The sequence below is a fragment of the Salminus brasiliensis genome, chromosome 16, assembly GCF_030463535.1.
Source record: "Salminus brasiliensis chromosome 16, fSalBra1.hap2, whole genome shotgun sequence".
Classification (NCBI taxonomy): Eukaryota; Metazoa; Chordata; class Actinopteri; order Characiformes; family Bryconidae; genus Salminus; species Salminus brasiliensis.
Window position 1 is genome coordinate 6162539 of NC_132893.1, and position 144179 is coordinate 6306717.

At 41.0% G+C, this 144179-nt stretch overlaps 5 protein-coding genes across 10 annotated transcripts; 2 read left to right on the forward strand and 3 right to left on the reverse strand.

Annotated features, from left to right (window-relative positions):
* The first annotated feature begins 2478 nt into the window (after positions 1-2478).
* Positions 2479-40786, forward strand: glis3 (GLIS family zinc finger 3). Of its 5 annotated transcripts, none has more exons than XM_072659388.1 (11): positions 2479-2615; positions 6123-6513; positions 12389-12557; positions 13457-14624; positions 24640-24801; positions 26626-26736; positions 29741-29879; positions 30573-30729; positions 34601-34761; positions 37057-37236; positions 39291-40786. In XM_072659388.1, the coding sequence occupies exons 2-11, from the start codon at positions 6174-6176 to the stop codon at positions 39422-39424; spliced, it is 2721 nt and encodes a 906-aa protein (XP_072515489.1). In that variant the 5' UTR covers positions 2479-2615; positions 6123-6173; the 3' UTR covers positions 39425-40786. The 5 variants fall into 5 exon arrangements, with proteins under 5 accessions (XP_072515489.1, XP_072515491.1, XP_072515492.1 ...); XM_072659390.1 differs by having other exon boundaries at positions 29741-29878; positions 30593-30729; XM_072659389.1 differs by lacking the exon at positions 2479-2615 and adding an exon at positions 3406-3456.
* A 5426-nt stretch (positions 40787-46212) lies between these two features.
* Positions 46213-74568, forward strand: rfx3 (regulatory factor X, 3 (influences HLA class II expression)). The gene is made up of 17 exons (XM_072658592.1): positions 46213-46337; positions 56122-56246; positions 57288-57376; positions 62269-62527; positions 63672-63746; positions 64091-64272; positions 64387-64506; positions 64959-65083; positions 65168-65283; positions 65383-65498; positions 65591-65745; positions 65916-66013; positions 66400-66549; positions 66879-67087; positions 67433-67586; positions 68115-68157; positions 68918-74568. The coding sequence occupies exons 2-17, from the start codon at positions 56127-56129 to the stop codon at positions 69187-69189; spliced, it is 2283 nt and encodes a 760-aa protein (XP_072514693.1). The 5' UTR covers positions 46213-46337; positions 56122-56126; the 3' UTR covers positions 69190-74568.
* Positions 74569-75141: 573 nt separating this feature from the next.
* smad4a (SMAD family member 4a) lies at positions 75142-86469 on the reverse strand. Of its 2 annotated transcripts, XM_072658273.1 has the most exons (12): positions 86146-86469; positions 84153-84484; positions 83001-83175; positions 82888-82917; positions 82364-82573; positions 82007-82132; positions 81697-81804; positions 81552-81602; positions 80911-81094; positions 80648-80816; positions 80338-80476; positions 75142-78057 (listed from the first exon to the last, which is right to left on the reverse strand). In XM_072658273.1, the coding sequence occupies exons 2-12, from the start codon at positions 84390-84392 to the stop codon at positions 77846-77848; spliced, it is 1644 nt and encodes a 547-aa protein (XP_072514374.1). In that variant the 5' UTR covers positions 84393-84484; positions 86146-86469; the 3' UTR covers positions 75142-77845. The 2 variants fall into 2 exon arrangements, with proteins under 2 accessions (XP_072514374.1, XP_072514375.1); XM_072658274.1 differs by lacking the exon at positions 82007-82132.
* Positions 86470-92480: 6011 nt separating this feature from the next.
* Positions 92481-94440, reverse strand: LOC140536966 (bone morphogenetic protein 10-like). Its single transcript, XM_072659091.1, has 2 exons — positions 94104-94440; positions 92481-93511 (listed from the first exon to the last, which is right to left on the reverse strand). The coding sequence occupies exons 1-2, from the start codon at positions 94438-94440 to the stop codon at positions 92481-92483; spliced, it is 1368 nt and encodes a 455-aa protein (XP_072515192.1).
* A 14969-nt stretch (positions 94441-109409) lies between these two features.
* Positions 109410-116695, reverse strand: npffr1l3 (neuropeptide FF receptor 1 like 3). The gene is made up of 3 exons (XM_072658689.1): positions 116345-116695; positions 115597-115696; positions 109410-110380 (listed from the first exon to the last, which is right to left on the reverse strand). The coding sequence occupies exons 1-3, from the start codon at positions 116637-116639 to the stop codon at positions 109429-109431; spliced, it is 1347 nt and encodes a 448-aa protein (XP_072514790.1). The 5' UTR covers positions 116640-116695; the 3' UTR covers positions 109410-109428.
* Positions 116696-144179: the final 27484 nt, after the last annotated feature.

Here is a 144179-nt window from a genome sequence, read left to right on the forward strand (position 1 = left end):
TGGACGTGTAAGATGGGGTCACTATCTAAACGTCTGATTAGGACCTCAGCTGGACTTCTGTGGACGTGCAGGATTGGGTCACTATCTAAACGTCTGACTAGGACTTCAACTAGGCATCTGTGGATGTGCAAGATTGGGTCACTATCTAAACGTCTGACTAGGACCTCAACTGGACATCTGTGGGCGTGCAAGATGGGGTCACTATCTAAATGTCTGATTAGGACCTTAACTAGACATCTGTGGATGTGCAAGATGGGGTCACTATCTAAACATCTGACTAGGACCTCAACTGGACATCTGTGGACGTGCAAGATGGGGTCACTATCTAAACATCAAACTAGGACTTCAACTGGACGTCTGTGGATGTGCAAGATGGGGTCACTATCTAAATGTCTGATTAGGACCTCAACTGGAGGCCTGTGGTCTTGAAAAATGGGGTCACAATCTAAACGTCTGATTAAGACCTCAACAGGACATCTGTGGACGTGCAAGATGGGGTCTCTATCTAAACGTCTGATTAGGACCACAACTGTTGGACGTCTGTGGATGTGCAACATAGGTTCACTAGCTGAAACCACTGCACCATCCATCATTCCAGAGAGCACAGTTCACTGCTCCACAGCTCAATGCTCCTGAAGCCCACGCCTGCCATTAGGCATAGTGCCAATAGGTTCATGGTTATCTGCTCCAGAGAGTCCAGGAGTCAGGGACAAGACCCCTTCATTAGAGGGGGTGTCCACAAACATTTGGACATATAGTTTTGCTTTGCTATTGCTTGGTACTGGATCGAAGAGAAGCAACGGTGGTATCGCCGACCTCCACCGAGCGGATGCTTCTGTAGGATTTTTCTTCCACAGTCCTCCAGAGTCGCCCTAGAATCAACAATGGCATTGCCATGGCAACAAGGAGCAGAGCTCGCTGTGCAAACACTCGAAGTGCGCGCAGACAGGCAGGCAGTTCACAATGCAGCTCGTGCACTGCTCATGGGTGGGCCAAGGCAAAGTGCCACTAAAGCAGGTATCAGTTATATTAGGCACATCGCTTCTGCTCAGGCCTAGCAGACACCACACACACACACACACACACAAGACAACCTGCGAAACACTATGACACATACACTTGACTGTCCTGTTTACACTGCCTCAAATCACTTTGAATAACTTTAAGATAATTTTTTTTAACAAAAGGGAATAAAATAGGACAACTGATCAGGCTTCCAACACAACATCAAGAGCTGACTTTTCATTCGCTGCCTAATATGTAGATCCCACCCCTCGACAGGTATCACTGTAACCAGATAATCAACGCTTATTCACTTCATCTGCTACTTCACCTGGTTTTAATGCTATGGCTGATCGGTGTACATGGTGCATACGGGCATGTACAGCGTTCAGACGTCTTTTACACTATATGGACAAAAGTATTGGGACGCCTGCTCATCCAATTAAGGGTATTAATAAGGCATATATCCTTTTTTTTTGGAGTAACTGTCTCAGGGTACTGCCCAGGGAAGAAGACTTTCTACTAGACTAGACTAGGTGTGAGGATTTGATGGAATGTAGTGGCTAGAGCACTAGTGGGGTCAGGATGTTGGATGAACTCCACCCTACCTCATCCCCAACTCACCCCAAAAGTATTGGGTGGAGCGCCATCCAACCATTCCAGAGACTATTCATTAGAATTACTCATTATAATTAGCATTCATGTCCACAATATTTGAACATGTAGTGTTTATTTGTAAATGTACTGCTTTTTAATTATTTTTAATAATATATATATATATATATATATATATATATATATATATATATATATTATTTGCAATAACCTGTAAATAATATTGTTATAGCTTTTTTAATTCTTATTTATATTGTGTATATAGTGTAAATTATTTATCTACATTTTGTCTTGCTATCCCTTTCTGATGTGACACTGAGAATTTCACCACTGTGGGACTAATAAAGGATTATCATATCTTATCTTATCTTATCTTATCATATCTTATACATATTTAAATTTTATTTATTTAATAAATAATATAATATAACCATTTTAACATACATATATTTTTTATCATTAATAAAGTCCCATACACTCAAGACTAGCGTTGTGCGTAAAGACGACATTATTACATAGTAAATAAATAAGTAAATAAATAAATAAATAAATAAATAAATAAATAAATACATGAATATTAACTGTCATAAATGCCTCTAAAAAAGAAGAAAAAACTCGTGAGTGGTAAAGTAAAAAAAAAAAAAGAGAGAGAAGGGTAAAAGGGTAGAAAGGCTGGCCAAAATGCCCCCCTGCCCCCGCCCCCCACCCCCCCTGACAACACCGCGCTCCCGTAGTGACGCAAAGGTACAGAGCTCGAGCTCCAAACTCCAGCTTCAGCGCGGATGACGGAACAACTTTTTCTCTACTTTTCTTTTCTTTTCTTTTCTTTTCTTTTCTAACACTCCAACACTGCTTTATCCGTGTCATGTAGCTCGACATGTCGTCTAGTTTGCTGCCCATGCCCTCACTCTCACTTTCATCTTCCTCAAGGTGCTCTCCTTCACTCCTCACCTCAGCCCAGCCCAGCTAGCTACCTGACCCTGAAGACCTCTTCTCAGGTGAGCAGATCCAACTTTTCGCCTCATAGCCCACATTTAATTCCTCAGCGGAAACCTCGCCGAGAACTGCCTCGTTTCTGAGGACAGACGACCCTTAAGCTTCCTCCTTGCCTCGAGTTTGTCCTGTTTGTGTTTGTGTCTCTGAGACTAGACCAGGCTGCACTAAGCTCCCCACACGCTGCCCCACACGCTGCCCTACACGCTGCCCCACACGCTGCCCTACACGCTGCTAATATCATGGAGCTTCTTCTAGAAACTTCTCATAGTGTTTACAGTAAAAAGAGAAGACTGTTGAGTTTCAGTGGAAGTGGAAACCCCCTGGAGATCATCTACAGGTGCTCAAATGATTAACGAGTTAGAGAGTTGATTCTCAGGAGCTTCACAGTTCAGGTAAACGCCTGGTTTGGGTGTTCAGGTTGGGAGTGAGGGTTAAAGGGGGATTCCAGTTATCCATCAAAAGTCCTGTCTAATTCAGTCAGTGTCCTGCGAACAGTTATGGAGAGTGGTTTGGTGTGAAATGGTGTATAGCTGTGAAACTGGTCGACTTAAATTCCTTTACAGTGGCGGTCGTAGGAACCGAAATGACCAGGGAACCAGGAAGCATTGTTTGTGTATGTAATATGAATTAGTTATTAAATAGTGGCAACTTTGATCAACTGTGTGTGAACCCTATAAATAAAGTGGTTTGTCCGTTCAGGTTTTTTTTTTTATCGTTATTATTAATATTCAAATAATGGTGAAGGAATATTTTCTTGTAGGGCGAATGGATGAAGCACGTTTCGCATAGGTCACAAGCCAAAATCGTCAGGAAACTATTGTAAAGCAGCGTCTCAAGCATCAGGTACTGTATTCATAACCAGACAATAATGTCTCTGTAGTCAGTTTCTGTGATATGTAGTTATGTAGTATTATATAGTTATATAGTTCAGTATTCATAGCTGCATTGTATCGATATTGACATGAATGCTGAACTGCACAGGGACGATATCTTCCAGCAATTAAAAAAATTCAGAATACTACATAACGAAAAATATTAGACATCACAATTGAATTGATCAGCTTGTAATGCTGATATTAGGCAGGAAAGCTGTGGATATCATCACCATTAAACCCCATAACATCATAATGTAATGATCATGGTATTACAGTTGTAAATGTGACTCTTCGGGGACTATCTCTCTAACATGAATAGATCAAAATGTCAAAAATGTTTCAGGACAAGGAAGCTGTGTTTGTAATTATTTGGTAGAGTCATTTTTCTCTGATGTAGCTTTAAAAGGCCTTCAACTCTGAATAAAACATTTGGTTCTATTCACCAACACTGTAAACAGTACCAGCTTGCTTAGATTCTCTAGAATTTAATGAGTTTTCAAGGGGATAGTTAGTTTCAAGGTTAGTACATATGTAGGGAGTTCTGCAAAAGTTGGACATACTGTAAAGCTGAGTTCTTTATTGCTCTTCGAGAGTCAAGGGCCAGTCGAAACTATCATAAATAATTAAGGGTGTCTGTCAGTCCGATTTTTTTTTTTCTTTGGCCTGGTGTCATTGTTTTGGGCATGCCCATAGTTTGAACACCTGCCTCCACCAAAAATTTGTCCCACTGTGGTTTAGTTCACCATGCCTGAACGTTACAGACAAGGCGAGTGTTTACAGGGCCATCCACACATAAATCCAGGAGTCTGGGAATCAAATTCATGGAAGAGCTGGCATATTCAGAGAAGTGCAGCATGTGAGATCCTTTACCCACTGCTATTAGACTCGGTAATGACTCACCTCAAGGCCGGGGTAGCGCAGACCACCTGCTGCTGGACAGATGATTATTAGGGGAAGGGTACTAATGTACAGTACTTCTGATTCCATGTAATTAAGCTAGCCATAGTTAACAGTCAGGAAATCTGCAGCCAATGTCGTTTTTCACAAATCATGTAGGACCACTGTTGCTGCTCTACACTGGCTACTACCTCGTGTCACTTTCACATATCTTTGCACTCCATAATTCTAATGTCTTTTTTATTTGTGTTTATGCAAATTTGGATGTAGCTGAGTTTTTTTTTATCATCTATCTATCCACACATCCATCTATCTATCCACCCACTCACCCATCTGCCCACCCATTTATTCACTCATCTATCTACCCATCTATCCATTCTGTCTATTCATTCATTAATCGAACCACCAATCCATCCATGCACCCCTTCAACCGTCTGTTTGTCTATTCATCCATTCATCCATCCACCCAATTGGGTATCCAATCCATATATTTTTCCATCCAGTTAATTTATCAAGTTAATTCATCCATCCAATTCAGCCATTTATCAACCCACTCATCCATCCACCAACTCACCTACCCAACCATTTAGTCATCTATCTATTCACCCACCCATTCATCAACCCACTCATCCATCCACCAACTCACCTACCCAACCATTCAGTCATCCATCCATCCATCCACCCACCCATTCATCAACCCACTCATCCATCCACCAACTCACCTACCCAACCATTCAGTCATCCATCCATCCATCCGCCCATCTATTCACCAACCCACTCATTCATCCACCAACTCACCTACCCAACCATTCAGTCATCCATCCATCCATCCGCCCATCTATTCACCAACCCACTCATTCATCCACCAACTCACCTACCCACCCAATCATACATCCATCCATTCATCTATCCATCCATCCATCCATCCAATCTTTCAGTTCGTACATTTACCCATCCAATCCAGATATTTATCCATTCAGGCCATTCATCCATCCAGTTCATCCATCCATCCATCCATCCATCCATCCAATCTTTCAGTTCATCCATTTACCCATCCAATCCATATATTTATCAATTCAGGTCATTCATCCATCCAATTCATCCATCCATCCAATTCATCCATCCATCCATCTATCTGTTCAATTCATAAATCCATCCACCAACCCACTCATCCATCCACCCACCCATCAATCTATCCACCTATTCACCCACCCAACCACCCCATCCAATCCATATATCTATCCATCTGTAAATAGATAAGCATCTAATTCTCAGGCGTTACCTTCTGTGACGCAGACCTGAGCTTATTAAATAGTCTGCATGTTGACAGTGAAGTACTTAAAAAAATATCATGGATATTTGCAGAAAGCTAAGTATATCTTTCATTTTCATTTCAAGGCTTATTGCTGTTCCCATATCCTGAGCACTAGATAATATCAGCATATTAGCTTTACCACTGATCTCAATAAGGTCCCCATCTTTGAGAGTTCAGCAGCAAAGTGAAGGTCTGGCTAAATTTCACTTGTCTCCATTATCACCAGTAGACCCGTGCCACTGCATTAATGGAAATGGGCAATAAATGGATGCGAAGAGCAAAACACTAATTTACTAATTTACACATTTCAAAGCATTTGTATTGTTATGCAGTACTAATTCACTGCACTAGTCCTACTCATAATTTGTGGAAACCCACCATTCTGTATGCATTATCCTGGCTATGTTACCTTACCCTCACAGGACGATGCCTCGGGCCCATTGCTATCTCAGCCTGAAGCAACACTGAGGGAAATGAATGGGAAAGCCTGCAACCTCCTGGTTTCTCCCTCCAGCATGCCTCAGTCTCTGGGGGCCATTACTGGGCAGCAAGTGCCTCACATTCGAGTGCATGCCGATAGCTCACGGGTTCCCTCGCACCATGGCTCCCTGGGATATGGCACCGGAGTTCCAGCTCCTGTGAATACAGTTCTTCTGCCTGCCCTGAGTCTGCGCAAGCAGGTACTGGCCAATGGGAAGCACCACGGCACCCTCAGCATTCCGCAGTCGTCATGGCAACAAGTGTCATCTCCTCCTGTGCCGTTCTGCAACCTCAGTACGATGGGATCCAGTGGCTCACAGAGTGGTCTCAAAGGTAATAAACACATTAACAAACATTTACTAAATGTAAAGTTGTGACTACAAGGCTTCAGTGATTGTATCAAAAAGCTTGTAACGTACATTTTTCTGGGTTTTTAGATCATATACCAATATCAGCTTGAGGGATCCATGTGGTCTAATGCGCTAAAACTATGGCCCGGGGGTCACTTCCCAAGCCATGCCGCTTGCCATCAGCGTCCAGAGTCCGAGAGTGAACAATTGACTGTGCTCTCTTTGAATGGGTAGATGAGGTCGTAGATGAGCAATGCAGGTTGGCACAGGCATCGGTTAGCTGATGCAACAAAGCTGGGAAACGGCCACTTTCCTCTGAATGCAGCAGCTGAAAAGAATTTTAAAAAGAGGTGGTGGCTGACATATGTTAAGTCCTTAGCCTCCTACTGTTGGGAGCATTGCTTGTGCTAGGGGGAGCTATGAATGTGGGTTAATTGGCAGTACCAAATTGGGAGGGAACAATTAGACAACAAATGAATTTTAAAAATGCCAGCTGCTCTTTCCTGATGACCTGCAGTGCATGCAAGTTTGGGCACCCCTGATCGAAATTACCTTTAGTGCAAATAGTTAAGTTAGTAGACAATGATCTGATTTCCACAAGCATAATGATTAAATATTCTTTTCAACATTTTAAGCATAGTTTTTTGAGTGTAAAAAGGAAAGGAGCACCATGCAAAAGATTTTCAAGTTTTAAAGCTTTATAAATACTCTGTCTCCTCAAACCTGGGCCATGGGCTCCTCTTAGCAGCTGTGGAGCACTCCGAACATTACAATAACTGATTGCCACAAAGAAGGAGAGGGCTAAAGGAGGATAGCAAAGCATTTTCAGGTATCCATTTAGCAGTCTCTTGAGTGATGTGCACTTTTTACTGTGCAGTGAGACGTGCACTAATAGGACCTTCATGGAAGAGTCAGCACAGAAAGAACCCTTTCCTGTGTCTTCACCACAGAAATCAGAGGTGTTTTTTACAGAAACATCTAAACAGTGGTGGTATAAGTTGTTTTTACTATGCGCTGAGACATTGGTGGCATTGGAGTATATCCTATATAGTCATATATACTGTATATTGGTAGTCATTGAGTAAATTAAAGAAAAAAAAATCTAATAAAGTAAATAACACTTTGCATGGTTGCATAATTCTAGCTTGCAGTAACTGCAACAGGCCAGCAACCCATTGTACAGATGTTTAGATTTGGGCAATATTTCAAACAAAGCTTTGACAAAACAATTAGAAGGATAGAATTATATAATTAAGTGCACATGTACTTGTAGAAAAATGAAGTGTGCCATTCTGATAAAATATCAGCATATTTGTGCTCCACTATGGAGATGTGGGCTTGTTTTTCATCGGCTTGGGATGATAAGTGTATCAGGTGTGGAGATGAAAAATGTCATTTCTGTATTATAAACCGATTACGACGGCTTGGTTTACATGAAAGAGGGCAAGTTCTTTCCCCCCCTGTTCATTTTGACATCCATGATAAAATATATAACCATGTAGGGTCGCCTGCAAGTGTAGGCGATGTTCATAATTCATAAAAAAGGAATACATCAACAGTGTCTAGTTTCAAAGAAAATAGGCAATCTCTATGCCTCTGCCCGCACTCCACTCTCTCCATATTTCTCAGCCCAGTGAGCCGGAACATGAGACATGATGGTCCTCGAAAGATACGGGACAGCCCGACATCCCGCCCTCTTTAAACAACGCAACCTCACCTCTCAATATGTCACATAAAACAGTGTAAAGATATACGCCCTGACCACCAGCGGGTCCTGGCCGAAATAGTAGCCGTTTGCAATAAAAACGTTATCAATGGGAGGGCTCTATGAAAAGTGAACGTTTGACTAGAGTTGGGCAATATTTACACTTGGTCACTTCATGCATCTTGAGTATCAGGATTATGTGGGCAGTGGTGGCTCAGCGGTTAGTGCGCCAGGCTATTGATAATTGATTGGTTGTGGGTTCGATTCCCGGGCTCAGCAAGCTGCCACTGTTGGACCCTTGAGCAAGGCCCTTTACCCTCTCTGCTCCCCCGGGCGCAGGAGTTGGCTGCCCACCGCTCTGGGTGTGTGTGTACTCACTGCCCCTAGTTCGCTACCACAGATGGTTTAAATGTGGAGGACACATTTTGCTGTACATAGTACAGTGACAAATACGTGCACCTTTGTAAAGTGTAAACACATGTGGCTAAAGTCTCATCAGAAGACAGTCCAGATACTAGTCACATGAACTGACCAGGTTTAAACAGAGTCATTGTTGATATATTCAGAGTTTAAAGAAGTCTGCATGTTTCTTTACAAAGAGAGCATATTTCGCCCTGGTTAATTGGATTTCATGGCCAAAAATGATTTGTGTTCATGGTGTTTGAATGTCATTTTTAAATTTGCCTCCAGTGGTTCTTTTTTGTCCATTGATGTCTTAAAAAGTAGGTATTATGACACATCATGTACAGTGAAAATGTCCTATAGTAATATATTTACAAGACCTATGTCCCTTGCTCAGAGGCCCAACAGAGGCAGCTTGCCGAGCCCGAATATGGAACTCACAACCCTGTCCTCTATAGCCCAGTGCTCTAACCGCTGAGCCACCACTGCCCAAACATTTTTACCATAATATCCTTGTCCTTCATATGAGCTTTCAAGGGGAATTCGCCCCCATTTAATACAATTGTAAAAGTAATGTGTTTTCTGTAATCGGATTCTGTCAGACAAGCGGAAATTCGTCTGTCCGAAATAACATTCATAAGAGTAATAATTACTGTGGATCTCGGCTTCTCACTCGTCCTTACGCTCATCTTCGCTCTCTCTTGTTGTATAAGTAGATAAAAGCAGCATTACGAAGTTTGTTCCCTCACGGTTTAAGTAGTCCGTCACATTTTATGAGCCGTTACAAGAACGCTAGAACCATCTATATGTTCCACGCTGTTGTAGAACCCCCACCGTTCCTCTAAACTGGTTCCTGCCAACTGAATTTACATTTATTTATCTATGTTTTCAACAATGACTTTTTAAAGTCTGAGTTTTGCCTCTTATTTAAAGAAATTCACCACTAAACTGAGAGGATCCAACTTTGCAGCAGAACCAATCAAAACTTCTGTTTTGGCAAATCCATAATTAAAAAAAAAAGATCAGCAACATCATCCAAACTACACAAACAACACTGCTTAGAACACAGATCATTTGCATCCATATACCAAGCAGAGTCTCCCCAGAGGAGACGACTCCACACAGAAGAAGCGCCTGGAGGGTGGAGAGGCGCAGTTGGAGCAAAGTGCTGTCCGTGGGTTGCCCTGTGAACAGAGACTGAGTCTTGGTCAGGGCGAGGGCCAGTATCCGGACCCAAGTTGTGAAGTAGCAGATTCTGGAACAGCTCTGAAAATAAGAACAGGAGCTTTCCAGAGTGTGGAAACTGGACTGGCCTGGGGAGCAGGAGCAGAAGCAGGAGTCTCCTGGAAGGCAGGAGCCTTCCAGGTCTACCCAACTGGCCAGTTTGCGGACACAGAATATGGAACCTGTAATGCATGGCACCCCCATAAAAAGCTCTTAAGGGTGTTCACCTTTTTCCCAAAACAGGGGGTCAAATGTCAGTCAGAACAGACCACAGACCCTTCTTAGCAAGGGAGTAGCCTTGCCATTACCAATCCACACAGAAGTCGACTCCTTCCAAGGCAGACCTGGTAGGGAGGGAAGTGATAGAAGCTGCTTGGGAATTCAAACAAGAGCACGGAGCATTCGATCATGGCTCAGATCTCCCAACACAGACACTATGCACCCACATTCTAAAATACCTTATCCGTAAGAAGCGTCTTAATGAGAGGCTGCGGGTGTGCATGGTTAGTGCGGCCACCCTAATGGGAGACTCTAAGCAGAGTCTTCCCACAGGAAGAGACATTAAGTTTGTCTAAAAAAGTGCATTTTAAATTTAAACCCCTCTGAATGATGTTGTTTACATCATTACCACTTAATCATGCAGAAATTCCGGAAAATCGATGGAGTTTCCCTTCAATCTTGTGATGGTAAAACTTCTCTTTTATCCCATTGAGAGATTAGAGACACTTATAAAGACCTCTCCCCAAACATCTTCCTGCCTTGTCTTCTCAGAACGAACACACTGTTAATTTACATACCCGAGTTCATACTTCACTTCACTTCAATATTGTCCGGCAGCCTCTACTGTTTCTTCTCCCCGAAACCCTTTCTTTCATATTTTTTGATAATTAACCAAGCAGAAAGCTCGCGCCTAAACGAGCCGTGGCCCCGGCGAAAGAAAGAAAGAGAACTCATTAGTAATTAACAGAGCAGAAAGTGTTTCCAAGCTCCACAGGTTTGGGAATTTCATGAGTATTCATGTTTCTTTTTAAGGAACACAAAAGACGTTGTGTTTCTATATGGAGGACACAGTTTTAGAACTCCACCAGCGACAGTTACTTAAGGATGAAACAGAGGAAATAATGTCATTTTTTTTACATTTAAACCACAGTCCTTCCACAGCAGCCTGTTTTACGTTTCTGTGTATGTAATGTACCACACCGCGGAGCAGAGCAGTTGTTCTGGGCTGAATGGCGTCTAGTACAACAATCATAAGAGATATTTGCATGTTTTACTAAAGAAAAAATACGGCAGTAATTTCTTTCAGTCTACCGAAGTATAATCCCTCCTTATTTTCTCTGAGCACGTTCTTGGAGTTTATGTTAATTCACTTAATTGTTATTATTCATATAAAGTACAAAAGAAAATATCTCTGCATATCCCAGCTTACAAGCTTCAGGTTCAGAGCACAGGTTCAGCCATGCTGTGACACTCCTGGAGCAGAGAGGGCTAAGGGCCTTGCTCAAAAAACCAACAGTGGGTATTGAACCCACAACCCTGTGATCAATAAGCCAGTACTCTAACACTGAGCCAACACTGCCCATACAAACAGGAACTGTACACAAAATAAGAAAGTAAGGAATAGCTTTAGTAATGCAGGGATTGCAGGGATGAAGGAGTACCTTGTACTGATAGCGCTGGAAGACCTGGTTTATAGATCTTAAAATAAATAAAATTGGAAACTCCTAGAAATGCAGATTCGGTGAGGCACAATGAAGCACAAAACAGCAACGACTGACCCCTTGATCTTATTATGGACGTTAAAAAGACATTACGCTTATTTAGTAAATCACAACAGTCATAATAATGTCATAATAGGTTTTGCGAAGGCAAAAATGTTGGTAGATCTTCCTCTAGGTCTAAACATGTACAGTATGTCTTGTACCAGACCTTAACTAATGATAATAAGAAGCAAGGGCCAATGTAGTCGAGACTACAACGAGACTACTAAAGAATTACTAAGCTGGCAGTATGACACCATCTGCTCTGTGATATGCAAAAAGCATTAGCGATCACATGGTTGACATTATTTGAGCTTGTAGTTCACTGACTTGACCAAGACTTTTGGAAGAATACTGCTTGTTAAATCTTAATGTTTTGTCACTTTATTCAAACAGTGTTTAATATTAAGTGTAATATTAACTTGCACGAAGTTGCTCTCTCATAGTCAGCGTTCTTAATCATTAATTTCCGGATGCAGACAGATCCTCAAACGCCCGCTGTATGAAGTATAAATAAAAAGAAAGCATAGAACTTGATAGAAATTAGGATCTGTCCGTATCAAATGAAACAAATCACTTGACTACAGAAGGTCCCGTTCCTCTGTTGCAGAATAGTTAGTCCCAGTCTTGCACGATTTGTTGATTTCCTTACTCAATCACATTTACGTAACCTGGGAATTAACGGATTGTGTTGGAGTAGAGAGCACATGGCTGCAGCCTTCCAGGACTGTTACCTGATGACCCCTCCTTCTTCTATTGCCTCACAGGTTCTCATAGAAAACTGCTGGGACAGTGTGGCAGGTCAAACCTCCAGGTGACGAGCGGTGCTATGGTGGTCCAGAGTCTGAGCCAAGCTTCCCCAGCGACTGTCCAATCCTCTGCCGCTAACTGCCCTCCCCATTCTCTGGGCCTTTTTGTACCCTTCCCAGATGCCAGGTAAATAAGTCCAAAGCCTTGAGGATACAAGTTGTCAGTAACTAGCAAGAAATTATAGTCACAAGCTTTTTGTAATCTATACGTAGTGTTTGGGTCGACCCTAAATATTTTAGGAACGGTTGTCAAGTTGTTGAGACTTAAATGTGAGGTTTATAGATTTTGCTCCCTTTCAGTTTGACCCATGTTTATTGAGTGAATTACATACAATTAATGGGTTGTATCACTAGATTATTTTTAGAGGTCATAACTGACCACAAGAAACACTCAATGACCTTGTTTACACCTGGTCACTTCATGTCTGTAGTATCTGAACTGTATCCTGATAAGCTTTAATATGCAAATTTGCTCATGGCACAGCAGTTATTACTGGTGTTTTGGTTGCACTGGGAGGGGTTTTGATTGTGGACTGCGTCTTGGAGAGATTGATCTGTTTACACTGCAATAACATGAGGCTCAAATGCGTCTCAGATCACATCCTGTAGAGGTTTGAGAGATCTGATTTTTTATCTGGTTTAAATGAGTCTTGAGTGCGTTTACACTAGGGGTTTTATGTGGTTTGGCCTTGTCCAGAAATAATTCTGATACTCAAGTTGCATGAAGGCACCAGGTGTATCAGAGGTCTGAATTATACCTTAGATTTGCACTTTGCAGGCTTACAGTGTTGCTGCACGGTTTATCAATCCCTTTCTACCTCAATCTCTGACCAGATCTTATTTGGGTAATGATTTTTTAAACAAACCCATTTATAGTGCAATATAGTTTTAAACATATTTCTGAAAATTAAAAGATTTGAAGCCTCTATGAACAATATGTAAGACTTTAAACCATGTGTGAATGACATTGTTGGAATTGGCCATCTGGGGAACTAAGCTGACACTTGTGGACTTGTGCTGGTACAGGTCCGTGCTGTCCAGAGAATCCCTGGCCTCCACCACCCTCAGCCTTGCAGAGAGCCAGTCGATACGCAGCAGCAAGCTGGACTGGCCTTATGGCTACCGTGTTCTGCCACCGCTGGGGCAGCAGAACAGCTTCAATCACGCAACGGAAGGGACTGAGCTTCTGAACCTTCCTCCGGGCACGGCCATGTCTGGGGCCACCAGTACCTCCAACCCAAATTCTCTCCCCGCTTACCTGTTTAGGGAAGACGGCAACAGCCCCCGCCATTCAGGTCGCTGCAAGAAAAGAGCCCTTTCCGTTTCGCCTCTATCTGATGGTATTGGTATTGACTTGAACTCAGTTATACGAACCTCTCCCACCTCATTGGTGGCCTACATCATTGGTTCCCAAAGTTCTCCGGCCTCCCACCCTACCCCTTCACCCCTACAGTCTGACGTATGCGGGCATCTTCTTGGAATCAGGGGGAGCTGTATCCCCAACGCTATGTTTCCTAACTCCAGTCCAAAAGTCAGTTCCACAGTAGCCCAGGGCTTCACCAGTAACCATTACCCTGAAAGAGTGAGTGCCTGCATGCAAAGACTGGAAGAAGGGGGTGCACATAATGGCCAAAGAACAGGGACTAATCTGGTTGTGGAACATCAGCTTCTACCTGGACAAGAGATTAGCATAATTGCAACAGCAGAAAATGTTCCTCATAGCTACCTTCCAAACTCTGCACAGGCTCAGTTAGAAATGTCAGCCATTATTAAGGCTCCTAACCCTCCCAGGGGTCCTCCACCACCCTATCACGCCCACCATATACACCGACCGCCTGGGGATCACCTGGGACATGGTCAGAACCTTGCAGATTCACACACCCTGCCTTGTATGGACAATCACAGTGTTCTGGGACAGTCCCTTGCTCTGTGCCCCATGCTGGAGGAGGAAGAGGGGGAGCTCGACGATTTCAACGAGGGACACTGCTGCCGTTGGATGGACTGTAACGCTACCTACAGCCACAAAGAGGAGCTGGTCAAGCACATTGAGAAGCTGCACATGGACCAGCGCAAAGGAGAGGACTTCACCTGCTTCTGGGCAGGATGTCCCAGGAGGCACAAGCCTTTCAACGCACGTTATAAACTCTTGATCCACATGAGGGTACACTCTGGAGAGAAGCCCAACAAATGCACGGTATGAGTTCTACCTACTCTTAGAACAGAACACCAAGACTACAAGTGAACTCACTGGCTAGATTGCTTAACTCATTTCTAGACATTTAGAGACATATCGTGTTTGCCCAAATCTAGAGCCAAAAGATGTCAAACTCAGAAACCAGCCTAACTACCTAGGAGCTCAGCTTAAGTGCCATTTTTACAAGGCTGCCAAGTTTTCTATGAGGCAGTTTCTAGCTCAGAGCCTGGAGATCCATTGGGTACTTTGATATGTTTTCATGCAGAGGTTAGTTTCAACTATGCTTCAGCTGCAGAGGTATTTTCCTCATGTAGCGCTTGGCCATCAGCTAATTAGTAAAAGTCTCCAATGACTGACAAGGGAGTTTACACAATTATGCCGTTATTAAAGTTGCACAAAGGGCCTACACTTCAGCGCTGGCAGAGAAGCGGCCCACTTCCTGCCGCTGACTTCTCCCAGCTGGACGAGCTGTCAGCAGTCAAGAGCCTGCCAGCGGGTGTGGCACAGCCTGAGAAGGACTGCTAGGTTCGGTCAGTGCAGCCAGCTTAGCCATAAAGGCGTTTATTTAACACCAGACTGAGTTATTTCTGTGGACGGAGTGTACCTTTCCCAAGACACAGTGGCCAATACAGGTCTAGGCGCTGAATGGAGGAGGGTGACCTTTTGGCTCAGTCCCTGCTGAGACAGTGCCCAGGTTAAGGTTAGCAAAAGGCCGTTCTATGGCCATTCCTTGTCTCATCTGATCTTGGCAATCATTAATGGTGCACATACCTGTGGTCGACCTTTCACTCCAAACACTTACTCATTACTTAAAACCATCCCTGTTGCCATGGAGCCTGGAACAGTTGGATGGTTTTGTTAGAGCACGTAATCATAGACCGAAGAGGAAAGGAAAATGGTCACAGGCACCAACCAAGCTGAAAAAATCTCTGCTTTCTACCCACCAGCGTGGTGTTCTGTCATGTATGGATGTTTTCCTTCACTGTAGAAATGGCACCAACACTTGCCACAGCAGTAGTAAGACCACTGCTCCTTCGAGGAGTGACAGACAAGCCATACCGGAATAGCCAAACAGACATGCAAGCTTTGAGATCATAATTAAGTAGATCATGTTACGCTTCACAATTGCAGGAAGTTAGAAAAGCATGTCTGAACTTGGTCTCAGGTGAGGGGTTAGCTGTTTACTTACTTACTGTTTACTGGACACATATTAAGCATTTGCTGATATGAAAATGTAAAGATTAAATAACCTATTCAGAAAAACACCCCAAGTAAAAGATGATGCAATAATACATTATTGGAGACGATAATCCAATAATACGAATATATTGTACAGACTGGAGTAAATGAATTTGCTGAAGTTAACTTGATGTTAGCATCTTAGTATTAGGTTAGTGCTTTAGCCCATGGTTGGTGGATTAGCTAATGCATAAACAGTGGTAGCTTGTGGTTTCCAACCAAAGCTCCACCCACAAGCTACCACTGTAAATCCTTAGCGTTGTAGATCAGTGATGCTTTGTTGGGTCCCTCAGGTCTGGACCTCCAGACATTCTATATTTGCTCCAACACATAGTTATAGAGCAAATAATGTGATCCATCTGGGTCTTAAGAAGTCTAGAACAGTATTCTAGATTCTAGCAAACATCGAATAAAGCAAGGATTCACTGTGGCAGTATAGTCCAGACCATCTAATCTAAAATCTAGAACTAAAACCATCTCTGGTGAAAGTGTGACTTAAATGCAGTCAGTCACAGGGTTTATTATAGCCATACAGTTTGTATATAATGCTGTATTCCATATTATTGAATATCGGCATGTGTGTAGGCTTGTTATAATAATCATGTAAATGAGCCAATATGTCAGTATGTTGACTTTATTTAAGAGTGGGGTTTGTGTATTTGTTTTTTTATGTATATATAAATTATATATATATATATATATAGGAAGTGACTAGCTCTTTAAAAGGGTATCATTGCATTATTATGCTATTATATTAGAATTATATCAGAGGCCTAAAATGTAAATCAAAATGACAATAATATTATCATCACAATTTCTGTAACAATACATCATCCAGAAAAATAGCTATCATGGTAGGCTTAGATGTGAAGGGCACACGTTCTGGTTATTTTCCTCAATAGATGGACTTAGAACTGCTGTGCACTTTTTTAAAGTTAGTATATTAGTAATATATGAGTGATCTTTACAGCAGAAATATAATATAATATAATATATTTGATTTGTCCTTTGTGGTGCTTATTAAGTTTTACTGCATAAGACAACAGGCTTCAGTGAAGGAATGAGAACTCCTTTTTTGTTCATCTTCTTTTTTTAATCAGAAGGGCAGGTGTTCATGCTGAGGGTTACCATGGAAGCCAGGGGAAACTTTGGGCTTGCCACCAGAAATAGCAGCCACAAAATCATATCAGGAGGTTTGGCAAGAAGCTTTTAGAGGGTCGTTTTAAGGTTGTTTGTGTAATCCAGCAGCTATTACTGACTTCATCATGGTCTTAAAAGTCTTTACTTTACTCTAGTAAACTGTACCTGTACACTGTGCACAATCATTAAAATTAAGGTACAAAAAGGGTTATTTGAAGCGATACTATAGAAGGACCAAATTTGGTTTATTCACAAACCTATTCATTCTTTTTTGTAAATAAGAGTCCCTTTTAACGTTTAAAGCAGCACTGATTTTTAAGACTAGTATGCCTTCATTTGGCATAAATGTCCAGTACTGTTAAAATATGATGGGGCAAAATTTCATTGTTGCACTGAGATGATGTCATATGTTCATACCTTTTAAGCTGCTGCTAACGACAACTCAGTGCTCTTGGACATTTTACAAACTTATTTTAGCCTTACAATGAAACAAGCTGTTTTCCCTTTTATGGTAAACTCCTGAATAATTTGATAGGTGCTTATCTGATTGGCTGGTTTATGGCACCGCAACGGCTTACAGGAGCCATACAGCACTGCATAACAAACATAGCTTTGTTTTCTAGCACTGCATCGAGAACAATATTTTTTGTGTATAATTATTCCTGAGTCTTACTGGATAATGTTGCTGTCCTCTCTGTGTCCGTTTGGTGTGCGTCCTCTCAGTGTCCCTCCGCCTTAGCTAGTTGAAGAAATTGTAGCTGGAAGGCTAGGGTTAGCTTTTAGCCAATCGCCTTCATGGCAGGTGCATTTTACTGTGTTGCAGCTTTGATTACATCTCAGTGGTACGCAGATGTCACTGTTTTTTTTATTCATTAAAATGATTTTATTTAGAGACATGTCTCAATCATGAACTACAAAAGGCATAACTCATCCTTGTCTCCTTTCCCTCTGATTCAAAATCTTTGAATTGACTCTTGATTCTTTTGATGCCTTTTGATATATCAACAAAATTAGACCGGGCCTCTCTCAATCTGCTGCTAAACCACTTACTCATGCTTTCAGCTTTAGCCACTTAGACAACTGCAATTCCCCTCTTTCCAGCATTAGTCCTTCATTCCTTCCCTTCGGATGGTCCAGAACTCTGCTCAGAGCTGCTTGTCTTACATCATCACTGGCCTCCTGTAAAGTCCTGCCTGCAATTAAAAATTCTTCCCCCTCAACAACCTCACTACTTCTACTACTTCTACTCAAAATTTATAGATTTGCTCCTCGTCTCTGAATCTCTCTCCCCGCCAAAGCTTAACAGTCTAGTTCTCTCTGCATATCCCAATCTAATCTAAAAACCCGACTATATGTAACTATAAGTCTGAGGAGACCGACTCTGGAGGAGCAGAACATAATCCTAAGGTCGCCATACCCAACAAGGTATTTTCTAGCCTATGGGGGGCATAAAGCCCTCCACGATTGGTCTGTGGAGCAGTGGAACTAGGTTCTCTGGACTACTAGACATCCTTCACCTTTGCCATCCCAAAATATCAGCTGGAGTGATTTTTGTAATCCACAATGAACACAGGCTGTAGAGTCTCCATAGAAAAGCATTGCCAATGGAAAGGGACACTCTGAGCGCTAACATATGTCACCTAGAGTAAATTCTGGAGAGGTATACTCCAGCATTTGAGGTGTATAAAGCCCCCCCACCCCAGGATGGTCTGGGTAGCAGTGGAACTATGTTCTCTGGAGTGTGGAAGCTTCATCCTTCATTTCTGGCATTCCAAAATATAATCTAGAGTGGTGTTTGTGATCCAGAACTAATCATTCCACATCAGGACCTGACCACACTATTGCTCTTTTGAGTAAATGCAGTCAGATCCTCACAGCAATGTTCCACAGTTTGGTGAAATGCCAAAGCAAAGGCTGTTATCTGCAGCAGAGCAGGAAGGCAAACTCTATCTAAGGCTTTTAAGTTTTAAGACTTTGCAAGGGACATTGGACGAGCTGGTGTCCACAAATCTTTGGTCATGTAGTGTATCTACCTTGTCTGGACCACAACCGCCCTCCATGTGATCTTTAGTGCTGTCTATTTCTTTGCTGCTGTGTTTGCTTGTTGCTTTCCTGATGGTCTGTGTACTATCACAACTGTGAAACTTGAAGTTCTGGCTCATTCTATGGCATTGAATACAATGCTGATCACATGGACATCACCAGGACTTTTTGGCGGGTTTTGGACAACCGTAAGGAGGGAAAGCGTGCTGGCATGTAGAAGAGGGCTCTTTTTTAAAGCACAAGACCCTTTTTGTCTGTGTAGAGACGTTCCTTTGTTCTCACAAAAGTGGGTGTAGATCTTCTGCTGTACTGAACAAACCTTACCTTGAGTGTCTCTCGTATGACGGTTGTAATTACACTCTAATTAACTTCTCCTGGTCACCGGTGGATGATTGATCTTGAAGTTCTCGTCAGTTCCACTCCACTATTTTACATTCCACAAGGGAGCATTAACCCCCTCTGCATTGGATGGTACTTGAAAGTGTCCAAGTGAAGAAAACAGTGTCATGGCAATGAAGAGTAATGTTACAAAAAAGAGAAAGAGAGAGGGAGAGAGAGAGAGAAGCTGCTGTTGTTGTTTTTGTTGATGATGATGCGGTGGAGATGCCAGGGCTTTGCGTAAGAAAGGTCGAAACAAAAGGGGGAGGAGAGGGAGAGATGTTCGCAGCCTGACTGCTGGCATGGGACGGAGCTGCCATTATGTGGCGGGGCATGGCGGCTTGCCACGGCCGTCATGGGACTGGCTGCGGCTTTGTGGCGCGCACAGGAGCCGCGTCACTGTCTTTTCAGCTCCTTCGGCCTCTCCGCAGAGCCAGCGGGGTCCAGCGCTTTATTAAATAAATCTGAAAGACTGCTCAGAGTGCGCCGAGGCACTCCTCCCCCCCCCGTCTGATGTTGCGTCTGTTGTTTTCCTCCGCAGCCCTGAGCTGAATGCTTATTGATTTGGCTCCTTTTCTCCAGATTGTGCTGCTCTTATTCTTGCTGGGCAGTCGCAGCCGTGCGGGGCTAGTTTAGCACCCTAATGAGTAAACTGTGATTAAAGAAGACAGCGCTTATAATTTCTGGCTGTAATGGCTTTGGTCTTACACTTAAAGAGACCATTGCGACAAACAACGCAAAGCTCAGCAGAGGAGGCCCTGTTTATATTTGCACTCTTTTTGACGTATTTCACTGACTTCAGTGCCGGGAAACATCCAGCGCAATCAATAGCTTGTAATTGTCATTAACAAGCAGTTGCAGGGTTCTTTAATTTGTTTTTTTGGATGGTAATATTCTGGCCATGTGAGACGACTGTGAAACAGCATCGCCTTCCTCCGACTCCTTTGATAAGCAAGCGTTTAATCCCGGGCCCAGACACTCAGCTCCTCAAACAAACCCCATGTAATTAGAGGCTGATCTAAGGGAAGCCACAGCGGACGGCGTAGGAATCGAGTGCCGGCCGTTGGCCAGGGAACGAAATGGCAGGCTGCAATAGTAGTGGCTAATTCTGTCCTTATAAGCACGAAGAAAACAAACTCGAGAGCCGCTCAGAAAAACAGAAGGTTTGATGGCATTTCATAGCTGTGAGAAAACAGCGATACAGAACGACAGTGTGAACACGTTGTGCTACCGAGTTTGAGTAGACAGTTTAACAGAATTGCCAGTCAAACCCCCTCAGTCGAGTGCAGGGAAGACGATTATGCACAGCTGGGAGCTATGGTTTCTTCACTTTCAGGGTTAGCTTAGCAATAAAAAATCTGCAATCACAGCCAATCATACGGAAGCGTACTCCCACAGTCTGAAGCACTTACTTACCCTTAACCAGCTGAGTGCTAAGCAGCACTGTGACGGCATTTGAACGGAGAAAGGGAATCGGGAATATTTAACAAGGGATCACAACGCAAAGAGCGAAGTACTTTAAGGATCAGTTTCCTCTGTCTGTGACAAGCAGAAATGGGAAGGTTGCTTGAATTTACATTACATTTTACAGATACAGATTAATGATTACCTGGTAATAATGTTATCTGTCACATAGTACAAGGATTTCTATGTAAAAGTAAAGTAATCTGATTCATTTCCGATACCATTCTGTCTTTTTTTTAAAGTAATTAGATTAAATAAAGACAAGAGAAAAACATTTAAAAAACGTCCCATTCAGGTCCATAACTACCACGTTTTGGGCAGGGACACCATATGGGGTGGGAGGTTAGGACGATTCCAAATGCCTGTGACTGACAGGGGGCCTAAAGAAAAGTATGAATTGAGTATTTTGGCAGAATTGTAAGAGTTGAGGGGCCCAGTGTAATATCTTTTCATGAGACCCAAAATCCCTGGCAGCACTTTTGGTTTTGGGGCATACTCCTCCAGGATGAATAAAAAAGGCCCCACATGTCTGTTTGACGTGAATCTTCTGAGGGGCAATGGGTATAAAATCACACAGTGGCCCCCAGTAGATCTGTCTCCTCATGGTCTCCTCAGACATCTACCAAAGGTACTGAGGTCAGGCAGCGCTGAAGGTTATTCCGACAAAGTAATTCAAATACACAGACTAAGGACTGGTGCCTAATCAGACCTCCTTCTTCTGCCCTGTCAGTCTCCTTCAGCTTTCTACTCCCCATTTCCTTGCCTGTGTTTACTCTGTTTTTATTAAACTCGGATTTATAAAAACTTAATTAACCTAAAATGTTTAAACTGCAAAAAGCTTCTCATCCGACTGACCTTCTGAGCTGCCATATCCATCGACAGGTTGATGAACGGAACTTTTTTCACCGTCATTAGCTTCCTATACAACAATCTATGACTCCTACTGATGTGATTGGTTGGAATCTGAAGAGAGATACAGTATTGAACAATATTGGGGAGATGGAGGTAGTATAACTAAACCAGTACAACTGGTGCAGTTACATTAAAACTGTAAAACTGTCTTTAAAAATCATTTGTAAAATATTATTAATAGAAATATTATTTTCCGATGAGAAAAAAGTAAGGATACCCCCACATTTATTGCTATTTCTAGTGCCTACAACTAGAATCAGGTGCAGCACATCAGATGCAGATGTTTAGAACATCATTAGAGAGCATTCTGGAGGAATCTGTCTTATTTGAACCTCAGACATTTAGTTTTGTTCGCTCTTGATTGGTGAAGTAAGTGGTATTAACATGGTGAGATCCAAAGAACTTTGAGGTCTTCAGAAAGAAGGTTGTAGATGATGCAGATGTTTTTGGGAGGAGGTTTAAAAAGATCTCACAACACTTAAAAATTCTGCCATTCCACTGTCTGCTTAATCATTTACAAGTGCAACAACGGCCAACATGGCCAGGTCAGGCTGTCCTAGCACGTCTAACAGCAGACCACAAAATGCATAAAGAAGTCTCCAGCAATCCTAAATTGATGTTGAGAAAAAACACCTAGACCGAGACCAGGACATGTGAACCAATGTGCTTTAGACAAATGAATCCAAAGTTGAATTATTAGGACACTGTAACAGAGGACACAGCATTTGAGCATAAGAACCCATATAAACTGGAAAGCTTGGAGGTGTAAATGTCATTGTTTGACGCTTGTGGAAAATGTGAGAGACTATCTGTCTAAAAACTATAGCTGAAAGAGTTCTGCATTGAGGAGTGGGGAAAATCTTCTCCCAGTTGATTTCAGAGACTGGTAGATCATTATAGAAAACGTCTAGCTGAAGTTATTTAAGCCAAGGGGGGAAATGCCAGCTATAAGGGCATAGGGTGATGATTTTTAAAGACTTTCACTGGTTTAGTTATTTTTCCTCCATCTTTTATTGTTGTTTAAATGAAGATCAAATGTCCACCTGTTTAAAAATATTTTAAAAGACAAACGTTTTCATGGACTGTCCTAACTTTTTCATACGAATGAGCTGTCAGTAGTGCTATTTTATCTCCTTGGGTAGATTCCACTAAATTAATTGCCTCATTACACGAATGTAAGCATTAGCTAGCAAACAAACAGAAAAGAATGAAGTAAAGATAATTGGCCAATTGCTAATCTTCAGTCTGTAACTGCTAATTGTTTCATGTTGCATGCAGTGTATTTTGAAGGGAGGCTTGTGTGAAGATCTCAATAAGCTTTTAGCCTACATCCTGTCACAGCTTCAGCAGTCGTCTCTCCAGTCTCTTGGCAGTCAAAGGAATGTTAGCGCCCTGGTCCTGGCACCCTGCTCTCTCTGTATGCAGTATTTTGAATTTGCAGACATAATGGTACTTATGAATTATGAAGAATTATGAAATAACTAAAGTTTGGGAGAAGGGCCATGCCCAAACTTCCCCCCTCCATTGTTACTCACCCTATTAAATGCTCCTCTTTCCTCACCCTCTCGTGACAAAAATTTACACCTCACCACCACCCCGGCTTGTCCTTCTGTTCTAACTCATGCTTGACCTTTTCTCAGGGGGGTCCAGCTTCAAGTTTCATCAGCCACCCAGAGCTTTCTCAGGCTCCCCTCCCTTGCCTCATCTTCCAGTGAGAGTGGTCCAAACTTCACAAAAAAAAAAACTTTATTTAGAAGGTCTAAAGAATGTTTAGGAAGCTAAAGGCTCTCTACAACGGGCCTAGCGATGTGGGAATGCTCATAAAATGACTTGGATGTCCAAGCTCAGCCAATTCAGACCACATTGGAAATGAGCTTAACCTGTATCTATTAGTTAATATCATGATCATAGTAAATATGTTCTTTGTTAAAGGCCAGCACTTGCCAGCACTAGCTTTTAGAGGCATGAAAAGCTCCATGATTGCAGTTTCTTTTAGTAATTACCTTATTTTAATAACTGCCTTCTTCTGCAACTCTAACCGAAAACAGTTAGCATTACTCTTATTGTGTAACACCTTACATGTATTGCATTACCCCCCAACCCTGGTAATAAGAGCAGTAGTGTGTGAGAAAGAATCTTAGCTATTCTTGTGCCCTCACACATAATTAGACATTGGATGATTATTGCTTGTTGTGTTTCCTCCCTAAAATAAGGTCAGCGGTCCCGTTCACGATTCAGTGGCTTACACGTCCTTTCAGCTTTCAAGTTCAGGCCTACACATTCCAGACGTGGTCATAGAGGGGACAAAGAGCATGGGATGTACGTGCCTCCTGAGTGAGCTCATTGCAAAATACTGCTGATACTGTTATTTTTTTTTTTTTTTTTGGATGAGGAAATGGCAGAAGCAAAAACTTGAACGCTCCAGTAATGAGCCGCAACGAGACCTTCTGCCTGGCACCGTTGCTGGAGGACGTTTCTATGCATTAGCAGCAGCACAGGAACAGAAAGGGACTTTTTATACCATGCTATGTCAATCACAGTGGTATATATATATATTCAGAGCCTTTTAGATCCGCAGGGAGCAGGTAATGGGCTAGGGGAGGGTGTAAAACCTGAGGAGTCGTGGAGAGATGGTTGATTGACTTCAACAGTAAAACACTGACCCCTCCTGGTTGAAGCATGTGGAGACGCCGCTCGGCCCTTGGGTCCAGCCTGAGCACCCTCTCTGATTTCTAAACGATGTGCATTTTTGATGTGCAGAAATAATGATATATCTCTCTTTCTCTCTCTCTCTATCTCCCTCCTTCTCGTCATCTCTTTTTTTCCCTGTTCTGGACAGTTTGAGGGCTGTCAAAAAGCGTTCTCCCGCCTGGAGAACCTGAAAATCCACCTGCGGAGCCACACAGGAGAGAAGCCTTACACGTGTCAGCACCCAGGCTGTCAGAAAGCCTTCAGCAACTCCAGCGACAGGGCCAAGCACCAGCGCACACACATCGACACAGTGAGTCTACACTAGGGCTCCATCGTTAATCATCTGAACTGTGGTGATGCCGCTGCAGTTTCTATTGCAGGGGTTCCCAACCTTTTTCCCCTCATAACCCAGCCTACACATCTAATCACAAAAGCTGCCTCAGCCTACATGAAGATTTAACTGACCCGGGCTCAGTGTCTCGAATGCTTATCAGGATCATCTTAATTGATGGAGAGAGTGGTTAATGTGATACTCGCTCTACCATTGAAGAGTCATCTTTGTGCCAAGAGGCTTTTAGGAAGCTCAGCCCAGATCATTTTAAAAGAACGCAAATCGCAAATCGTGACTGTCAGACAAAAACCTTGTATCTTCAAAATGGCATAGGGGAGGAAAAACCCTTATTAACTTATTAATGGAAGATTTTATTCCAAGGCATTTTGGAGCATTTCTATTGGTCCATTCAGCATGAAATTCGAAAACATCACATTTAGTGAAAATGTAAAGATAATTAGTGAGCTGTATTCATTTTGCCAGACCAGTCAACAATCTTAACCTAAATATGATTATTACAATAATAATATTTTACATAGCCTACATCCTGTCACAGCTTCAGCAGTCGTCTCTTTAGTCTCTTGGCAGTCAAAGGAATCAGTGCTGGATCAAAGTAGCAGCATCAGTGAGTTAACGCCCTGGTCCTAGCGCCCTGCTGTCTTTGTATACAGCACTTTAAATTTGCAGACATAATGGTACTTATGAATAATGAAGAATTATGAAAGTTTGGAAGAAGGGCCATGCCCAAACTCCCCCTCTCCATTATTACTCAACCCATTAAATGCTCCTATATCTCTTCCTATATAACACCACATAACACTAGGTGAAGTAAAAATCATTGATTATCTTGATTTGCTCAGCAAGTAAACAGTCAGTTCTTGAAGGTGATGTGTTCTCTAAATTCCTGCAGAAATATAGAAAACTCTACTGGGTTCGCAAACTTTCAAGCACCAGCGTTACTCTCGTTGAATAAAAAAAAGGATCAGCATTTTGTAAAAAAATGAACCCTTCGCCAAGTGTTAAGCATGGGGGTGGATCTGTGGTGCTTTGGGGTCGGGTGGCAGCCAGTGACACAGGAAATACTGCACTGGTGGATGGAAGAGTGGATTCCACAAAATATCAGCGAATTCTGGAAGGAAAGTGACACAGTTAGCTCAGAAACAGACAAGAGCTGACAGAGGCTTACTTATACAACACAACAGTGATCCAAAACATCCCTCAAAATCCTCCATGAACTACTTTAAGAAACTCCAGCTGAAGTTTTGGGCTGACCCACACAGTCCTCTTGACTTGAGCAGCATTGAAAATCTGTGGGTAGATCAGAACATGCTGTGCAGCAACTCTGCCGGCGTGTACTGCAGAACTAGGGGTGTTTTATAATGGTTGGTTTGTAATTCTTTGAAAAAGAATAGGAGAACTCTTAGCTGGATAGGAGGCTGTAATGTTTACAAGCTGTGATATCTGCCAAAGAGGGTGTTACTAAGAACTCAAGACTAAGACTTAATACGGTGGCCAAACCTTCCAAGTACCACTGACCTTTTCTGTTAATTAAGACTGAAGTACCATCAAACTTAAACTATGTTGCTACTGAATAATTGTGGTAATATATCCACAACTTCAAGCATAATAATTGCTCAGCCCTTGTGTACAGCTGAAAATAAGGACCCAGAGTGTTCAGTGAGCCTGTCATTTCTACTAATGTCTTCATTCCAGCCCACCCACACAAGATGCTACAAAGAAGACGGTGCAGGTGCACTACTGAAAATGCCGCGCCGCTACCTCTGTGTGTTTCTCTCTGTGCAGAAACCGTACGCGTGTCAGATTCAAGGGTGTCTGAAACGCTACACGGATCCCAGCTCTTTGCGTAAGCATGTCAAATCACACTCCACCAAGGAGCAGCAGGCCAGGAAGAAGGTGAGAGTCACACAAGCATTGCTTTTGTGTCACCTTAGCACTGCATATGATCACATTAGAATTGAACTGAAATTTGATTTAGAAGATATCCAGTCTTTTATACAGTCATTTAAAATTAGGACACCCCATTAAACATTTGTCTGTTAGATAATATGTAGACATATGGAAATTTGATCATCATTTGAGCAATACTGGGAGATGGGGATAATAAAACTAAACATATTTGACTGAAGAAATCTCATTTAAAAAATGTGTAAAATGTAATTAGGAAGTTAGGACTGGACCTTGAAGCGATGATAGATGATTGCAAGGTTTAATAGATCTTGTTTTCAGGACCTCTTTGTACCTTAAAATAGCAGCTTCAAAATCATGGTGATGCTCCACTGACCTGTAATAAAGAGATTAGTGGCTCTGTCGTTGCTACCCCGGGCTCCACACACTGCCAACTGTACTATGTAACTCTGGAGAAACAGGCAAGAAAGTGGCTCATCCGACAGGCTTCTTTCTCTTCCAATGATGTCTCTGTACTTCTTGAGGAGTGGCTCAATGCATGAATCCCACTTCCTGACTGTAGGGAGAGCCCAGGAGCAAGAAATACCAATTCTCACTTAATGCTGCTTTAAAGGATCTACTGTAACATCTTGGTGGCACCACGTTCCACGTCCTGGAACCTAGAGTGAGCTGTTTTAGCAGCACAGGATGCACCAAAAGCACAAATATGCAAAGGCAATGGTCAAAAGCCGATGCGCACCAAAAGCCCTTTAAGCTTCAAGTACGGCTCAGCTTGACCCACCATCCCTTAAAATCCATAGAAGACAAGCGTCCAGGCTTTTTTCCTGTCCTGGCACCAAAGTGGTGAAACGAACTTCCCCTGGGTTTCCGAACGGCAGAGTCGCTCGCTGTCTTCAAACTTAGACTGAAGACCCACCACTTCCGAGAATACTTGGGCAAACAGTAGAGTACTATGTTCTCCATATTGACTTATCGTGTTTCGTAGTGTCTTAACTTGCAGGTATCTTTGAATTTTCAGCCTATTTAAACTAGCTAAGGCTATTCTTGAGTAAACAGCAAAGCACTTTTGTTAGTCGCTCTGGATAAGAGCCAGCTAAATGCCGTAAATGTAAGTAATAGGCAGGTGGTCATAATATTTTGACTCTGGTCATACCTGTCATTTACGAAATCATTTGCCATACAACATACATCATCATCTTTGAAGCTCTCCAGTCATACCAAGCTGATGCCAGTGTCATTTGTTTTTTACATGCAAATACATTTTAGGATTTTAGCCTCGTTCACTTACAAGACATAACACACACCAGTTTCCAAGGGGTTGTTGATCAAACTAGTAACTTGAGTAGGAGCTGTTCTCATTATCACCGAGAGAAAACAAATCACATCACCATAGATACAGATACTTACGGTGTGCTGCTTCTTAACTGGGAGAGAGTAAAAATAGACAGCAAAAATGTGAAGCATATGTTTTCTGCATTTAATGTCACTGATGCGCTTAAAATAGGCAGCATACATTCTAACACAACTCTACACCATTTATGCATGTCTATACAGATTAACCATAACATTTAAACCACTGACATGAAGTGAAGTGAGGAACATTGATTATGTGGGTACAATCGCGCCTGTCGAAGGTCCAATGGTGACAGGGTCATGAGTGCCCAAGGTTCATTGATATGCATGGGGAGCAAAGGGTAGCCCTTGTGGTCAGATCCCACAGAAGAGCTACAGTACTGAAGTACAGATTATGTCTTGTGGGTGGTTCCCTGAAAACCACAGAGGGTCAGAATTATACATACAGGGTCGAAAATATCCATACACCCACTTAGAGTATTAATTCAGCGGTGCTGAAAGTTCCAACAGGTCTGTTAACTTGCAAACGTCCTGTTAGTGATCATGATTGACTACGGCTGATGGCTTCTCTGTGCCCACATAAAAAGGGTTTGCCTGACAGCACTCATTGGATTGACCAACTCTCCAAGGATAGTCCAAGGAGCTCAGTGCAGATCTCAGAAGGATGGTGACCGGTCAGAGGTGTCTCTGAAACAACGCAGATTCCAAGATCATCAATTCAAACAAAGTCTGGGAGAAGACCCAGTCGTCACTCTTAGCTGAGAGGAGAACAACCCAAGAACCACCTATGCACATATGTCTGCCATGAATTGGAAGCAGCTGGAACATCAGTGTCAAGTAAGGTTTACCATGGTTACAATGGACTGAGAGGCTGCTGAAGCTGATGTTTGCAACTGTGCCACATGAACAAAAAGAAAGCCTTGCTTGACAGCACTCATTGGCTTGACCAACACTCAATGGGACAGTCCAAGAATCTCAAACACAAGTTGCAAATCATCTGTGAATCTGTGACATTTGTTTAAAACCTCAGGTCAGTGCCAAGAGACCAACTAATTTAATTGAACTTTACCAATTCTGCCAAGAAAAGAGGTCCAATATTCAACCAGCCAGAAGTTTGTTGATGGATACCAAAAGCATCTGTGAAGGTGCAACTAGCTAGGTGACATTTAACCCAATATTAGATGCTCTGTATGTGTGCATTTGACCCTGTGTCGATTTTAGGAAACCCCAAAATCCCCAGAATGAAAACTATCTATTGTTATATCCTACTCCAGAACAAGACCGGTTCAGAGAAATCACTGAAAGCCCAAACTTCCAATCCTTGCCATTAACATTCATGTCTATGTTGAGTGTATGTAAACTTCTGGCCACTACTGTAACAGCATTTTAGTCAATCTTGCTATGTACTTCAGTCTAATGAACACACTTCTTGCTAAGAGCCAGTTCATTTCCACTAGAGAGAACAGTCAGGATAAATGCTGTTTTGTCCACCAAAAAAAGAAATGTACGGTTCAACCAGCTGAAGTCATTAAAATTCATTAGGCCAAATTCATTAAGGAAAGCTGCTGACACAATGAAGGACCTTTGTTTGAACCAAAATGATTACAGTTCATTTGACTCTTTTTTTTCTCTTAAACAGTTGAGACCCAGCGCAGAGCACTACCAAGACGGGCTTTCAGAGTGCTTAACTATACAGCCTCTGCAGCACAGCCTGTCGCCTTTGGAGACAGTTGACATCAAGTCCTGCCAGTCCCCTCTAGCCACTGACTTGTATACAGGTACACTGCTTCTACTTGCATGTAAATGACATCTTTCAAACACACACACACACATATATGTATTTGTATGTGGTCAACATCTACAGCACCCTTGCATATTAGGACTAGGGATACACCAATACCACTGTCTTTTCCAATACGATAGCAGATTTTCAAGTATCTGCCGATACAGAGTGCAGATAGCGATACCAATTCTGTCTTAAATACTTGATAGATGGCTATAAGTGCTGTGAAATTCACGTTTCAGAGCAGTGAAAAAAGCGCCAAGTTTAGAAATTAAAAGTGCAGAAATGTAGGCAGCATTTCAGCTACACGTCTCTATGTAATAAGGTACTAAACTAAAGAGTGTGTGGCCTTTAAACAAGGTGCTGAAACTCAACTTTTAGGCCCATATATATATACAGTGACTTTTTGGTCAGTGTTTCTGGAATGCTCTTAACAGTTTTGTGAGCTGCATGGTCAATGACCATACACACTTTTCAGTTGTTTATCTATTGCAGTTTGATCCTGTGATGCTCTAAAAGTAACAAATGAGTGAACACAGACCAAAGCAGTTCACTGGCCACTTTTTTTCAAAAGATTTTCTATATTGTGTGCTAAAAAGCAATGGTGTCAGTAATGTTGACTAGAACCCATAATACATATTTATAGCAACAGGACTCGAAAATGTTTCGTTCTCTTATGCGCTTTCAGTCTGTGATGTCTCTATGGCTGGTGTGTTCTCCCACGACCTGTCCAGTCAAGTGACTTCTCTACACAGCTCCATGCAGCTTCCAGCTGCGGGACAGGTTCATCCTTCCCCCAGCAGTTCCCATGTCCCACTGTCTCATCTACCTCCAGCTAACAGCAGGTACCACCGTCTAAAACCTATTTTCATTGGAAATGTGGTTCTTAACGGGACGGCTCAATCCAGCTCAAATAAAAGACTTTAATGTTAGCCAATAATATGATTAAATTGTTGAACTGATCAGATTTACAAAATAGGCCAAATGTAATTTATTTGGTTTGACATATGTATGACTGTTTTAGGGGGTTCACAGTTTGTAAAGTAATTTAAATGGCGTGTTCCCCTCGCTCTGGTTGACGCAAACAGTTTGAGCAGCAGCAAATAAACAGTTAAAAAGAATAAAAACAATGTTTAATGATTTCTATGTAGACATTGCTACATATTTTAGAGATTTTAGGTGTTTTTTGTGCGACAGTGGCGATTATATAACATATGATCTAATATTTAACATATAATTTAACTACATACATAAAACATCCATGTTACATTTTGCCCCATGTGAAGTTGTGCCCTGCTCTTGCCCATTCAGAATGAAAACACCTAGTCTTACCACCCACCAAATATGCCTCAAATACTTCAATACCTCAAAATAGAAACTTTTTAAAGAAATGCCTTATGATACAAAGCATGGGACACGGGTGAACAAAGAAGGCTGAACTCCAGCCAGTTCCATGTATAAAAGCTGAACGTCTAGTAAAAGGTTGTTTAAACTTAATATTCCAATCATACCACAGACTAATTGTCAACGTCAAGCTAAACAAAGGTGTAATGTCTTGAGTTGTGAAGAATTCGCTCATTTATTCACTTACTTTCCTCTAACAAGGGAAGGGGAACACTTTATTTCACGGTCACCATTAAAGTCAATGATAATGAAGCTTTTTAATCGAGTACCCTGAGAACCAACGGTAGTCCTATTCCTCCCAAAGGCTCCTGCTGGGCCTAAAATTGGTCTCTACTTCACAGGAAGCCTGAAAGAAAGTGAAAGAAAAAAAGTGAGAGAAAAGAAAGACGGCTCATGCTAACTCTCATGTATAAGTAGGGGAAATGAAGGTGCATTTTGTGCTCCTCTGAGCCAGAGGTTGGAGCAGGCGGAGAAACACTAGGTGCCACGATAAGTTGGCATTACTTCTATACGCTTGTGTCTGTGTCTCTTTGCAAGGGTGATGAATTGGTTCGCATAATCTTGCATTCTCATCACTGCGGTATGTTTCTCCACCCTCCCCTCTGCCCTCCCCCTCAATACTATGTTTTGGTGCGCTCTCAATGAAGCAACCTGCCGTGGACTGAATCGCCGTTTCGTTAGCATTCATTTCGAGTTCACCTTGGCAGAGCAGGTTGCTATGACGGATTTAAATGCTCCAGCACTCTTTTTCTGTCTCTCTGATCTGCAACAAATAAGTCCTTGGACATTGGTTGTCATGGCTTTATGGCTGTTAGCTCATAGTTGAAATAATCTGATTTAAAATAAAGCGCCATTTTCCCTCCCCGTGAAAGGCTACCAATGGGCCTTTGTGAGCCTTACACGTCTGCTGTGGCACAGCGTTTGGGAAGAGGTTTACAGTTTTGGATTGCCAACGACACTGTTGCACGGTCGGCCCATAGAAACCCGTCTCTTCGGTGCTGCACTTCAAAGGACGAAGGGAACGGCCCCTGCCTTGCCAGAGCCAGATGCTCATGGCTATGCGCTGCCCGCAATTGTTCCAGTAGCAGCAGTAGGCGCGCAGCGCACCGCAGGACTCCTCAAAGACAATTGGCTAGTAAGAGCAAGTTCTGCTCTGCCTCATTGGTCTTAAGAGTCTGCATTAATTGACGCTATAGCCGCCGATCAGAGGGGAAGCTGAAAAGTGCTTCAAAGAATCTGAAAAAATACCATGAAAGTCCGAGGCGAGTGGCCTGCTGTAATTACCTCTCTATGTGTTAAATCAGTTGTAAAAAACCTTGTAGCCTCTTTTCTTTCTCAGTGGTTTTCTATATAGTGTATAAACGTCTATAAAGTCTTTATGATCCACAGCTCCACAGTTTTCAAGCAGTTTTTGCATCCATGAAATCCTTGCTCCTAAAAGCATGCACAGTATGGCTAAAGGTATGAGGAAACCTGAACGTTACACCTATAAAAGCTCGTTGGACATCCCATTCCCAATCCATGGGCCTTTGAGGCTACGGCATTCTCCACGCTTCTGGGAAGGCATACATCCACTCTTCTGGGAAGGCTTTCCACAAGATTTTGGAGTGTCTCTGTGAGGATTTGTGCCCATTCAGTCAAAAGAGCATTTGGCACTGATGTTGGACGAGAAGGCCTGGCTCTGAAGCGACGTTCCAAAACATCCCATAGATGGATATTATTATTAGATTTAAGTGGCAGTCTCAACAGTATTCACACATAACAGACTGTAGTTGACATAAAAACGAATAAACTAAGCTAAGAGTGCAAAAATATGTTCGGATATTAAATATAGAAAATTTTTGGCAGCCGAGTATGAATCTAAATAAAAAGTGCAAATCTGCACATATCAGGTAATTTTGCCCCCTGATGCTATCAGAGTCTCTTAATGCTGAGCATTAGCCGATACCGATCTGATTTTTCTGTGTGCGTAAATATTACAGCCCCACAGTTTAGAGAAGATGAGCTGCTGATTAATCCATTGATAAGTCCATTTATTTTAAGGATCAGTTTCTATAATGAGACTGATTTCTGGACTGCCAATTACCCAACCCATATGTAATCTCTCTGAATGTGCTCCTCAGTGCTGGTTTAAAAACAGAGAAAGGCAAGCGGTTCTTCCGCTGGTAAAACAGAGCAGTTCTCTAGGTTCAGATATTATGGTCTGTTTTCAGGTTCCACTGTAAAATAGCTCCACACTGCAGACTTCTTTATTTATCTTCTGAGAATGTCCGCACTGCTGCTGTCTGGGTAGTAATGTCCATTAATAGCGCCTTGAGGACACCAGATGGCGCTCTGAACACCGTAATAAAACAAAGACTTGGAACTGGATTAGGATTAAAATAAACAATTTGCTATTAATTCAAAATGCCTGGATCGGCCCGATCCCAATCCACTGGATTGAATAGGGACATCCCTAGTTTTAGAAGTCGTACTGGAGTGGCGGGCTTTCCCAGCCAGGGGAATCAAACTCCAGACTGGGCAAAACATTGTTGCTACCCACTACACTACACCAAACCTTTCAAACCTTGTCTTTGTGAATCTTGCTTTGTGAAAAAGGGCTGTATGAGCTTGTTGGGCATCCAATACCAAATCCATGGGCTTTTGTGGCTGTAACATTCTTCACTCTCCCTTGGAAGGCTTTCCACAAGATTTTGGAGTGTGTCTTTGGGAATTTGTGCCCATTCAGTCAAAAGAGCATTTGCAGGGTCAGGCGCTGATGTTGGACGAGAATGCCCTGGCTTTCAATCGATGTTCCAAATTCATGCCAAAGGTGTTCTGTTGGGTGGAGGGTTCAGGACTCATATAACTGGAATGTTGGAAGTGTATGATCTATTCATTTTTTTTTACTTGAATTTTTAACATTACCCTTCACTGAAACTAATTGCATCAATACCTAAAAAAACAGCCATTATTTCTCTTCCACTAAACTTTACCTATTGCACACTGTCCAGTAAGCAGCGTTCTATTGGCATCTACCACCCAATAAGGAGATCACGTCTAAGGAGATCACGTGTGTTTGATTGATACATCTGTTATCAATGGTTGTGGCTCAAACATCTGAACTCAATCATCAGTAGGGATGTCCACATACTTTTGGCCACATAGGCCAGGCTTCTAAGACCCAGACTAAAAAGAAATTCCAATGGTGACGATTAGGCTTAAATCAATATTAGGCAACCAGCCCACAATGTATACAATCAAACTTACGAATATCGTGCGTCAAGCATCGTTGGCTCTGTTAATTATTTGTGACTTTCTTCAAAATTTCAGATTTGACACTCCTGTAGCCCAGCAGCCGAGCTCCGGCCCACCCCACCAGCCTCCTCCCTCAGTTCCTCATTCGCACCACCGCATGGTGGCAGCCCAGAAGACCAGCCTACTGCCCAGAGACCCTGACCACTCCACATCATCCCTTCCTCCTCACCAGGATGGTATGTTCCAATAGTTAGTTACTGCTATAATAAACATGGACACACTATTTTTAGTCATATTTTTAGTTATAGCCTTCAGTTAACACACATTAGGTATATATTCTGCTATATATGCCACCATTCAAAAGTTTGGAAACATTTCTCAATAAATGAAAACCAATTTGGTTTTATATAAGTGCGTACAAGCATTCTGCTATACTCGGCCTGTGCAAGTTCACATCGGTCACAACATTAAATTGTAATATGATAATAAATAATAAAATGTTGGGGAAGTTTAATACCCCTCTAGCAGACACTTGGTGTTGGGCATGGTGACCTTAGACTCACATGCAGCTGCTCCATTCTATTAGCAGTGCTTTTCTACGGAGTTTATACAAGCTGTGTGTCATGAATAGATGTACATTAAAGTAGCTGAATTTACATATTAGTAGGGGTATCTTTTAAAAAAATGCCTTTTATAAATACAGAGAGGCAAAGCCTTTACTTATTTCCAACTTCCATTAAAATGAATCTAAACGCTGCTCCTGCAGTGCCTCACAAATAAGCACCAACCACAATGTGGAATTTGATCCAATATTCCCTTAGAGCACGACAGTGAGCCTGGAAAACATGGGGAGCAACCCTACACAATGCAAGATAAGGTCTGCATTAGACAGATCTATTTTTGACTTTGCCTAACAGACAGCCATCTGTTGCTCCTGAAATGGAAGTAGAGATTCATGAATCATTCAGCTGGACTTTTTCCCCAGCAGTATAGTCAATATGTATCAGGAGCGCCCGCTTACATATGCATCGGGTTTTACCTCACAGCAAACACCACTCGCTTGGTGAGATATTCTAAGCGTAATGTGGATCAGAGAAAGAAAGTGCAGTAGAAGAAATGAACCCCTCAAACCTGGGTCTGTACACTATGTAGGCCCACTTTTCACTCCCCCATTTTCAGAACTGTTTACTAGTAACTAGTAAGAGTCATTTCTAGTAGTTTTTACAAGATACTGCAGAATAAGTCTGCAGTTAAAGAGAGTTAAGTGGTCCGGGTTGGTCCAGACTTCCATTCCTGTAAAAAAGGGGTTCCTTGAGCGATGCCAGATACATGTGTGAGTGTGAGGAATCTTAACAGTAGGTTCTGTACCAATGTAAAGATTCTTCCAAAAGTGGTTCCCTCAAGTGTCCCCATCTACTAAGGAACACTTTTTTTAGGGAACCAAGCTTGGGTAAAGACGGAGGTCACCCAAAATCACATCTGGTGCCGCGCTAATTGATGTCTCAACATCAATTTCCTCTTGATGGAAATTGAAACACAAGACAAGTGAAAAAGTCTTGCTTTTCTTGCTTTTCTTCACAAAGGTCAACATATTCCCACAGTGATTCGGTTCATTCGCGTCTTTGTTGTTTGTAGTTTTTGTGCTCCAGTTTTTTTTATTATTTTCAGACCTGAACACGCTCGCTGATTAGCTTTGTTTCAGTTACAGTAGCTGGTTAACAATGTGAGACGCATTGTTATGGGCTGTGGATACGGTCCATCGAGAGCGCAAGTCAGTCAGTGTTCATTTGCACTCATTTCTAATGAAGGACAGCTTTTGATGTTGTAAGGAAAAATGCTGAAGGTTCAGCAGTGAACAGGCTGAACCCCACATGGCTCCCTATAACCTACATAGCGCACTACGTAATCTTTAAGGCTATGTCATGCAGAAGTTTTACTTAAGAATAACAGCTTTCAAATCATTATGATGCTTCACTTGACCTGTAAAAGGGAATATAGCATCTCTATCGTTGCTAATCCAGGCTCAGCACACTGCTGCTGCACTGCGTAATTTTGGAGAATCGGACAAGGAAACGCTTACAAGAACTTTGTAACGCTGCTGAAAAGTCATATTTGTGTAAAATCCTGTAATACTACTCTACCGCCTCAGTCCACATGCTTCTTTTACATTCAGTGGTGATCTCTTAGCTTGTCCAGAAATGCATGTGTAAAGCATGTCCTTTTTAGTGGTGGCTAAAAGTGGGAAATCCACTTCCTGACTACACTGTTAAAAGTATCCTTGAGGAACTTTTGAAGGTTCTTTAGTTTGAAATGGTAAAGGAACCTCTTAAAGTGCTCTTAGGAACCTTCAAGGAACCTTTTTCTTCTAAAAACCTTTAATTGAAGGTTCTTCTATAGTTTCAAATTGAAGAACCTCCAAAGGTATTATCAGTTTACAGCACTAGTAATATGCTTGATAATGTAAGGGGGGTCATATCCAAACCAAATTAAATGTGTTTGTATGTGTGTTTTTTTTTTTGTGTCGGACTCAGGTTTCTCTAGCCATAGCCAAACGGTGTGCTCCCCTTCGTATAGTGAGTCAGCGCAGACTGCGAAGCATGTGTCCTCCTGTTCCATGATGCAGATAGCTGAATTTGAGGACAGTCTGGGTCCCTCAGTCACGAGTCAGCAGGAAATGGACCTCATCCACAGAGCTCTGTCCAGCATCACAGGTGCAGAATACTAGACTCTTAAAAATAAAGGTTCCTGAATGCTTTAACTGGTATAGAAGTTTTCATTGTAAGCTATATATTCATGCCAGTACAGTATTACTAACATAATTAATAGGGGCCTGTTTTGGCAAGAATCTGGCAATACAATATGTATATGTCAATATGCATTCATCATTTATGGGGGACCTGTATTAGACTAGATTCTCTATCCCAGCCAGATGTGGCCGAATATCTCAAAAACCCTAATTTCAATGGGTAAGTTATTGGACACCTATGCCAGGTTCACACTACACGTCTTTCAGAGTTGTCGGGTCGTTGTTCTCTTCATGATACACAACTTGTTGTCTTCTAATCGGGAATCTAGTGGCTGTGGTTTGCACACTGTGTACACAATCAGTGACACAGGGTCGAGAATTACAGTCTTTCACCAGGAGGAACCCACAGCGAGTCTTTTCAGTGGCATGCAAACATTTGAACATCCCTGGTCAAAATTTATGTTACTGTGAATAGCTACGCTAGTAATAGATGTCCAGGCATTCATCAAGAAGTTAAAGATGACAAATTAAAATACATATTTCAAGCAAGATTACGTTTTTATTTATGTTTATTCCATTTTCTTAATAATAAAAAGGAAACAAGCCGCCTAAAAACAAAGGTTTGAGAACCTGTATTGTCAGCATTTAGTAATCACACCCTTTTCACAGCAAGTATTCACACTGAGTATCACAGCAAGGTTTTCCAGTGGTACACCGCTGTTAGGTGGACCATTATATGAAAATTGATGGTTATCATACCATGTACATTTGCTTAATACTGGTATTGGGGGTGGGCGGGCAACCAAACAAAGAAACCATCCAGTTTCTTACTATTTTTAGAGTTTAAAGCAAAACAATCAGTTGATTAATGAAGAAAATAATTACCAGATTAATCCATGATGAAAATAATAATTTGCTGAGCTCCCCTCATGAGCAGCTTTCTTATTTATTCATTATCAAAAGGGAGATATTTTACCTCTATATCGATTAATAAATCATCTCAAGCTTTTGATCAGCCAAAAAATACCCAGTTCTCATTCCTTTAAGTGTGAGTGTATAATAATAATAATAATAATAATAATAATATGAATAATATGAATAATAAGAACAACGACAACAAGAAAAAGAATTGTAAAATACTGTGTACTGTGGTATTTTCTGATATGGTTATTGTGCCATATACTGTTGCAACCCTAACCTTGATTACAGCTCGTAAACACTTTTCATAGCAGCTAGGGTTAACCCTAACCCTAACCCTAAAGTCTTTAAGTTCTTGGTTATTAGAATTTTCAGCCATTCTTCCTCACAAAAGGCTTCTAGTTCCCTCAGTCTTTAGGGAATGTGAAAACCATCCTCTTGCACCTCTTGAGGTAGTTCGTTGTGGATTGTGAGGTGTGTTTAGGTCCATAATCTTGCTGTAGAATTTATTCTCTTTTCACCTTCAGATTTTTAACAGACAGCGTAGTGCTTGTTTCTTAAATTTGCGGGAATTTAACTGCGTGAAGTGTTTCCCTGCCACTGGTTGCAACAGAAGCCCAAAGCATGATCGGTCCTGCCTCAAATCATGCCATCTCGTACTCAAGTATTCACCAGTATTGACCAGTGCTGCTAATACCTTTGCATTCCACTGTATACTTTTGCATTAAAGCATTAAAGATATGGAGATAAAATAATGTTGATGAAGTAACAACTCCCAACCTCACCAACAAAAAGAAAGTGTACTGGATACAGTTTGTTGGTTTGATGCAAAACAGCAGTGATTAATTTGTTTATTTTAGCTCAAGCTGTCTCTGACACCATTTAGAAGCTATTAAGCATTGGCAGCTAGAAAGCAAAACTGACTGTATGGCCGTCTTAGACTTGTATTTAATACTATCATACGATAAACAATGAAGACAATTAAAATTGTAAATCACAGTAATTTATATGGCGATTAATTGTCAGCTGAAATGGGAAATCAGCATAAGTGGGACATGCCTCTCAGACTAATCTAAGCAAACTGTATATCTGTGACTGCAGTGATGGATCAGCACTGCGTATCGAAGGATGCCTTGGAGAATCCAGACCAGTCGGTGTCAGACGACAACTACCTTCAAATACGTGCTGTGGATCAATGCCCAAGCCAGCTCTCCTGTGTCTACAGGGAGGGATAAAGGCCAGCTAGGAGTAATCTTCTGTCCACTTGATCATGTGTCTATACTGATGATTTATTGCTGACTTGCTTGTTGTATTTTAATCAGAGTCAGATATGTAAAAGAATGTTGCTCTGGAAATCTAAAGTCCAAGAGAAGCAACAGAAGTGTGGATTCCAGTTCAGTCTTGACAGCGTGATTTTTATATTTTATTTTATATTTTGTGAGTTTCATTTATTAATTATTTTTTCTATGGTCTGAAATTCGGTTTTGTAACATAACCTGATCCAAACATGTGGAAAAGCAGAGTACTTTTGGTTGTATGTTTTACTGGTGCACAAAATTGCAGTGGAAGCCCATTCCCTCCTGAAAGAAGAACAAAAATCCAGCAGACTGTTGATTCTGGATGTCAAAATAGTGAACTATCGTCTCAAATTGTTGACCTCCTATCTCAGACGAATGACTTATTTTCTTCAACTTCGTCCCCCTTAAATTGTTGACTTATTGTCTCAAAATAGTGCCTTCTCGAACTGGTGAACATCTTAAAATTGTGATTTCTTCGGCAATTTGTTGCCCATCTTAATTTATTTGTTCACATTTATTTCAGCAAATTGACTTATTGTCTCAAAGTTGTGACATTTGTTTTACTTATTGTTGACTATCTCAAAAGTCACTACTTCTGAAATTGTTGACTATTTCAAAATAATGACTTTTTTTTGCAAGTTGTTTTTTAACGTGCCCGGCCACATCCACACATTCTGGACTTTGGTCATGTAATGTTGGATCTCCTCTGGATTATCTCTGACCTGCTTCACAAACAGTGTATCTACCTATTAGATGTGAACAGGATGTGGAGGTTTTAAAATATAAAAATACACATTCTCACATTTTTTCGCAAATTGTTGACTTATTGTCTCAAAATCATTTGTTTTACTTATTGTTGATCTCAAAAGTCACTACTTCTGAAATTGTTGTCTATTTCAAAATAATGCCTTTTTCACAAATTGTTGACTCTAATTAAACCTGAATGTAATCCGAATTAAATCTGAAATGTTGAATTGTTAATAAGAAAATGCAATATCTAGTAGGGCTGGGTATGGTATGGTATGTTTTTTTTCATACACAAAACATTTTTTCTGCTGCACTAATTAATCTAATTAAATTAAAAGAAATTAAATTAAAGTAATTAATTAAACAGCACTAATTACACTCTGTAATGAAATGTGCAGCTGGCCAGTGTTCTTAAAGCACTGACTACACTATGATACACTTGCTTGTATCCCATTAACAGAATTTATCAAGATTTTGATAAATTATCATCATATTGCACCCTATCCTATTTTATTTTTCTACTTACGATTACATGACTGGACTGGACATGGGGCAGTGGTGGCTCAGCGGTTAGAGCGCCGGGATATCGATAACAGGGTTGTGGGTTCGATTCCCGGGCTCGGCAAGCTGCCACTGTTGGGCCCTTGAGCAAGGCCCTTTACCCTCTCTGCTCCCCGGGCGCTGGAGTTGGCTGCCCACCGCTCTGGGTGTGTGTGTGTACTCACTGCCCCTAACACGTGTGTGTGTGTGAGTGTGTATTCACTACCAGATGGGTTAAATGCGGAGGACACATTTCGCTGTACAGTCCACACTGTACAGTGACGAATACGTGCACCTTTATCCTTTATCCTTTAAAATCTTGAGACAATAAGTCAATATTTTGAGACACTATGACAAAGTCATACAGTACAAACAGAGGCAGAGTAAAAAAATGGAAACCCTACTACCCTACTTTCCATTCTTTCTAGATGAGAATAAAAATATCAATCAAAAAAGCCCTGAAAAGCACTAAACCAGTTCATAGTTCACAGATATTAAATCATATGTTTATTCTGGTTGTTCAAACCCACAATCAGCAGTTTCAGAACAGTAACTCTGCATCACTGTATCCTTTAAAACACTCTGAGGAAGAGCTCTAAATGCAAAGGTCAGTCGTCAGGAACTGAAAAGGCCAAGAGAAAGAGCTGCACTGAAAAGCTATAATTACTATCTTTAGCATCACTGGCAGCCATGGAGTCCATTTTTTTTTACTTCGTATCCCAGTAGGGTTTACCAGTTTAATTTAGGAAAGGAGGCACTATAATCATCAAGAATAAGTGGGAATGTGTCATGGGGGTTCGGCTTCCGTCTTCTGACCGAAAGAAACCCACTGTCCTCATTTAACGTGCCCGGCCATATCCACTCATTCTGGACGTTTATGCTTCTGAAGGTCATGTAATGTTGGATCTCCTCTGGATTATCTCTGACCTGCTTCACAAACAGTGTATCTACCTATTAGATGTGAACAGGATGTCGAGGTTTCAACATATAAAAATACATTTTTATTAGGAGCCCATTTGCAACACAGTCATTCAACAGCTGTCAAGTTGTGAATGAGGCATGCCTAGAAAGGGGTAAGGAGGGCGTTACAGGTATTATGTCTAACAAGATCAGAAGCATTTTTACAACTATGTCTACACTAATCTTCTCAGTTTGTGCCATCACTTCTTTTATACATCATGTTGGGTGTGTTATGCATTTGCTGTACTTTCCTTAACAACAATAAAGGTCACAACAAGCTTGTTGAGTCGTTCAGGAATCAATTGGACAGGGTTCACAAAGAACCGAACCAAACGTCGCTTTCAAAAGCCCTGCTGGTGGCTTTAACACCATATAGGTCTCATTTCTGTCTAACATTTTTAACTCAGCTCTAAAGTCTTTGTAATTCCAACTGCCTGTAGCCTTAGCATGAAACTACACTTCTGCTTTGTCAGTGTAGGTAATCATGTGCCACTATGTGAACACAATAAACACTACAAACCATTGGTGTGCAAATAATCTCTCTGTGTGTGTGTATGTGTGTGTGTGGTATTTTCATTTTTTTACGCATCTTTATTAGACACTATGGAGTCGAACGGCTAGTTTACTACAATTACAACCACCACCACAAGGATGGATCATGTTCCCAACAAGTGTGGCGTACACCAAGAGAACAGTACATACCTGTGTGCTTGACCATGATGCAGCATATTGTATTGTTTGAGTTTCAGTAACCACTGGGCATTGAACAATGCATTCTACTGATAGGAGCAGATGAAGCTGTGTTAGCTCAGGGCTAGGGCCTTAGCTTGTGAATAATGCTTTAGCTCAGTTTAGCATGTTACTTGATGCGGACAGCATTCCCTTACAAAAACCTCAGGACTCCTGCTGCAAACGGGAAGGTAATTCCTGCAGGAACACTGGGGGGGATATTTCTGTAGGAATACAGATTTACAGGATTACAGGATTTTAGTGATCATTTTACTGTGGTAATTCTGAAGGAATTCTGTTGCACATTAGCTTTATATACTTTGGGATTCCTAAAGACATCCTGTTGGACATTACCCTAATAGTTATTCCCACAGGACTCCTGAAGAAATCCTGCTGGACATTAGCTTTATACCACCAGTTGTTCCTTTGGGACTCCTGAGGGGATCCTGCTGGACATTAGCTTTACACCACCAGTTGTTACTTGGGGACTCCTGAAGGGATCCTGCTGGACATTAGCTTTATACCACCAGTTGTTCCTCTGGGACGTCTGAGGGGATCCTGCTGGACATTAGCTTTATACCACCAGTTGTTCCTTTGGGACTCCTGAAGGGATCCTGCTGGACATTAGCTTTATACCACCAGTTGTTCCTTTGGGACTCCTGAAGGGATCCTGCTGGACATTAGCTTTATACCACCAGTTGTTACTTTAGGACTCCTGAAGGGATCCTGCTGGACATTAGCTTTATACCACCAGTTGTTACTTTGGGACATCTGAAGAGATCCTGCTGGACATTAGCTTTATACCACCAGTTGTTCCTTTGGGACTCCTGAAGGGATCCTGCTGGACATTAGCTTTATACCACCAGTTGTTACTTTAGGACTCCTGAAGGGATCCTGCTGGACATTAGCTTTATACCACCAGTTGTTCCTCTGGGACTTCTGAGGGGATCCTGCTGGACATTAGCTTTATACCACCAGTTGTTCCTTTGGGACTCCTGAAGGGATCCTGCTGGACATTAGCTTTATACCACCAGTTGTTCCTTTGGGACTCCTGAGGGGATCCTGCTGGACATTAGCTTTATACCACCAGTTGTTACTTTGGGACTCCTGAAGGGATCCTGCTGGACATTAGCTTTATACCACCAGTTGTTCCTTTGGGACATCTGAAGAGATCCTGCTGGACATTAGCTTTATACCACCAGTTGTTCCTTTGGGACTCCTGAAGAAATCCTGCTGGACATTAGCTTTATACCACCAGTTGTTACTTTGGGACTCCTGGAGGGATCCTGCTGGACATTAGCTTTATACCACCAGTTGTTCCTTTGGGACTCCTGAAGAAATCCTGCTGGACATTAGCTTTATACCACCAGTTGTTCCTTTGGGACTCCTGAAGAAATCCTGCTGGACATTAGCTTTATACCACCAGTTGTTCCTTTGGGACTCCTGAAGGGATCCTGCTGGACATTAGCTTTATACCACCAGTTGGCCCCTCTTAGCATCAGTTATTCCAGCAGATTCCTGATGATAGATAGATTTGCAGCATTAGTTGATCATGTGGACATTGGTTTTATACCACCATTTGTTCCTTGAATTTCTGTGAAATCATGAATGATTCTTGTTTGCTATTTGTTAAAGAAATGATTGCATCTTCCTTCACAATTCACTGATAATCTCACAGGACACATGGTAGTTCATGGTAGATCAGCATGTTACCTTGCAGTTCTTATTTCTGTCAGTTTGTAGAACTAACAGCCAGGTGGATAAACTAAACTTTGTTTCTCACGTCACACCAAATTGAAAATTGATTCTATTTTATACCATTTATTTTATTTGATAAAGTTTTTATTTAGTGGTTCTGGGCTGCAAAATAACGGACGGATTTGATCGGGCTAAACTCCACTGTTCTAAAGTCTCTAATATGGAACCTTTTATAATGTTGAATGGAGTGATAAATCTAAATATCTACATATAGTTTTAATAGTGGGAATATTATCTGATAAGGTGATTTAGGCTATCTAGATATCTACATATAGTTTTAATAATGGGAATATTGTCTGATGAGGTGATTTAGGCTATCTAGAGATCTACATATAGTTTTAATGAAGGGAATATTGTCTGATGAGATGATTTAGGCTATCTAGAGATCTACATATAGTTTTAATAATGGGAATATTGTCTGATGAGGTGATTTAGGCTATCTAGAGATCTACATATAGTTTTAATGAAGGGAATATTGTCTGATGAGATGATTTAGGCTGTCTAGATATCTACATATAGTTTTAATGAAGGGAATATTGTCTGATGAGATGATTTAGGCTATCTAGATATCTACATATAGTTTTAATGAAGGGAATATTGTCTGATAAGGTGATTTAGGCTCAAACCCGCTTCTTTCTCTGTTCACTCCACCACACTTGATTTTATAGGCGATGTGGAAAGGGGAAGTCCCGCCCTGACATCGATTGTATGAGGAGCTGATGAAGTATTCGACCACATGGACCAAATCAGATGTGTGCGGTGAGCTCCAGCTGTGGGTCAGTTCAGTCTAGCCTAGCTCCCCTCAGAGCACACGGGACTAAAGACTGCATATTAGTTGTGTATCTTTTTATTTTGGTTTCCTTTAAAGCCCTGTTTATTTATTTATTTATTTATTTATTAATTTTATTTAATTCAGTGCTAAGCCCGACTCCACTCTCATTATTGTCCTGGCCTTATTTTGGCTTCCCCTTAAATCCTGCAGCTGGTACGTACAGCTGTTGCTCGATTTAAGGTGGACGGGAAAACACTAGCTAGCTAATAAGAGGACAACTTCAGCCTCATCACTTTAAGGCTGAACGACGACGTTCAGTGTTGTTTAGCAAATCTATAATAATGATCAAATACATGGAATATATCATTTTACAATGCGTGTAACAAATAAATAATACAATTTAGCCCAATTTAAATGATCAAAGAATATATATATATATATATATATATATATATATATATATATATATATATATATACAATTTAATAAAAGGTTCCTTCCTTGAGGGAATTATTTATTATATTAAGGGAACAGATTTGCATTGAGTGAACGATTTATTAAATCAAGCAAACAATTTATTAAATCGAGGGAACGTTTTTTTTTTACACTGAAGTAACAATTTATTAAATTGATCAAACAATTTATTCAATCGAGAGAACGTTTTAAGTCTATAAATATATTTTATTATCTGCCGTGATACTGTACAACGGGCTCTGTACAACGTTTAGCTAATAAAATGAGTGCACTAAATATTTATTATTATTATTTTACGTTCAATCTGTTCTGTAAAGCCGCCTGATTTCTCACAAATGCGTTAACAGCGTATTTCCACCAACGTAAACTAAAACGCACATGTTGCGTAAAACCGGCTCCGTGTTCGCTTATTTCAATTCCACCTTAAATGGCAGCGGCTCCGCACTGTAACCGCTGCACTGTTTAAGGTGGAACGGAGAACTGCGGATAAGACGCTTGCGATTAAGAAGGCTCGTCTTTGATAGCTCAGGAAAAAAATACTGAAAAGGTCTGAGTTTCAACCTCTAAAATCTAAAAGAGAATTAATAAAAGAGGATTTTATTAATTTAATGAATTAAGAGCGAAATCGCCGAACTTTTATTCAGTACGCGTCGATCACCCCGCCCCCATCCCTCGCTCTTCCGCCCGGTCCCTCGGTTTTGGGGTTTGGTTGAGGCGGCGCTTTATAGCAACCGTTGCCCCGTGATTCAGCGCCATAGTCACCGTAGTCCTGGCGACTGTAACCCACCAACAACAACAACAACCTCGCGCTCCATCCTCACCGCCTCTGCCATCCTCATCCTCATCAACACATAATCCCACACACTCCAGGTGAATATTACAGCTGCTTGCTGCTTTTCCATTCTTTATTAAACCCTAAATTAGCGCTGCCTGCCGGGTTGTTGTTCTGTCGCTGCGGCTGCTTAGCACTTTTCCCCCGCTGAACGTTTTTCTGCTTTATTGTGAACTGTGTGTCCATTGTGAAGCTAACCCAGTTAGCCTGCTAGCCAGTGTAGAACCCCGTTCTCCGTCCACTCACTACAGCAGCCCAGCTGCCTCTCTCCCCTTTCACGGGTCGTGTTCGGACACTCTCCTCCCCCGGTGCTGGCTTCGGTTAACGGCTGTTCTTTTTTCTTCCCGAATTGCCATTTAAACGAAGCAGAAATGTTCTAGATAATTATCTAGATGATCTAGCTAATATAATATTATCGCGTCTAAATATTATTCACCATGGCAGTTCACGCGGATATACGCGTTAGCTCTTCTCCAGCATCCTTTCCCTCACGACCCGCGAAGCAGGTGTTTCCTCCGGCTAGCCGACAGAGGTGGCCGGCTCGAAGGCAAGCTAGCTAACCGCTACCCAAGCCGCCTCAGCTCCGGTCCTACCTCGCTAAACTTGTCCGTCGGTGGTTGTTGTTCATTGCAGGGAAGCAAAATGGCTCGTAATTTTAAACCGGGTCTGACTTTCCCCCCTTTTTGCTGACAGGAATGTGCATCTGGCTAACCTGACTGAATGAGCTATATGGCTACGTTAGTCTGAACGTCGGTAGCGCTGCTAATATCAGCAGAATTGTCGTAGTCCCGCTCGTTCGTAAGCTCGTTAATTGAATTTCTGCCCATTTAAAGCCTTAAACAGTTCAGCTCATGCTGAATGTGCTGTGTTTTAGTGACTGGAGGTATACCATGCTAACCAGCTATAGCTACCGAAACCCGCAGCCTATCCATTGTTACCAGCTAGCCACGGGCAAGCGCTGCTAACGTTAGATAGATAGCCGGCTAGCTAGCCACCTTAGCCAGGCGAGAGTTGAACGCTACACCTTCTTTGTTGTCGTATTGAATGTTGAGGGTCGTAGGGGGGCACAGCAGCACTTCACTTACAGAACCCTTTCTGACAAACTTGCACTTAAACTAGACTGCTGGTCCACATGTGTGGCTCGGTCCGAGGATCAGCCAGCTGAAGCCAGCTGACCCATCATCTAAGATTGGTGTGATTGGCTATTAAACAAGTTGTTGACATTTTTTTTTTTTGGACGATTGTGGCTTGTGTAAATTTCTTTACACTGTGCATCCATTATTTATGTGTTACTTATTGAAAATGTATTTATGCAATTATTATTTATTGTAGCCACACAGTGTAGGATGAATGTGTACTGCTATTGTCATTAGGCTTCTGGTGAAATTCAGTCATCATTAAGGAAGTGATGGCTGGCAGACTTGTATAGGATGGCTTTCTGCTTCTCCATGTTATCAGAGTGTCCGCTGCTGTGAGGAATTGAACATATTGAGGTTGGTACGATACTGCGATGGCACGATACTGACACAATATTGCATTATTGGGTATTGGCAAACACGGATCTGACCCCCCTCCCTCCCTTAAAAGCCTTAAAATGGGTTGTTTTTAAACTGAAACACGTGTCATGCCCAAACTACCCACACAAGTGGTTGGTGCATCATGGAGGGTAACTCTACTGCATTCCCCGTGGCTGAGCAGGTGCACCACCCTACGCCACAAAAACGACCTAGGGAAGGATTTCTAACCCTGCCTTCTCCTACCTGTCTAACACGGTTCAATTATAGGTTGTGCTGGATATATGATTATAATATTAGCTGCTTGTTTCTTGCATTCACATTAAACAGTGTGACCATGTGGGCTTTCAGGCTAGATTTGGGTACGATTTCTTCCATCTGACATCCAGTGTAGCCAGCATTTCCTTCTAATATTGGTCTGGTCCGTACTATACTGTAACTAGTAGGGTAGCTGGACTTATCTCATTCATGGAGATTTTTATTTGTTTGTTTGTTTGTTTGTTTGTTTGTTTCACTGGAGATTTTCTGGTGCAGTTCCCAGCAGGTTCCCAGTCTTGATCCCAAAGAATAAATGAAGAGTTGTATGTACACCCTCCACCAGTACACCAGTGGCCAAACTGTTCAGTGTAGTAACGCACAACTACATGTGGCTGCCATTGTAACGTCAGCCTTGCAGTCGAATGGCTTAATTTTTCCTGTCTAGACATGGAAACGCACAGCGTCCACTCAATGCACCGTCCTCCAGTCCACGTAGTTAGTCAGCTCTCCTTTTCAAACTTTTGTAAACAGTTGTTAGAATTGCATCAGAATCCTCAGTGAGACGCGCTGCTGCCTCTGTCCCCCTGTTGTCTTCATTAGGCAGAGAAACAGCTGTGCACCATGAGCAGGTTGCAAGGACTCGACAGGTGCTCAGTAGGCTTACCTAGAGGCGCAGAACCGGGGAACTAATCATTCAGGCCTGCGTTTTTTTTTTGTTTTTTTTTTTTTTTGTTTTTTTTTTACTTAAGTATTATTTGGATATTCAAGATTGATGCCAGGTACTAATGTTTGCCTCTGGGAATACTTTTGTGCTGTTGAGGTTGATCAGATTTTAAGCGGCTGCACCTCTGTTAACTATGATATTAACAGAAGTCTGGGAGCAGTTCTCCTGTTGGTTTGTGTTTTGCTTGTTTTTTGATCAGAAAGTGAAGTGAAGTAAAGTGAAGTGAAGTGATGGATGGATCACAGGTGATCTGTTCTTTGGCCCTTTTGGTTTATTTTATTTATTTATTTTTTATTTATTTATAGAAATGATCAAATGCTTTGGGTTTGTTTAATGGTTTTCAGTGTTTGGCCTTCCACCCCATGTCCCACACCTGAGGACAGGATGTCAGAAACAACTAGTTATCAGATCTCATTACCACTTATCTAAAGGCAGACGGAGCACAAAAAATAGGGCCATGCCACCTGTTCTTTGTATCCTGTTCCTTTTCCAATCACTTTGAGAGACGCAGACCAGGTAAATAATTCATATCCACTGCTTTTCGGCCTAAAGTCAGCTGCTTATACGCTTGTGTAGGTAGTTAGGAACAGGAACACCCCAAAGACTGGGTCTGTTTAATCAACGTTTCTTTCTGAAATAATAAGGTCTAGCAGGGGTGGTTGGTCGCCCATTGTGGACAACACATTGTCCATATTGCAGTCAAGCTGGCAGTCAAAAACAATGGCTTAGATGCTCATAAGTTCATATGTTGTGGTTTAGGGGCTGTTTTTCCACCAAAAACAACAAACAATTGCAATATTCTTAAAAATTGCTGAAATTATTACCCCTCAATATGTATGTAAACATTTACCAGTAGGGAAGCTGTTTTTTTTGTACAAGTTGTACTTTTTTAATGTTAGACGCTCAAATAATCTGAAATTGGAACATTAACATGAATTAAAGCCACTGCTGGATCGAGAGGTGTATCGAATTGAGACATCATGGTAGCAAGTTATGATTTTTTGATTCACTACACTGCTATGGGCCAGTGTTATTTTTGGCTAAAGTTTGTTACCTAATGTTAATGCCTTGATTCACCTAAACACCAAAAGAAATGTCCATTATTAGTCAGAATATTCACAGCACTCTGTAAAATATTGGCATGGTTTCCCAGGCCAAGATTAAGCCAACTCCAGAACTGTGTAGATTTCTTTATTGTGTTTCCTCATTGAAAGGAAAATGTTTCCCTGTATGGGGAAACCTACTCCTAAAGGCCAATATTGTAATAACTAAATAATACCATAATTAAATGCAATAATTAAAACCATAGGACATGTCGCTAACGTGGTACTGCCAACAAAATGTTTCCAATATAATGGATGTATATGGAGATCAGTGTAACTGTAACCCTGTTTACAGTAGCGTCCACCTTGCGCTTAACAGGTGTATCTGATGGGAGCGGGACGCTTTGACATAACAGCTTAATGATGTAACAGCGATTGACTCCTCTTCCCCAGCTGTCTGTTACACAGCATCAGGAAGGAAGCAGCCTGCTGATGGACGCCTTTAAAGCTGTGCAGGCTTGGAGAGGGGGTTTGGGGGGGGCGATGTGTGTGTGGGGTGGATGGGGGGTTTGAGCAAGCTCGAGTGCTGCCCTCCGCTTGGCCCTTTGTTGCAGCCTGGCTTTTAAGGCTCCAGTTGCTCTGTGGAGCACACAGGCCTTAAGTGGGCCACAGGGGAGCACATGAATGCAGGGAAGGTGCGGAGGGCCTGGGGGATGGGGGGGCTGGGGGTGTGTGAGCCAGAGGAGCCAGGCAGGTGCCTGTTTATGGCAAGTTTTGCCACTCCTTATCAGGCCTCTCCAGTGAGGCTGGGCGACAGGGAGCAAGTGGGCTTTGTTTTTCGAGGTTGTATTCTGCATGAGAATTTGCTGTCCTCTGCTATGGCCATTCTGACCAGTTCTCTTTGCAGATGTACTAATCAGGACTGTTACATTTGTATGCTGAAGCATGTTGATAGCGTATTGCTATATAACATGTTCTACACTACCATGAGTTCCCCACCTGTTCATGTTGGCCAGCACTCCAGTGCGGTATGTCAGTCCAGCCGATCTGTTAGTAGACTTCTGACTTCAACTGCTGCTGGTTGTTTTGGGTGTTTTCATTACCTGAACCGAAAGGTTCTGTATGTATAAACTGGCTTCATTTCTGTATTCAGAATGCTAAAAGCTCTGTTTAGGTATTCTTTGTCAGCCAGTAGAAGGTGGGTTCCCCTTAGGGCTCCTTTGTTTCTTTTAGCTGTGCTTCTTTTGAGGTTTGGTGCTTCTCCGTGTTCTTTTTCAAGCTCTTGGAGAGTTTCCTTTTCAGTCCTGGTTCCTCTTGGTGTTCCTTCTTCGTTCCCCTGGGGGTTTTCTTTTCGAGTCTTGGTTCTTCTCAGTGTGTCATCTTCACGCTCTTGTAGAATTTCCTTTTGGGTCTCCTTTCATTGTTTCTTCTTCAAATTTTGGAAAAGTTTCCTTTTGAGTCTCGGTTCCTCTCAGAGTTCCTTGTTTTTTTCCGCTGGGTCCGTTTTTCTTTTGTAGTCTTGGTTCCTCTCAGTGTTCCTTCTTCAAGTTCTTGGAGATTTCCTTTTTATGCCTAGTTCATCTCATTCTTCCTTTTTCAAGCTTACAGGGTTTGAGGTTTGTGTTTTGAGTCTTGGTTCTTCTCAGTCTTCCTTCTTCAAGGTCTTGCCACTATGGAGACCCATTTGAATTAATATGAACATTATTTTTGGGCAAAATGATTTACATTTGTTTGGTCATAGGAATGTTATGGTTCATCTAAACACTCATATAAAGCTCTGGGATTGGTCAGGATGTTAACTGCAAACAGCAAAACATTTAGCAATAGTTTAGATGCTCATTTGCATATTTCTGTTTAGAGGGTATGCACATGATGTCACAGGTGGCGGGAGTAACTGTGGCCTCACCCATTGAGGGGCAGCGCTAGCGTTCATTGGAAAAGCCTCTAATACAGAAACGAGAAAGAGCTGTTGTGCGATTGATTGTACAAACAGATTCAGCAGGAGTCCTGAGCAAAAGCTCACTGAGTGGTAAAGTCACACTCTGAAAACAGGTGGGGGGAAACTAAGCTCACCATAGGAAGAGGGAAAACGGGCAAAACTCTACTAAATAAGCCTGAAAGCAGTGGAAGCTCAACCTTGCGCTCTTTGCATGGTTTCATCATCTAAACGGGTGTGATTTGAGCATCAGTTAGCTGGACGTTCCTGGCTACACATCAGCGTCTATGCACTATTGGTTCTTTGGTAATTTGGAAGATTGCTGTTGAATCTAACTGCCTTTAACTTGATCAGATAATCGCTTGTTTCATTCCCGATTTGTCTGACTGAGTTTTGCAACTTTCCACTTTTTGCCCAGTTCCAGCGGGAACATGGCGTCAATGCATACCCTCTATTCTGTGATCTCAGTTCTGTGGAAGGGAGTTTGAGGACAGCTATGCTGAGTACCCCTGCCCTGAATAGGCTCAACATCCAATTAATTGGCCAATTAACAAGCCTTTCCTGAGTTTCCTGATCCAGGAAAAGCCATGGGAGGTTGGTTTCAACCAGGGTTAGTCTACAGGTGAGTTCCAAAATCAGAAACCACCTACATTTGTTACAGGATTGAAAGCTAGATTGGTCAACGTTGTGTGTTAGAATGGTTGGGGTACCCAAGACAGAATAACAAATAAATAACAGTGAACAGTCTGATTCACTAAACTCCAGCAACTTTTGCTAGCATGAGCACACCTTCATTTAGGAGACCTGTTATGAACATAGGCACCCTCTGCAATCTCCCGAAAAACCAGTGAGCCTAATCAAGCCGTTTGTGTGCTCATTGAAAATGGCTGTGATTATCCCTGCACCCGTACTGCATGCACACGTTGCTGTGTAATCAGACATTAGGGTGGGGGGTGGGAGAAATGCACCTGAACACAACACCACCTGTATCCTCCAGGTAAATGAGGAGCAGGAGGTGAGGAGGAGGCGTTTTGCCGTGCACTGAGCCTCTGGGGAGAGCCTCTCAGCTGTCAGGAGGAACGGGTATAATTAGCCAGGAGAGACCGCATGACGGAAACTTAAGCTGGAGCTCGGGATGGGGCTGGAAAGCCTTATTCACTGTATGTGCCTCCCGCTCTCTCTCCCTCTTTATCTCTCGCACTCTCTTGTGCTCTCTCACTTATTCTTACTCAATTTTTTTTTTCTGCCTCACTCATTTTGCTCAGCCTCTCTCACTCTCTCTTTCTATCTCTCGCTCACTTTTCTTTTTTGCTTGCTCTTATGCTCTCTCTCGCTCTCTCTCTACCCTGCCTTAATATCTCGCTTTCTCCCTCTCTTGCTCGTTCACTCGTTCTTACGCTCTCTCTCTCTTCAGCCTTACTCTCTTTTGTCTCTCTCTCTCTCTCGTATTTGCATTGGTGTGGCAGGTGTGCAGGGAAGACTGCAGGAGCTCACGTGTGACGAACTCGAATGCTTTCAGGTTGAGACATGATGCCCCTCATGCTCTTGCGCTCCCCCTCCCCAGCAGATCAGTGTAGGCTGATTGATGAAATGAATCATGTCTGTTCTGACTTCATAATAACTGGTTAGGCTGGATGTATGATTTTTGGTTCAACAGCAGCCGCTTTCGCACCGGGGTTTGAAAAAGCAATGGCTGGAGCCCGAGACCTGAGCGATTAATTATTAACCGCTTTTATTACTGCGGCCTCCGTGATGTTCTCCAGTCATTGTGTCACTGTGTCTGGAACATGTGAAGTTGTTCGGGTCAGTTCACACAGTTTATATAAGCAGGGTGGTCCAGAGGCTCTGGTAAAATCACTGCAAATCTTCTTACGCCACATTCAGTTCCCTCTAGTGATGGCTGATATCTGTTACTTGGAATACGTGTTACTGTAATAGGTGGCATAAGTGAGTAAAAGACAGGTTAGACATAAAAAGTGTCTTTAATATGTGATTATATCTTTTTTTCTTATTACATTTTATTTCTTATTTATCAAAATAACAACAAGGTAAAGGGGCCCAAAGCAAAGGTTTGGGCTTCCTGCATGGCCAGTACTTGGGAACTTCTCCCCCTTCCCTTTGGTAAGTGTGACAGCCTGAAAACGCTTGCGGCAGCTGCTATGACCCTGTTTACACCTGGTCTCTTCATGCGTCCTGAGTAATAGGATTATATCTTGATAAGGTAAAATCATATAAAATGCAAGTGATTACTCAGACCACTTCAGGAGGTGGTCTGAGACCCAAATAACACCCCCCCCCCCCCCCCCCCATGCAGTACGTGTCTAGGCATGCAATCCATGTCTGTGATGAAGATATTAGTGGAGGATGATGGCTTGTAAAATTGAATGTCAAGACAGCAACTATCTTTTGCTCAGCATGAGAAAAGCGGCAACACTACTTTTACTACCCAGTGTAAATGCATATGGATAAAATCTTATCAGGATACAATCCAGATCCTAGTCCCATTAAGTGGCCAGGTGTAAACGGTGTCCATGAGTTTTTCAGATCTTGTGTAGGGGACTTTCTCCCATCCTTCCTTGCAAAAGGCTTCTGGTTCTGTGAGATTATCGGGTCATCTTGCTGCTCTTCTATTTTGGGGTCTGTTCCCAAAGGATTTGAATTACTGAGAACATTACGCTGATTTTTGAGATGAGGACACACAAGATTTTCTTCAGATGATTCCCCGATGAAGATCATATTTGTGCCGGTGTGGCTGCACATTAGAACAGTGTGCCACTGCTCTGAATATGCCTCCTGTTACGCTGCTTAACGCCGTTCCTGCCTTCTTCACTAAAGTTACATAGTGCAATTAGCAGTGTGCCGAGCTCTGAGTAGAAAAGGTGGAGACGCTGTTCTCCTTGTTACAGTCAGTAAATCAACAACACACTTTTGAATCTGGGGTTGTAAATGCTACATATTAGAAACAGCTGCCTGGAACTGCTTTACTGTCTGCTTACAGCTTTCTCCTGTTTTGTGGGCATCAGTTATTTTAATGTTTAGAGTGCTAGGCAGCTGCTTAGAGGAGCCCATGGCCAGAAGGTTTAAGGCTTCAGAGTATTTTTATAAAGCTTTGAAATTTGCATCCCTTGACCTGTCCTAACAATGATTGTGAACAGGTCGTGGCTATAATACGGTCTGATAATGACCCGCTGTCTGAGAGCTCAAATCGCCTGGGGTGCCTAAAGTGTTGCATGGTGCTCCTTTCCTGTCTCTTTGAAATCGTACAAAATGATAGTAATGCGTCTTTTGGAGATAAGTTTGTCTTCTGCTCACCTTACAGCAATACTTCCTAGCACTGCTTTCTCAGATGAGCTTAATTACATTTTTTAAGCCTTCTTCTAACACAGGCATACTGCAGTATTTGATGGTCTGATAGTTGAAGTTGCTATCATACAGATATCGTATAGACTGAGCCACTCCTGCACTCCTGCACTGGAGTGGCACAGCTGGACCAGGTGTCTCTGTCAGTACGTCACAGATGCAGTGATTCTTCTGGCTTTGAGCAGATGGATGCAGACAGATAAGCTTTCTCTCAGCTCGACGCGTTCAATCCTGTCATTTTTTTTACCACATATTTACATTGGGTTTGTGCACTTCAGTCAGGAGCTAGAAACAAAGCGTGGGCTGCATGGACTTTAATTTTTACCATTATGCACACCTAATTTGAATTTTCGGGTGCAGAGCGTTTCTCCCGTGCTTATTTTTCTGATTTCAGTAAGAAAATGCTTTAACCCTTTAAAGCCGAGTGTATCATATATCATACATATTTTAAACCTCTGCACCATCAGTGTGATGAGCTGTGTGATTAAATATATAATAAAAAAAGAGAATAATTAATCATGTAAATTAGGAAATATCAGATACATGTTTTCTACCCCCTGGAGGACTATCCATGCACCTCATGCATCACAATAGCTGCAGATTTTTACATTCGAAATGACCTGAGAAATATTTCGGAGGCAGTTCAGAGTATAAAGAGTTAAACGGTTTTGTGTCCTAGAGGTTTTAGTTTAAGAAAATTTAGGAAATTCCAGATGTATCAGAAATCCTGCTTACAGCTGGTCAGACTTACTCAGTAAAGCACTATTACAATACATACTAATGAACATTCCTACAAAAAGTAGTGATTTCCGAGCAGACATGCTAGAGCGTTTCTCGGAGTAAAACTCTGGTTATTTTATTCGTCTCGTTTTGAGGGGGTGTATGACATTTTATTTTATAGGTTCAGGTCATGCCTGTCATGCGGCCCAATGCTCAATTCCATGCCTTTTACTGTCTCTCCTCTTCCCTCTGTCTCCTCTCCTGCAGGCGCCATGCAAACCCCAGAGGCAGGCGCTGACTCTGCGTCTACAGTGCCCCTCCAGACCAGCGTGCCTGTGCAGCCTGCCGTCACTGCCCAGCAGGTGGCCTCTCAGGTGCCCGTTCAGCAACAGGTGAGCCCTTCTCTGATTCCGCCACCATTTATTTTAGCTGCTGCTGATCTGCTGTGTGTATTGTAGTTCATTTTAGGCAATTAATTGAATTTAAGGCCTTAAAGGCTTAAAGGGCCCAAATTCTACATAACTTATAACATTAGTGTGGGTTTATGTACCTAAGCCATAATTAATTTTCCTCTGGTAATCCCGTAGAATTCAACGTGCTGCTTATGTGTGAGGCTAAACTGCTGTAGACGGATAAGTTTACAGTACTGTGCAGATTTTTAAGCACCTAAGCACATTATTTAAGTTTTTATTGATATAAGAACTTCAGATCACATTAGGACAGATGCAGGAAAATTACAGAGCTTTGTAAATGTGCTTGAATCTTGTGAACAGTAGTGTATGTAAATGTCACCTTACAAAAGAAATAGATTCAAGGGGTGCAGCGAAACCTTTGATGGGCACAGAAGGTACAGTTTTAGCAATGTTACCACACACTGCTTTGATTTTTAATACAAATACTTTATGAAAATGCTTAAAGCATGTATTCAGACACTAATTGTAGCACTAAAAAGGTGGTGGAGGTGGTCCACGGTAGAGGTGGTTTCTATGCAGTCAATGATAATTTAGTGAAAACATTTGATACCTAGCAACTATCTAATATTCTCTATTATGGTATTACTGTGATCATAATATAAGTTTATTAAACATATTTCTAGGTGTTTCCAGGTGTTTCTAGGTTTTAAGTAATCAGATCTAGAGGAACTGTTTTTCTGTTTGAAGATAATGATGCAAATTTGTTTGACGTTTTATGGGAAGTAGTTCTCCATGTAAAATAAAACTACACCAAAAGAGAAAATTACTAACAAGTATTGAAAATTTCATATTATTGAAATATCATCTATATTGACTAGATTATTATAAATTTACTAGATTATTATAAATGTAAAAAATAAATAAATAAATAAATAGAATAAAATAAAATAAAATGTCGATTATCCTGTAGCAATATAGATTTACTAAAACAACTCTTTTCCTGTCGTCTGTCCTTGCCAGGCCCAGACTGTTCAACAGGTTCAGCATGTATACCCAACACAAGTGCAGTATGTGGAGGAGAACAGCGGCGTCTACACTAATGGAACTATGTGAGTGCCTGTCCCCTTTAGAAGGATTTATGAAAGCAGCTGCTAAGTGAGGATGCCCTGGTTTATGTATGTTGAATGTCAGCTGTTGCCTGATTCACAAATATTTTCCTAAGAAAAAAAGCTTATGAAGGATCTTAAGGACTTTTGGTGGGAAGTTGCATTTAAAAACATTCTAATGAATTTCTTAGTGTTTATTGTAAGTTCTCAATTATTCTCTTAAGAAAATCTTAATTATTTTTTTTAAGATTTTCTTAAAATAATTGTCATTGTTTTCTTATTTAGGCCAATTGGAGAACAGACTAGTATGCTGTATTTCACAGCTGACCAAAACAATGCAAAATAGCATTTTTAATTTTCCAGTAATCAGGTAGACATAATTAACTAAGCATCCACACATTTTCAGTAAACAAAAGCTAGAAGTGAATGTTCCCTTTTGTAAACACTAACAGTATTTTAAGAACAAACTTCCCAACAAATTCCAGTTAAATTAGACATTTAATTCTATAATTCAACTCATCATTTTAGAGGCTGATCTTCTGACTTTTTACACTACAGACAATTGTGAGGCTGAGGCTGTAATATAATATGAACATTTTTATTAACATATTTTGTTTTGGACAATATCAGTTCTTAGATTCTTTCTTAAGTGAAAAGTTGAGGGTTTTTTTATTTAATAATTAATGGTGTGTTCACTATTGTTTTATGATCCACTTCGGCTGATCTCCTGCTACCTTGTGTTTTAATTACCAGTTCCTTTAAATTCCAAATGTGTTTAATAGCGCACACTCTGAGCTAGAGCTGGGCAATATGACGATATTTTATAGTATCGTGATAGGTTTAGTTTTTGTGATAACTTTATGCTTTTCTAAGTATATCAAGGATGCCATTAGTGCTTAATACACGCTTATCAGCTGCAGGTTTCATTACAAACAGTTTAATTAGGCTGATTTAATTAGATGAAGAGCAGCAGATGAAGAAAAATCACTGTATTCAGTACGGGAGAGTCTCTGAATAGTAGTTTCTAAGAATCTGTTGCTACTGATGTTTGTAGTCTGTGATTACATGTATTGTGATAAATATTGCGTATCACAAAAAGGTCTTTAAATATTGTGATATGGTATTTTACAAGAACCGATGGTTGTTGTGTAGTACTTATTGGAGAACTGTTTTACGGTGATGTGTAAACACTGTAGCTCAGTTTCATGACTCCATACTCTCTATTCAGTGCACATCAAATCTCCCTAAACTGTGTGTTTTTCACTCAAATAGTGCTCCGATTGCTAAACATGTGACTGTGACTGATTATGAATGGCTCTCTGGTAAATCTGTAATACGCTGTTTTAGTGTGGAAACCTTTATTTCATGTTTTCCATACTACACAATGTAGGGAGCAGGATTGTCTTCCATTTTATATTGCTGTAATGAGTGGTAGCTGCTCCTTTCTCTCTGCTTTGAAGACATGATTAATGCTGGGTTTAACCCAGAGGCAGTGCATGACACGTCTTCCCATTAAAGGAGGACATTGCTGTGAAAACAGCTAATATTAGAAAGCTAGCCAGTTGCACTAAAGCCGTGGTCAGTCGCAGAACTGGATGTTTATTTTTCTGAGAAACGTGAGCACTCCGCGCTCAAGGTTGACATCCAGGCATTGTGGCTCCTCTACAATAAAACCTGAACTTGGATGGAAACCAGATAACTGAGAAACATTCATGTGTTCACACACACATACGACACACAGGACAATAAATAAGTCCAGAGACCGTCTCCAAGTTCAGCATTTGACCTAATTCATCATGAAGCTAAAGCTTCTTTTTTTAGATTTTCTGTACTACCTAAAATGATGCATCTTTAACCCATTCGTACAGTGAACACACACACATACACACTAGTGATTAAACGCTCACAGTGACTGTGTGCACACATGCCCCGAGTAGTGGGTAGCCATCATTGCAGCGCCTGGGGAGAAGAGAGGATGAAGGGCCTTGCTCAAGGGACCAACAGTGGCAGCTTGCGGAGCCCTGTTGTGCTTGGGTATCAAACCCACAACCCTGTGATCGATAGCCTGGTGCTCTAACCGCAAAGCCTTCACTGCCCCAAAGGGGGCTTGAATGTAACCGCTACACCATTCAACAAGGTGGAGGCATGAGCTGACTGGTGCTACTGTGGACACCTTATACGTTTATAATTCGATTATTTGATGAAAAAAATAACGTTAACGCAAGTGTTTAATTATTATGTAAATTATTCCTTTTTGAAATATTCCTAACAAATGTGGAAATCCCATATTCAATTGTGAGAATAAACATTAAAAGAGATGCCGATTTTAACACCAGTCCACATCTGGTGTACCCCATTCAGCCAATCAAGCATTTCTGAGGGCAGTAATTAGTTGGATCAGGTGGGTGGATCAGGGTTTGATTCAAAGTCTGGCAGAAGGTCAGAAGCTCTCCAGGAGCAGGGTTGGAGACCACTGATACAGTGGGTCCAATAAATAGGCTTAGACCTGCGGTGCTCCACTGCTGCTTAGTAAGCAGTAAGTTTTTTTTTTTTTGCAGTTAGCAAACTGAAATGAATAAGTTTGTTAGCAAAGCTGATGACCTGCTGCTTCTCAGTTTTTTTTTTAGGTTGCCTAGTAGCGAAACACATTCACCAGTGTCTTTCCTTACATTTAGCTGAAGTGTCCCATGGAGAAGCACTTCACTTCTTTTTTTTTTTTTTTTTTTTTGTTTGTTTGTTTTATTTTGTTTTATTGGAGGATGGAAACCTCTCAGCAGCCCCGTGACAGCTTCCCTTCGCCATGTCACACAAACCTGTCAGCCGTCGACTCCTCTCTTTTGATGGCACTTCAGCCCCAGCGGGGGTGTGAATTGTGTGCAGTCACCTGGTGATGACCACAAGTATCAACAAGTGGCCCTGAGAAAGAAGCCATCCTCTCGCTCTGCTGGGCTTGAGAGGCAGAGAGCACTTCACTAAGCTCTCCCGCTCGTCGGGGGCGGCTACACGGGCATTAGCGAAGGCTGCGGCGCGGTAAGACGGGCTGTACAGTGAAACGTTTTCACTAAATGACCCATCTGGTCACCTGCTGTTCCAAGTGGCTTTTGGAGGATTTCTTGCATACAAGTCCATCTTTTGTAGGGCTGTGTATTGGCAAGACATTGTCGATGCAATGAGCATCACGATACAGGGGTTACAATTGAATATATTGTGGTAATATTAGGATACTGGACGCAAGACGATATATTGGGCTTTTTTGTTTGTTTGTTTGTTGTTGTTTTTTTTTTATCAATTTTTGTAAAAACTATCATAGTATGAAATGGGCCCTCTTCTGCATGCAATTTCAGTGAAAGATAAGTTGACTCCTTTGCAGAATGACAAATACACCAAACTCCTTAAACGGTCTTTCAAACAAAGCAGCAGGCAGATGAAGCCGCGAGAATGTGTATCAAATCGATTCCAGTTTTTCCGCTGTTCAGGATTTCTGTAGACGGAAGGTAATGTGCTTAAAATGTTTAATACAGCTGTCAGAACAATTATTCCTGTGACACTAATGCGACCCCCCCCCCCCTTGCTTTTGCACAGATTTCAAAACAGTCAGTTTTCTTGTACTTCACATCACCACACAGTACAATCTCCTTCATTACTGCATCATTTCTTTTCCATTAGATACTTCAGCGCAGTTTGTGATGAACATTAATCTACTATTGTTTTATAATGAGATACAAACCAAAATGGCTGAAAAAATGCTGTGAAACCATTTCCGAAGAGACAATGTCGTAATGAATCTGCACGTTGTAATGAGTTAGCTTAATTCTGTGCAATCAGAGTCATATTAATGATGTTTTCGTGTTTTGTATACAGCAATAACTTGTGCCGTGATTGTTTAAATATTATAAACTAAACCACAAATGAGATTTCTTTGCTTTATTCAATATCTCGAGCATTTTCAGAATAACAATAATCTGTTACATGAGAAATATTGTACTGAAATTTTCTGTTTATTGGATCTTTGTCCGGTTTTCTTTCACTTTTTAAAAACATGAGACATTCTGGATACTGTAGCTATTCTTAAGTGTTTTACATGTTTTTTTTATTTTTTTGTCTTTTTACAATCATGTTCAGCTCTGTATTTCTTTACATTTGGATTTTTAAAATTATATATATATATATACACACACACACACACACACACACACACACAATGGTGTAAAAGTGAATTATACTACCAATCTGTAGGGGGAGCCCACGTAATGCTGCTTGATCAAGGCAAATTAGCCTTGTTTGGAAGCAGTTTGCTTTTTCTTTCACTGAGTTGGTGGATGTAAAGAAGGGCTGCATCCAAGTAGCTGATTTGGATATCATCCTGATATGGGAGTCATGTGGACCCACATGCTAGTCAGCTCTGATAGTGGTCACTGAGACCAGGAGCTAGAAATGAGAGAAAACCAAAGAAAGCAGACCCGAAAGGAATTTTTACTACTTTGTTCAGACAAATAAACTTTTATGAGCATATGCAGATGCCACAAGCTACACTAAATGTCCAAATGTTTGTGGACACCCCTCCTAATAAGTGTATTTTTTAAGTTGCACCCAAGTATTGCCAATCACCTAGGACTCTAGAGCAGATAAACATGAACCTATTCCTAATTGAGCTGTGGAGCAGTGGAATTGTTTTCTCTGGATTGATGGTGAGTTGGGGATGATTGTGCAACGCCCTGACCTCACTAACTCCTCACTGAATGCAATCAAATACTCACTTAAATGCCCCGCAATGTTCTAGAAAGCCTTCCCTGGACAGTAGAGACAGTTATTCCAATAAAAGCTGAATAACTTGATGGGTATATTGTAGCCATTTATTCATGATTTCTTTGTGTTTATATTTTTTTAATAAACAGACGGACGTACTCCTACACAGAGCCCCAGATGTACAGCCAGAACAGCAGTGGGAACTACTTTGACACGCAAGGCAGCTCGTCTCAAGTGACCACTGTGGTGACGTCCCACAGCATGGCCAATAACGGCAACGGGCTGTCGATGGGCCTTTCCAGCGGCCAGATCATCAGCAGCTCAGGGGCCTATCTTATTGGGGGCAACTCAATGGACAACTCAGCCCCTCACACTGCAGCCCAGACCACCAGGGCCTCCCCAGCCACAGTAAGTCCTGCTACCCAGCCTGTTTCCCAACTGCAGCAGCCAATCCCAATGCTTTTTTTATTTTTATTTTTTTTTATTTTTTTTACTTATATTTTTAACATGGTTCTCCAACTCTGTCGAGCTCACCTCACCTCAATGTTAGTTGCCAGATTTAGTAGGTGTTTTTGAGCAGGGAAATTACAAAACTGCTGGACACTCTAGGAGGATCCTCTAGGATCAAAATTGATGAACTTTGACATAAAGAAAACGACTATTTCAGTGTTGTTGTTTTTTATTATCATTTTACCATTTACCACAGATGTCTTCTTGCACTTAGAAGTAAGCAGGGCACCCATTCATTTAACCCCTTACACTCTAGGAGAATTATTTAGTTATATATCAAGATGCAGAAACGATTTGGTAACCATTCAGTGTCCCCCAGGGTTCCATTGCGGGGCCTATGGAATTGATGTTAATTATGATATTAGTAATGTAGTTGAGAAGGTGATGTGTAGTTGAGAAGTGTGGGCTTAAGTACAGGGTCTAAAGAGTTAAAATGAACAGTAGAAGCCAGTGGGCTGTTGCTAAAACAGCAGGCATTAAGTAGAGATTATCTTGAGGAACATTGGACTATTCCTTTAGTTAAACATTTCCATTCATTAGCTTCGCTGTGAGCCAGGTTCTACATCAGTTTGGACCTCTGGTGGTAAGGTATGGTGGTGTTCTGTGATGGACCTGAGTACTTCTCTGCTCTTTGGAGATTCTGTTTTTCAAATCCCTATTTAAAAGGAATGCTTCTCCCAAACATGTTAAGTGAGCCAGAGCGAGTGGGGAGCAGTTAGCACTACCTCTTTTGTGTGGTGCTACCTGACCCTACTAGTACAATTTTCAATATTTATATATTTTGAAGAGAATTGTTCCTTTACACCATGCAGGCTTTGTGAATGTTTATCTGCTGTGCTGTCTTGTGTTGTGTCTGATTTGGTGGTTGGGAGGCTTAAAGCAGTTGATTTTATTTTCTGCTACTCTGTACTGATTGCTGCGTAATGTGGTTTTCAGTATGGGTCTCTGTCGCTACAGCTTTTTATTTTATTCATTTATTTTCCCTTCTCCTTTGTTATGTTATGTTTTCCCCGTCTTTTCCTTTTGCTCTTTGGTCTATCAGATTGAAATGGCGATTGAGACGCTCCAAAAGACTGAGGGTTTGTCCAGTCAGAGAAGTTCGCTGCTCAACAGCCATGTAAGTTGCAACCATGAAATTGATGCCTTGCTCTTCTCTTCGCCATCTGCCCCTTGTGCACACTTTTGCGCTCTCTGTCTAAAGCTGTTTTCCTTCCTTATTAAGGTGTTGGGGCTTGAGCAGATGTCTTTCATTTTTTGGCACATTCCCTATTGTTTTAGATTAGTGTGCAGAAAAATAGGCATCTTGTTTCCAAAAGGTTTATATGTATTCCGAACCAAATGAAACCACTGTTGTGTTTTTTCCATCCTTTAAATGGCTGTTTATTAAGAACATGCATAGATGTGTGTAGACCTGCACAGTGCAGTGTGTAGATGGTCATGGCGGACTGTGTTCTCCCACAGCTTCAGTGGCTCCTGGATAACTATGAGACTGCAGAAGGAGTGAGTCTGCCTCGCTCCACGCTCTACAGCCACTACCTGCGCCACTGCCAGGAGCAGAAACTGGACCCGGTCAATGCTGCATCGTTCGGAAAACTCATCCGTTCCATCTTCATGGGGCTGCGCACACGCCGCCTGGGAACCAGGTACACTCGTCTACAGGCCTGCACTGCTCACTCTGAAGTTTTTTTTCGGCTTTTTCTCTTGGTTATTGGATGCAGTGACACACTGGCTCACTGTGCTCTGTTTTCTGACTGCAGAGGGAACTCCAAGTATCATTATTATGGGATCCGGGTGAAGCCAGACTCGCCTCTGAACCGGCTGCAAGAGGACATGCAGTACATGGCACTGCGACAACAGCCTGTCCAGCAGAAACAAAGGTACATAGTCTATAAGTAATTTTGTATTTTTTAATCTTAGCATTTAGATATTATTCCGCCTAGATAGTGTGATTATAGTCTAGCTATAGCTTTTAATCTGTTTTATTTACTGTAGAAGTCAGTCCGGTGCACCCAGTTGACATCAAAACAGACTTGTAAAACTGCTGCATAAACTTGCTGCAAATATTGATAATCCATCAATTTTTTTAAGTGTATAAAACACATTCTATTCGATTTCTGAATATTTTACATATAGAGGCATATATGGTGAGAGCAAGCAAGATCTTATTGTAGTATTCTATATCATATTTTGGTAAATGTAGTGCATCTCTGATAACAACGAATGCATGAATATCCCTCAAGCGATTGTGCCGTGAGGTACCACAAACCAAAAATCTGTGAATGCCCCCCACATGCCCAACTTCACACCCTCATGTGATTGGTTTCATCAGGTTCAAGCCAGTGCAGAAAGTGGACGGGTTTTCAGGAGATAACTATTCCAGCAGCGGCCAGCACACTCCCAGTGCTGCTGAGCAGACAGTCATCGCACAGAGCCAGCACCATCAGCAGTTCCTGGGTAAAGTTGGACAGCTGGAGCCTCATTACCATGAGTGTATTTAAGCCACAAATCATTTTAACCTACCCTATGGTCACCCCACAGATGCCTCTCGGGCCCTTCCTGAGTTTGTAGAACTTGACCTAGGAGAACATGGCGTAGAGGGCATCAACTTGGAGGATATCAAAGCCCTTCAGACACTGTACAGAGAACACTGCGAGGTTAGTGTAGTGGCATAATCTGTTTGGACATATGTCCCATAGTGTGTGTGTGTGTGTGTGTGTGTATCTTCAATTGGCTCTCTGTCTCCCTACCTGTAGGCCATTTTGGATGTGGTCGTAAACCTCCAGTTCAGCCTGATTGAGAAGCTGTGGCAGACGTTCTGGCGCTATTCTCCTTCCAACACTGTAGAGGGAGCCACCATCACACAAAACAGGTCTGTTCATTTTCCTTAACTCAATCCCCATTGTCACACATCCACACAAGTGCACAATCGTAAACCTTTTCGGTCTATGTGGACTGGTGCAGCGGGGTGAGCGAGATCGAGGGTCGTCTGCCGCGAGCCAGGCTGCTGCTGCTGTGCCGGAGTGAGGCCGTGCTGAAGTGGATGAGTGCCTGTGATCACCTGATGTACCAGGCCCTGGTGGAGATCCTCATCCCTGATGTACTCAGACCCATTCCTAGTAAGCAGGCTTTTTTGGTTTCCAAGATGTCTTGAGGAACTGCTTCCAAGTCTGTGACACATCCAGCATGCTTAAATTTACACATTTCCCCCACACCAATTAGAGTCTACCAGGCTAATGTAGCTAACATTTACCGTTAGGTCATATAAATTCTGTTTTGTCCCCTCCAGGTGCCTTGACTCAAGCCATCCGTAACTTTGCCAAAAGCCTTGAGGGCTGGCTCACCAACGCCATGAGCGCAATTCCCCAGAAGATGATCCAGACCAAGGTTGGCTCAATGTGCTATGAACGGAGGCCCTCTGTTTTAGGCGTTTGCATGGCTGTTCTAGTAAATGCGTTTGGAACAGCTCACCGTAGTGCTAATAAAAGCTACTGGGGAGCTATTGTAATTATCAGATTTACACAATGCTGCCACCACAAGCTAACATTCATTACTCTACTTATTCTAATGGCTTTCTGAATTACATTGAAAGAAGCTCGCTCTCTAGAAGACAAACATGAAGAATGGTGTTTGTTGTTTTATTTTATTTTTATTTTTATTTATTTTATTTTTTTTTTATTTTGCAGTCGTGCTGTTTCTAGGCAAGAATATATGCCAGTGATGCAATGTTCCATCACTCATAACATTCCTCTTTTGACTCTTTTTTTGCTCAGGTATCTACTGTTAGTGCCTTTGCTCAAACCCTGCGCAGATACACGTCCCTGAACCACTTGGCCCAGGCAGCGCGCGCTGTACTGCAGAACACCTCCCAGATTAATCAGATGCTCAGCGACCTCAACCGTGTTGACTTCGCCAACGTGCAGGTACCAACTCGCTTGAACTTTCTCTAGCTTAGAGGTATTTTCCACATCAGCTGTTTTTCACCAGTAGGTTCACCTGAAACATCATGAAACTTGCGGGCACTTTTCTTTTGATTCAAGTGTTTTTATTTATTTTATTTTTTTTGTGAAAAAAATTAATTGTGTTGTTTTTTTGTTTTTTGTTTTTTTTTCCACAAACATTACTGTTTGTTACTGCATTAATGCTGCAAACTGTAAAATAGTAAAAAAAAATAATTTGTAAAACAACTACTGTCCTACTATACACTTTATTATTATCTGTGAAGATGATCATGGCTACATTTTCTGTACAGGAGCAAGCCTCTTGGGTGTGCCAGTGCGAGGAGGGTGTGGTCCAGCGGCTAGAGCAGGACTTCAAGGCCACGCTCCAGCAGCAGAGCTCCTTGGAGCAGTGGGCTGCCTGGCTGGATAACGTGGTCTGCCAGGTCCTCAAGCCCTACGAGGATCGGCCCAGCTTCCCTAAAGCTGCCCGCCAGTTCCTCCTCAAGTGGTCCTTTTACAGGTGTGTCTCAACACCTCAGTCAACATGCCTCACATGCAGACCCCCTTCCTGTTGCCTGTTATCCTGTTTAGAATCTGCTGAAAAAGCAGTTGTAGTTTCTTAAACATTACCCTCAGCTTCAAGACCTATCATCAGAAGGGCTTTTTCCTTGTCTAGCTAGACTGTACCTTTTAAGCCTAAAAGCATTTTTTTAAACTTCTGTACAGAATGTAATGGAATATTGGGTCATTTTGGACACCTTTATAGAGCTCAAAGCCTAAGTGATCATGGCACATTGTGTTTCAAGCAAGCAGGGTCAAGCTTTTGTGTCACTATATGCCTGCTTCTCGTCCTGTAAACTCGCAGCTCAATGGTGATCAGAGACTTGACCCTACGCAGCGCCGCCAGTTTTGGCTCCTTCCACCTGATCCGCCTACTCTACGACGAGTACATGTTCTACCTGGTGGAGCACCGTGTCGCCCAGGCAACTGGAGAGACGCCCATCGGGGTCATGGGAGAGGTAAGGACAAGGCCATCTCCGCTGCCTCAGCACTGTGCAGTCTTGCAGCATCCCAGGGACTTACTGCTTTGTGTGGCCCAGCATGAGTGCCAGTGCCTTTTCAGAAGCTTTGAAATCACTCTTTATATGAAATATAAATGAATTGAATTGAATGGCCTTCTCTTTTTTTTTTCTTTTTTTTTTTTTAATCCATCGTTTAGTGAAAATGCTTTATTCGTTCTTAGAAAAATGCAGTGTTCACACCTTGGTATTGTGTTGTAATGCTTTCAGTTACAGCACATTACATTGCTCTGTGCTCTGATGGCTCTGCTATGCGACAGAGCATTCATGGCCCTAACTGATATATTGAGTGTAAATTGAAGGATAACAGAACCACTATAGGCCACTATAAGCGACCGAGACTTGTTAATTGTAAGGTCTAAAGGTAATGACGCAGACCTGGGCTGATTTGGACCGGCTCGTAAGGATATTGCAGAGTGGAGTTTGTTTTGATGATAATTATTTCTTTTGTGTTGCCTTTTTTTCTAGTTTGATAACCTGAATACCATGTCGCCTGCCAACATTGACAAAGGTGAGCAATCCTCTGCTAATATGCAATTTGAATGCTTCTGGGCAAGTGTAGCAATTTGGATCCAGTGGGGTGTCTGTACAAGCTTTTGTGAGTCAGATTTCTTGATGGACCATTACTGTGAAAACGCTGCCCTCAGTAGGCTGGAATTAATGTGAGCAGTGTTTTAAACGTTGAAGGTTTTCTTCCTCGCTGGCTGTAAATAAACACATAGGAAAGAGACAGATTGTTGCATTAATAGGCTTGTTTGATTGCTCTGTACAATGTACAACAGATTGCGACGTTTTTTCTTTTGTCCAATTTTTAAGTGGGAGAGGGGTGTGAAGGAGACCATGCTAACATTTGGGCACCTTATGAGCTTTGAGGGCTCAGATTACTTCTACCAAGTTTCCAAAACATTAATTAGCTTGTTAGCTTGTTTAAACTATTATGACTGACTTATGACTCCTCAAAGCAGCGTCCCAGGTAAAATGAAATAACTGATGCTGACAAAGCAGGAGAAGACTATAAGAGGATGGCAATGTGTTTTCAGGTAGCCATTTTCTCAGTTCATATTGTAATTAAGAAATAGCCGTTAGCAGGATCAGTGGAGCTCAGTAGAAGACTTTTAGCTGTGGTGCTTGCCAAAGTATTCAGGGTTACATTCAGGGTGCCCAGACTTCGAGCTCTTTTCCTTGTTCTTTTAAATTGGTAAAAGATTGTAACTGAAGTAATAATCATGCTGTGTCCACTTTAACTTCAAGTCCAGCACTGTGTGTTACAGACGAGGTGAGCGAGATGGACAGCGACCTGGACGAGGAGATGGAGGAGTCTGACGAGCCGCTGGCCAAGCGTGAGAAAGCTGAGGCAGAGGTGATCCAGGTGCTGCAGGTGGGCGCCATGGAGGATGGGAGCAGCGCTGTGGTGGGGGTCGTGCAGCCAGGCTCGATTCAGCTCACTGCGTCCGGCCACGCCGACCACATCCTTGGCTCGGCCACTGGACCAACCACCATCCGCCACTGCGGCGGCGCAGGGAACGCGTACGCCTCTGTGTGAAACAGGCGAGAGAATGACAGACCTGGTCATTCTTCTCTCTCTCTCCCCCCTCTCTACCCCCCCCCCCCCCCCCCTCACTCTTGCACTCTCTCTTTTTCTCTACTTCACTGTCTTGATTCATGACTTCTCTCCCAAAACTATCCACCCTCCACCATCTCCCCAAATCTTTATCTGTCTCGTGCTAAGCAGGGTTGGATCTCACACACAATAACACTACACCTAATGGCTTAGTTGCAGGCCCTATAGCTGCCCTTTCAAGGAACCAGCTTAAGTCCTGTGTTGCCATAATATGGACTTAGTCTGTGTGATCAGCTTCATTAGCTTTTCCAGCGTGGAGCAACCCTCGAAGTGAGAGTGAAGGTGCGTTTAAAGTCCCTATGCTGGTAGAAATGGTGATTTTGATTTAGATTTTTTTTATTATTGTTGTTTTTGATGACCAAGAGCTCAAATCCAAGCCACTAGCTCCACAAGTTAAATGACAAAAAAAACATCTGACTTATTTTTGACTTGATGTCACTTTTCCTCCCTATTTATTTGTATTACTGGTCATGTGGCTTTGTGTTGCAGTGGGAAATCTTGCTGTATACTGTGCTGCTATAACCTCAGGCAGGCTGGACGACTCTACTGAACTTCTGAACTACTTAAAAGCTTGCTTATCCATCCGACTGTACTTTTGTGTTTCAAGCGTTCCTCTTTTGCCTTCTGTTTGTGGAATTGAATTTGCTTGGTAGCTTTTTGGAGAGGAGCCGTTTCACGTAAGCTACATAAACACTACTCGTCATTTTTTTTTGTTTGTTTGTTTGTTGATTTTTCCTGTTATGGACCAAAAAAACAAAAACACACAAAAAAAAACACTTGTGGCGATTGGCTGTTCCGGGCTGTTTGTAAAGCTTTGTTTCCTCTCCCACCTGTGCCGTGTTGTAAAACAGAGCGAATGTCAGGGATTTAATGTACCTCGGGTTCATCATAGTGCCTTAACCCAGCAACAGCTTTTTATTTCGTCGTCACACAGAGAGAGACAAACGTGTAGTGTTATGTTTGGTTTTGGTTTTTGTACTGAGAGCTCACCTTCCGGTCATTCTTAGATATCCGACATCACCTGACCCTTGTGATGATCTCCGGACTCGTGGCTGGATTTGTGGTCAGTCATCAGCGTGAGTAGGTACGGCACTGTCTGGATGTGCAGTTTACTAAGTTGGCGGTCACTCAAGGCCTGCTCCATCCTTTGCCTTTGCGAAGTTGTAGGTGAAGGATTCCTTTGTTTGTGTGTGTGTGTGTGTGTGCATTTGGGCTGGAATCGGGCGTAGCTGTGGTTTGTTGTTTTGTGTTTTTGTTATTTTTGTATTATAATTTTTGTTTAGTTTTTTTTTCTTTGGCCGTCAGTTGTTACATTGTCGGTGTAAACGTCACCCTACCTCACACCAGTGGTGCCAGCCCTTGGATGCAAAAGCCCTGCAGTTCTGATTACATGTTACGTTGTATCGTGTTGTCCACTCTGTCTCATCCAGTCACGCTAATTTTGGCCAGTCTCGCACGGCGAGGGGTGGGTGATATCACGAGTCGTTCTTGGTTTGATAAAAGGTTTGGTAAAACAGAACCAGCACAATGCACCACAGGAGAGTGTCTTGACCCGGGCCCCCTTCTGATCCAAGTACCTTACAATTAGGGTATCTGTCTAATCCAATCGCATCCCACCTTTTGTGTCAAGCTATCTGCCTGTTACTACTAGTGTAAAACTAGTGCGTGTGTGTTTGTGTGTTTCTGGACTGATGTATTTAGTTTTCCTGGCCATTTCATAGAGTTTAACTATTTATTGTTTAAGATTTATTTATCCTAATTAGCAGAAATTACAATAAATTACTTGGTAACAGTTAAGCATATGTTGTCCCACAGGGTTCTATTTTAGGGTCTATGAAACTGATGTAATGCATTTATGAAGGTTTATGAAAGAACTGAGGTGTGGCCTAAGTGCAGGGTTTACAACTTGACTGAACTTTTGGCTGCCAGTTAAGTTAAAATGCTGCAGTAAAATCACTTCAGTTCAGAGTGTTTATCATCAAAACTAAAATCAGGACTACTTGATTTGACTGATGCAGTGATTTCATAATTCTCTACTGTGTCTGCTTTAGCTTGCTCCCTCTGCTTTTTTAATTATTATTATTATTATTAATAAATATGCTGGCCAGTGACTGTTTAAAAACTACAGTTTTAAAGCTAGTGCCGGAAAAATTGAAGAAAGCCTCATTTAACCAGATATAATTCAACAGCGAAAGCCATGCCTGTCCTCTATGGTGGCACTGTCTAATGTAAAATAGTTTCATAGTCCAGACGTATCAGCTGCTAGTTACTTTCAGAAAACGCACGTGGTGTATCGAAACACAGTAGATCAAACATAGCTCGGACTTACAGAAGCCAACGCCCATTCAATAAAACACCTCCATCAGCCTGGATCAGGACATCTCTCCTATGAGTGACTATACACAGATCAGCCATAACATTACAACCACTGACGGGTGAAGTAAACATCATTGATTATCTGGTTCCAGTGGCGCCTGTCGAGGGGTAGGATATGTCCGGCAGCAAGTGAACGGTCAGTTCTTGAAGGTGATGTGTTGGAAGCAGGAAAAATTGGCAAGCATAAGAATCAGTTGGCGAGGGCCAAATTGTGAAGGCTAGACGACTGGGTCAGAGCATCTCTACAACATCAGGCAGGTCTTGCTGTATTAGTGCCAGACACCACAGTACACCTTCAGAAGTCTGGTGGTTTATTTAATGTTATAGCATCATTAAAACCACCCTAAAAAAAAAAAATCGTATTGCCCACCCCTACGCACCAGACACTGTTCATTCCTTTTGTTAAACACTGACGATCTGTATACGGGACCAAAACTTGCTATTTGCTATGAATATAAAGTTAAATATAAATCTAGATCTATATATTGCTATAAATATATATATATATATATATATATTACAGGTGATTCAGTTCATTTCTGTGTGGTTCTAGCTGATTCTGAGCTGGTGGTTTTGCTTTTGTAGCTTCTTTTGTTGATCGGTTGATCCGTTAACTGACTGTGAAAGGGGAGGGGGAGGTCAGTCCGTATCATTGGGAGACTGTATTGGTTATCCGGACCAATGATTTTTGCAAAACGAATGGCTCCCTTTCACCCAAGAGCACCAGCTACATACGTTATTATAAGAGGAAAGCCGTCTGGTGTCCAGTTGCTCCCTGGTCAAAGGTGCTGACTCTATAATGGACTAACTGTTTGTTTGTTTTTTTTTGTTTTTTTGGTACTTGATTTTTACTTGTTATTGATTGTTGTCATGCAACACTGGAAGACCAGATGAACTGGTAAACCTTTTCATCTTCACTACTGACATTTAGTTGATTGTTGATTTGGGGGAAACCCGCCCACAGATGCTGTCGTTTCTTTTAGCTTTGTTCCCATGGACACCTTCCAACTGCTGTTTACGTATTGCAAGTTTAATTTTGTGCCTGATTTTAGCACAAGTTGCTTTTTTTTCGGATGTTTCTAAAAGGAGAACGTTCCCAAAAGCCCTGCTCTCTGAAACCTGATGATAATCATGACGTTTGCTGTTTAACGGAGTGCAATCTGCAAACTAGATACTACATTAAGTCACTTTTTTATGGTAATGAGCTAGTCATGGCTGAAATTGCTGACGGAAAACGCTATAGATTGAGAAAGTGATCTGTAATGTTTGGCCCCTCCTCCCACTGTAAAGTTAACCATGTTTTACTTTCGCTAAGGCTTTGTCCCGTTTGGTTGTATCCTCTTGTGCCTGGAAGTGAGAGCAGCTCCTAGCTTATTGGTTAGTTAAAAATGAAAGTGCTTTTGGTCTTGCATGCCTTTTTTATCGTGCTGCTAGAATATCATGAACTTTTGCTTTTCTATTTCTTTTCGTGCCACAGTAAATAAACACTTTTTCTGCGTTTATTACAAACCTGCCTTCGGTCGCGTCCCATCCCCCTCCCCTTTTTGCCAAGAGGATGAAATGCCTCTTAAATGCTTTTCATTTTCCAATTTTATTCCTGAGACTCAAGCTGGCCTGCCCTGCTAAAGTTTGGCCTCGCTTTTGAACCCTAAACACGCCCCTTTCTGTCACCAAAGTGTGGTGCATGTCGGCGCGAGGCAGTGAGGGGAAAGAAAACAACCATGACCTATTGCTTAACATATCAAACCCCTGAGCTACTGCAGACAGGGGAGAGAGAAGGCAGTCTCTCTCCTAGTAAGGCAGCTTCACCGACAAGAGACTTCAGTGCCTTTTTGATTTCACTAAGACCTCTATACGGACCACCGGTTTGACTGCTCTCGCGCACTTGAAGCAGAGCAGGCGCGACAACAGTCGAGTTTGAGCAGCCGAGCTGGCCGGCGGCAAAGGTCAACTCTTAGCTGTGGTTCAGGTGTCCCTGCTGTCCTCTACATCCTGAGTCCCTTTGCACCAACCACAGATATGCACATGTACACGTTTAGAGGCACACTGCTCCATCTGTCCATCGGGCGACTGAGAACTGGGGGGAGTTTTCTGGATCTCTTGCATAAGAAATGCTGATGTTATTTTATCCAGTAAGAACGCTGCACTAATCATAATCACGACGTTTCTCCTTTCTACTGTACGTAGAGTGATGTGCTTGTTTCTGTTTTCCTTCTTTTCTGTTCTGTTTTTTATGCTTTTCGGAATATTTTAAGTGCCATTTGACGGTTTACTTAGTGAGTCGTGGCCTGCTGTAGCGCGTTCTAATGCAAGCACAAGCATTGTGGTACTCCTGAGCGACTCAACGTGCTTGGAAAAGGAAGAGAAAAAAAAAGCTGAAAAAAGCAGTCTTAGTTGTAAATATTGAAATAAAAATGGAAGGTTATTTATTTACACTCCCTTTCGTTAAACCGTTTTTTATGACTGCTGTTTTTGAAAGTGTACATGGTGATTTTCCCTCCCCCCAACTTTCTTTCACTTTTCAGACGATGTATTGTACTTTACATATACATACAGTATGTATTTTCTTTTTGTTTGTTTGTTTTCCCTCCTCTCCTTTTTTATTTTTCTCTCGTGTGTTGTTTCAATTTATCTCTTAGTAAATTATATTCTCTGAAAAATTGGTAAGAGCTAACCAATATGTGTAGAGTGATTTGTATTGTGTATTTTACATGAAGGATAACAAAACTGGGGAACTTTTATATTTATAAAGGCATATATTAACATTTAGTGTGTCGTTATGAGGAAAATAGAGGAACTATTCAAGACACATGTAGTTTGTTTTTTCTGAATATTTCAGACTTGAGCTCAGGCTAGCTTATTAGTGTTGTTTACTTACTTGTGGCTGTCTTTCAATTAATAAACTTTTTCTTGTTGGGAAAAAAACAGGCTACCATCAATGCTGACCATATGAATTATACACGTTTTAAACAGTGGATTAGTGCTGGGCAAAATGACCTCAAATCACGGTCACAAACATTTACCTGTACGTTTCACCTCGATTATGATTTATGAACGATTACGAACCCTGCTCTCTGAAATCTACTTTCCGCCCCCTCCCCCCCTCACCCCCTCGCCAAAACCTTCAGCACGACCACTCCATCTGGTTACTGCTTTCTGAAGCACCTCCCCATTAGGTGACTGCATTAAGTGTTAGATTTAGGTTAGAGATAAAACTTTCTGATCTTTTAGCCCATGCTCTGTTTGCTGCAGAAGGGATGAGTTTGAAAAGCATCAAACCATGATTGGGTTTCCAAAAAACATCTTGGCACACAATCTGGTAAAGTGAGCATGAAAGCCAACACTCTCTACATGTTCCGATGGTTTTTACGCTGCAACGCTTTTGGGAAAATGGGCCCTGATCACCAGCTAGATGTATTGAATTCAAGCCTCTTAACAGGTTTGGGCATCAAACAATGTTTGCACGTCCGTGCTCCCCACCCCCCGCCCCTCACCGAAAAAAAGAAAAGCACTCATTTTAATGTTCCGGTAAAATGTAGGTTATACTGTCTTATCTGGCAGTACTGCATAAAAGTATTATACAAAAATTACACAAGCAAGCCCACAATCAGGGCACCAAAACCAAGCCAAGGAAGGAGTTAGTACGTGAGGTACATTTTCAGGCACTCCCTATTTTTGCAATATTGAAAAATGCAACTAAACAAGAGACTACCGTGTACCGTGTACACCCCCAGTAAACACGTGTCACACATTGAAAGGGGGGGGGGGGGGGGGGGGGATCAATACACCAGGAATAATTCAACTTTCTACTTTCAAATATATTGCAATGATCTGATTAAACTGATCATCTACCGAAAAGAGCCAACTGCAGTTGCGGACATCTTTGTGTTCCCATTTCAGCTTTACTCCTATTTCTTTTCATACAAATCGAGATGACGTTATCAGGCTGTAAAACAGCATCTAAGTACGCCCACTCCAAGATGGACCAAGCTGACAGGACTGTCAAAACCCTTATAATCAGATACCTCAGTCAGTCGGTCCTTATAATAAGAAGAAAAATAACTCCGGAATACTGACATCTTCCTCTACTCTATAGTTTCATATGGCTTTTAGTGTTCTTACAAACACATACCTGATTTCCAGCTCATTTCCAATCAAAACATTATTGGAATTTATTACATGATTCACTGCTGAACCTGGATATCCTGTAATGGCAGAAAGACGGGAGAAAGATGGGCATTAAAAAGAGAAGCCAAATTTTCTGAAATCATGATTTCTTCACAGTGCAGTCTCTCGACTCTCACTTTCCTATGAAACGAGTAAGAGTTGAGGACGAGAAAACGTCACAAGCCCTTTGAACATGCAAGGTCACATTAAAAAGAACAATAAGCTGTCAGTGTTCAGCAATGGACAACAAAAGCTGAGGCCGAACCGGGTGTGAATTTTATGTCCTGATGATGCAGCTTCAATTAAAGGGAACTCTGCCAAGTTTCCAAATCCGTATGTAAAATTCAGTAAGACGTAAACATAGTTGTTCAGGTGTCTGATGTGAAAGGGTAGGGAAAAAAAAAATCTTACAGTAGAGTTGATGGAAGCTTTGATAAACAGCTACTTTATTTATGGCTTTATAGGGAGGAGGGTTTTTAACTTTCGATGGCTAAAAAAAAAGATTTAATTCCAAGTCATTTTAGAGCATTTCTATTGGTACATTTATCAGGAAATTTGGATCAATGTAAAGAACTGGCAGAATGAGCACTATTTTCCTACAACACCCTACATCTTACCTCTTCTCAAGGAGTGGCTTTTACAAACACATTTCCAGTTCCAGCTTTCTCTCTTAATTATAATAATTATTAATTACAATTATTTAACAAGGACTCTATAAAATTCTATAGGCAACACATTTGCAGCCAGTTTGAGTAATAATTTGTAATGTAGCTTCCCATCATTACTGGTGTGAACAATTCAGACTATGTTTCTCTCATTCTTCACATCAAAGCACTCTGAACAACAGTTTTCATAATGACAGTATTTGTGAACAGCAGAATTCTCCTTTAATGTTTTGGCAGTACAGCCCAGTTTTGCTGATAAATGAACAATTCAATGATGGAAAAAGAAGGGGTGGGAAACATCAATAAAGTGCTATATAGTAAGCAATCATGCCATTTAGCTGAAACGGGAGAGGGGGGGGGGGGGGGGTGCGGGGGTTCTTATTGTCCATTCAACTTCACATGGACTTGCCCAACCTACCTTAACTGCTGTTTATCTTACAGAACAAGAGGAGCTTAGCCGATAGGCGTGCCAATACCACGGACCTAATACAGAGTTTGCCAATGCACACATTGTAGAGCAAATACTGCAGATAAAACCGTAGAAAATAACTGTCCTGTTTTACTATCACAAGAAAAAGACAAATTCTAACCATGTGTGCAGAGCTTTGACAAGCTGGAGTTTGCCAGTAACCTCTCTGGCTTTTGTATAAATCCCCAAAACAGCCTACTTCCAGCTCAAATGACTACATTAATAAACAGGTCAGTAACTACGATCAATAAGCCATTAATGTAATTCATCAAACATTACCCTGTAAAGCAGTGATAATCTTATCTCTTCTGATACTCAAACTTACACGGTGTCCCTGAACGTTTTTGTTCAAAAGGCACGGTGTTCAGCCAACTGAAGAAACAATACATTAGTCTACATGAAGAAATCACATCATTTAGATTCTTTCTGTAACCAGAACATCTGAAGGTGAGGAGCTGAATCCATGTAAAATCAGTTTCAGCCTCTTCTTTTGCTAGATCGCTTTAGGTCCATCCAGCAGCGCATGGTATATGCACAGGGGGCTTGCGTACTTGCGAGATGCAAAAAGTAACATGGTATAGTTACGTCAAAAGTGTAACAACTTTCCATCCCTGTCCCAATAAAAACCTTAAAGTCTTCTTAAAGAAAGGCGTGATGACTTTCTCCTCGCCTTTTGGTTTCAACACAAGGATGGAGGTCGGCTAGTGATACGAACCCAACCCGCCGTCTTACATCGGGAGGCTCATCCGCACTAGCTCACACAGTTCAACGGCATTAAGTTGTCTGGCTGCACTTCAAAAAAAAAAAAAGAAAAGTAAAAAACAAAAGTAGGAGAGGAAAAACGTCCACTCTGTTCAGTGCCTCTTGGTTCTAAATGAAGGAGGTACAAGAAATGAAGAGCTCAGTCCAGGGGCTGGGGATCAGCGATGGGCATGGTGTGCAGCACCTCATCCAGCAACTGCAGGGCCCGGTGGAGGTGGATCTCGATCCAACACGGCGTCTCCTTAATGCTCTGCCTGGGGTAGTCCGGACCCCAACCCTTCACAAAGCTCATCCGCAAGATGCACAGCCGGCGCAGGTCATCCACACCAATTCCAGCGGCTGCAGACAAACCTGGAAGCAACATTTAATATGCAGGTCATTAGGGTCACATTGGTAAAGATAAAAACGGTAAAGGTGCACGTATTTGTCACTGTACAGCGAAATGTGTCCTCCGCATTTAACCCATCTGGTAGTACACACACACACACACACACACACACACACACACACACACACACACACACACACACACACACACACACACACACACACACGTTAGGGGCAGTGAGTACACACACACACCCAGAGCGGTGGGCAGCCAACTCCAGCGCCCGGGGAGCAGAGAGGGTAAAGGGCCTTGCTCAAGGGCCCAACAGTGGCAGCTTGCAGAGCCCGGGAATCGAACTGTTATCAATATCCCGGTGCTCTAACCGCTGAGCCACCACTGCCCCGTGTACCAACTACTTAGTAGGGACGCAATGATAGAAGAACTTTGGGACAATTATTTTTAATATAAGCTCCCCAGACTGAGATTTCTGCCACTGCTGGTAGACCTGTATGTCCATACACTTCCATACATCTGCAGATTCAGCTCCTTCCTTTACACTACGGCCTTTAATACACCCACAAGCAATCGCTCCTTTTTGCCAGTCATTAATATCTACTGTGACCTTTTTTTTTCCCACACATCCAACAAGACACTCACAGCACTGTACCACCTCTTTTCAACCTGTGTATCCTGCGACACGCCACAGGTATTTATAGCCGTATTTGCCTCAAGCAACGCCATCTGCAGGAGCCTGAAGTTACTACCAGCTTAAACTACCCAACATATCTTGTATATCTGCTGATGCCAACAGATATCCATTTACAAAATGTAGCAATTAGACTTAAAACTTATCCTGTCCAAAAAGGGCTAAGTACTGGTGTACCTCTGAACCTGCCAAGTCAAGCAATTTCACAGATTGCATGCACCTGCGTTAATAAAAATTCTGGCACTCACAAGCGCAAGCTATATTAATCCAGTGTATTAAAAAAAAAAAAAAAAAAAGAATATGTTAATTATTCAATCACAATCTGTGAAAAGGGAGCGATTGCAGTTTGCAGTATTTGGAACAAATCAAGCAAGTTCTACAAGTCTGTGGCAAATGTGGAAATTTTCCAACACACTTAAGCAGTTACATTACAGTAGCCTGTCTCTCCCAGTTACCTAACCCTGTCCAGGGTTACAAATGCAGTAACAAATAATAAAATGCACATAAATGTGTCACCTAAATGCTCTGCTTTTCTAGAGTAAAATAACTATCAAATATCAGTTTGAAATTTAATTGTGGTGTTGGAGGATCATTTTTTAAAGCAATATGACTGACATGCATCTCTACAGCTTTCTACAAATAACTCACTAGTTTGGTTTTATGCACAAAAGTAAAAAGTATTGACTTTTAATATAAAGTAGTATACAACTTTTTCATTATTGTTGCCTCTAATTCCTTGCAAATTGACTGACAAACACCAACAGTGATTACGTAATGTCATTTCCATTTAATTTCAAGCATTACTGAACATACAAATGTCTCTGTATTGAGCACACAGTTGTAATTCTTCTGCTAATCTTCACAAGGCCGGTTTCCTGCCAAGGGATTTTGTGCAAAAACTAAACTTTTTCCATCTTTGAAATGAGGGACAATCTGGCTTCCCTCTGCTGTGATTTGCTTGCTACAGGGGAGGTGTGTGATGAACAAGATCTGTTACATCATAACAGGATTGCTGCACAATGTTTAAATATCGAACCTAAGACTTCAGGAGCTTTTAAGACCACAAAACATCTGGCAGCATGAACAAATGGGCTGGATGGATATTAAAAGTCTTCTTTAGGACTTGTAGCATCTGTGCTGTGTAATAAGCACTCAAAACACCTCTCACATGCATTACCATGCACACTGCTAACACAAGCACTTTAATAGTGGCTGAACCAAACTTGTGCTTGTGGAATTTTGTTCTGCATTATGTTCACAAATATTTGCACCTTTAGTGCTACACATATCGCATACTCTCTCTACAGGTGCAAGCAGCATTTCACCCCAAGTAGTCTTACTAGTTGACACTCTACCGGTCATGCTTATTGATAATAAATACTAAAACATCACATCTGATGAGACTACATTTAAGATAGACTAAATTGTTCCGGCCAGGATGTTTCTACTAGAGTTTCTTCCACAACCTGTTTTGAATAAAGTTTTATTATTTACAGTAAAAAATAAATAAATCAATCAATAACCCACTTTTTTGTTTGCATTAAATAATTTCACCATTTGCTATAGACCTGTAGAGGTTAGGGTGGGCTGTACTCACTAATTGCAGGTGCAATCCCCCCAACAGACCCAGGTCCAGGGATATTCCCAGCCACTGCTGCTGCTTGAGCTGCAGCTGCTGCCTGAGCTGTGGCTGCTTGCTGCTGCATCTGCCGGTGGCACTGTCGCAAGTCAAACACCTGCAGTGGAGTAGTGAGCACATGAACCGTGTGACACGCTGAACAGATTTTACTGAAACCAAAAACACTGAATAAATACACAAACATTTATTTATTTATTTATATTACATATATTAAAAAAAAATGTTTTTAAAACACACACCTTTTGTTGTTTTTTTAAAGGGGTCTCACCTTAATGTATGCGCTAGGGTAGATCTTATGTACGGCATCTCCAGGAGCCCGCCCCGCCTCTCTGTCTAAGTAGTAGCTCTGTACAAAGACAGCGTGATCACTCAGGCAACGCACCCACACGTCACCTTCACCTTTGCATTCGAGCTGAACTCCCTTACCGATGTGCAATCTGTAAACCAACAAAAACAAATAAAAGACAAAGTTGTGAATGCGTGCTCAAATTTTGTTTAAAGTGACTTAAAAACATCAGAGCTAAACAATACCTCGCTCTCTCAATGGCTTCTGTTCTGTGCACGTTACTCAGCTGGCCCAGGCAGAAGCGGTCTCCACCTGAGGGGTCTACATACCCATCCACAGTCACTATGGGGCAATTTGAAGGAACTTTGAAAGTCTCCCCAACCTGAACATCCATCTCAAAGTAGGCAATGGAGCACCAATACTCAGGAGCTGAGAGGTGAGGAAAAATAAATCTCAATCAGTGTGCAGCTTTATCAAAGACATTTTATAGTGTTAATCAAAATATTTTCTGTCACTGATCGTTTTTTTTTTTTTTTTTTTTTACAACTATAGAAAATGCCCGTTATTTGGCAGATTACAATACAGAGGGCTATATACATTACATGTGCATGAGTGCATGTATGAATTAGCTATTATCTTGTCATGCATCTCATTATGCATAATCTCATTGTCTAATCACACTGCTAGGCTATTTTGCTACATACAATTGCAAAATAAACATCTTATAATTAGAAATATAAACTAAAATGACAAGTAATAACAGACTGCAGAACTTCCTATGCCCCAGTCTTTCAAAATTAATAAATGATGAAGAGAACATCTAACAATGCCTGGTACCAAGAAACGTGAACTTCACGTAACTGTGAAGTGTATCGGCAGGACTTACCTGGGTGGTTGGAAATAGGGGGTTGAAACGCTATCTCGTTGTGAACTGGCCCTGAAGGTGGGTAAAAGAAAAAGAACTGATGAAGGAACAGAGCAGAGTTAGAACATACTGCAGTCATATGCAGCTACGAGAGCACTAGACTTACAGTAGTGTCCTGTATGGTGCATAGCTGGATGGTGCTGTATATGGCCATTCTGAGGGTGAGGCACATTGGGTGTAAAATTGTTGTTTCTGGTCCAGGTGGAGGTGGCATCTAATAGTTTTAGGTAAAGGAAAAACATGTTTTTAGAAAACACACATTTTATAGTATTTACCGAGTGTACAAAAACAGTTAACAGAAAAAGGTAAAATAAATAAAATAAAAATAAGGATGGATCTAGGAAATGCTGAAAAGCTTTCTGGTCCTGAGAGCAGGGCCATTTAGTGTAGTGACACCAGGTCCAATGGCAGCTTACTGTGGTGGTAAGTAGAGGTCTGTCCTGGAGGGAAGCCATTCTGCTGTGTTCCCTGCCCTGTCCCTGAAGCAATCTGTAGCAGACTCTCACTGCTATGACTCCCTGAGAGAAGACTATTGGAATGAGCTGAGAAAAGAGCGAGGAAAGGGTGGGTGTGGGGATGCACGCAAACACACACATACATACATACACACATACAAACCATTAACACATCAACACCTCTCCTAATGAGAAAGCTTTTCAGCATGACCTAAACATTCATGACACGATGAAAAGTAGGATATTAAAGGAGCAAACTGACAGACTGTGTGAGAAAGCGTGAGAAATTGTGTGAAACGTGCAGTAATGAAGTCTCACTTGTGGGTCCCACCGCAATGCTAGAGAAGGCGGAGGAGGAGGCCGAGCTGCTGCCGTCTGTTGGAGGAAGCAGGGCAGATGTGCTGAAGGCTTCCTGAGCCACAGGCCTAGTAGGAGGGTGCTGAATGGTCTGGATGTGTCCCTCAGAACTAGGCAAAGATGATGGACAATCATAGTCGTACTCATCTTTGACCATGAGACCAGATGAACCTGGAGCAGTGAAATTAGGGATGAGTAAAATGACAAGGACAATGTCATCAGTACTTCAAAAACATCAAGAATTTCGAAAAGGACTGCACAAATGAAAAAATAAATACTGTAAATAACTGCTGGTGCATCATTACTGCACAGTGTAATGCTTAAATGTTTAACTAACAGTTCCAAGTAGCTAGTTTACATTTTTAGCCTGTTCTTTAATCTGGCTTGACTGCATTTTGAGGTGCTGCTGGCACATCTTTAAACTAGAGTATTTGGGTCTGCATCAGAATGAAGCAATGTCAGATCATCCAACAAATCCAACTCACCTGAACCTGACAGTGTAAGTCCAGACAGGTCTGCAAGAGGGGAGGAAAAAGTACTTTAGCATAACAAACAACCACTAAGGTCACATTGTTACGACTAAGAAACTCTGACTGACCTATCCCTGCTGAAACCACCCGCTCATAGTGGTATGGGTTCACACAGACACTGTCGCACTTCAGGTCAAAGGCAAACTGGCAGTATTTGACATGTTTTAGCTCGTTCTTGTGGAGGTCTGGCCATCGCCACAGTCTGGCATAGATCACATGTGGGAAACCTTTGCGTCCCGCCACCTGAAAACAACAGCAATAGTTATATGGGCTGTAAAATTTTACCTATTGACATTATTTTGTATTCACTGCACTGAGTTCGGAAAAACTTTACAGAAAATGGCATTAATCCCAATCAATTAATTGGAACCACAATGCTGGGCTTTCAGTTTTAAACACTAAGTCAGCAAGCAGGGCAATGTTACTGTTGCAAGTCAAAACTAGGCAGACAAGGAATGTGTTTCTATGGACATAATCCAATAACAGCAGGAAAGAAATCAGATGAAGGGAAAACTCTTGGTTTACATGAGTCAGGCAAGAATCAGATTTTTACTTTGCAACCAACCAAAAATATCATAAGCATCTCATGTAAACATCAAACTTCCTGCCATGGCTTTTTGTAAACATGGACCACACTTTACCAGCAAATAAAGATCTCCATTTTTATGGTTTCTAATAGTATGCAATGGTGCCCACTTTTAAAGCTTTCTGGACATTGCTCCAAAGACAGAGAAAAGCACTTTCCAAAAAGAGTCAGTCCTACCCAGTTATGTTTGCATGCAAGCAAATAAACGCTCACAGAAATCCAAGCAGCTCTCGATCACATTTATTTTAATCATTTTTTTTTTTTAGATTTCTAGGCCTTATTTCATTCTAAGAAATCGGAGTGTGCAGTTTACATGACCACTTAACCAAAAAGAGAACTGCAGAAATATGATTATGATTGGACTATTGAATGCATGTGAACAAACTCAATGAACTTCACATGAAGCTAATATTATCTTGGCTACATACAAATTAAAGTACAAAATAAATCTGCAATTAATAAATGTACGTTAACTTTAGAAATTGTGAAAAGACATCACAAGCATTTATACAGAGGAGAGCATCTGCAGGTGAACAGACTGAACAGGCTGTCCAGTGTAATATTTACATTCTAGCCATTCATTCTCCTCCTCATCAAGTACCCTTGGCTCGTGTCGGTCACTGGCCACTCTCACCTGCAGCCGGCCATCCAAAGTGCGCTGGATGGTCACACACTTGCTGGGATGAGCTCCGTTGGTGGTGATGGCAGTGATGAGCGAGTCAAGCTCATCCTTCTTCTCCTTCAGCTTTTTCACCAAGCTCTCGATGGCCCGCTTTGCAAAGGTCTCGCTCTCCCCGCCCTGTCTGTGACACATCAGACTGTGCACAATGCTCAGGCAAGCATCGTTGCTGGTCGGCGTGTTTGTGATTGACATCTTGACCGGTCTTCAACTGCGTGGCTCCTCAAAACCGTTTTACTGGGTGTTCAGGGAGAAGAAAGCACCAGCGAGTCCATTCACTTTTTAGCCTGGAGGGACGAAAAAAAAAAAAAAAAAAGACATTGTTAAAGAGAACAGACTCTTGAATTAGCACATGGTTATCAAGATCTACCCTGGTGTAGCAGTTGGTGTATGGTAGTGGGTAACACCATCATTTTCCCTATGGCAGATGGTGCCCAAGACCGAAAGTCCTTGGGCAAGTTGGAACACTAAACCTACCTGGCATGATAATGGGAGACCTGGTACAAATATTGTATCAGGATACTTGGACATTTTCCCAATATACAATATCAACTGCAATATATATATATGATTGCAGGCAAATTGCATCAGTACATTACATTACATTATCGGCATTTAGCTGACGCTCTTATCCAGAGCGACTTACAAGGTTACTCGTATTACAGAGGAGGGCCATTGTAGTGTTAGGAGTCTTGCCCAAGGACTCTTATTGGTGTAGAGCAGCATAGTCAGCCAGACTTGGAATCGAACCCCAGTCTCCCACGTGGTCAAAGCACTGATCAACTGCATGTTTCAGTACAGCCAGTGTAATTGGTCTGGTTTAGGTAGCTGGTGTGGTAGCTCACTGGCAGGTAGTGGTGTTATCTGTTGCACCACGCCAACCACAATAGTCCTAATAATCATAATCATCAGTAGCCACAGATTCTTAAAAAATACCACTTCATCCACCTAAACCAGACCAGACCATTTACACTGGCTGTACTGAAACATGCAGTTGATCAGTGCTTTGACTATATCCTCGATACGCTTAGAAAAGCTTAGAGTATCACGAATACGATAAAATATCGTCACATTGCCCAGCCCTACATTTACACCATATATATATATATATATATATATATATATATATATATATATATATATATATATACACATATACATACATACTCTCCTGCTTCTCTTCTAATATTAGTTTCTCTCATAAACTATGAGTTTAAAGGATTATTAAAAGCCACATCTACCTCGTATGCATTACAGTTAAGCTATAAGGATTACAAAAACACACAGAAAGCTGATTTTATGAATCTAAATTTGTCTCAAAGTGTTAACTAGTGTAAACAGGGTTAAATCTCGACATGACCACAGAGAGACAGCGACCGAGGCTAAAGAAGAGCTAAAATGTATAAAACGATGTAGCTATTTTATTTAGACTGCGCTGTTTGTCTTTCACTTTCTCTCTCTTTTATAAAGTTATTTATAACGTTAGTAGCTCAGTAAGTTAGTAGCTGAGTAAGTTAGTAGCTCAGTAAGTTAGTAGCTGAGTTAGCTAACAAGCTAGCTAACGTCATTAGCGCTAGCTTGACTGCCCGTTTCTTTCAGTGGCACATTTTAGCATTTTAGCTAACTAGCTAGTTAGTTAGCACTAGCTAACTTCACCAACTTTACACTGTAGGTCTTAACCGTAAGTTATTTAAGACACATTCAGCAGTTTTATACATAGTTTAGGATTTACATGCGACAAAGACAGCTAGCAGCTCGTGCCTTGCGCAATGCCTGTGGTGGGCTAGCGTCTCTGCTAGCCAGTTAGCTTTAGCTTAGCGGAGGATTACAGCAACTCCGAGTAAACAGCGGGGCAACGCACTGCGCTGCTGCCCGTCTGAGGGCAGTTATTTCAGCTGAATGAAGGAAACGAGCGTCTCTGGAGTGTGAAAAGGCGAATAACGGCTACCTTAACAGTTCGTAGCGAGTCGGGCAGAATTTCTATCCACTTTCTTCAGTGGTTTGGAGAGGAGCCGAGGAGCCGAGCAGCCGAGCAGCAAGCGCGCCGCTCAAACTTCAGCCCGAGGCGCTGTTTATCGACTCCCGCAGCTTCTGGCGAGCTAACACAGCCGAGGAAACGTCGACGGACACACACCGGTGCTGCAGAAGAGCCGCAGTGTAACCGCGACACACACAGTGATGCGTTTCAGCGTGAACGCGAGTCCGAGCGCGACTTCTAACAGAAATAAACAGCCGAGCCTCGGTCCAGAGGCACCATCTTAACGCCCCTGCAGCTGCCCTGATTTCGATATGGCGAGCTGCGCATGCGCACACAGAACACACAGAAGACACGGGCTGCGATCCAATCTGCGCGCTTGCGCACTACTAGCTGGCTACATCGAGAACACTTGAACACCACACCGCCAACGACGTTAGCGCGTAACGTAAGTCACGTAGCTAAGTTCCGTTAGTGCTCTAATTGGAACACAAGCAGAGATGAAACGGGCCAAGAGGATGCGCCCGAAACCGCACTATTAGCACTACACGTGCTATTCTTATGGTGGTGCACTATTTTTTGACTATTTTTTGCTAATTAGTGTGTTAGTATGTGGTTTCGGACACAGCCTATATATATAATAGGTTAATAGGTAAATGGATTCAGGTATAAACAAGTGCAGTGGTTGCAGTATATGGACAGTACTAGTGTGCCAGTGTAGTGTAGGGTGTAGCGTGGAGTGGTATTGGACTCTAGGGCTATATGTTAAGACTATAAGTAATAGTATGAAGCAAAAAGGAGGATTTTATTAAACACAAACACAAATATGGTTAAAATGCGGTGGTGTCTTATGTGGTGACTTAAAGGCGGCAGCACTGAAAGAAGTAGATACAATAAAAAATTTATAAAAGAAAAAAAAAGAAAAGACTCATGAATGTAAATGACTAATAAAAAAACTGAAACTGAAAAAATGCTTTAGAAAAATAAAAATGTAAGAAATATATTTTTTTTAAATGTCAAAAATGTAATTAATTTTAAAGCAAAAATCCTCCAAAAGAAAAAGTTCACCTACTACAAGTATTTTCCCCCTTTAAACACTAACACCTTTTCACTATGCTTCTCTGACTTTGGCGTTATCCGAAGCCCATGGCCCCACCAATTACATACTGACACATTTGAACACAAGACTGCAAGTGTAACCTATTCGGACTCAGACCCAAGCCTTCTAGTTAGGACACAAGCACGCAAATTGGAACGTCTCCACAAATGAGCTTCGCGGAGCTGTAAGGCAATATATGGCCACTAGAGGGCATCAGCGTTGTTCTCGCGGAGAAGCAGCAGTATGCGGTCAGGCGCACTTTCCAGGCTATTCCATTCAACACCAGCAGCACCAAGACACCGATACCGACACTACTGACGATCCCTGTAAACGCCCTGTGTTGTACAGTGTCTACTGTGAAAACAAGTAAATGCTGACATCAAACATTTATATCGGAAAGATGAGGCATAAGTATTAAAATAACTGGAAAATCAAATTGAATTGTTAAGCCATGATTTCTCAAAAATCTGCCATTATGTATGTACTGTACTGTACTTTATATACTCAGCAAAACAGTAATATCACAAAATTACAATTAACATTCATGTAAAAAGTAATGTTTTAACATCAGAGATCTCCAAAGTTCTCACGGGAGTCTCATCCAACACCTGGTTTGGTAAATCAGTGCTTAATGATGGTCAATCAGATGAGCTGCTGATAGAAGCTTGTTCTTAAATTTTATTTTTTGCTGAATTACTGATTTATGTTTACCTACATCAGCAAAAATGGGTTTATGTAACATAAACAGTGCTGTACAATACATATTATATATGATATGTATACTTGGACGAATAGCAGAGTACTATGGTCACCTTATTGCCTTGTGTTTAGTAATGTCTAAGTTTAGAGGTATCTTTGAACTATTAGTCTATTCTAACTAGCTAAAGGTTTTCTTGGGTAAATAGCAAAGCACTTTGTAAGTCACTCTGGATAAGAGCGTCTGCTAAATGCCTTAAATGTAAAAGTAAAGAGCTACAAACCTTTGGACATGTTGCATTATTGCCGCTTGCCTTTTTGGACCATCATCCAAAAACAGAGGTTTTTCCATCTTGAGTTTTGCAATGGTGTCTGGATTCAGGAAAAGAAGAACTTGCAGAAACAGCAGAAAGCGACACATTATGGGCTTTTTTGTTGTTTGTTGAGAAATTCAAAACAAATGTGAGTAATAAACTACTTGAGGATCGTACTGGTGGTAAAATCACTGTAAAGTGACTTATTGCTGGTGAAAATATGATATATGATTCAAAGTTTTAATACATAATTTAAGATATTTATATTTAAATAGCCAGCCAGCCATCTTTGTTTACTGCAGCCATTTCATTAACCTTTGCCTGTTTTGCTGCACAATACAGAAAATATCACAGTATAGAACTGTTTTTATGCAGAGTTCATCACCGTATAAGTCGTTTTAAGGCGTCCGTATGGGAACTCTCAGTAGCACCAAGCAATGGTGCTGTATGTCCCCTTTCCCCAACAGCTCACACAGTCTCAAACAGCACCTCTCTCCCTGCATGGTGCACTACATAGGTCTCAAAATTTTGGCTCCTGCACCCAAACACTGGTCACTATGGCTAACAGGGGACCATTTGAGATCGAGAGTCAAAATTGAACAACTCATGTGGTGCACTATATACGGGGTAGGGAGTCGTTTGAGAACTGGACCACGTTTAGAACTAGCAATCAGTGTTTTTGCCATGTAATTTTCAGTAGCCCAGCACATTTGTGCACATTTTCAGTGTTCTATCACTAAACTTACCAGCATGCATTACATAAGTACCTCATACGATCACTGAGGATGCCCCCAACCGTTGTAAAGCAATCCTAGCATAGCAGCTAATAAATGCAGAAACAGTATTCCCCTTCCTAGCTTAACTTTCTGGCCTCCTACTGCAAACAGATTGCCTTCAGGTATCCATCCTAATTCACCCTAAGTCCCTCCGAGGAGATTTTTCTGTAGCAGGCGAGTAGTCTTGTTTGCTGCAAATGTAGGACAGGTTTCATTTCGATTTGGGCTTGAGTGCCCCTTTAAATGGTATTCTGTAGTACTGCAGGAAAAGACTGGAAAGGTTTGGGTTGTAGGATTCATGATAGCTGGCTATTAGATGAAGCATGAAAGGTCTTTATTTGCCATTTGAACAATGACTTGATAGACAGGCCTATATTTTGCATATGCCAACCATCAACTCACATCCACAGTGAGTGAAAAGAAGGGGTCAGAACAATGGGTCAGCCAAGCGATAGCACCTTATTAAATGCCTTACTCAAGAGCACAAGTCCTGGTGCGTGAAACTCAATGGAGGATGTCGTGTGACTTTGGACTTTGGAACATTGAGAGGTCTGAGTGTGAAAGGTAGTCCCGGTGGTGTTCAGAGATTAAGATTTTGAAGAGGAAGGAACCGGAGGTGTGAGCACCGGTGAAAACGTAACTGCTGGAGCTCTGGAATCTGACAGCTCTCTTTCCCAGCTGCACTCCACTTGGAGTGAGGTCTCATCCTGAGTGATGGCCTGTAAGCTTCCCAGCTCTGACACCTCCTTATCACGACTGTGTGGAAGAGAGTGTGGCAGTGGCTCGCATGGCATGTGGTGCTTAGTGACCAGCCTGGAGAGCCTGGGCAGATTATGCCCAATCAGAGGAACTGGTGAGGGAACAGAACTTGTGGATTCTTTCAGCTTTATTTCTCTGTGAAACTGTTCCAGACATCACATCTCAAAAACACTAGCCTATCATTTCAAACATCAAGATAAATAAATTAATTTAAATTAGTAAGGACGCCACAGTAACTCTGGAGATACCAGTGACCTTAGTTTTGGTTGATTCATTGATTTCTTCAGGTTTTCCTCAGGTTTTGAATGTGGAGCTTGACCAAAACATTCAATGGCTCCAGTTGCAACCAGCTAATTGATCTGCCCACTATCCACAAATGGTAGCAACTGTTGGGAGGTTGGTTAACCTAAAGAATTTAGGTTTTATTTAGGTTCACTACCCAAGTTTCTTTTTAAAAATTCTATTGAAATAGACTACACCCAGCCAACATGCTCATGTGGGGCTCTCATAGCTGGGAAGTCAACTAGGTGGGTTCCAGGTGGGTATAGGCTCTGAGTGCATTTCTACATGTGTTGTTACTGGGATCCAGTTATGTCACATGGGTCCCACCCAGGCCCTGTATGCAGTGTACAACCCAGATGGGGCCTATTTGAATCCCTCCTGGTCCCTGGTCCATCACTGACCATGGTGGGCATTCATATGTTATATGTGGGGCAAATGTGGAACCCAAGGACAAAACTTTTTGTTTCCCAATATGACTACCCATACCGACCCCACATGGACATGTAAGCTGGGTGGTTTTGTAGTTATTTGAAACTCGGCTGGTTAGAAATGAAAAAAATCAAACCATGGTAATGTAGTCTGGATTACACAAAAAGAAATGATATCTGATCTACAGTAAGGATTTGATCTTTTACACGAGTATGAAATAAAACATATTTTAAATTATTAACACTGCTTTGATTTATTTGACAGAAACTGGTGTGCTGTAAATGTCCTCAAAACTGCATCAATCAACAAAAAAACCCCAAAACCTCAGTGACCATATATTAGTCTGAATTGTTAGATGAATAAATATTGTAAAGGCATTACTAAGGACCGTTAATGCCAGACACATGCTATCCTGATCATCTGGAGGATGTCTGGAGGTGTTGTTTTTATTTCACTCTAAACATGAAAAGGGTTTGTATTAATCTATGTGGAAGACCATGCTCACAGCTCAATGTCCAAACTCTTTGCAGACAAATATTCTGACTCTAGGGTAAGCTAAACTTTGCTGGATTTGCTAAATAATAATTGGAGTGTATTGTCTAATCATATATAATGTTGTGGGGGTTTTAAAAGCTCAGTTTGTGAACTAGGTAGCTTTTCTTAGCAAGTATATGCTTTATTAAACAGGACTGTACAGCGCCCACATTTGTGAAGAAAATGGTGTGTCAAAAGATTAATATTAACACACTCATAGACACGCTATTCACTTATTCATTTTATTAAAGTTTGCTAAAAGAATTCTGTTAAAAACAATGAGTCTTCTTTAGCATATAGGGCTGCCTGGACTAGTTTCAGTGTTAGGCCTAGCATTAGCTTATCTGAAAGGGTAGCTTCCATCACTAGATCCTATTTCCTTATTATGCAATAAAATCTGTTTTATTTTTATATCTTTTATCAGGTGACTAAACAAGGCAATTGTGCTCAATGATTCCAGGTTGGAGCCAGACCCACAACAGCACTGACCAGAAGCTGGATGGGTGGACAGTTGTTTTTTTTTTGTGGTTGAATTAGGATAAGCTCATATGCTGTCTCGATTGTACAGTCTGGAGTTTTTTTTTTTTTCAAATTTTTTGTTTGTGCAAATAAGCATTTAGCATGTTAGCACAAGTGTTACAGATATTGCTAGGTAGCCAGTCCTGAAAATGTAGAAACAACAATAAGAGAGGCATGAAATTGAATAGGATGTTTACAAACAACTCGTCCAACCTTGCAATAGTAGCTTAGACAGAACATGCAAATATGTGTGAAATGATTCTGAAATGTAGTCATGGTGCCAATTTTTATATTTAAGATATGTTATGATATGGCTTTAAGATGTGCTGTAGAATATAGATAAAGAGGATTTTGATCCAGATCACATCTTTGTAGAACTTTTCACAATTTGACTATAATTATTGTGTTAGTAGTAATTTTAGGTGTACTAAAATTTCAACTAGTATTTGAACTTCAATTAATATTATGTACAATACGTTTCAAATATATGTGGCAGGAAATTGGTTTAAATGTGTCACTTTCATCCATAGATTGGGGAACGTTGATAAAACAAATAGGTATGGGATAGAACTAGAAGTGTTCTAGCTTGCTTCCTATTCAATAAAAAACACCTTACATTTACAAGTGGCAGATTTACACTGAGAGAAATCCAACTAAATATCCTTTTGCTCCTCCTGTTAGCAAACCATTCATTCCTTGATGGGATACATTGTTTGGACACTTTGTATAGCAGCATGCTACTGTGCTACAGACAATGTCTTTTTATACTTGTACATAGAGTTGCTAGATAACTTGTTCACCATCACGCAAAGGCAACGTCGCTGCATCGTACACTTGGTCTTATCCTACCCCTTGACCAGAGTTCTCGTGTTATATTTCATGCGTCTTCACTTTCTGAAACTATCTACAACCGCACTCCGCCACAACCATCCCCTCGTACTTGTGCTGGAAAATAACATGGCCGTTTTCATTCACATACAGAAGGGAGATGGGGTCCAGCTTGGTGGGCACGCAGCAAGCTTGCGAGGCCTTCTGAGGGCTTTTCAGATTGACCAGCGTTTGGATGATGGCATGCTTGGTGGGCGTCACTTGTGAAGACATGGGATAAGAGCACGCTCCGTGGCAGGTATAAGCCTCGAAGCCAGGTGGGGCCAGAATCCATGAGTCCCAGCCTATGTCCTTAAATTCCACATAGAGCGAAGTCCTCTTGCAGTGGTTCCCCTTGGCGTTGCGACGGGTTCTGGGGGCACTGTTGTAGATAACGTTGGAGCGCATTTGCATGTAAAGGGCCTCATCCTGTTGCTTCTCCTCTTCGTCTTTTTCATGGTCCCACAACCCATTGGGATTTGGCAGGTCATTATCAGGTCTTTCTGTGAACTTCTGCTCCATCTTCCCTGGCTGTTCCCCATTGTTTTTAAGCTGATTTTCATCCTCTTTATCCGAGAAGACAATCAGCACTGGTTCATGCTTTCCTTCTGGGCTTGTATCAATGTCCAGGCCAATCAAACTAGCTCCATCCCCCTCATCTTTGTCCCATAACTGGCCCTCAGTGGCATCATTGGTCAGGCTTTCAACGTGGAGCTCCAGCCAATGGCTTGTGCCTTCCAGTTTTCTCCAGCGCAGAACAGCACTTGTCAGAACGAACACCTCCCATCCGCTGTCTTTGCGTTGGCCATGCCCTGACGCTATCTCCTGCATTCCAATCAGACCGTTGTCACTTTTCCCGCCATCCCCAAGTGGAGAAGCACCTTCCCCCTGCATCTCGAAAACGGTGACCTTCCAGTCGACACCGTAGCGCCCAGGATCTCGATGGACCAGCATGTAGAGGCGGAGCTCGGCTGCAGTGACGCGTTCGTGACGTGGGACGGAGATGTTGAACATTAGTGGGTATGTCCTCACACCTCTGCTTGTCACACCAGGGGGGGAGGAGTCTGTAAATCAAATATCAACAGTATTTCTAGACGATGAAAAAATGTCCCAGGTGGTGTGGTGTGCAATTACGGTAAAACAACATAATAATTATGTAAATAACAGTTAAGTGCTCTTATGCTCTTTGATCATCCCATGCAAAATCGTGTGAAGCATAGAGTGAAGGAGAAAATATTGAATTATTGCTTTGAAATGATGCAAAAAGCACTATAACAACAAAATGGCCTTTCAAAGCAATAATGACTCAGACTCAAAAGCAAACACATTAAGTGTTTAATAGAAAGTGCATCAGAAATCTCAGTGACATTAAACGAGGACAATAAAGAAGCAACTACAAATTTTACATAACCATTAATAATGCAGTTTTTGTAGGCTACCTCCAGTTTTAAAAAGCAGGCTTAGGTGCACGTATTAGTCTAACTGAAGATATAATGCCACTGGTACACACACAATAAAAGAGGTTTCCTCTAAAGGTTCTTTAGTAAAGGCAGTTGTTCTATATAGAAGCCTGAACACTAAGGATATATGCTGCTATACAGAATCCGTTTGGCCTCTACAGACATTAATACCTGTTTGGAAAATCATAGAGTGTACCTTCGTTCTTGAAACTGCGTGCAATATTAGCCTCAGGCATGGTGCTGCGGTCATTGGCGTAGTGGTTGTACAGTTCCAGCATGTACTCTGGTGGCTCAACACGAGCAGCCCGGGGCCTTGGCGCCGGCCCTTGCTCGGTCAAATTTAACATGTAGAGGAACTGGCCCAGCAATGCCTGAGCATCCACGTTATCATCCTGGTCCAGCAGAGATAGGTCCGCCGGCCCAAGTGACCAGGGCTCTTCAAGCGATGGAATTGGACTCGCCTGACCCCAACGAAGCAGCAGCAAGATACAGAGGATTATGGTCCGAGCATACCCAAGTGTGGCCAACTCCATGGGGAAAGATAAAGCGTTCTCTGTGAAAAGGTTTAAAGGAGCAATATGGAGACACTGGGCTCCAGACGGGGCTCCAAACACCTGTGATGGTCTTGTGAATACGTTTCACAATTTTCTCGCCCTTTAGGGCAGGCGGATCAATGTGGTTGGGGTGAGAGAAGTGGGGGGTGTGGATGAAGAGGGTGGGTTGGTTGAGGAACAAACAGCCTTGTCCTTGTTGATCTTGTGATCCAGCACAGAGGGCAGGACTATATGCTGTCAACCCCGTTGTGCTGACAAGTTTGGAGATGTTGCCACTCGGGTTGGTCCGGGGCCCTCTTATAGTGTGGCTGGTGACAGCCATAGAGTTGACCACTCATCCTGTATCTTCTTTCCATGCATGCCTCGCGCTGTGACTTGCAGTTCAAATCAGAGGTCCCACCAAAAAGGGACGAACTAACAGATCACTTTGTTCTTATCTAGAGGCGTAACTAGGATCTTAAGGGCCCTGGTGCAAGAAAAGGGCCTCCAGAAAATGACATACTTGTTTGAGAATCTGGAATTTGTTTAATTTCAACTTGGTTTTCAAAAAGCACAAAATGTTGCTAAGTAAAATCTTGAAACGTGAAGTCCATGTCTAGATCACTGTGCAAACATGTGACATTGACCATGTTAAGACATTTGTTCAGAAAGGTCACTTGTGGTCCTGGAGGCCCCCCTTTCAACTCAGGAATGGCTTGTTAATTCGATGCTTAGCTAATCTGGTGGATCAGGAGTGTTGGAAGCAGAGTACGCCATAAAATGTGCAGGGCAGGGGGTCCTCCAACTCCAGGGTTGGGAACAACTGTGTTAGCTCCTCCACTGACGCTCTTGTTCGGATGACTCCAAGTTTATCAGAGGCTTTTACACCAACTTGTGGAGACCATGCAGCTCAAGTGCACGCTGTCATTGAAGCAACAGGGGGACACACCACTACCAAGTACTACAAAATTCTGCATCTTCTAGTTCTTTCTTTGCTTTCTCTTGATTCAAATGATCGTGCTGATCATAAAAATTGTAATAAAAAAATATAAAATTAGAAAATAATGCAAACATTTTGGTATTAGTAGTATTAGAGTTCATCCACAAGAGGGCAGAGTAAAGGCTGAGAATACATGAACATCTACATACATGTAGATGGGTGAAAAATTAAAGAAGAAACCTGAATAAATGATTGGAGAAAAATAACAAGTGCAGATGTTCTCGGGCAGGTGCATGATCTAATTAAGCAATTCACACCCTACCGTGCTCTCTGACATGTAGACAAAAAGCTGATCAGGACCAGCTGACCTTGATTTTGGAACAGGATGATAAGATGGGAAGATCTCAGTGGCTTTGAAAGGGCAGTCATTACTGGGGCACGAATGCCAGGTGCTTCAGTCACAAACACTGGCCAACTTGCCAGTGTTTCATTAGGAGCTGTGACTAAAATGACCTTATTTAGACGTCGTCAGTAAACAGTCTGAAAACGGGTTGAAGCCACGCATTCAGTGATCGTGATGCTTGTATGGTAAGGCAGAAATGCTCCTCTGGTGACTGAAAACATCAGTGCAGGATGTCATTCATTTGTCAGCAGGAACAGGCCGTCCACAACTACACAGAGAGGGATATTATAGTGGGGCTACAGTGCTGGAACCTCTAACTGCAGTGACAATCATATGTTAAAACTGGAGACAGTGCCCCACAGAGATGTTGAACATGATCAGATGAATCACCATGTTCTCCACAAGTGGGCGAGTGCATGTGGCCGCTGCCTCAAAATTCACAATTTTACATGCTGTTGTGCATTTTCTCTAAATTTAGGTGAAAAGGCAACGCTTCAGCAGGCCATACTGATGAGAAAACGACTGTTTAGACTGATTAACTCTAGGTAGCAATGAGTTTCAGTTGTACTGAGAGGGGTTTTGGTTGTGGAATGCATCTTATAGAGACGGATGCGATCATACTGCTGGATTTGAATCTGGTTTAAATGTGGCTAGGGTGTGTTTACACTTGTGGGTCGGCCTTATCCAGATATAATCCTGATACTCAAGACGCATGAAGTGATCAGGTGTAAATGGGGTAGTGAGGGAGACCAGTGGCTCTGTTAGGCTATGCAGGCCTGGTGTCCACTTAGGACAGGGGTGGATAACAGGGGCCGGAGATTAGCACAGTTTGCCTATTTCCCTGCTCTAACAGACTTATTAAACCTGGAAATTAACAGATTAGTTAAATCAGGTGTTCTTGAACAGGCAAAGCACAAAACTGTGCAGGAATCCCACCCTCCAGGACCGGAAGTGCCCACTCCTGCCTTAGAGGGAAAGGTCAGTGCAAGTCCACACAAAGACTAAGACTGAAAGTCTCTGGCAGGATTGCAATGGCCTCAATTCACAGGATCTGAGGGGTCACTTAGTGCTCTATATGGTTTGCATCTTTGCCAAACTGAACAGATATGAGAGATTTTGGGTTGCTGTGTCAGACAGTGCTGTCCATCAATACCACCACCACCATCACCACCACCAAAACGCCAACTGTTGTTCTTAACATTGGGCCAGAATGTCCCAGAATGTTAAATGGGCCAATAGAAATGCTCCAAATGGCCTTGAAATTAAATCGTTTTACACTGACCTCCATTGGAATTGGTTTTTGCATTCTTCTGTAAAGTTTGAATTGCTGACAGATATTTTCAATTCCAATAAGTTTTCTGTTCTTATGAAGCTAATTTGGTTTGATAGGCAAGTGATGGTGGCCTTCTCTTGCCCCCACTTACACGGCATACTCCTGAAACGCGTAGAAGCATGAGAATGAAAGAAACACAAGCACAAACATGGAGGCACTCATGAGGAGTACAGTGACACGAAGCATGAAATCAAATCAACAAAGCTAAAAATAACACCCAACTGCAAGATGAATGCATATCAGGAAACACTTCTTGCATGAAATGGGAGTAGGGGTGATCAGCAGTTATCAGTGAGTGGACTGGCATGGCTAGAATTTCTCATTTTGTGAATTTATTTCACAAATTGTTTTGTGGCGCACAATGATGATGATGGATTTATTTGACTGAAATAAATGACACTACAAAAAAGAAAGACGCTCGTGGAATGCTCTTTCCCAACTTTCTGCTTTTCTGCAAGAACACAATGGCAGACGCCTGGGTCTACAGGAAACGAGGAAACACACTTTGAGTGTCATGTCAGCTGCTACTGCTTTCATGTTGTTCTTTGAAAGTGCCTTTACTTCTGTGATTTTAGATGAACCATGCGTCTCACTTTCATCAGCTTTCTTTGGTTTGTTTTCCTCTTCATCTCCTCACGACTCAGAAACATTTGCAAGTTCTACCATGTACACTGCTGTCCTTGAAACAGCTAGGATTTCTGAGAAGATCTGAAGCCAACTTACAGACGAGAAGACGAGCAGACAAAGCTAAAGTTTCCCTCTGATTATCTCCTTCGGCTCAAGTGTTTTGGAGGATGCTCAACAGCACCCTTATGTATGACAGTCACGGCAGAACATTCCTTACATTCTGCTCAACTCAGCTCACCTCAAAGACGCTTCACTGGCATGGCTGTGTTAAAGCAGCATCAGCTACATTAAGTTGCACCCACTGCTGATACCGATGTGTAAATGCACACACACACACACAGCTAGTCCCTGTAGGACTCCTTGGTGCAGGTAAACATGAACTTTTTGGCACCATGCCTAATGGCAGGTGTTGGGTATTAGAGGGGTATTATGTCCCCCAGCATCGAGCTGTGGAACAGTGGAAGAACTGTGTTCTGTGGAATGATGGTTTATGCTCCATCCAATACTTTCTGCGATTAGGTGGGGAGTTGGGGATGAGGTGGAGCGCTGAAAGCAATCAAATCCTCACAGCAATGCTCCAAAAGCAAAGAAAGTAGCAGAAAGCATTCCCTGGACAGCAGAGACAACAAAATCCAACAAAAAGCCAACAAAAGCAGGATACACTCTTTTTTAAATCATCGGTGAGCAGGTGTCCCAATACTTTTGTCCACATGCTTGTATGTTTTACATAAAAATAAACATAAAAGGAAAAGGGAACTCCAGTATTTGCACGTTTCTAGAGAAGTGTAACAGCCTTCAAGTTCAACCCCAAAGGTAGGAATAAAAGAAGCACCGACACTGACAGTACATCACCGGCTCTTTATGTTGTCTCCCGCTGTGCTTCTCCCTGACAGGCCTGGAGGCAGCGCTATTCAGGAATAGAATCCAGCCTCCGCCAAAGAGCACCTCTGGTCCCAACATCAACAAAAACGCACCACAGAGAGACGCCACTGCGGGGCAGGAGGCCGTAATGGGGGGTGAGAATCAGCACTCAGGCACTAAAACTGATGACGTGAATGTCAGCAAACAAAATTACATTCTGCCACTTCAGCCTTTTGTCTTTGACTCTACACACACGTAAACGTGTTATTACAGCACTGTCAGTCAGTTCCACACCTGTATGACTTCTGTTATTATTCTGTCAATTCGTCTGCCATTGGAAAAGTGGCAAACACCGGCTCAATAAGCCTTCAGTGGGGGAGAGAGTGAGAGAGACAAAAAAATACAGTCCAATTGACTCTGCAGATTCTTTCTAGGCAGGAAAGATACACTTTTACCATCATGTAATTGTTCCTGTTTGATTTGAGCAATCATATGATTACAGCTGTTGGAGTTCATCAGTCTCAAGGAGTTTGCTGTCATTTCTGTAGAGGCTCTAGTGGCAGGTCGTGAGAATAGAGGGGTGCACTCGCAACTCAGTGTATATTCAGTACATATACACAATTCTGTGCAAATGTTCTAGACATCTGTGGCAACTAGAATGAAAAGCTCATTATGTGGACAGTAATATACTCAGTAAAACACTAACATTTAAATAAACACAATAATCCAACAGGTGGTTTCGCCATGACAGCCCTGTCTTTTCACAAGCACTGTATCACTACACCAAGAAGTTTAATGCCCCGAGCAAAAGACAACGAGAACGTTGTATGATTTTACTTGTTTGAATGTAGGTTCACGCAGTCTGGGGAAAAAAATATGTAGAAATAGAGCCACCTGTGGATGCGAGGAAGCCAGATTGTGGGTTAAATAGCTAGATAGGCTAGCTATGTGGAATTTAACTGGTAGGCTAATTTTAGCTAAATACAGTGATATTATTAGACAGATAACAACAATATATCTTATTCAAAAATAACTGTCTAAGTGAATATCAGTAATTTCCCAGTGAATACTAACATTCTAGCAAACTAACATGTTTTTTACTAAGCTGTAAGCAGTAAACCATCTACATTTTATCGAAGTCTACAGTCGTGACTCTGTGTGAAGAAAGGCTGTTAAACTGACTCTGTTGTAATCAGCTTCCTCAGGTGCTGTTAATTAATGCTGATTATTGACCCATTGGCTGGGTTGTTACTGTGCTATAATCAGTAACTCAGCAGCGGGGGTATACACAATGTACCCAGCTGTACCTACAGTACCCAGCATTGTGGGAATAACCCAACAGGCTCAATCCAACATTTGGGTGGAAAAAAACAACCCAGTAAACAACACCGCAGGCGGATGGATTGAATGTTAATTTGCCACCCTGCACATAATGCATGTCTTTATCATTCTGTGCTGAAGACATTTCTAGTGCAGTGTAGCGTAGACAGCTTACGGTCCAACAAAGCTAGGTTTGCCTAGTCTTGTGTTTTTCAGAATGGGAGCAAAGTAACTGCTGCTAAATGCTACTATTTTAGGTGCCACAGAGGAAATGAAACTTCTTCCCCTGCTGAGAACATGTGTGTTCTAGTTCTAGGCCACTGTGGCAACAGGCAGTGTGCTTCCACATTGAGCCGTGGGCTCGAGAGGGAGCAGCTCTGATGATCATTTGCACAGAGGAGGTCCAAAGTAAATGGCAGCCGGCTGTCACTCAGCCCCTCCTATAGAGCAATGACTCATATAGACCCACCGAGCACTTTATTAGGAACACTACTACTCACACTGGGTAGAGAGTCCCTTTGCTTCTAAAACAGCCTCTTCCAGTTCTTCATGGCATCGTTTCCACAAGATGCTGGAAAGGTTTCTTTGAGATTCTGGGTCATGTAGACATGGTCATGTAGGTGCGTTATGCAAATTCCTGCAGACTTTTCAGGAGCACTTTCGTGCTACGAGTCTGTGGTGCCACCACATCCCAAAGGTGTTCTATTAGATACAGATCTGGTGACTAGGAATTCCACTGAAGAACACTGACCTCATTGACACATTCATGAAAGTGTTGCTTTGTGACATGATGCATCATCATGCTGGAAATAGCCGTTAGAAGATGGGTAAACTGGTCATGAAGGGATGCACACCTCCTCCGACAGCTTGGAATGTGGACATCAAGGATTGAGTCCATGGATTCATGCTGTTGGTACCAAATTCTGTGTTCCTTATCAGACCAGGCTGTGTTTATCCAGTTGTCGACTGTCTGGTGGTTTTTGGTGAGTCTGTGTCCACTGCGGCCTAAGCTTCCCGTTCTTGGCTGACAGAAGTCAAACCCAATGTGGTCAACTGTTTTGCTGCTGTAGCCCATCCGTATGTACATCTATCAGCCACTTCATTAAAACCACTTCCTTGTTCAGCTCCACTTACCATATAAGAGCACTAGGCTGTTGCTACATGGTCCCAGGTGAATTTCAAGGTTTTACAAAGTGAGCTGCTGTGGTGGTGTTATTAAGTGATTGCTATGGTGCTACTAGTTGGTTGTTATGGTTTCCCAAGTGGTTGCTGTTGTGTTGCTAGGTGGTTGCTATGGTTTTCCAGGGGGTTGCTAAGTGGTTGTTCTGGTATCCCAGGTAGTTACTATGATATTGCTAAATGTTTGCCAGATGGATGCTACAGCGTTGCAAGGTTTTTGCAATGGTATTTCAGGCAGTTGCTTTTTTGTGTTGTGTAGTGGTTGCTACATTGTTGCTTGGTGTTGGCTAGGCAGTTGCTGTGGAATCCCCGATGGTTGCTATGGTGTCCCTGGTGGTTGTCAAGTGGTTGCTGTGGTCCTCCATGTGGTCAGTAGGGTATTACCCCATGTGGTTGGTATCATTGTGATATGAGATGGGTGCCAAAACCATTGCACCTCATTCATTTCTATGGGAAGAAATCTGCTGCTACGTGAAAATCATGTGTCTGAAATACTGTATACAAGCTCAAATTACACAATCAGACCCAGGAATCTGGAATGTCAATACAGGTTATGTGGTGAAAATCTTGAATAAGTGGCAGAAATCTAGGAATAAGAAGAATAGAGAGTAACATAAACTATAACTATAAAATGACGTGAAGTGCTTCTATATGGAACTGATCAAATAGACAAGAAGGATATAAACAAGGAGGTGATATTAATGTTATGGCTGTTCAGTGTATGTCTGTATGTAGTGATAGATAAATAAATCTTTTTTTTTTTACCAACATGACATTATACTGAAAGAGCTTACCACAGGACAGCTTTTTAATGTCAAATATCACAGAGTGCTTCAAGGCAATTCACAAATATAAATATCACCAAAATCCATTTTCAAGCTTAACTGATAATGAGATTTCAGAAAATGGTTACATTCAATATTCATTCACCTCCTTACTTTCTTACTTATATGTCTTCATATCTGTTATAATAACAAAAACTGGTTAGCTAGTTCCAGTATTTCATACAGTGCTGGCTCATCACAATGAAATATCAACTAAAAGCCAAAACAAAGACTGTCAGCATTAGTTCTCAGTAAAAAAGAGTCTGAATAAATTCACATCATGTACACTTGCAATAGAAATGGCATGCAGTAGCGTGTAGAAGTCAGAGACTGCCTCTTGTTTATTTCATTTCCACTCAAAGAAGTCAGTAACGTTAGTAAAGTACGGTACGATACTGTACAGTACAGTAAAGTAAAGTACATTCTTTTTCAGCACCAGAACGTGTAACAGAAAATTATGCCAAGAACTCAACTGCTTATATCATCAGGAGGTTTAGTGTGTGGGTTTAGTGTTCAGTGTTCACCAGTGTTTACCTTTACTACAGCTTCTATTCTTCAGTGAGACTCACTCATAGTGTTTCTGCAGGAATCTGCAGGGAGATTTTTCCACAGAGAATTTTCACTCAGAAGCTGGAGCATCAAAGTCATTCAAAACATATTCAGTAATACTGAAGTCTGGACTCTGGGGTGCTAAGTCCATTGTTCTGAGGACAGCAGCACCTGCTTTGTTTGATGTGGTCAGTGTTCTAATTTTTTGTCTGTTTGCTCTTTCTCAGCAAGAGTTTCTTGTTTAGCTCCACATCCTTTCAGACCCACGGTGTTCAGTCGTCTTCTACTTTTTCAGGGCTTGATGTGAATATTTTAGGCTGATTCAAGCTTTCAAGGTTTGGGTATCGACTATTATAATCCCAATCCTAGGGTCTTTGTTGGAACCATGGTGTTCAGAGCGCCATCTGGTGGCCTCAAGGCACCATAAATGGACATTATTTCCAGCCAGCAGCAGTGTGGGCATTCTCAGAAGGTAAATAAAAGAGTTGAGAGTCTGCAGTGTGAATTTAACTATTTAACAGTGGAACATGAAAACAGACCATAATATCGGAACCTTTAGGAAACTCTCACTGAAACGTTCAATTTTACCAGCTGGAGAACCGGAGAACCGCTTGCCTTTCTCTGTTTTTAAACCAGCACTGAAAAAACAAATTTGGAACTGTGTGGAGGCTAACGCTAATGCTAACACACACACACACACACGCTATAGAAACCCCAATCACACACAGCACATTCACCCACTATAAACAAGTCCAGCGTGTGTACCACTACACTGACCTGAATTAGAAGATATTAAACACAATAAAACAGTCATTTTAAGAAAAGTCTCTACTAAATGAAATCAATCAGTCCAGAAAGTCTCATTATAGAAACTGATACTAAAAATAAAGGGATTTTACTGAACGGATTAATCAGCAGCTTATCTTAGCTAAACTGTGTGGCTGGATTATTTATATAAACACAAACATTAGCTCAGAACATTAGTGCAAAATAACCCGATTGGGACATTCCTAATTATTTTCCCCTGGAATCATTTTGGAACAGAATGAAGACAATTTCAAGTGCATTGTTCACTGTCAAATGTGTCCTATGACTGTAAATGACAAATGATTTTCAGTGCTGCTTTCTGAGGACCCCAAAGCTCAGACTTCATGTCCATTTAGTGTACATTGTTTATACACTATATATTATGGTGCATTATGGGTTTGTTACAGTGCACTGACAATTCGGCACTACGTTTTCGGAATCCTAAAGTAGTTTACTATATTCAACTCAATGTACCAGAGACTAAGCCTAACAATGTTGTACTGTACAAATATATATAGTGAATAGGGCACAGTTTCAGATACAGCTCAGGTCTTACAGGTCCTACACGGTATTTCGAGGTAATAATTTTATCATTTTTAAGATAATTATACACATAATTATAATTTTATTGAACTGCAGTTTTGAAAAATGATTTTTTTTTTGTCACTTCTGACCTCCCTCATTTACATGTAAGTGGATTGTCTTAGATCTAATGAATTAATTAAACGAAAGCTGATCTCTGATTATTGTAGATATCTGTGCTCTGCAAATCTCACAAATGACCTCAGTGCTTACTACAGCTGTGTGACTACGCTTCCAAGACCTGGACATCCATACTGGCTCAAGGGTAACAATTTAGACTCAATTAATATTTCCCACACATTCGACTGAGATATTTTAAAACCCATCTTCGATGTCAACCCGTCTCTAACGGTTCCTGCGTTGGAGGACATGCCAGGGACAATCATATAATGAGGTACAAAAATAGGCTATTTTCCACTGTGCAACACAGGGGTCAAAATAAAGCGCACAAATAAACAAAGCACCAAATGACACAACACCATAATTGTCTGAGGTAACAGAGCCTCCTGAGCTTGAAATGTCCATCTCCACTGAGCCGAGTAGCATGTTCTCTACAATCCAGCCAAGCACTTCTTCAACAGCTGGTTCCGTCTAACTCAATTGAAACAGCTCATGCAATGCAACCGTCAATGACACGGTCGATATTGGAAGATAACTCAGCTGCTACATGTAATCAGTGCTTGCTTGCTGCCAAAGACAAACAAGTGAACCCAGAGCCTCCCAGATCAACAAATTGTCTATGTAGATTTGACAGGTTTGTTCATGTCTGTATGCAGACCTGTGGCCCCGACCAGAGCTTGTCATAGGTATAAGCCTTGGCATAAACTGTCGCCTGCATGCCTGTATTACAAGCTATGGGTCTACGTTGGATTTTTATCTGAGAAAAATTAATGCCATTTTCAAAAACCACCCCGTCACACTCTGTGGTCAGTGTTGCTATACTGAAGTGTAAATTATAATACATTAACTGCTACTGATGTTTTGCCATATGTACAATTTTCCCTCTGAGAGGACCCAGATTGTCCCTGATGAGTTGAAATAAATATTTTTTCTAAATTTGGCAAAGCGGCATGGCTCAGGATTCAGACTCTTGACCCCCACAGCCACAGTGGCAGTATTTTAGACCACTCGGTGTCCACAAAAACACTGTTCTCGTGGGGCCATGTAAATTTTAAATGTTCTCATCTTTAATGCGCTGTGTTTTACATGAGTCTTTCACAGCCAATGGGAGAGCAGTGGGTATATCCAGTAGTTCTCTAAGTAGGCTAATTTTATCTGTTTTTGAACACGAGCTGTACAAAGGTTCCAGGTTTGAAGGTACCAGCATTTAAACTATAGAAAAGATAGCCTCTGAAATAAACCTGCAAGCTAACGTACTGCCTCCAACTAGTCAGTACGCATATGCAGACCCTCCCTGGCTACAGAGACCCTCCCTGGCTACAGAGAGCACCCACTTTTGCACTCAACCAGCAAGCTCCCATACTGTAGGTGGTGTTGACAGCAGCTTGCACGGTGTAAAAACAGCTTGACTCAACGGTACATCGAAGGTGAATGGACAGGGCCAAGCTACTATCAGCTAAATGAATATGCCATTTTTTGTGACATCAAGAAAACACTGAACTCAAAACAAGCTGTTTTTGCAGCTCACTTTCCATATAAGATCTGACATCAGAGAACTTAAAACACTGAATAAATGCATTCTATGGCACCATCAGGGAACCATGTGTTCTAGATGGGATCAGAGGGAAAAGTAGTTTTCCAAAAGTATTTTGGAAAAGTCAACAGTGAGGTACACAATTACTGACCATGAAACCGCTGACACTATAACAACCCTACCAGCACTCCCAAACAGTGCATTATCAGTCTTATGAGCCAATTAGGATGCAGCCTTAGTCTGATGTCTATGATGTACGCATGCAGGTCATTTTAGGGTGCAAGTTTGTTCACGCTAAAGAACAATGAGCAGTGAGGCTTTTAATGTGGACGTAGCCTTTGCAATCAAGGCAAAGGTTTTGAAACAATCTGAAATAACACTTTTGCATTTGCATGTGGCGGTGAACAGTGCAAATCAGAAATACTGCTGTAGTTTCCCTACAATTCCCAAAATTTCCAGTTCCCAATAAATACTTCCAACACTGGCAGGGTAATGGTTAGCATGCACTTCCACAAGATACTTGTGGGACCACCACATCTTTAAGGACTGCTGCTAAAGCAATATCAATGGACAACTCAACATGCAAACTGCAAATTCACCTACAACACTGAACAACAGGGGGAGTGGGAGGGTCCGTCACCATTTTCCAAAGAGAGTGAGGCCAATGATTCTCTTTTCTCTTCTCTGTGGTCTCCTGACCACAGACGGAGTCCAGAGTCCAAAGCTTAGACTGTTGCACCACTCTGGAGCCTCAGACCAGTGTTATTTTAATGTAAAAAATGATTTGATCTATGTAACATGAAGCATACACTCTTAACACTGTATGCTTCCTAATGGTCCAAAACAGCCTGGCAATCTATCTAACCATCTGATGGGGTACAGCTTTCATGGAAGTATGTCACTCTAGTTAGGGTCACTCTAGGAAAAAAGATCATTTAGGTGGGTTCCTCTGCTGTTGAACACTGTGGTGGGTCATTTCTTACCCTTAAGACAACACAGTAAGAATACAGGTGCTTCTTTGAGTGATGCTATAGAAGAACCATTTATATAACCATTTCTTTAAACCTTTAAAAGGTTCTTCACTTACGAACATGGTTCTATATAGAACCAAAAGAACCCTTTGTAGCACTGCTGTTTTCAAGAGTTGTAGGCTAAGATATATATGACAACCAGTTTTAGGGGAGGCCGGGTAATCTTACTGGGCTGTAATCTAACAAGCCTCCTGAGGCAAATGCACAGAGGCGGGCCTACTCATATGCCACTATACACCTAAATGACTTTGCATTATTTGCCCCAAAAAAAAAAGCAACACTTCTACATTTGCTGATGGTTTACTGTTGCAGGTTTGACAGGGTAGACACAGCAAAGCAGCACAGAAACCAGCTTGGAAAATGAAAGCTGGCAGAAGATAATGGAATGACAGCCAATGAGTAATGAGCCTCGAGAAAGTAAGCCCGACACAAATGGTCGTCTTAGCAAAGCAAATACATTCATTCTGTCCTCCTGTTACAAACGTCTGAAGATTCATTATGCAAACTCTGTTAAACAAAGTTCGGTGAGCGGTTATTGTGCCGCAACAGTGAAAACTTTTCAAGCCTTTCCCAACCCGGGGCCACAAATATTCAATTCATTTACAGCTGATTTTGTGTTACTTTACTCACAAATTACTTGACAAATGACCTGCTTCTCCAGAGGGCAAGTAATCATAAGTCAGGACAGGTCTGTTATCTGCTTTAACAATATGAGACTTTCATGTAAAGGTCACTCGGAAAATTCGATCTGCTTTCGCCTTGTGGACACCATCACATTTCACTTTAACTAGAACTCTTTTTCTCTCGCGTTGACATTCAGAGCATTGCTTGTAGCAACATAATATCAGCGGTTATTAGATACGTTTAATTGGTTCGGCAGCTGAGACAACAAATGTCACCTTTATGTTTACCATTAAAAAAAAAATCACAATTCTAAGAGGCTATTTCCTGAACATGGTTTCAGTGCAGTCTTGGACCTAACAGCCTTAGGCTTAGCAGTTGGACACTGTTGGAAAAAATGTCTTTGAACTGTTAGTTTTTTGGAGCAGAATGAGTGTAAACCCATCTCCATTAGAAATAAATGAGACTTTGGTGTCTTTTGTTTGGTCAAAAATTTAACATACAAGCACTTTGTGGTTGTTAAATTAGCGTTGCTGAAAGTTCCACCAAAGGGTCCTTTACCTTGCCAAAGCCAACTCCTCTTAACTTCCTGTATATAAGATAAGATAAGATAAGATAAGATAGTCCTTTATTAGTCCCGCAGTGGGGAAATTCCCAGTGTAACAGCAGAAAGGGATAGCAAGACACTCAGTTCCAAAAATTTGGATAAATAATTTACACTATATACATAATATAAATAAGAATTAAAAATTAAAAGAGCAATAACAATATTATTTACAGTATATATATATTATAATATTATTATATATGATCATGATTGACTACATCTGGTTACGTCTCTGCACTCACATAAAAAAGGGTTTGTTTGCCAGCACTCATTGGACTGACCAACACACGCTGCCACTGTTGGGCCCTTGAGCAAGGCCCTTTACCCTCTCTGCTCCCCGGGCGCTGGAGTTGGCTGCCCACCGCTCTGGGTTTGTGTGTGTACTCACTGCCCCTAGCTCACTAGTGTGTGTGTGAGTGTGTGTTCACTACCACAGATGGGTTAAATGCGGAGGACCCATTTCGATGTACAGTGCACACTGTACAGTGACAAATACGTGCACCTTTACCTTTTACCTTTACCTTTTACAGTACAATGGAAAGTCCAAGGATCTGAGAAGGGTGATTGTAGATTTACACAGGAACGCCAGGAATGTCTCTTGGACCCGTTTCTGAACAACTGCAGATTTTAAGACCATCAATTTACACCATTCAAACAAGTTATCGGTAGGTTAAGGTCTGGAAGAAGACCCAAACTGTCACCTTCAGCTGAGACAAAATTAGTTTGGATGGTCAGGAACAACCCAAGAACCACCAAGACACAGGCCTCCCATGAACTGAAAGCTCCTAGAACAACAGTGTCACTGTCGACAGTCAAGCATGTTTTATACTGCCATGCTGTGTACCAAGAAAGAAGCTGGACACATTGACCACCAGAAAAGTATCTGGAAAAAAGTTTTATGGTCAGATAAGTAAAAGATTAAGCTGTTTGATGTGTGTATGGAGGACTTAAGGTAAGGCATTCAACTCCATGTACACTGTAGCAAATGTTAAGCATGGTGGTGGTAGTATCATGCTCTTGGGCTGTTTTGTTGCTAGTGGAACATTGTACATTGCACAAAGTGGATGGAATAAGAACTAATAAGGAGTAATTCAGAATTCTTCAGCATAACTTCCTCAAACCACTAAACCTTGTACACCAAAATCTATTTATGTACACATGTACATAAATTAATAATATAAAAGTAATTTACACATACTTATGCAGATCAAAAGATCAATATCTCCATTACATTCATGTCCATGATGAGTACATGTTCTGAACACAACAGTATATATAGCTCTTATGCTGTTTACTTTGACATATTTTTTGTGTAAAACATTATTATGGCATATACTGAACTAAACCACATTACCCAAATGGTTCTTTAAATGTTTGCTGCTCTTACTAAAGCAACTGACAAAAAACTAACAAAACAAACATTTAGAAAATGATAGAAATGCTACAAATATCTGTGTGTAAATAGCACGTTGTACATAGTCAGAACTAATTAATTAGGCTAGTGAAGTAATCTGTGTATTGGAATTTGCCAAGTGGTACAGAAGTAACAATGCATGGACATTTCATCATCTAAAGCCAGTGTGCGTGTGATCTTGGTGTGGGGCATCAACCCTATGTCTTCAGAAACATGCCCTGCTGTAAGTTGCTAATTCAAAGCTCCCAGGCCTGGTAAATAGTAGCTCCTGATGGCGAGATCCTCTCAATGTTTTCCAGGAGCTCTCTTTTGATTAACGTTCCGCCAAGCCCCCCTTCAGCGCCCGAGCCTCTCAGCTCCGTAGAAACCCTCCTGTGCTCCATCTCGAGACGAACGCAACCTGTTAAGTCACTGTCCGTATAGACTCTGTTCCTCAAACCCAAGCTGAGGTTGTTAGAGGTGAGGGCTTTATCCAGGTGTGCGGAAACCTCCGCGCCTCTTTCCGACCTCTTGAAACCAAGCCTTGAACGCCTCCCTCGGCTGCAGCAGGACGTCTGCTGACAGACGGCCCGAAAGCCTCTCTTGAAGTTTTCGTTGAAGTACCCGTAGATAATGGGATTGACGCTGGAGTTGGCGAAGGCGAGCCAGTGTGAGAAGGGGAAAATGTAGCCCGTCAGGAGCTCCAGCTGGTCTCCTTCAGGTCGTGCATAATCAGTCAACAGCATAAGAGTCCACAGAGGCAGCCAAGACAGCATGAAAAGCAGGGCCACCACGATCAACATCTTGATCACTTTGATCTTCCTCTGAGACACAGGGCACTTCCCGTGAGGAGCGGCATCAGCCTGGTCGATGTTGACCAGCACCGTGGTGGAGTAGAGCTTGGCTCCTATGCGGCCATACATGAGGATGATGAGGATGAGGGGGACCAGGTATATGTGGGCAAACAAGACCGTGGTGTACACCTTCCGCATCTGTGGGTCAGGCCACGTCTCGTAGCAGGAGTAAAGTGGGTAGCTGAGGTTGTAGTTGTCGTTATGAACCGTGAAGTGGCCTCTCTCTTGCTCAACCGTCAACATGAGGGCTGAGGGGAACATGATGACCAGAGCCAGGAGCCATATCATCCCGATGGTTGCCTTAGCAACGAGGAGCGTAAGTTTGGGCTTAAAAGGGTAAACAATGCACCGGAACCTGGCGATGAAAGCAATGGCGTAGAGAGAAAGAGAAAAACTGTATTAAGCAAACGCCAAGTCATTTTGTTACATGCTAAATTTGTCATTCTCAATGTTGGGTCCAGTGGGACTCACTGCCCTGCACATTTTCCAGCTCTCAGGGCTTGCTAATGAGCTGATGAGTTGGATCAGATGTGCTAGAGAGGAAATGTATAATTATAATATAAATAAAACACGAGTACTTTCTCTTTGCAATTTCCAATTCTGACATTTACTGTTGTCTGGAAATTACCTAGTGGTTGGGTTTGGACATTGCATATGATACATCTTCTCAATATACAGTCTGTTCGTCCATTTTATTCCAATCAGCTGTGCTAAAGGTTACCTCAACTGCCCGAGAAGGCAAAAACATGGTGCTAATGCAGGGTTTATCTTATATAAAGCAATGTGTTGAAGCTGTCGAAGCTGCCCCCCTAGCCTACATTAAAGAAAGCCTATGCACACACGAGTGTATTGCACCGTATTCCCATATCTAATTTTACCATGTAGGGTCTTCAGTGTACTTTTGCTGCTCTTGCGTGCTGTGTTTGATAACGAATGTGCCTGATTCAGCCCATGAAGAGCTCAAAAGAACATTGTGACATTCAAATGTTTATATATTTTTTGTGGGTGTGACATGCTTGATTGTACAGTACAATTTACAGTACAACAAATATTCATTATAATAAGCTTTCTGTAAATAAGCTTGTAAAATGATTCATTATTAATATTTTGCTAATGCAATAATTCAAATGATTTAACCTTTGTGTTGTCATTTCTTGCTAAAGATCATCTCTTTTCAGTTTTCTCTAGTGAAGGAACACAAACTAAAGCTCAAAAAAGGATTTTTCCAGTAGGAAAAATTTGTCCCGATACTCAACACGTGTTCTCTTGAGTACGATTTATTTTAGATTATTTTATTTTCAGATTTCTCACAATGAAATACAGGTGAGGGAAAATAGTTTTTTTATTATAGAGTGCCAGTTTTTACGTTTGATAGTTCAGGTTTATGACTTTTAGTTATGCAAAGGTGGAAAGTGTCAGAGGACTGTATTACTGTATTTAAGTGGCTTTGTCAACGATCTGTGTTTGAGTAGAAAATGTACACTGTTGTCAATTCCACTACATTTCTAAAGAAATCTGTCATGTTCTATTTCATAAGCAGTTCTCTTAATGACATGGTGGGTTCAGAACATTTCCAGACTGTAAGCCACGTAAGCCAACCTATCACACCGATAATTAGTCCTGAGATGAGAAAGACCACAATGTTCGAATGACAGTTCATTCTAAGTGTTGCTGTCTTGACTAGAGTTTTGTGTAGCAAGGGGCGGATCCAAGACTGGAGCTCCCATCCAAGATCTGGTTGTTCCCTTAACCCTGTAAACCCTGGACATTTATTTAAAGACCTATTATTCAGTATCAACTACACGTTTTTCAGCATCCACAATTACTCTATCAGTCTTAACTAAGAATTATTCAGTATCTACTATGAAATTATTCAGTAATTACAATGAATAATTCAGTATCTGCTATAAATCATCCAGTGTCAACTATAAATAATTATTAGAAATATTTTGTATCCACTATAAATCACATTATACACTATTCGTTATTACCTGCTGTGTATTATTCTGTATTCACTAAGAATTATTCAATACTGACTATGAATTATTCAGTATCAATCCATAAATCATGTATTATCTACTATGAATCATTGAGTACTACGAATCATGAGTACTACGAATCATTTCTTATCTACTAAATAGTCAGTATAGTTCAGTAACTAGAAAGAATTATTTATTATCCACTATAAATCGCATTATATGCTATTAATTATTCAGTAATATTTAGTATAAGTCATTTATCACCTATGAATTATTCAGTATGTTTTATCTTAAATAATTTCTACTGTTGAAAAGAGTTTAAGCTTTACATGTCTGAAGACGAATCTCCTTTCCCTGCAGCAGACCATGATCTTTTATATAAATATATACATATTTTAATATTTGATATTTGAAGTTAAATGGTTTCAGGAATGGTGCTTGAGTGAAATTACATGGTCCTGCTGATAAATAAAACCTCTGTACAAGAGGATGGTAACACTAAAGAGAGAGCAAAGGTTTGTGTGGGATGATGTTTGTACTTTTATACGATTTCCTTCTCCCATATAATTTCTCTTAACAGGCGCTCTGAAAAGCTTACTATGTGTAAATTATCATTGTTAGCAACCAAACAATCAGTTACCACATGTTTTTGTCCACAATTTATGTAAAACATGTTGATTTTTGTGGACTGTTGCAACTGCTATGAGAGCTTATCAACAAATTACTCACAGCAAGTGGCACTGGGGCCCAAGCAACATTTGCATTAAGCAGTCAGTATAGGCCTTTTGGCAGATCACAAATGATAGTTTTTTAGAAAACACTGTTTGCAATAACTGTTGAAAGTTGAAATATTCAAAAACAAGATTAAGAACTGAATAATTATACAAAAACTAATGTTACCTTGTATTTTGTTCTCTAAGTTTAATTTTCATGTTAAAATGAAAATTTCTCTGGAAGACCAAGCCTACGGACGATCCACTGGATGCCCCTGAAGAACTACAGATAATTGTGGGGCTTTTTCAATTTGAAGAGACATATGTGGCAGCTGAACATGAACAGAGGCCTCATTAAAAATAAAAGTCTTAGAATTGCCACTGTGAGTATCCAAATGAGAATGTGGCTCATCTGGATGAGCTACTCTATCAATATTAGGGATGTAATAATTCTAATGATTCTCAAAATTCTTTCCTGAGTGTCTAAATATGTACCTTATTAACATAAGGTCAGAATGACAAAAAACACAAAATTAGATACTTTTGAATGGCACAGTGAAGTTTACCCTGACACAGAACAGATATACTGTTATACTTCGTAATGCCCTGATCTAGCTTGCTAGCTAATATATTAGCCCTGAGCTACTGCATTTGCCTTGAGCTAACACACTAGGCACAATACAACGTTACAAAATACGCCGTTACAATGTTTTATTATGTTACAATATGTATTGTAATTAATTGCATGGCTAGTGTTAGAATATAGTTTGTGTGTTAGCTCAGAGCTAACATATTAGCTCTATACAATAAGATGTTACATCCCTAAGCAGTATATATGATGCCATATGCCTTTTTGACTTATTTGAATCGATATTAATTGCTAAAAAATTGAGTGGTTCTTGCTATAGGCCCTACACCTTATGATATTCCATCCTGGGGGTTTAAATGCATCCTCAGTATGAAGGTCTTCTGAATTCTCTTTGATATAACACAGTGGGCTAAGTTGTCTGTATCTCATGTATAACACATCCCACTTGCAAGTGAATCATAAAAGCAGGTACTGAAATATATTTGAATATATTATGGAAATATGTATGTGAAAGTTATTTGAATTTGAATGCTAGTTTAACCGATTCACTCGACTCCCATTTTCAAAAACACTAAAAAAAACTAAATCATTTTGTCAGCATTATGTAGATGTAAACATTGATCACAGCTGGGGTCTGATCCCATTTTTGGATGGAAGATGAGGTTACTGACACACAAAATAACGGCCTGTATAACATCCCTGTCTGGACAAACCTTGTCCAAAGTCATATAATAGAATGAGGAAAAACACTGTAACTCTGTAAAACTCTGTAAAACTTTATGTGGCTATTAATACAAGAACTTACATGAACACATGTATAAGTATTAATTAATGCTTAAAAAAGCAATGGTGCATATTTATGTATTTATTAATGCTTTATACCAGTAAATACAAAAATAACGGTCTGTTTTATGAAGTGAAAAGACATAATTTTGTTATATTGTTATTGTTGGGACACTGCCTGTTAAACTAATCGGGAACACACTTCCAGTAGCCATCCAGCGATATATTAAAATCCTGTGTAGAGCGGCTAAACATAGGGCTGATTAAGTAACAATCACAAACTGAACTGGTTTGATATTTTTATGAAATATTTGTTAATATTTAATATTTATTTTGAAACATTCTGGACCGATTTATTTAGTTTACTATAGGCTTTTTAAATTACTATTTTAGTGTGTGTTTAATATCTTAGAAACAGAACTCATAAACAGAACCTGGTATAGGTAGCATGGAGGGTTTTGTTCTGAAATATTTTTGTAATTATTTTAGGAGTTATCTGTAATTACTATATTATTAAATAAATCTTAAATTCAAGATTTGTTCTGTAATTCTAGACTAAGACTGTTTCTGTTGATTCATTTATAATGAATTTATATTAACAGAATCATGAATAATGAAATATTTCATTGTATTAATTCTATGTTTCTGAAATATTTTTGTAATTATTAAGAGCGAACTAAAGCTCTCCACAAAATCACAACTGAAACATTGACTCTATCTGTGTTCTTTGTTTACCATACTCTCTCCACTGACTGACATTTTTTAATACTGTATGTGTTTATTTTTATTTAACATTTAAATATTACTTTAGAAATTTATTTAAGACTATAATATTTGTTGTAATTAGTGGTTAATTCTAAAAATATTCTCCTAAAATGTAAACAGTACCAGTATTCTGACAACTGCTACAGAGATACTTAATTACTATATTTTATATAAAATAAATCTTAAATATGACTGGAAGTTCACAGAACAAGGTTCTTTCTAGGTAATTCTAGACAGTTTCTGTTAGTCCATTCATAATGAAACTGTCACACAACAGAAAGGGATCAAAATTAAGCAAACATATTTTAAAAGGTAAAAGTAGAGATACAGGATCTCACCCCAAAGCAATGATACTCTATATTGGTTAAATTTTTTTTTTTTCTTCATTGGAAATATTGAGTGTTCTAGTTAAGTTGCTTTTTGTCAGTTCAATAAGAGATCCTTTTATACGTCTACTTTTGGGTACAGTCTTTTGACAGTCACTTTTACTTCTGTGTGAAAGACTAGCATCGAACTGTCCGTGATTTTCATGAAAATGATTTTAGTACTTCCCACTTCTTCTGCAATTATGCCACCTTGGTAAGTGGCACACAGACTGAGGGCTCACCTATTAAGAGCTATTAGCGGCAAGTGTTGGAAATTACAGGTCCAATCAAGCGTTCGAGTGAGTTTGCCTGAGAAAAGACTGACGTTTGTCAAAAGGTAATTCCGATGTATGAATAAAAGGGGTGCAAACACTTACCTATCCACCGCGATGGCCACGAGTGTAAAGACAGAGGCACAGACAGACGTTCCTTGCACAAGGCCACTTAGTTTGCACATCACGTCACTGAAAGGCCACCCTATGCATGGACGGAAGCATTAAGACTTCATCAGAAAAGCACTAAATCATCATCAACATGCATCTTTTCAAACGCAAAAATCATTTGTATGATACTGAATACATTCACATTCCAATACAACTGTCCTTACATACAGAACAGTTACCTGTGCTAAAACACACTTACCACAGTACAATGTTCACAATCAGTTTCGTATCACAGCTCCAGAGTAGATAACTTACTGACTTCCAATAAATTATAATTTTGAGATAAAACACAGAATTGTAAAAAAAAAAAAAAAAAAACGCATTCTTTTGAGATACTAAGACAGAGCTGTAAATGTCTAAATGAGTTATTATTCAAGTAATTATATTCAAATAGTAATATATATTATATATATTATATATTTTATAATATAACATATATAATATTATAGTAATTATTTCAAATTCTAAGACTGAATTTGGAGCACATAAGTCATGACTAAGTAATAACTTGTAATAAGTCATTATTTTGACATTTAAGGAGAAAAATCATTATTTTAAGATACTAACAACCTGGAACAAACAGTGGGATCTTTATTTGGCTCTTTTTTTTTAACAAGTGTAGATAAGGTAGAGCTGCTTTCAGCTCTCAGGCCTGGCTTTGTGTTAGGGTGATGCCACTTGCCTGTAATGAGATTGTCTACTAATGTTGTGGGAATGCAGAAGATGCCCACAAGCAGATCACTGATGGACAGGTTAAGGATGAAGACATTAGTGACCGTCCACATGTGTCGGTTCCTCAGCACTATCAAGCACACCACACCGTTTCCTATCATGCAGAGCAGGAAGATGAACAGGTAGGCCAGGATGAACACGGCCGCCATGCCCAGTGAGTGCTGGTAATATGGAGAGAACAGGGTCTGTTCCTCCGGTGTGGAGTTGGTGCTGTTGGTGACATTGATGGTGTACTCTGGGATCATGTAGATCGTGGGCAGTTCCCACGATTCTCCAGCTACACCAGCTTCACCTGTTTCAAGATGTCCTTCCATGGACAAGAGAGGCCGACCTGTGGGAGAAACAGAGAGACAGATCAGAGCGAGATCTAAGTGATCGAAAGCATTCAGCCAAACCCCCGAAGCGTATTACATCCTTACGTTCCTCACTTTGGCAGGCTAAATTCGTTTATCCAGTTCAACTACTAATGCAATTGATTATGCAGCTATTTAATCGTCGCTGACAGACTAAAGGTATTGATGCTATTATGTAGATCACATTATTCATAATAGTCCCCGGAGCATGAGAACACAGAGCAGCATGTAATCAGAGGCTTAATTACCATGCTATGCCACATTCCTTATAATTGGGAGAAGAAAGCTCCATCAATTTGATGAGTCACAGTGTCAGGATGTAAACAAGGCAACAATCAATGGAAAGTTAAGCAGCTGATGGAGCTCTAGATAAACTCTACCCTTTTCTAAACGTTTCAATAATAAACTGAACATAGCTTTACATGACTTCATGATGCCTGACAATTCATTCGGTTAAATGATTAATTAAATTAAATAATTAAATGAAAGTACTTTTTTTTACTTTATTGGCCGAGTAAGGTTTCCACTTATAAAATATGTTTGTAATTTTTACAAAAAAAAAACTTTACTAAATCAATTTTGAATAATAATACTAATTAGATTCATTTTTCACTATTACGAATGCTTTATGTAGATTTAAGCCATATCGTATTCACAAAATATGAACCTAGCCCATTCATTATTGACTGTCTGTGCCTTCTGATTCAGACATTCAACTTAAACTTTACATAAAAAAAATAAAATCTAATTTTCAGGTGTTTGTGCTTTTCTATATCTATTTTCTGTAGAATATGTAATTTCAGCAATTATATATTTATGTGTCTGTTCAAAATTTGTATTATTTATTTATTTCCCCCTCCCTTCCCCCATCATGCTTATTTGTCTTTTGTTTTATAATTGTGACAAAAATAAATAAATAAATATACTATATATATATATATATCATGTCTGTCCCAATGTTAACTCTGTTATCTCTGATATTGATATTAATTAATTATATTATATTAATTATTAAATTAAATTATTTAATATTGAGTGAATCTTTCATTAAATTTTTTGATAAATGATAATGCGCTGAAAATCCATAAAATTGTGTTTTCAGACATGCCGTGTGTAATCTAGTTTAAGATTAGCACATGGAGCTCATTAATCTTAAGCCTAATCTTTCCATACTTTAAATGTTCCCGCAAGTGCATAATAGGCTACAAACTGACAATGCTTTTCACAAACACTTACTCACATACTACAGATTATTCAACCACTATTCTTTAAGCATGTACACAGTTTAGCCATAACAATAAAACCATGGACAGGTGAAGTGAATAACATTGATTATCTGGATAGAGTGGCATGGGGCGAGTTCTTTTGTGTTCTTTTAGGCAGCGAATGAAAAGTCAGTTGTTGAAGGTGAAGCAGGTAAAACGGGCAAGCGCAAGAATCTGAGACACTTTGATAAGGAGCAAATTATTGTGATGGCTAGACGACCGGATCAGAACATCCTCACAACATCAGGTAGGGTGTTTTCAGTATGCAGTGGTCAGTGCTTACAAAAGTGCTCAAAGGAAAGACAACCGGTGAACCAGTGACAGGGTTATGGGCACTCAAGGGTTATTGATGAGATCCATGGAGACCCCACCTCACAACTTACAGGACTTATTAGTTCAGCTGTTGCTGTCTTGTTAATGCCAGATACCACAGGACACCTTCGGAGGTCTTGCAGAGTCCATGCCTTGACAGGACAAAGCTGTTTTGGCAGCACAAGGGGAACTCACATAATATTAGGCCGGTTTAAATACATTTTTTTAAATTTTTGCTCTAATAAAAAGGTGTTCAATTTGAGAGAAGACTATATTGTACTGGAATCGTATTTGTGTGATATCTGAGCGTTTTTGTACTCCAGTAGAGATTTTAACACTTACACTTTTACAACCCTACTTCTTGTCCTTTTTCATTAGCTGAAATTGGCTGTTTCACAATACCATATCATTATACTTCCACCTTACACTTTTACACATAATGATAATGGAATGAAATCTATTACAGCATTAAAATACAGATAGATTTCAGGTAATGTACTCAGTCTGTCAATATAAATGAGCTCATATTTTCCACAAAGCTTCATTAATTATTTTGGAGGGACGCCACAGTGCTGTAAAATCACAGACTGTGCATTTCTCAGCTCAAGTTCTCCCTGGCGTAAAACTAAACTCAATGTCAGGAATATTCATATTAAGATTATATATATATATATATATATATATATATATATATATATATATATATATATACACACATTGGGACTAGCTGCAGTGGCTAAAGTGGCTAAAGAGCTCCAGAGTGCACTGAAACAAACTGGTTTAAGTGTAATGAATGGATTAGCTCAAAATTAATAAACAATATTCATATTTTAACACATTTTTATTAACTTATTTTTTTAATACGACATTTTATCATAACATAAAATCCCTACACGTGCTTTTAGCCAGTTTCTCTCTTAATATCTAGATTTCCATCAAATCTATTATTTTTGTGTAACTATTTAGCCCTTCTCACTTGTTCATGGTGGAGTAATCATTCTGCAAAGCACCACCCACAGCAGTCCACCTTAAATTACCCTAAATGAATGCCTTTTCTCCACAATATAAACAATGAATGAAACATAATTTCACTTCCTAAACAAGAATAAAATTAAGAAAAATTAAAAAACGAATTTTCTTACCTTCGTCTCTTTAAGCTAGGAAGTAAGGAGGAGTAGAACAATAACGAGCCCCACTAGAACCAAGCCAGGAGGGAAATGTCGAGCATGAGCCGGCAGTGCCTCTGCTGAGCCCCCACTGCCCACTAACTGTCCTCCGTCTTCAGACCCTCACTCGCGGCTAGTTTGGGGGTCTGCACTGAGCTTCTCTGACCTTCTCGTTTCGTCTCCACGCTGTTGGAGGCGAGTCCGTGTAGAGGATGCTAACATCAGCTCAGCAGATGGAGCCAAACACAGCCTTTACCTCACTCACCTAACTAAAGCACGCTGTAGAGGAATTGCCAGCCCTCCACTGAGGAGAACCGTCACAGGGTTGCCAGGTCCAGAAAAAAGATCCAGCCCAAATGGAGATGGAGATGAAAACCCGCCCAGAAGATGCTGAAAGTAGCTGAAACTAGTCCAGTTTTTTTTTGTAATAATATTTTAAATGTATAATAGATTTAATACATATTTTTAATTGTATTATTTTATGGAAAATAATAAAAATGAATAAAAATATACTTTTTTAGTTTGTTCACTTGTTCCACATTTATTTGTAATATTTTTCTTTTTTTTTGTTGTTTGTTTGCATGCGTAACATGTTCCACAAATAAATATATTGTAATATTTATTATGTGTTTTTTTATTGTATTATGTTATTTTTAAATATGGCATGCGCAAAAGTAATGGCAAAGCAAAACTGTATCTGTTGTGTTTTATTTTATTCTAATGTATATATATATATATTTGCATTTAAAGGTGCACATATTTGTGTCCTCTGCATTTAACCCATCTGGTAGTGAACACACACTCACACACACACACCCAGAGCGGTGGGCAGCCAACTCCAGCGCCCGGGGAGCAGAGAGGGTAAAGGGCCTTGCTCAAGGACCCAACAGTGGCAGCTTGCCGAGCCCAGGAATTGAACCCACAACCCTGTTATCGATATCCCGGCGCTCTAACCGCTGAGCCACCACTGCCCCTTATTTATGGTATTTAGCAGACGTTTTTATCCAAAGTGAGCTAGTTTGAATAGACTAGAATAATGTGGCCTGGTCCTGAGTCCTGGTTTACATTACAACCTGTCTAGCCTTCAGAATCATCAAATCATGTGTAAAACACCCACACACTCACTTACTGTGACTCCCTGCTGTAGTTAACTGCGGCTGCCTGTCTGTCCTTGAGTTTCCACCTATTAAAAATCAGGATCGATATACACTAATCATGCCTTTGCATTTTCTGCAGTCTTAAGTTTTGGCAGCTATGGCACAATGTCAGAGTAGCTAAAAAAAACAAAAAAAAACACACATTACATCCTGCTAATTTTGAGCCATGACTGCCTTTTGAAACTAGCCCAATTTGTCCAAAACTGTGAACCAGACAAACCTTATAAACACTTATAATCTCTAAACAGGCAGATCTAAACCGGTGGATGTACATGTATTATTGCTAGTAACACCACAAAAGCAAATGATACCGTTTTTAAAGCTTAGCTCATTTCCAAATCAAGGAAAATTCAGTTTTGCGTGCCGTAGGCCCCACTGGGCCTCATCAATGTCAAATGAACATTTGCTGCAAACTGGTGCTACAGGCTAAATGTCCTGTACGCACAGACTAGTTCCTAGGAAGTTTTCACTAAACTACTTTGTGACTGTGGTAAACGATTGCCTTCATGCCGTTGTGTCTGAAGGGACTGAATTTAAAGCTTAAATGGCTAAAACACGCCTTTTTTTTTACTGCAAGGCTGCGAGACCTCCAAGTGGGGTCCAATATCGTCTATCATCAGGAAATCTCCTCCAAGTTATTATCTCTCCCTTTGTAGCCACCATCAAACATTAATTAATGTGCCACTGGGAGCCCAACAGAACACTGAGGTCACCTTTTGGAGAGGCTTATGTTCACCCAAAGTAGTTCTATTACACATTTTTTTAAAAGTACTTGAATATTGTGCAGCACTGGAATGACGGGAGGTTCATTCCCCATCCCTTCTGTTCAATTCCATAGCTGCGGCTCCAGGAAATTTAATAGAAAAGATAGAAGACTGTCGTCATGTGTAATGAAGTGGGTGTTGAGGCAGGCTGCATTTGCTGAAAGGCTTTATTAGCACTAAACCAATACTCATCATCTCTAAGGTTGAAGTGATCCTTGAAGCTTCTATAGCGTCCAGACTGACTTTACTGTGGTCAAGCCAAAACTCATCGTCATCAAGGCAGGCAGGTCTGTCATAGGCCATTTTATATCACAAAGCAAAAGATCAACCAAAAAAGCAAAAAGGTCAAACAACACAGAGACTTCACAAACAAGCAAGAGTCTGTATAGCCAGAACTGATGATCGGCACCAGAGCCAAGCCTTTATTTAACAGAAACAGAGGTCCTCCAAACTGTCTGTAGGCTACACCAAGCTGCAGCGGCCGCATTTGTAGAGGACTTTATTGGAATCCACTGAGTACCTGCCTCTCGCTGCTATTCCACTCTTAGCCAGGAGGGTGATTACATGACTTCATGATATGATATGGGCTGTGTACTGGCAAGAACCTGGCCATACAGTACATATCACAGGGATTACCTTTTAAAATCATAATAATCATAATATATCATAATTTTTTAATCAATAATAGGAAAACTGTATAAAAAAGTGCATATCGTCATACATAAAAAGTACTGTTATATACATCAAATCAGGGTAAAAGAAAAGTTGTTTTTTATTCAATCAGAAACTGAACTATTCATTTGAAATCTATAGGGCTCCGAATGGTTCAGCGGACTAAGGCACTACTCTTATGACCTAAGGATCGCTGGTTAATCCCGGGTCATGCTGCCTGCCATCAGCAGCCAGAGCCTGAGAGAGCACAATTGGCTCTCTCTCCCCACATTGCTTCAGTGTAATTTTGGCCGGCACGGGTGTCTGTTAGCCGACGCATCAGAAATGGGTATCTAGCGCTTTCCTCCGAGTGCATTGGTTGCCCAGTGACAAAAAAAAGAGGATCAGAGGATGCATTTGTCAGTCCTTACCCTCACCCTAGCCCAGTGTCAGTAGCATTACATGTGATAGGGGAGAAACTAATGGGTGGGTTGGAAAATTGGTTATTGGAAAAAATCTAAAGGTAAAATTATAAATAATTAATGCTGTGTTTTTGAGAATCTATACAGTATTACAAATCATAATATTGTGATACTTTGATATATTGATACTTTCTCACATATTATCATTCTGTAGTTAGCCAAGCCCATCTTAGAAACTCCAGATCTAAACTATGACATCTAAACTATGACTATGACAACTTGCTGCTGCAATGTTTCAAAGCACTTTGTCCCGCAAAGTACACTTTCTCATTATGAAGGTGTTAATCTGTTACATACAACAGTTACATACAAGGTTACGAATACAACGTTACACACCAGCAAACCTAGGAAACAAGCCAGCAAGCTTTATGAAATATGGTAGGTAAGTTGTTTTGGCAGAACATATTGCAGTTTAAGTAGCTGGTTTAGGCTTAATATTAAAACTGTTAAGTGGACTGCTATGCAACATTTTAATGCACAGGAGTGTTAGCTTGCTTTTAGCATGGACACAGCAGTATTTGTTTATCAGCTCTGTGACAACATGCTGTGCAAGCTGTTCTGGCCCTTGTTTACATTCCCCACAAGCTTGTGTATGTGAAGAGCTGAAACTGCTGATAAAAGTAATAAAAGCAGAGAAAGAGAATCTGGGCTCTCTGTTCATCATCCTGGGAGACTTTAAAGCAACAGTATGTAGCATTTTTATGTTAAAATAACAGCCTCAGCTTGTTTTTGAGCTGAACTCAGGCAGCTTTTTAGAGAAAAGCATTTAGAAGTACAGGACAAATTCTCTACAAAGAGGCCAAATAGAGGCTGGAGAACAGAATTAAAGTAGCAAAGAGAAAATACTCAGACAAGCTGAAAATCCATATTTCTGCGAACAACCCAACTTCAGTTTGGAAAGGCCTCCGGATGATTACCGGCCACATTGTGGGAAAAACTCACCTTCTCCTGAGCGACAACCAGCTCATCAATTACCTGAATGAGCTCTAGTCCAGGTTTAAAAGTACAAAGGACAATATTCAGCTTTCTTCCTTCCTTCTATCACTTCTGGCCCCTGCACATCTCACCATCAGCAAGCGGGACTTAACTCAGCTCTTCCGCAGACAAAAGGTGAGAAAAGCTATGGACCCAGATCTAGTCTCCCAGGCATTTTGAAGAAATCATTGGAAGTTTGCTTCAAGTCCTTAACCATAACAAATGCACATAGCCCTGACCTCTGCAGTCATTAAAGTATGTGAACAACAGGTCCTAGCCCACCTAAAAGCTATTACAGACCCACTGCTGGATCCCCTGCAGTTCACATACAGAGCAAACAGGTCGATCGATAATGTTGTAAAATTGGCCCTGCACTTCGTTCGACAGCATCTTGACAGTCCTAAGCAAGGACCTTGAGCTAGAGTTTTGTTGTGGACTGTTGTGCTAAATGTCCTGCAGGTCAAATTGTCGAGCTGTGAGTGCTGGTGGAACACAGATTTTCTGACAGACTGGAGGCAACAGGTGCAGCAGGAAAACACGTCAGACACCTGGACCTTCAGTATTGGAGGGCCACAAGCCTGTGTGCTCTCATCCCTTCTTCTTCAGTCTTTATATCAACGACTGCTTCTCCAAGGACCTATATGGGAAGATCCTAAAGTTTGCAGACATCACCACCATGTTTGGCATCATTACACACACACTAAAAACACAAAAGACTGGAGAAATGGTGGTGGACTTTAGATGCACCCCTTACCTCGGAACCCCAACTTTCATGGCTCTGTGGTGGCTCTACTTTGGAGTCCAAGGATCTGAAGCTCTTTATAACCAAGAGAATACGGCTGAGGATGTTCTTCCTGAGGCAGCTGAAGAAATCTAACCAGTCACAGGCCCGGATGATCCAGTTCTACACAGCAATCATCCTCACGTCGTCCGTAACCACATGGTTTGGATCGTCCACCTCAATAACCTCCACAAAGAACAAACCCAAACACCAGTGCATAATCAGCCCAGCAGAGTGTGAGCTCTGCCAAAGCTTCAGGACATAGTATAACAACAGGGGCATGGAGTGCGCTGGCCAGATTACAGCTGACCTCTCTCACCCTGGACAGCACTTCTTTCAACAAAGTCCCTCTGGTAGGAAACTCAGGACTATCAAAGCAAGCAGAACTAGACATGCTAACAGCCTTGTCCCACGGCTGTGGTGCTCACCAACCGCAGGGGGCACCTCACACTTTTTCCACAGACCCTGCATGCGTACATATCCATTTATTGTCGAGCATTAATTTAATTTCATTGTATTTTATCTTCCCTTTGGTAGATCTTATTCTTCTGAATGATTGACAGTAGACTGTGTACTTGTCTTCTTATTACAAATTCCTCATTGGCAAAGTAAAGTGATTCTGACTTTGTAATTCTGAGGATACAGTGATTTTTTAAGGGGGGGGTGTGCACAAGACAAAAACAGCACAGAAACAGCAGGTTTGAAGGTGTCCTGTGTACAGTTTTCTTCTAAATGTCACCAAATTTAACGAATTATGAAATTTTTGGGTTGATTACCACGGCACGACTGAGATAACATTTAAAACAATTGAAACTATGTGCAAATTCACAAAATGTAAAAAGGCACTAGACCATTTGTCAACATTTAAAGGTGGTAGTAACAGATGGTGCTGCATGCGGATGATGGGGCTATAAATACCTGTGGGGTATGTGGCGGGATTGATAGATTGAGAAGTGGTAGTACAGTGCAGTCAGTGTCTCGCTGGATGTGTGGAAAAGGGGTCACAAAGCAGAGACAGTTAATGATTGGCTAAAAGGAGTGATTGCATTTGGGTGTGTCAAAGACCATAGTGTGCAGAAAGTAGCTGAATCTGCAGTGTATGAAAGCGTACAGTCGTACAGGTCTGCCAGCAGTGACAGAAATCCCAGTCTACAGGAAACTCTCCTCAGAATTGTGGCTGAAAGACAAAACTGACAGACAGGGGGCGCCGACGTGTTTCAGGGCCTGTGAATGAAATAGCTTCACTTCCAGGCAACACTCCACAGAGAATGAGGAGAATGTCCTGTAGGCTGGGATTTCTGCCACTGCTGGTAGAGTGCAGAAATGAATTAGATAAAGATAAATACAGTTTTAAAACAATTAAGAATAATAGTATAAATGCTTGCTTGTCTCCAATCACTCCCATCAACATCATATGAGTCAAAATAATAATCTAGCTACATCTGATATCATCTGACATCACCGCGGCCTACTGAACTGATATCACAGGTTTAAGTTGCTTCAGGACTCATTGTTTTAAAGCCACTATATGTAACATTTTCACCTTAAAGTAACAGCCTCAAAATCATGATGCGCCATGACGTCAAAGGGAGAATAGCGTATCATCATTCCCTCTCTGGGTTTGGCACTCAACTATGTATCTTTGGAGAAGCAAGCAGGACAGCACTTTGAAGAAAAACACATAACACATTTGGGTAAAATTATGTAATATGACTCACCTCAGTCCACATGTTTCTTTCACTTTCAGTGACGATTCAGCTTGTCCAGAAACACATATCCTTTAGGGGTGGTTCAAAAAACAAAATACACTTCCCAACTGTAGGGGGAGCCCAGGAGCAAAAAGACAAATTCTCGCATAATGCTGCTTTAATTTGTTTTGGTGTTATTATACTACATTTTAAGTGGATTTTAAATAAAATTAAAATTTTAAGTGAATTCTTTGAGCATGTAGGACTGTCCCCAACCCCAAAAATTCAGATGATCTGGTGGCATTTGAGAGGAAAAGATACACAACACAAAACGTATCTTCAGGTTTGGACCACTTGTTTACAACAGGGTGTGATAGCAGCAATTCCTGTCATAGAGAAATCCAGCTCAGACCTGTTGCTACTAGTATTAGCATGATACCCACAGCAGAATGCCGCATGACTTCTGAGCTCTTTACAGACAGCTTGTAAGAACGCTACATGCTCTCATACATGCTCTGCTGTACCTCTGTGATCAGGAAAGTGTTTAGACTGTGGGAAACACGGACACTGTAATCACTTAGAAATAGGCCTCTATTTGAACCAAATTGCTTTGAAATAACACTTTTTTTAATATAACACAGTTTTTTGCAGGACACCCTTGTGGGTAAATGCAATAAAATGATCCTTCTCCCCTAAAATTCTGGACTAATTTGAACTATATTCATGTTTATAAATATTTATATTTACTGGAGCCAATCTCACTCCCTTTTCTGAGAAACTATAATTGAATATCATTTTTCTAAAAGTGAAGTAAATGGAGGGTGAACTCTCCCTAACTTCATCTCAGACCGCTGGGTTGCAAAAGTGCACTTAATTTTTTTTCCTGATGTCTGTCTGGATGAAAATAGAGCAGGGCTCTCTCTGCATCGTTACTTGCAATCATGATGTCAGTTGCCCTGCCTGAAATGTTATGCTCATATTCATCAATGCCGCTATTCAGATTTAGAAGCAAATTAGAACTAAAAACTAATGCAAGAAAAAGTTAGAACTACTTAATGCAAGAAAAAGTGCTTGGCCACCAGTTCAAGCATAAAAACATAAACATAAAAACTCAATAAAACAAGAGGAAACTACCTGCACACTAGAACGACCATATTTTATTTAAAAAAGAGAACACTGGGGACATACAGGTGTCTATATTGCTAAATCTGACCATAGGCTTTCATTTTAATGTCTACATCTTCAAATAAAATAAGTAAAAAAATAAGCAAACCCTGTTACGTTTTTCTTTTTTTTTACATTAATAACAAAAAAAGTTATTCATATTTAAACTGATTTTGTGTTTATTTACATTTGCGTTGTTGGCTGTGGTCAAACGGCTGTGGTGGGGCTTAAACTGACGTGTTTACAGCTGTGCAAGCTGCACATAGAATATATGCCAGCTGTAGAAGTTGAAATCAAGGCAAAATCCTGGATGTTGTAAGCAATTTTATGAGGACATGTCCGGAAGAAGACACTAGCGCTTTTGGTTGTCATCACCTCCACTTCTGGCTTTACCTCCAAACCTGAATAAATATGGGCAAACTCTTGGTACAGCATTTCTATGGTGTCTTCCCTCTTTCACCTGTTCCTCTTGAACCTCCTTCACTGCCACATATTCCCCACACCTTCACAGTGGCTACCAGAAGCATTGGAAAGGGAAAGTTGACCTCGAGGACTGATTGTAGGCTAGCATCGACTCTGACTCCAATTCCAAGTCTAATTCCAATTCCGACTCCAATTCCAACTCTAACTTCATATCACACTGCTGGGTCGCAAAAGTGCACTTAATTTTTTTTTCCTGATGTCTGTCTGGATGAAAATAGAGCAGGACTGTCTCCCTGTCTCACTACGTGAATAAAAGTAAATAAAAGTGCCCTCAAATGTATTAATTGAATATTTTGGCGGAATTGTTGTGGGACCCAGTGTAGTATCTTTTCATGGCAGCCCTGGGTGCAGTCTGCTGCGGATTGAAAGCAAAATAAATCATAAATAAAGTTTTTTTTTAATCTAGCTTGTTTTTGCAGTAAATAATGGCTTGCTAAAAAAAGCTGAGCGACAGTTCCAAAAACCACAGCAGTGTGAGTAGTAATGGTGGGAGCTGACATTCAGAGCTCTATACCCTAACACTAATGGCCAGAAAAGCACACAGAAACACAGATTTTGCTGTAGTTTATAACGTAATTACCTTGTTTGTAATGGTCAGTTTACACACAGTTGTGTCATCACATAACAACATGGAAAAATCCATGAGTAAATTACCAGGATTCTGAATGTAATCTTTTCCATGGCAAAAATAACACATTTATTTTTAAATAAAACATTTATTTTCCCTAAACTGAAAGGACTGCTAAACATCAGTCAAACCCAAGATCTCCATTTTATCTGAGGGTGGGACAACAGACAGTCAAACGGCAATTCTGAACCCATCAGAATGTGCACTTCAGCTCCAAGGCAGGGCAAATGCAAAATGGTGAATCTAGTAGGAGGCCCATGAGCTTCCCTTACAAACAGGTTAGTAAACCTAAAGGTTTACTAAAGGTAAAGGTTAGTACTACAGTGACAAACTAACTCACTTGGTCTGTGCACAATCTCAGAGAGAAAATTTTAATGTCTCTGGAGACGTATTTGTGATTTCCCTTAAGATTCTTTCAGGGATCAACTTTGTCCCAGAAGTTTAATGAGACATAAAATTTCTTTCTGGACTTCATAGTTTTTGGTTTAAACAGATAAACAGAAATAACTCAGTGAAGCAGTTAAGCAATGAAAAAGCTGCTAAATCATTCAGGAGTTGAGGACTTTGTAAACCTAAATAAACACACTTGGTTCACTTAACAAACAACTGTCCAATCAGCTTTACCTTCAATTCTTCAACCATAAATTTTTTCAACAGCAATAATTTTGCACAGTAAGAAATCATATCACCAGCGTTTCAGCCTTATTAATAGCTCATCCAGATTCCTCTGTTTATATCCTTCAGTGCTGTTGCTGTGTATCCTCTTCCTCTTTTACCTTCAACTGTTCCAAGAGAGCTTCAGTTTGGATATCTGGGCTTCCAGAGAGAGATGATGATTATGTGATTACAGATTCTTCAAAATCACTGGTTTATTCAAATTTTAAGTGAATTTATATATCTGTTAGATGTTCAGCTATTAAGGTGAATGAAACAGCATCGGAACCGAACTGGCTCTAAAACGTCCTGAAAGAGAAGTGGAGTTCATATTGAGACTCCTGTCTTTAGTAAACCAGCTTCATTATATTGGCAAATATGTGCTCAGAGACTGTAAGACTTTATTTAGGTCTGTACCAAAACTGGAGATTACTCCAGTTATCTCGGGGTACATTTGAGCAGCCGGAGACTTACGAGGCTATCTGATCTCATCGTTTTCTAGGAGAAACTGTTACAGAGATATTACGGTGATCTCCCTTTTCATTTAATTCAAATTGATTTTCATTTTCATTAAACATCAGTCGCAATTTTCGTCTTGTTACCTCACAAAGCTTGACTGCGATATTGTAACAAATATTGTATGTTTTGGCATATATTCGCAGCAAAACTCCAGTTCTCTTCTTACGAGGGGTGGATGGATGGTCGGAAGGTTGAACTTCTTTTATTTCCCACCTAACAGCTCTGGACAAACAAACAAGCAAATCCACTAAGAATGTACATTCTCTAAGCCTGACATTTACACTATACTATATCAACCTTGAATAATAAAGTAATCGTAACAATTCACATCTTCTTGCACTTTTAGCTGCCTTTTGTCAGTCAGAGAAGATTGTGGGTTAGCCATGCACACTTTAGCTTTTGTTTTTAAAACCAGTGCATCTTATCCCACCACTTCTGTAGATCTGGTGTCACCCCTGATGAAGACCGAAACCCAGACACGCACATGCATTCGCTATGATAATGGTTTTAGCTTTCTCTTGTTGATCTTACTTAACAAATGCCTGTTAGTAAAACTGACTCTGTGTCATTGGATTTGCTTGATGTAGGAGGCCTTATAGGTCGGATATCTTTGAATCCCTTCCTTTGGCACCTTTGGTGTACACTAAAGCTCATTAGTCTGTAACATTCTGTCCTGAGATGCTTCCTGTAAACTAGAGAGAGCGTTTGCTGGTGATGAGGCAGAACAATAGCTAATAAGATCAGCATTTGAAGCAGTAAAAACTACAGAGGCCCTGAATAGAACCCCCTGGTACACCAGAACTAACAATGAGCTTCTCAGAGAGAAAGTCAGCAAAAAGTATCCAATCTATTTAATATCAATTCTAATCCAATCTACAATATTGTCAGACAACTAGCAGAACAGCACAACAGAACAATGACATTTCAGGATTAACAGGAGCAAAGGCCTCTGATAGATGTGCAACAAAGCCACACATGATTTGCTACTTAAAAAGGCTTAATTGTATCATTAAATATAATGATAGTGGTAGAATATTATTGCTAATTTAAAACTGATTTAAAATAGAGATTCCAATAATATCTCATCAGGCCCAGCACACTTTCCAGAATCAAGGTTTTATAGACATTAGACTTTATAGACAAAGACAAACATCCTCTGCCAAAAATGGTTAAATCAGAAGTTACCTCTAGTACCAACAAACACCATTTTCACATAATTACCCCTCCTAGTGTCCATGTGACTTAAAGGCCTTAAAGTCCAAATGTTTGTAGACCCCTGCTCATCCTGCATTTCTTCTGAAATCCATTTGGGAATACAAGTTAGCCTGCTTTTGTTTTACTAGATTAGACACACTAGACTAGAAGCTTGTATAATCTCCACAGAAAAGCACTGTCAATAGAATGGTGTGAAGCATCTGCACATGAATCTAAGGCCACCATGTTCAAAGTAGGGCTGCACAATATTGGAAAAAATGACAATGCATAGCATATACTGTATACTGTATATGTATTGTGACATCAAAAACAATACATGAATTCTCACCGGATTTCACTAGCATGATTCACGGCATGATATTAATAATGCACTCTGTGTATCTAAGAGTGGAATAAATGAAATGATATTGGGTAGATATTGGGTAGAGCGAATTTTCCTGTTGCATCAAGCAGCAAAAAAGCATGCCTACACTATGATGATGATGCTGAAGTGCTACTTTGTGCAGTCCTAGCTCACAGCCAACCATAAACAGTTTTCCTTTGTTGCCACCACAGCGTATACAAACATCGCCTTCATTATATGATGCTTTGAGCCTAGAAACTGGGGACTTTAGAGAAGCTGTTTTTTTTTCATACCATGTTTTACATTATAAGATGCTGCATGAACATTTTGTATTAAGAAAAATATTACCTTCACTGTTTACTCTTTACAGGCTTCGGACCTTCACATGCAAGCCTTTACATCAGATTTGATATCCACTTCACTACATTTCTCTGACACACATGGCCTCATTCACCCATATCGCCTGAAGAATTAGTCGATCTTAGATTCATGATGTGTTTTTAAAGCATAGAATTTTCACAGCTTTTCTCTTATTATGATGGATCCTACAAATGTATTTGTAAAATAAACAAATCCCAAATAAGAAAACACTGGTGCATGATAATTCATACTGCATATTGTAATACAGGTATTTTAATACTTTAATTCTCAAAGTGATTCTTAAATAAAAGGCTGTTAATATTACATGTTATAACCCATTCTTTTTAATTGGGAGGAGTTGAAGTGATCATCCATCATCCAACATCAGTACCTGGCCTCACTCCTGTGGCCAAATTCACTAGGAATCTTCAACAATGTTTCAGAATCTAGAGGAAAGCCTTTCCAGAATAGCAGAAGCTGTGTTGGATGGGCAAGTGTCTACAAACTTTTGGCCATATAGTGCACATTTGCTGCTCAGGGGAAAACTGGGTATATCTAATTTTTCACTGAACATTGCTTTAGGAAATGAATCCACAAGTGCAAAACTGCTGCTGATGAATGAGAACCAAGGGTCAAGTGACCTAACAGACCATTTTACTCCAATTGACCAAGTAGCAGTCTCCTGTGGTCAAGCAGTTAAGGTAAATAGAGGTCCAAAAGCAAGGCTGAGATTAGCCATTTAGCTCTGCGCTACTAAATTGGCCCTTCAGGCTCTCAGCCTCTTCACTGGCCAAAATTTGTCAAAATCACAGATATAGAGGTCACTCAAGGCCAAAAGGATGAGATGTTCTAAGACCTTTCTATAGACATGCAGATATTGTTCAGTCTTTAACACGTTTTCATTTGTCGCTCAACCGGCCTTTTCCTTTCTCATTACCAGCTACGCACGCCAATAACCCTACCTGCAATAAGTGCTATGTCAAAAAAACTAATTTACACTCGTCTGTCCAGACAGCACTTTTATTACATGCTTTCAGATGCTTGTGAGAAGCAGATTTTCCCATGCCACATTTTACACGATAAGCATAAACGTCTACATAAACATGTTGCAATCTGCAAAAGGGAGTGGGGTGGGGGAATTTGAAGCTGTGTAACCTTGACAACTCATTTACATTCAAGCCTTCAAATCTAACTTGTGCTAACTGAACTAGACTACATTCCTCTGATTCTTCTGGTATTTTGCTTTATACGCTGAGCACTTAATTGCAGCACTTAATTAAACACTCATGCTAACACTTTTGCTCTTAAAGTAATCTCAGTTCTTCATGGCATGGATTCCATAAGATGTTCTGGGTTCTGGTCCAAACTGACATGACGGCTCCACACATTATGCATAACTCATGCAGATGTTTCAGGGTCGCTTTCTTGCTGCTAATCTCACGATCTACCACATCCCAAAGTTGTCCTTTTGGATTTAGATACGGTGACTGGGGAGACCAAAAACAACACACTGAAAAACACTGAACTCATTGTCATGTTTGAGATGGTGCATCATCATGCTGTATAATGTACTGTATGAAGCTTTTATAGGTATCAACAACTTTGAATGTCCAGGGTTCAAGTTCATGTAGGGACAAGGCAGCAGTTTCTTGAAAGGCCGTAGTGGCTCAACGGTTAGAGCTATTGACGGGCAACTGCTGACAGGGTTGTGGGTTTAATACCCAGGCTTAGTAAGCTGCCACTGTTGGGACCTTGAGCAAGGCCCTTAACCCTCTTTGCTCCCACACGTGTGCCCACTGTGTATGTGTGTGTTCACTGCACGGATGGATTAAAGGGAAAGGCCAAATTCCATCTGTGAACAACAAATAGTAAATATTGAGGTCAGCAGAAATGATCAAGACCATGTCCATATATTGTACTAAAAAGTCGATAACGTAATTATTGTGACCGGCCTAGGATCAATGTGGAGATCTGTGCCAGTGCAGTGGCCAGAAAAAGCTTGAAAACCACGTTTCTTATGCATTACTGAGCCAAACGCTACACATTGTTCATGAGTTTTTTTCTCTGATTTAACGGAACCAGTCATTTCAACTTGTGTGGAGTATTAAGGTCTCTCCCCATTCACAGAGATGCAAGCCTGGTGTTGTTTGACTGGAAATAAAAGCCTGGCGGTTTTACAAAAGAAGGCAACCGAGTGAACAGACTTGCCTATAAGAACTTTGTTTACACCCACGGTTGTCTGTGTTGCGTGCACTTGCTTGGGAAAACCACTAAAGAACACCAAACTCAATTTCATGTTTGAGATGAAGCATTGTAGCATTACAGTAAAACTAGTAAAAGTAGTTTTTAGGTGCATTAGCAACTCTGGTTGTTTGGTTCCCTGAATGACTTTTTACATCTTAACTATTTCATTTCATACATAAAAAACTGGTGCTATTCTCCTTCAAAAGGGTTGAAGCAGGAATGTTTTCACTGTGCTTTCACAGAAATATCTGCAAATATTGTAATTGCTGAAGGGCAGCACAGTACTGTCTGAAGGAACACATGTTCTTCAAAGCGCTCTTGGGCACCAGACAACCTCCAGATTTACCAGCACTGCTGCAAATAAGCAGTTACTGTCGAATCTAAGCGATTTATAGAACACTTTTAAGTATTCATAAGAAAATCAATCTTGAAGAAGTGTCACATCTGCTCGGAGAGACAGATTGTAAGGTCAGACTCGCTCCACCATCGCCATATTCAATGTATTTTCTCCCCCTTTATTTTGACCTGCAGTGCAAGGACGGGTGTAAAAGTGTAGCATAATGCCATACACAATCACACCACTTGATTATCGTTGAAATTGCGCCTCAAGTAGAGTAGAAAAAATGACAGCATGAAGATTAGACATTAGAGGCCGTTATTCAGGAACAGCGCTCCTCAGTTCTGTTGTTATGACAACCTAGCACCGACCGACATGGAAGTAAAACGGCTGAGGTCAGGCCTCTGTTGCTCTAGGCGTATGCAAGTTTGCATTGAGCAAAGTGCTGAAAGTTCAATGCTTTATCCATTCTGCAGTTTGACAAAGAACAGAGGTATGCATTGACGTCACATTCCTGTCAGAATACTCCCCCCCTTTAGTCGGACTGAGCGTTTATTAGGGAAAACCAGGAAGTGAGCAAGCGAAACAAGTGATTATCTGCTCAAGTTAAGGGCAGTTGGACTTGACAGTGTTCCATCCAAATTACCAAAGAAACAATTTTCCTTGTACACCCATGTGTAGCCTGGAACGTCCAGCTAACTGAAGCTCAAATCACACGTTTCAACCTCATATCTGAGAGCACAGAGTCTTTGGTCATGGTCTTCCACTGTTTTCATGGTCAGGCACATTTAGTACAGGTTTGCTTGCTTTTCCTTTCAATCAAACTTTTAATCAAACTTTAACTCTTGCTAAATTTACAACTACGGTAGGCTTGTTTTTTCCACCACCTGTTTTCAGAGCATGACTTCACCAATCAGTGAGCTCCCACACGTTTCAGTGCTTGGATCTCAGTTGTTTTTGCAAACTGCAGCAATCAATTAGTCTGTCTTTTATCGAGCTTTCAGCAGTCTGTATAAAGAGAGCTCAGAATTTCTGCTGAATCTGTTTCTACAGTCAGTCGCACACTTTTTGCCACTCAATGGCTGCAGTGACTTCCGCCATCTGTGACGTTTACAGCATTTAGCAGACCCTTACCCAGAGCGACTTACAAAAGTGCTTTGCTATTCAGTCAAGAATAACCTCAGCTAGTTTGAATAGGCTGAAAATTTGATGATACCTCTAAGTTTAGACATGACTAAACACAAGTCAATATGGAGATCATAGTACTCTACTATTCGCACAAGTACTCTCAGAAGAGGTGGGTCTTCAGTCGGCGTTTGAAGACAGCGAGCGACTCTGCCGTTCAGACACCCAGGGGAAGTTCATTTCACCACTTCGGTGCAGGACAGAAAAAAGCCTGGACGCTTGTGTTTCGCTGATTTTAAGGGATGGCGGGTTAAGCCGAGCCCTACTTGAAGCTCGAATGGCTCTTGGAATGGCTTTTGACCATTGCCATCAAGTGACGGCACATGCATACCCTCTATTCAATCCTCCAACTTCCAATGCTTTTATTTTTCATTAAGACAGGACACTGCAGGCAAAAACACTCTTTACACTAGTAAATTCTGAGACTATTTTGTCTTCTTTCATGCTATTGGAAAGAAAACATCTAAAATACACATAGGGGCTATGACCAAAATGGATCCCTACTTCCTCATTAGTACTGCACTGTTTAGGAAGGCACTATATGGTTTACTAAGTCGTGGTAGACACACAAGAGAATTCTGACACTTCCTCATCATTAACATGTGTCAGCACCAGTCTCATAAACAGGTGGCTGAGCCGGGTTTAAAGATATGTACACACTGAATTCTGAATCAGTAAAAGAATTGTGCTGTTCATGAAAAAACTCTTTGATCAGTAAGTTGTCTAGAAACATTTGCCCATCAATAAAAAAGTACATGGAAAAAATGTCAAATTCACAGCGTTCGTTGGCTCGTAACTATCACAGGCCTGTATTAGCAAACCATTTTGGTCAGAGCCATAGTCATTTCTTTTATATCAGCAATGAATCAAAAAAGAAAAACTGTCCAAATAGAAATCTTTAAAGTCTGTATTCTCAAAATGAGTTATTTTCTCACTCTGAGCCAGAAATCTCCCCTTCAGCAGTGCTTACATACACCACATTCTCTAGTTTTATTCCTGTTTATACAACAGTTAATTCTGACCTCACAATCGGATTGGTTGAGAAGCCCTCTAACCGTGCTGATATTTGTGATAACACAGCTTTTTCACACTAAAACTGAAGCACTCCACTGACACATTAACAACAACTGAACAAGCTGATCTAAACCAAAGTCCTTATAGACAACTCTGTTCACTCAGCGACCTTCTCTGCAACTTCGCCAGGGCGGGTATTTCCGGTCTAAGACCAAGCTCCTGTATCTATGAATGGGGAGAGATCAAACTAAAACTGAAGGTCAGATTGCCATTTCAAAAGCATATTTTAAATCACTGATAAAATCTGACCATTTTGAATAGTTTGCAGCATTTGGCTGAATAATGCACAGATGCTGCGTTGAATGTTGAATGTCCTATTCATATTTCAACCTAAACTTGATACTTTGACAGGTCTATGGCTCGATCTGTCCCACAAAAGGTCTGTACAGGTGTTATAGTTGCACAGCAGTAACTCATTTGTTGTGGACCTACTTTTTGGCGGAAGTATCTGACAGTATTAAAGCATAATAAGTATGAAATCTTATCTTGTTTCTTTATTTTGAAAAGAAATGAAGTGCAAAAGTTATAGAACAGTCAAGGTTATGCTCTCATGGCTGTGATTATCTACAGCACTCGCCTTCTTAACTATATTCTCAAGGTTTTTTTCTTTTACAAGGACTGTTTTATATATCATTCATAGTAAGTAATGCTGTTTACAACACCAGACTGATCTACCTCAGCATACGCTCCAGAACTCCCTGTTTTACCCTTCATTTACATGCACATCACACTTATTCACCTAGACTTCGTGCACACGTCCTCATGCACATATTTGTATAATTTTGTATGTAATGTATTTATTGTCTATGTTTTGTCTATTGTCCTTGCACATTTGTATAATTTCCTACATATTCGTCACTGGAGACTTAGCTCACCAGTGTACTGTACAACCTTGTATTAGTATAATGACAATAAAGTTGAACTGAATAAGGCAAAACACATTTCCCAAAGAAAACACGTTTCAGTTCACTGGTGGGTTTGGATAGTAAATCGAATTGATATATTTGTATTGTAGACATGGTGACCCCTGGTACCTATCACCACCACTGCAGATATTTGATGTAAAGCATGCTGGAAATATTACCTTTGTTTCACTTAACCCGTTTAAAGGAAACTCGCTGTTTTTGGTTTAACTTTTGGCATAATTAAATAGCTAAAATGTAACTTTTGATGTCTGGGAAATTGATTTGCAGAAGGTGAACATTTGTGTAGTAGTCATGACGACTCCTGGTTCCATTCACCACCACTGTAAATATTTTATGAAAGTATGCTGAAAGTTTTGCTTTGCTTTTTAGCCCACTTAAAACTTTTGAAACAAAGCGGATAAAACCTTAAAACGTCTGGCCTCAAACAAATGTTTTAAGGCCATTCATGGCACAGAGTATTATAAGGCTTCCAAGGTTCCAAAGAAGTGCCTATATTTGTGTTGTAGTCATGGCAAGCACATTTCACACCACTCCTACTCTAAATGACTCTGTCCACATCTTAACAATGAAATTATGGGAAAGTTTGAAAAATCTGTGTAATTAAAGTCTTTAAATTGTTTTTTAAAATGTCACTTTAGTCCACTCAAGGATAAATGGTTCTTTAAACACAAGAAACCCTTAATGGTTATTCATATGTTTTACAAGTGTTCTATGTAGCAACAAAAAGGTTTCACTTATGTTACGAGTCAAATAATCATTTCTAGTGAAGTGGTGTTTTGACGTTTGCCTTATTTGGTGTTTTGACGTTTGCCTGTATTATTTGCTATCAAATGTTTTGATGCTACCCATTGAAATGAAAACACAATGAATTAAATGGTCTATTGTACTGACATGAATGTTCTAACAAGTTCTTTCACAGAAGTTTCTTCACACCAAGGTTTTAGTCAAAACTGTATATCATTTATTTTTTTTTAACATTCACTCTTATTCTGACAAATCCCCTGATACTGAGAAGTCAGAGGGCCCTGTGTTGCACAACATTGCCATCCTATGGTAATTAATGGTAAATACAACAGTGAGGCTTCAATGCCATTGTGTAAAATTTGTGTAAAATGGTCTGACCATTTTAAAAGTGTAACATCTCAAACGTTATTTACTGCATACAGATGCCTGGAATTTTATTATACAGAGCGGTGTGTTCGTTTTGATGCAGGGTTAACCTTATCTGTTTTTTGCGCATGTGGTTCTGTGGCTCGGCCACTGTCCTCTCGCTCACTCAGCGCTTGCTCACTCATTTGTGTGTGGTTATGCTCTCCTCCCTAGAAATAAACACATTTTAAACGTTTTTTTAAAAGCACTGTCACAAATTAGCAATGGTGTTTATAATACAGTTACTACCTCTATTTTACAGAAAGGCTTATTACACACTAAGGTGTATTACTCAGTAACTACAGGGACATCTGTACAAACTGGTGGGGCTATTCTTTGTTAACAGAAGTTTGTAATTTTGGAGATTCCATTAAAAGTCTCACCTGCACCAGTCTGCAGGACCTGCATCCGACAGCTCCACAAGCGTCCTGCCCAAGGAATGGCTGAGTGAGCTCCAGTGGTTTGATAGCAACAGCATAATACTGGCATCCTGAAAGACTTGTCCTCTGGCTGACAGTCCGCTGCCTGGCATCCATGCCAAAGGCCAAAGTGTCAGGGCTAGGACTTGGATGACACGGGCTGTTAAGGGAGGCAGACTCCGCCTCTACTGGCTGCACATTCAAAAAAAATCTCATGGCGCTGAATATGGCCTGGGTGAGCTCTGGACAGGAAGAACTGAAACCGTGCTCTTGGGCGATTTGCAGGGTTGTGGACGGACACTGTGTTGTGTGGCACTCAATCATCTCATTTTGTGCAGCAGCTATAAGGTCAGAGTATGAAATGAAAGTATGGAAAAAGTAATGGTAATACCTTACTTAAATATGCACAACTATCCTGTGCAGTCTGAACATATTCTACCATTCCAAAGTCAACCCTTAATTTATTTAATTTTCAATCAAAACAGCTTGTTATAGTGTTCCTGCAGAAATCTGCAGAGAGCTGTCTTAGAAGTTGGAGTACTTTCTGCTTCTCACTATACAAGTCTTCCCAAACGAATGTAATAATCTTAAGGTCTCTGGAGTGGAAGGAGGGATGGCAGTACTTAGCTTTATCAGTTTGATTTGTGAGAGCTTCTCAACCAGCTCCACCTCCCTTCAGACTCACAGAGTTCTCACATTGAGCATTGAATTTTCTCCCGTCTCTCAAAGGTGCTGTTTATCTGTTTATTGCTGGCAGTTCTGGTGGTCTACCAGGTCTTGCATGGTTTTATGTCTCCAATCTTCTCTGTATCTGAATAATGCATTGATTACTAGATTACTCTTTTTCACTTATTTTCCTCGAGCATATGTATGCAAGTGAACTGTCTTACATTAAATCTGAAAGATCTCCAGAAAAATGTCTGGAAAAAAAAATTTAAAGTAGAAAGTAGAAACACTGCTACTTAATGGCTGGAAATTAAATAAATGAAGGGTATCGTTACAATGGGGTACAATAATAACCAATACAATGTGGATTTAACCCCCTTTACGCAGAAAGGCTTGTTACACACTAATGTGTATTATTCAGTAACTACAAACTGGTTAGCAAATTCTTTCATAATAGAACAGAAAAGTGTCTGTAATGACACTTCCGGCCTGTCAGCCGGCCCTAAGCTGTTTAATAGGTTAAATATTACAAACTATTCACCAAAAGGCATTTGAAGATGTTGTATTCAGTTTTTCTTGTTTTTCTCAAAACATGAAGTTAACTGCACCATCCAGGCAGAACAACATAATCCTGGGTGATTTTTTTAGACCTGAATTTCTGATCCCGAAATTAAGTTTTTTTCCTTGAGGCTTGATCTTTACTTTTGAAGTGTAGGGAATTATGGATATCAATTTTAGTGTAACCTAATTTTTGATGTCATACAGCCATGTCAGAGATTTTACAGCCTTTTACGGCTCTGTTCTGTAATGGGGTCTGATTTTATTGACAACACTGACTTCAACTTTGAAATGGAAGCGTTCATAATTAGCTTAATTAAGAATTTCTCACAGGAGCAAAACTGAATCCCAGTGGTTACTGAAGAAGATTATAAATATCATTATAAAAGATTATAAGACTCTTTGAATCTTACTTTGAATGCTGTTAGACCTTGGAAAGCTTGGGGTCAGTGATGCTGCTACTGAATGCTGCCTTTCTGTGATATCACCTTGACCATGACTTTGTTCCAAATAACAAGAATTCTCATTACCGAGTGCAGGCTTGTTGGTGTGACCATGCTTCTGCGCCAACTGTTTGGAGAGTGCTGGAGAATCAGAGCGGTTTAACCTCTGCTCCAGTAAATGTTCAGCTAGCTCGTCAAATACTGGGGACTGGACTTGGTAGCTGGACATGCTCCTAGCAGCAGGTCTTGTCCTTTTCGACCTTTGCTCGAGAACTTTCTTCCATTTTAGAAATCCAGGGCAGCTTTTTGGTCTTGGTGTGTCGGGCTGTCGGAAGGGGGTCTGCGTCCTGCGAGTACAATTATCCCCCATCTTCAAATGTCCCTGGCTTGCAGAACTTGAACGTTTGAAAGTTCTGGACGCTTCTCTGGAAGCAGGGGCTTTCTCTGATCTTCTGGATGATGGTGTCTTAAGCTGGGTTTGGGGATGAGCCTGCAGTCTCGCTTCTGTCTCTGAAGGATCGTTTGAAGTTATCTGGCCGACATGTTTGCCACTCTTTTTTCTCTGATGAGGGTCTTTGTGGCTCAGGGCTTCTTGGAAGGCATGCCTCGGGGAAGGAATCATCTGGGATGCTAAACGGTAAGAATGTGATACTTTTGGTGTTAAGTCAGACTTATCTGAATGACAGTTCCCATTCATAGCAGGGTCACTGGGGGTATTAGCCTGAACCTTGTGCTTGAACGAGGCAGAACTTCTCTTTGACGACTTCTTACAGATGTGAGGAGTGCTTGGTAGTCTGGACTGGTGTCGAGACTTCGATACAGACGACTTCGATCTACTAGCTGACTCAGGTATTTGAACGTCTGGTGTATTACCGTGGTTAAGCAGATCTTCGAACTTCACCACCTTTAAAGGTCTTGGAGATTTTGTGGTCTTCTGCATTAGAGAAAACGTACAAGTTGATGTTGTCAACTTCTGTGTTTTTTTTAAACCAGAAATGGGGCAGGTCAGAGTGCCACGGCTACTGGAGGCCAAACAGCGGGCGCACACTGGGGTGACACTGGCACTGCTCTCTGAAGCAGGAGAATCCGTGCTGCTGCTGTCCAGCTGGCGACGCCACAGCTTGCGCTTGGTCCTTTGTGACGACTCCTTTTTGACTAGAGGACCGTGGGCTGATGGCGATCCTCTCTTTCTTTTCTCTCTCTGATCTTTCAAACTTCGATTATTTAGGCCTTCTGAGGTGCCTGTATCAAATAAAAGCTGTTAAATGGTGACAGGGAGTACATCTTAAAAAGACAGGCAGTTAGTTGAAAACCTAATACAACCTAACAGAAATAAATCAATGTACTCAAGTTTTGGATTCTGAAAGATAAAATGTAACCTTGGACTGTTTGAAAGTATGTATTTGAATGGATTTACCTTTTCCAACAGAGGAATATGCAGAAGACGGAGTCGTCTAAATTGTAAGTAAAAGTAATAAAATAAAATAAATCAAATGTTCAAACTGGATTCCCAGACACGTAATTGTAATTTAAATACTTCACGCACACTTGCATTCACCATAATTCAAGGACACAGTATTAAAAAATGAGTTAGTGTCACTTTCAACTTTTTAGTTTCCCAGTTCTCTCATATGAAGAAACTACTTGACGACATACTCAAAATGTATACATGCTAAGTCATACATGGGATTTAACAATGTCTATAATGGTACACATATTTAAACCTAATTTCCACCAGTGTATTTATGTCTTCTAATAAAATCCTATCTGTTGTCTGTAAATGTCTCTACAATTTCACACTAAACCCCACTCTGAATAAGTTTGTTCAAATATCAACAGAAATTGTTTTAGAAATTGATGGCAATACTCTTTAAACCACGCCCTTTGCCTACCAACCTTGGTGCTCTGCTGGGCTAATCTCTGGGCTTGCTTCTTCTCATTGCGCAGGGCTCGGTACCACTGTAACTGGTTCAGGTAACGGCGGGTCCGGTATGTACGGACAGCACGCCGCCCTTGACCGTGAGTGGATGGAGGAGAAGGGGAAGACTCTGAGGTGGACGTTAACAGCTGCATTGACCTGATCGAGCGAGCTAATGTATTTAGGGTGATCCGCACTTCTGCGTCCCCCTGTTGTTTTGATTGTGCGGTAATAGCTTGGAGTTCTGGTTTTGGGGGCCTTGAACAAGGGAACCTCAGGCCTCTGTTGAGACGCCTCCACTGACTAAATTTCCACAGCCAATTTGTTGTTATCGTCTTCTTCTGAGAGTCTCTTCCAAAACAGGGAAGGCTACTCTGAGTTCTATTGTAGTTTGGCTGCCAAGGTCTCTCCTTAGTGGGAAGGGTTGTAGACGTACTGGACGTAACTGCCGTCTTAGGAGGAAGGTCATCGTTTTTTTGTTTCTTTATGGCTGCTGGATGTGTGTTGCCATTTGCAGCCCCTGATAAGAGAGCTGGACAGAGAGATAAGCGTCCTTCACTCTACAGTGTAGTTGAATGATTTATATTCTGTACTAAACACATTAACAAATTGTTTTTTGGTGAAATAATCTTATTATTCTAAGTTAATTAATATAATCTTATTATTCTAAGTCTGCACAAAATAAAATAATTTTGTATAAAGACAAACCTCAAATTAAAAAGTAAACTTACTTTCAAGTCCTTGTGAACAATTTGGACAAAGTGAATTACATGAAAAAATAAATTAATATAAACAAATATATACATCTATCAGCCATAACATTAAAACCATGGACAAGTAGTGACATGAATTACATTGTTTGGTTATAATGACACCTTTCAAAGGGTTGAAAATATGCAGCAAGTGAAAAGTCAGTTCTTGAACTTGATGTATTAGAAGCAGGACAAATGGGCAAATGTAAGAATATGAGACACTTTGGGCCAAACCATCATGGCCTTGTGGTGTGTTCCTGGTATGCAGTGGTCAGTACCTACAAAAAGTGTTCCAAGTAAGGATAACTGGCAAATCGGCGACAGGGTCTATGGGGCCCAAAGCTCATTAACATGCACTCATCTGGACCGCTGAAGAGCTACTGGAGCACAAACTGCAGAAAAAATGCTGGCTTGTTCTTGTGGAGTCCATGTTTCGACGGGTTAGAGTGATTTTGGTGGCACAAGAGGGACCAACACAATATTAAGCGGTTTTAATGATATGGCTGATCAGTGTATGTTAACCCAGTGTATATCACAGAATTCACACATAGTATTTTAATCATCCAAACTGTATGAAATATAGCACCATCTCAAACAATGTAAATAAATCACAGTGAGAGCTAGCCAGTCTAAGCTACAGCCTCCACACGATAGGGTTAGTTTTAACAGTACTTTAACTAAGTAAACTCCCAAAGTAAACAACGTGAGAAATCCCTCTATATAAACACACTGTCTAATCAGAATATTCAGACCACCCTTGCTTTGGAATGAACTCTGCCCATTAAATCAGCTCCATTGACCTTTTAGGAGCACTGTGTAGTTCTATAGTCCATCTGTAGTTTCCAATATGGTAAGTGGAGCTGATTTAATGGACCAAGTTCATTTCAAATTACGGATGGTCATAATATTCGGATGTGACTGTTTATCTTTTAAAATGTGTTATTTTTATCTGTACATTCAAACTCTAAATCTAAATAAGTTTCAGTTTTATTGCACTTTTTTTTTATTTAGGGGTTGAAAAATGAAACTGCAGTTGAAAAGTCTTTTCACTAATAATTGAATCCAGATATTTGTTAAATATTTCATCTGGCATGTATGACGTTTATATTTTCATTTGTAGTAAAGATTTGCAGGGTGAGTGCATAAATAAATGA

Excerpts from the sequence above, each read along its gene's own strand:
- npffr1l3 (XM_072658689.1), bottom strand. The coding sequence starts at position 116,639 with ATGATCCCAGAGTACACCATCAATGTCACCAACAGCACCAACTCCACA. Across the intron at positions 115,697-116,344 it reads AGTAGACAATCTCATTACAG|GGTGGCCTTTCAGTGACGTG; the intron begins GCAAGTGGCATC and ends GTCCATGCATAG. Across the intron at positions 110,381-115,596 it reads GTGGCCATCGCGGTGGATAG|GTTCCGGTGCATTGTTTACC; the intron begins GTAAGTGTTTGC and ends TTTCATCGCCAG.
- smad4a (XM_072658273.1), bottom strand. The coding sequence starts at position 84,392 with ATGTCAATCACAAACACGCCGACCAGCAACGATGCTTGCCTGAGCATT. Across the intron at positions 82,133-82,363 it reads CATTGCGGTGGGACCCACAA|CTCATTCCAATAGTCTTCTC; the intron begins GTGAGACTTCAT and ends CTCTTTTCTCAG. Across the intron at positions 81,603-81,696 it reads GCACCATACAGGACACTACT|GGCCAGTTCACAACGAGATA; the intron begins GTAAGTCTAGTG and ends ACCCACCTTCAG.
- rfx3 (XM_072658592.1), top strand. The coding sequence starts at position 56,127 with ATGCAAACCCCAGAGGCAGGCGCTGACTCTGCGTCTACAGTGCCCCTC. Across the intron at positions 64,507-64,958 it reads CCTGTCCAGCAGAAACAAAG|GTTCAAGCCAGTGCAGAAAG; the intron begins GTACATAGTCTA and ends TGGTTTCATCAG. Across the intron at positions 65,084-65,167 it reads GCACCATCAGCAGTTCCTGG|ATGCCTCTCGGGCCCTTCCT; the intron begins GTAAAGTTGGAC and ends GTCACCCCACAG.
- glis3 (XM_072659388.1), top strand. The coding sequence starts at position 6,174 with ATGAATGGGAAAGCCTGCAACCTCCTGGTTTCTCCCTCCAGCATGCCT. Across the intron at positions 29,880-30,572 it reads AGCCACTGACTTGTATACAG|TCTGTGATGTCTCTATGGCT; the intron begins GTACACTGCTTC and ends ATGCGCTTTCAG. Across the intron at positions 34,762-37,056 it reads CCTTCCTCCTCACCAGGATG|GTTTCTCTAGCCATAGCCAA; the intron begins GTATGTTCCAAT and ends TGTCGGACTCAG.
- LOC140536966 (XM_072659091.1), bottom strand. The coding sequence starts at position 94,440 with ATGGAGTTGGCCACACTTGGGTATGCTCGGACCATAATCCTCTGTATC. Across the intron at positions 93,512-94,103 it reads ACGCAGTTTCAAGAACGAAG|ACTCCTCCCCCCCTGGTGTG; the intron begins GTACACTCTATG and ends TTTGATTTACAG.